At 58.0% G+C, this 109,878-nt stretch overlaps 5 protein-coding genes across 9 annotated transcripts; 2 read left to right on the top strand and 3 right to left on the bottom strand.

The window, feature by feature from the left end:
* Positions 1-268: 268 nt before the first annotated feature.
* Positions 269-52,785, bottom strand: CEP164 (centrosomal protein 164). 4 transcript variants are annotated; one of them, XM_059719822.1, is made up of 33 exons: positions 52,688-52,785; positions 51,434-51,535; positions 50,835-50,953; positions 47,097-47,208; positions 46,386-46,599; positions 43,437-45,035; positions 39,936-40,094; positions 38,236-38,364; positions 37,296-37,373; positions 30,504-30,932; positions 28,714-28,788; positions 26,561-26,644; positions 23,033-23,118; positions 21,664-21,723; positions 19,620-19,826; positions 18,628-18,759; positions 17,586-17,802; positions 16,945-17,022; positions 16,548-16,679; positions 16,142-16,264; positions 15,389-15,532; positions 15,096-15,179; positions 14,417-14,485; positions 11,789-11,967; positions 11,007-11,133; positions 10,335-10,402; positions 9,653-9,860; positions 8,340-8,447; positions 7,502-7,616; positions 5,711-6,076; positions 4,669-4,735; positions 3,369-3,491; positions 269-2,695 (listed from the first exon to the last, which is right to left on the bottom strand). In XM_059719822.1, the coding sequence occupies exons 2-33, from the start codon at positions 51,475-51,477 to the stop codon at positions 2,596-2,598; spliced, it is 5,835 nt and encodes a 1,944-aa protein (XP_059575805.1). In that variant the 5' UTR covers positions 51,478-51,535; positions 52,688-52,785; the 3' UTR covers positions 269-2,595. The 4 variants fall into 4 exon arrangements, with proteins under 4 accessions (XP_059575805.1, XP_059575806.1, XP_019351814.1 ...); XM_059719823.1 differs by having other exon boundaries at positions 30,504-30,929; XM_019496269.2 differs by lacking the exon at positions 43,437-45,035 and adding an exon at positions 33,223-33,333 and having other exon boundaries at positions 52,688-52,783.
* A 704-nt stretch (positions 52,786-53,489) lies between these two features.
* BACE1 (beta-secretase 1) lies at positions 53,490-69,219 on the top strand. Its single transcript, XM_006278071.4, has 9 exons — positions 53,490-54,192; positions 59,631-59,719; positions 61,223-61,439; positions 61,773-61,910; positions 62,428-62,562; positions 64,460-64,561; positions 64,809-64,958; positions 65,240-65,411; positions 65,631-69,219. The coding sequence occupies exons 1-9, from the start codon at positions 53,932-53,934 to the stop codon at positions 65,870-65,872; spliced, it is 1,506 nt and encodes a 501-aa protein (XP_006278133.1). The 5' UTR covers positions 53,490-53,931; the 3' UTR covers positions 65,873-69,219.
* A 664-nt stretch (positions 69,220-69,883) lies between these two features.
* Positions 69,884-81,020, bottom strand: RNF214 (ring finger protein 214). 2 transcript variants are annotated; one of them, XM_059719900.1, is made up of 16 exons: positions 80,952-81,020; positions 80,508-80,636; positions 79,668-80,232; positions 78,862-78,921; positions 78,403-78,543; positions 77,473-77,612; positions 76,358-76,426; positions 75,373-75,469; positions 74,968-75,056; positions 74,408-74,498; positions 73,672-73,770; positions 72,922-73,298; positions 72,224-72,359; positions 71,834-71,941; positions 71,204-71,299; positions 69,884-70,137 (listed from the first exon to the last, which is right to left on the bottom strand). In XM_059719900.1, exons 2-16 carry the CDS (start codon positions 80,624-80,626, stop codon positions 70,072-70,074), a joined length of 2,253 nt encoding a protein of 750 aa, XP_059575883.1. In that variant the 5' UTR covers positions 80,627-80,636; positions 80,952-81,020; the 3' UTR covers positions 69,884-70,071. The 2 variants fall into 2 exon arrangements, with proteins under 2 accessions (XP_059575883.1, XP_006278134.3); XM_006278072.4 differs by lacking the exon at positions 80,952-81,020 and adding an exon at positions 80,733-80,922.
* A 103-nt stretch (positions 81,021-81,123) lies between these two features.
* On the top strand, positions 81,124-104,635 carry PCSK7 (proprotein convertase subtilisin/kexin type 7). Its single transcript, XM_059720033.1, has 16 exons — positions 81,124-81,216; positions 82,370-82,879; positions 83,426-83,560; positions 84,071-84,236; positions 85,561-85,651; positions 86,348-86,402; positions 86,527-86,665; positions 89,084-89,184; positions 94,416-94,583; positions 95,646-95,753; positions 96,928-97,030; positions 100,152-100,308; positions 100,860-100,954; positions 101,337-101,430; positions 102,061-102,178; positions 102,865-104,635. The coding sequence occupies exons 2-16, from the start codon at positions 82,382-82,384 to the stop codon at positions 103,273-103,275; spliced, it is 2,439 nt and encodes an 812-aa protein (XP_059576016.1). The 5' UTR covers positions 81,124-81,216; positions 82,370-82,381; the 3' UTR covers positions 103,276-104,635.
* An 855-nt stretch (positions 104,636-105,490) lies between these two features.
* Positions 105,491-108,998, bottom strand: TAGLN (transgelin). The gene is made up of 5 exons (XM_006278069.4): positions 108,891-108,998; positions 107,175-107,374; positions 106,871-107,048; positions 106,326-106,428; positions 105,491-106,191 (listed from the first exon to the last, which is right to left on the bottom strand). Exons 2-5 carry the CDS (start codon positions 107,352-107,354, stop codon positions 106,047-106,049), a joined length of 606 nt encoding a protein of 201 aa, XP_006278131.1. The 5' UTR covers positions 107,355-107,374; positions 108,891-108,998; the 3' UTR covers positions 105,491-106,046.
* Positions 108,999-109,878: the final 880 nt, after the last annotated feature.

Raw genomic sequence — 109,878 nt, 5'->3', positions numbered from 1 at the left:
CTGAGGCTGGCAGCTGACACAAATAACGTGCCTGTGCACAAATCAGCAACACATTCACATGTATAAATATATACCTCAATACACACGTGCAGATAGGTCTTCGTTCTAAAATGTGCAGCCCTTGACATCTATTGCAAAGACAGGCTAAGCTCAAAGTCCCCTGAGGACAAGTGAAAGAGGTGTGCCGAAGGTACGAGCAGACCCCCGGAGAGGAACGTGGGACACAAAGCGTCACAACAGGGAGAAAATAAGGCTACAGACATCGCCATCCTCCAAAATAGGCCTATGCAGATTTATTTTATATATAAAAGATACAGCTGATATCACAAAATTCAAAGGGAAAAATAAACCTGATTCAGAAGCACAGCATTCTCATTAATAAAATAGGCTTTTATCCCTACTGAGGTGTCTGGTTTGCCGCAGCGCACAGCCTGGAGTCTCCAGCCACGTGCCGGGCAGAGGCTCATGCAGCTGCCAGCCCTTCAGGGCTTTGGCAGGCGGGATGAGAGAGGGGCTGTCAGGGGCTTCCCTGGGTTTTCTCTAGTGGCAGGAGGACAAAGTGCACCCCCCTGCCTTGGGCTCTGTGTAATCTGGTAGCACATTCGGGGGGTCCACGCTAGGGTCCACACCCTTGTCCGGAGACGAAGTCTGCAGGGAAGGTACCAGGCTCAGCGGGCATTCAACATCTCTGTCCACCAGCACTAATCAGTAGAGGTGGAGCATCTTTCCTTAAGCAATGACCTCAGCATGGTATGTCGTATACCGGCATCTCCCAGAGACATCGCCAAGCCCTCTGCCTTCTTAGCCAGGGAAGGACCCTACGTTCAGACCCATCTCTTCACCCATGTGCGCCCAAATCCCTGCGTAAAGGGAAGCAGGTCGTCTGAACAGCTCACAGCAGCGATATATGTGGAAAATGGCTACAAAACAGAGCTGCTGCAAGAACAGCATCCTGAGCAGAGACGCAGCTTTCTATTTGCACCTAGACATTCCCCGCAGCATGTGCCAGTGCGTACAGACCAGGGTCCCCCTCCCCGCTCCGCTTTCCTCTCCTCATGTCTCAATCCAAGAGGAGCCATGTCAACAGCCCTTCCTGGAGCCATCTCCTTGCATGCGAGTGGTTTGCAAAGACTCTCTCTCACCAGTGGGTATCCCCTTAATGCAGACCCTTCGTGCCAAAATGACGGCATGAGCAGCACTTGTGGGTATCAATGTTTTGCAAACGCTGGTGCAGAGGATGCGTGGATAAGACACCAATCAAACACCAGCCCATGCTGCCTCCCTGCATCCTTCTGCTGCCGAGATGTCTGGAAGGCAGGGGGGTTTTAATCACCAAACAACTCCAAGTGCCTTCGGGACGGGTCCAAAGCCCAGTGGAGTCACCTCACAGCAGGCTTTGGCTCAGAGCCGGGCATTACTTTGCCTCGTGCACCATCAACCTCAGCTCTGGCCTCAGCCTCGCTGCCCGGGGATGGACCCACGGTGCCAGGCCCCAGCCTGGACCCCAGCTGTAGGACTCCTCAGCGTGGGTGTTCTGGGCACTGCAGGGAAGGTATACAGAGTCATGGCCACTCACCTCATCCCAAACCAGCTCTGCTGATGCCAGCACTGACAGATGCACTAGTGCAAATGGCCACAGGCTCTGTGTCAGGCAGGCCTGCTCAGGTGAGTGAGGGGATGCACGTGGGCTCCCAAAACAGGCTCTGAGAACAGTCCTGGTCAGACCCAGGCAGTTCTGGCAGGGGTGGTCCCCTCCCCAGCATATGCCAGGTAAGGCGGCCCTGCTAAGCACCACCTGGCTTCTGCCTGACAAAGAGAAAGAGTCCCAGAGGCTTTGCCTCTGCTGCCCCCTGAGCGATGGCTGAGCCTCATGACTGAGGCACTGCAAAACCTCGTAAACATTTTCTACTAGAAATACACTCAACATTCAGCATGAAAGGAAACCCTGGTGTCCCTAGGCGGAGGTGGCAAGAGGACGGGTCCAGGAGACAAACGTGGCATCGGCTCGGCCCGGCGCGGGGCCCAGAGGCTCTCACCTCCATTGCTCTCGATTCTGTGCTTCAGTGTAAAAAACATAATTGCAGACATTTTGCTTTTCATGCTCCCGAGCTCAAGGATGTCTCACAGAGGGCTGGTGACTGAGTTCACCTGACACCAATGTTTGTTGTGCATCAACAGGGCATTCATTTCCTGCATATTTCCTCTGGCGACAGTTTTCTGTTGGAATTCACCTCCTCCCCTCAACACGTTATTCAAAGTCCTCGGTGATTCACAGCTTCATCATGTGATCGCTGGAATACTAATGAGGGAACTGTTGATTTATTGAAGCCCTGATATTTCACCACTGGATTAAACAGTCTATAAAGTATATTTGGACACATTACAGGATTAAAAGAATCCACTGGGGAAGTTTGCTTCCTCCCTCCTCCACTCTCCTGGAAGGAGAGACTTTATTTCAAGGGCAAAGCGAAAGAGCCCTGTGGATTTCTGCCGTACCGTGCATTGCAGGGCACTGCAGCCACGTCGCCACCTCACCAGGCACTTGTGGGGCGCAGGGCTGGGACTGCCACGTCTCTCCGGAGGGTCCACGGCCTCTTAGTAGTGATACACTTTAATCTGGTTGTGTTCGTCCAGCCCAAGCTGCACCAGGTCTGGGCTGCTCACAGACAGCTTCTGTGTGCTTGGGAAGAGAGGCCTGGCAGGCTAGTGAAGGAAAAGCCTGGCTGACATGGGGGAGACGCATGCACAGACATGGCAAATGGGCCCCGTACCTTGTGCTTATATGCCATATGTAGACCTCTGGCCTCCAAGCCAGCAGCATTAAAGCAGGATTAGCAAAAGGCTCATGGAGCCGGGACAGCTTGCTGGGGCCGTGCGTGTGCTGCGTGGGGGTGGTCTGCAGCCCCACAAAACACTGCAGGCAAAGGGCAAGCTAGGCAGCCTGGAGGCAACCCCCTCGCAGCACAGACTTTTCCCTAGCAGCTCTTGTCCCCTCGCACCACCTGCCTGATGCAGGCCCTGTGGTCTCTAGCCGTAGGGGGCTTTCTGGGCGCCTGCGAAAGAACCTGCTCTGGGAGGAGCCCTGTGATGCATCCTCCTGCAATGCTGCTGGCTCCCCTCCACCAGAGATGCTGCAGCCCCCATCGCTCAGACAGTGGGCTTCATCCAGGCATCTCGATTCTGACTTACCGCCACCCTGTGCCTCTTCACCAGCACCTCACGAGGGACCGCCAGCACCACAAGCCCACGTGGTGGCCCCAAAGACATGAAAGCTTCCCCGCTGGCTCCCCATCCCCATCTGCTCCCCGCTTCCATCCCCCACCCACCAGCAGAAGCACAAATGAAGACCGTATCGAGGCAAAGGATACACTTTTGAATCCTTCTTGAAATTTTCCAGCCATCTCTTGTTGGCATCAATCATTCCCTGGATGCTCGTCTTGTCTGCCTCAGGGCTCCACACCTGGGAGCGCTGGTACAAGCGGACTTGCTCGCTGTCATGAGAGGGGCAGAGGGAAGAAAAGATCTCAGAAAAGGGAAGGGAAGCAAGGGCTGGATTCTGACAGGATGCATCCTCCTCCTGGCTCCAGCTCATCTCCCCCCACCACCGGAGTGGGATGGAGCTTTGGCCACCGTGTCGCCCCGCTGTGCCCTGCTTGCCGTCACCTGGGCCCTGCTCTTGACAACTGCCCAGGCTTCCCAGATGGCTCCGGAGGAGTCCTGACTTGCCCCACTCCCTCCCGGCTGGCAGGCCCCACCTCGTGGGAAAAGCCCTGGCGGGCTCCGTATCTGCACCGTGACTCAAGCAGGTCGTGGATGCGCAGACAGGTGCGCACGCCACGCAGACACCGGGCCTCTTTAACAATACGAGGGCGTCCCAGTGGGCAGGGCTGTGGGAGTAGCTGGCCCAGGAAATGATGCTCTTGAGTGTTTCTCCGCTGCCAGGGACTGGCCAGCAGGTCTGTGGGCCAGGGGGAAACAGCTGCCTTCACCGCTGGGAGGCAGGCTGCTCTGCAACCGTCTCTGTGTTTGCAGCCCCCTGGGCCCACAACACGGCCCGCAGAGAGCTCCACTGCTGCTGCCGCCACCAAGGGTTTGCCTCACGGCCATCGCACCTGACAGCCTGGCAGCGTTCACAAGGCTGTGGCTGAATGCGAGCCAGGCGGGTGCTTGAACGCTTCGTCCCCTCGACCAGAGGAGAAGAGAACTGGCATTTCCCAGGCTGCAGAGGAGGTGACACAGCCGCAGGGGCAGGCTGCAGATGGCCACTGGGATGACTGCAGAGCTGTGCAGCTGCAGCCCTCAGGGACTAGCCCCAGAAGGACCCTCTGGAAGTGCAAGAGGGCATTTCTGGCTGCTAGGAGCTCCACGGCTTAGACAAAAGGACAGCAGCTCCCAGTCAGCCCTGCACTGAAGTGAGAAACCGCACACAGCCTGGTGCCAATGCCCTGGCTATTCTGGCCCTCGAATGTGAGCATCATCCCCACTAGCTGCAGTGCTGTAAGAGCCTGACACAGCTGGAAAGGGAAGCTGGCTCCTAACCTGCACTCAGAACCTAACCCATTTAAGTAACAAGTAGGTCAGAGCAAAATCACAGCTGACCTACAAACCACGGCAGAGAAGTGGCAGAGGCACAATGAAATAGCCACGCTCGAGAGAAAGGAGCCTCACCCAGCAGGCAGGTAACCTAGTTTGCTGTCCGGAGGGGCAGAGCTTCCATTGAACAGCGGGAACCCGCCTAGAAGAGACAGAAATTAAATACAGGCAGGGAAGAATTAAATACACCAAAGATCTCACTCTGGGTCCATCCTGTGCACCCCAGGGCTGTTGCTGTCCCTGGTCACCGTTTTGTACCTGCCGGTGAAAGCACATACTGAGGTGCTTCTGAATGATGCTGTAGCACATGCTCATGGGAAACTCTGCAGCAAGATCCCCTGGGGCCTCCCATTTGACTTCCAACAGAAGACAGGAAGTAAGAAAGCCTGTGACTGCCCCCTCCCTCCCTGTTATCACTTCCACCCTGAAAAGAAACAAATTAGCACACCAGGACAACCAAATTCTGCCTCTGGGGCAGGATCTACTCACACTGGGTAGAAGGGGATGGACTGGCAATGCTAGCACCAAACCAGAGAGGACTCCACACAGCATGGAGGGGGCTGGGAGGGGATGCTTAGCATATGCGCCTGGCAGAACTGCACACCCCAGAATGAACTCCCTCAGCTGCCAAGAGTGCCAGCAGCCCCTTGTCCAGGTTGTGCTTCGATTTAAATCCTTGACAGAAGCAAGCACCCCTGTCCCTCGCAGCCAGAGCTCAGCCCCATGGGACCCTCTGCATCCTCCCTTCACTGCTCCCCACCACCGCTTGCACGTGAGGGAATTGAGCAGAGGGTCTGTCAGCACACAGCTGCTAAACTCAGGGGCAGGGCAGGGCAGGGCAGGGATCCCTATTCCCAAGCCAAGGCAGCATGGCACTAATGCATGAGCTGAAACGCTCTGTTGGGGAGGCGATCAGCAACTGCAGTGCCAGGGAGTGAAACGCAGTGCTTCCAAATCTGTGCCAGCTTGCCTGACTCTGCCAGAACTTGTGGTCCTACCAGACAGCTGGTGACAGGTACATCCCTGCCCTCCAGCATGATGGTGGCCGCAGAACCACCAAAACCAAGAGATTTGAGTGGTGGATCGCAAAGGGGGATTGACCATGGCATGTCCTCACCTGGGAAATACTTGCGCCACTTCTCTGCCAGCATGCTGTCCACCGACTGGCTGGCTGTGGAAGACAGGCCGGAGTGGAGACCAGTGCTCCATGGCCACTGGTTTGCCAGAGGAAGACTGGCAGGAGGCACGAGGGGGCCAGCAGCTTGGACTCTTGCCAGCGACGTGTACGTGGAAAGCGGGATGCCATCCCTGGGCAGTGGGGACAGTGGCACCGTTGTGGAGGCAAAGAGAGGAGACTGCTGATGACTCAGGGAGCCCAGGATGCTGAGGACTCCGCTCAGCTCGCTGCTGATGCGCCGCAGGGAGTCTGTGAGGTGCTGGATCCTGTCGGGCTGGGGGAGCTGGAGAGGTGGGTTCAAGTCACCTACCAACAGAGGGAAGTAGAGATGACTGGGAGGCTAGGACGTGATGGAGACACCGAGCTGTACCCACGACCAACGCTGCTCTCGAATCTCCCAGCCACAGCCACTCGCTCTCCCCTGCGCTCCGCCCTAAGATGATCGGAGGCTGAGCTCTGTCAGGCCCAGCTAAGTGGTAAGGAACAGAGAGCAGTGTTTGGCTGAGGAGATACCAGGGGACCTTCACATCGATGCTGATGAGCAGAGGAGTGGAAGGCAGCAGGGGCATGCAGCAGATGATGGTGAGAGAGCTGAAAAAGCCCAGGAGCCTTGGTGTTCTGGGGACTGAGCTGGGTTGAGGAATGGGGACCTCATCCCAAACTAAAGCGTGCAGTGTCAACTCTGGTTTGGAGCCTGCGAATGAGCAGGAGTCCCCTTCCCTTCTCCATCCTCCTGTGTGAGCCAGGGCAGGGACCATGCTCACAGCCCCACCGTGCTCTGCCATGTTTATGGAAGACAGCATCTTATGAAGCAAGCCGCTGCTGCTGACAGCTTCTGCTGTGCATCTCTGATTTGGTTAGTCTCTGCGGTGTAACTCTACCCTACCTTCTGCCTGACTGCAGGCTCACATGGCTAACCACCTTTCTCGGCTCACGAGAGATTTGCTATTTAAGGAGAAATCCTCCGCAGAGACATCCACAGGACCTCCCATCTCTGAGCCTGCCGGCCCATCAGCCCTGTAACAAACTGAGCAAGGAGGAGGAACGACACTTCCCGGGCAGACAAACATCCCAAGACAGCTCCGTGTGAGGGAAAGGACCAGCCCGGATCTTACAGCCCCACATGGGGAGTCTGAAGCTTTGGCAACCAATGCAGGTGATTTCAAAACAAGGCTTGCTAATGAAGGAGCAGCCAGCAGCTGTGCCAGCCTCTTGGTCAGTGGCATGGGCCTCTTGCCCTTTGCACCTGGTCATCCAGAGCTATTCACTTCACAACCACAGGTCCCCTGAGCAACCACAAAGGGACTCAAGACCAAGGCAACAGCCTCTCTTGCTGGGGAGATGGGAGGTGAAAGAGGCCCAGCCAAGCCCGTCCTGGCAGGACACATGTTGAGAGGCAGGGCAACGCAGGCCCACTCGCGTCTATGGCACGGGGCACCAGAGTGCAAGCCACGTGCGCTCTATGCTCTGCACTGGAAGCACCGCCCCCATTTCCAAGGGAGCACTCTTGCTCTCTCTCCGTTTCAGACACAGTTCCACGGTAGGGGACAATCCCCTCCTGCAGCACGCCTGCCCGCGGGAACAAGACTGCAACAAGCACAAGCAAGAACAAGGCACATGGCCAAAACACACGCATGGAGAGGGACAGGCGAGACAGCTGGATCTGCACCAGGAGACACGGCAACGTGCACGTGGCTGACACACGACTCCCTGGCCACACCTGCAACTCACGTGTATGCCGAGGTACGTCAGAGCTGGCCACGCTGTTTGTGTCCTCTGAATCGCTGAGGTCAAAGGTCACCACCTTCTTGCATGCAGCTCCCTTCAGGGTGTCTTCGTCAGACACCTGGTCAAGAAAAGGGGTTAGGGGAAGGGCACATGCCTGCTCCGCAAAACCAGCCTTAGTGCCCCAGGGACTGCCTGGAGCCTTGACTCGCACATGCACCCCCTAGACTGGATCCCAACCAGGGTCACCTTCCCTGGTGACCTGCCACATAGGCCCTGATGGCTTCCCATCAGAGGGTGAAGAGGAACCTGCTGGCTCACACAGCCTCACCCACAGCAGAGACTGGGACTGACATTCTTGTTTAAACCAGCATGCAGCAGCATTTCCCCTCATGTCCCTGGGGTCACAACAGGCCCAAACAAGGTGCTGCTTCATCTTGCACTAAACAACCAGGCATTTTCCACCTAAGGTCTTCGCTCATGCCAACAGCATAACTGGCGAGGTGCTCACGAGAAGCCCTCCACCCTGGGCCCTGCCCTGGCTGTGGAGCTGGTAAATCCCAGACATTCACTCTAATCGGGTGTGTAGCTCTCTCCTGCTCTGCGACCTGCTTCCTCCGCCCACTACTCACAGATGCAGACACATTATATAGTTCTCAGAGCACACGCTACTTGCCACCCCACTCTGCTAGCTACTGCCACCCTGCTGCAAGGCTAAACCTCTCCTGCTGGACCTGAGGCCCCATGAAGCCCTCAGCTCAGGTGGAGCTTCTGAGTGTCACCGGACATGGCTCAGTGGGCACATGGCCGTGGGACACCGAGTGGTGGAGCAGCTGGAGGTTACCTCTTCCACAAGCGAAGACTCCAGCTGGGTCAGTTTCTCCTCCTTCTTCTTCAACAGCACCTGTCCTGTCCTCATGGCTGACTTCATCTTGTCCAACTGCTTTGCTTCCTGCAGGGGTGCCACATGGCAGCCACAGGGGAAAATAGAACGAGAAACAGGAGACAAATGGCTTTATGGACCTGGAGTTATCTTTAGAAATGATTTCAACGGGACGTGGGCAGTTGTGGTCCAGGGGTCAGAGCCTCCCCACCCCACCTCCAAAGTCCCTAGTAGCATGAAGCAGGGCAACGAGCCACTTAGAAGACTAATGCTTCAGACCTAGGGGTTCTCACACCTGCTAGGAGACCAATCCATGCTCCACAAGGCCAAGTGCTTTGGGGTCACACTGCTCAGATCTGACCTACAGACTGAGACTGCATTCACCTCTAGCTATAGGAAATCCCCTGGCAACATTCACTGAAGACTGCAGGGGCTAGTGGCCAGGCCGAAGGACACCTGGCTAGCACCCTCTCAATTCCAGTCCCGATTCCAACTTCTCTCCACTCCGTTTTCCAGCTGTGGAAGATTCGTGTGCTCTGCCACACACTGACACGCTTCATGGCAGTGTCACATCTCACTGGCGATGCAGTGGTCCCAGAGTATCATTTATGTATTAGCTGAGCTAGCAAAGACACAAGGAACTATCTGCAAAGATGTGCAGAATCCTTGCAAAGATACAACAACAAACCTGCTCATATCAGAATTATCCGTGTCACCGGGTCCTTGCTTTGCAATTGGCAGGTGCAGCAATAAATGCATGATCTAGCAGCACCCACAGGGTTTTGGACATTGAGTCAAACAATGTTAAACTCACATATTCCCCTCCATTTTGAAGCCTAGTAAGCTATATTTCCCAAGGGTATGCTAACACCACCAGCACCGTGCTGCATCTTCAAGGTGCCTTCTAGCAGAGGGCTCAGAGGGCTTACAAACCTTAATGAATTAATCTTTACAGCCACCCTGTGACGCAGGCAAGGATTTTAATCTCTGTTTTATGGATGGGGATGATGACACGGGCAGAGATTAGTGCTGACGTTGGGTGCCGAGCTGGAGACACCTGGGGGCTAACACCTAGGAGAGGCGAACGCCTCCCACTGCCATAAACTACACTTGCAGTCATGGTCCCTGGGTCTAAGACTGGGCACCCACTTCTAGCCACCTGAACCTCAGCAGCACAGAAGGCAACTTGCAGCAGGAGCAAAAAGAAATCGCCAGCCTCAGAGCTCCCAGTCTCACAATCCCCTCACGCTCTGAGCCAGAGCAGTGGTAGTCACCTCCTCCAGGTTCTGGCGCACGTCCTCCAGCAGCTGCGAGCTGTCAGGATCCTGCACTGCCTCCTGCGCTTGCTGCATGTCGTGACGCCACTGCTGCCTCGCGGCCTTCAGCGCCGTGCGCCTCTTGCTCATGGAGCGAGTCTGGCGCTCCAGGAACTCCTTGGCGTTCCTGATGGAGATGCCTTGTGCGGAGATGTAGTGCCGTACGCTGCAGAAGGGAGCAGAAGTGAGAGTGCTTACACACCAGTAGCCCAGAAGCCTGTCTACACTTCCCCCCAACCTGCAGCAGTTTGGAGCGGGTCTGGCTTTCCAGTTCACCCCAGAACAGGCCAGACAAGTGTGATAAAAGCCCTCCCAGGTGATGGGGTGGCTACAGCTGTAGAATGCAAGCCTCTGGGAGGCAGTTAACGAGCTTGCCAGAGCCTTTCTGTAGCTGTATCAGCTTTGCACACCAGTCAAGAACTACATGTCATTGACTCATCAGCCAACAGCTGCACTAATCAAAGGGCTGTGACCTGTCGTGACGGGATGCTTTGAGGAAGGGCACAGCACTGCAGCGGGCCTTTTCCTCTTGGCTCATGTGCTCTAGCCTGCAAGCCATGGATGGCTCCACTGTGCCAAGTGACTCGCTGTCAGCACATAAACCTCAGCAACAGCACTTCTCAAGGTGGCCGGTGCTTACTCATCAAGCCAGAGGTCGCCATCTTCGTGACTCTGCAAGGGTAGGGGAGCCGTCTGTCTTGAGGAGTGCTAGAGAGGTGAGACACTTCAAACATCAAATAATATGCAAATAAAAGCTGGACCCCAGGCCCCAAGAAGCCTAATAACACAGCGCAAACTCAATCACAGCATCAGTGAACCTGCCCCTGGAATGGGGCACTGCACAGGTGCTTCCTTGTGGGGAAGAGGGAAAAATAAGCAGAGGCTTCCCTCCAGGTCCTGGACTTGCCTTCCTCCCATGGTTCCCCAGCCCAAGGCTCGTACGAAGGTGATCCAAGCACAGACCCCCCAGCAAACCTGGGACGAGAGTTCAAAGCCGCAGTGACATGTTCTCTCACTCTCTTCTCAGAGACGAGAGAAGACTCTTGTGTTTAGCACCAACCAAAAGACATAACATGAACCAGCGATCTCTAGTAAGGCATGGTTATGTGTGGGAATTTGCTGTTTTTCAGTGACTGCAGATGATGCCTGATGTGCCTCTGCAGATCCAGCCCAGCCAGCTCTGGATGGAGGCTCACTGAGCAAAGAAGTGTGCTGCCCAGCAGCATACTTCCAATCTTGGGCAGAGCCCCAGCTCCAAGTGCCTTGGGGAGTCCAGCCCTAAGGCAGCGGGACTTGAAGTGCTTTTACTCACAGCGCGAATCGTCTCTTTCAGGTCCTCAATGTGGAGCTCGGCTTCTCTTCGCGGAGATGCTGTGCTGTCTTCTGCTTCTAGCTCCTTCAGCAAGTCCTGCTTGCTCCTGATGGCTGCCTCTAGCTCACTGCCGCCGAAGGCGCCAGGTATGCAGGAAGGAAGAGGCATCAGAGATGCTGAGTGATGCTGCTCGTGAGAACAAACAAGCATGCAGAAACTGGCTCTCTAGAAAACTATCCAGAGCTGCAGCAGCAAACTCACAAAGTCCTGCGTAGCTCTGGAGCTGCAGTCTGGCCATCGCTGGCTCCAGACTCATAAGCACAGCCTACTGGGCTTGTGTATGGAGTAGCAGGTCTCTGCCACCACCTGGCTAGGTCAGTTTGGGCCACTGTCAACCCTTAAAACAACAACGAAAAAGCAAGCCATGCTCTGGCTCATTCCCGGCCCGTACAGGCCTTTACTCCCCTTGAGTCTCTCCCCCTAATTCCTCAAAGCATTTTACGAATATTATTTTACAGCACAGCTATGAGGATGCCAAGTATTTGATACAGGTTTTGAAGGGGGACAGTGAGGCCTGCAGGAGCTAAGTGGCTTATCCTGAACTTAGAGTTATCAGCCAATGTGGGATCAGCACCCAGGAGCTCTGGCCCCTGGTCTCCTGCTTTCCCAACGAGCAACCCTGCTCCTCAGAAATTCTGTAGGGGTGCAGGGTGCCAACATTTAAGCAGCTCCAGGGCCTGGAGGGGGTCACACACAAGAGGAGCCACTCCTAGCATACGCACCTGATTCGCTTCTGCAGCCTCTGGCTTCGGGACTGCAACAAGTCCACCTGAGACTCTAGTTCAGCTTTTTGATCTTGGAGCTCCTGCAGAGTCCGGCGCAGCTTTCGGATGGCTTCCATGAGGTCTGTGTGCTCCTTCCGAGACTCCTCCAAGCGGAGCTGAGCAGCCAAGACCACCTCCTGAAAGGGACACGAACATTTACACCCTGTGATTTCCTGAAATGAAAGCATGCAATGTGCAAGACGCACATGTGCTGCACAAGAAGCTAAGCTAGGAGCCCCCAGCATGCGCAGCAAGCCTGTTGTCCTCCACCAGCTTTGTCACAGCTTTTCTTTACTCAGAAACTGGCCCTGACCCAGAACCCCCATATCAGAAGAACCATGAACTCTGCAAGAATTTGCATCAGGCCTGCATGATACCCATCACTGCCAGCATTCAGATCCTGCTGCCATCAAGATAGGGGGTGAAGACAAAGCACTGACTTCAGGGGGCATGGACTAGTATAGAAGACAGCAACCAGGAGTCCTCAGGACATCAAGGTCCATGCTGCCCCTTCTCTGTGCCTCTGCACAGGCTGTTTTCAAAGAGACATGGGAGGAGGTAGAGCTGAAAATGGATCTAATGGCCCAGGTGAGCCTAGCAGCACTGACCTACTTGGGGCAGGTAGAGACCGTCCCTTTCTGGGCCACAGGCTAGGTGCACTCAGTCACAAGGCGGCTGAGCCAGCACTGCCTCCTCCCAGGCTGCATTCCCAGGGGCAAAGTCAGACACTAGATCTGGCTCTGGTGTCTCATGTCAGGTAGATGGAATGATCCAAAACACCGTGGTCTGTGTCAAGCCCCTGGCCTCAACATCCTGTAAAGCTGTGTGGTTTTCCCCTTGAGGACAAGGCCTGAGGTCAGGGATGGAGCGGCTGTTCGGTGAAAACTGTTCTCCCAAAGGTGACTGGCAACTATCTTCAGGGAAACGTACACGATCCCTTCACAATGCCGGGCCCGGGCACAAGACTATGGCACTTTACAAGTTACCTGTCACCTTGGCTAACCTCTCTGTGCTGCCTCCCCAGTTTGAATGGGTTTACTCTTTTCTGTAATCCAGTTAATCTATTTCAGCTGTTTTCACCTGGTCTGCAGCTACTTCTGACAACTTCTCTTTGCGCCAAAGTTTACAGCCCACTCCCCTTTCTAAGTAATCACCTTCATCTAACAGGATTCCCCAGAAGTAACTCTTCTATCTGGCATTTAGCTGAGGCAGTACCTGCCTCTTTCTTTGCCCCAAGGAAGGGCACTGTGTTCCCCTAAAGCCTGTCTACCATCTGTCCCAGCTCTACGGTTGGTTCAATAAAGGACATTCCCTACAAAAGCTTGCTTCTCACATGCTCCAAGGCCCATGATGGCTACACTATCACTATGGGACACATGAAAACAGTCACCATTGTACAAAATGGTGCAGAAAAGAGAGAGGTTATACACTATTCCCCATGTCTGCTGGGATCGTAGAAGTCAGTAAACTGCAGCAAGGAAGATTGAGGTTAGACATCAGGAACATGTTTTTACCTGGGAGGCTAGTTAAGCACTGAAATCAATTTGAGTGCGGTTGTGAAATCTCTATCACAGAGGTTTCTAGGAGCAGGTTAGATAAGCGTCCAGCAGGAACAATTTAGAAGAGGTGACTTGCCCTGGGAAACAGGCCAGCTGCTTCTTGTCCTTTTCTCCAGTGTCCCACCTAGTCGTGCAGAGTCAGCGGCCTGCAGTACAGCACCTAAAGCAGTCTGCAGTCCCAGTTTCCTGGGAGATGACACACTGAGAGCTGAGATCTCCCCGTTAGGAAGTTTCCCTCGGTTCTCGGTACATTTCCTTTTGTTGAGTTCCATCCCATTAACCCTGCTTCCAACTCTCTAGCCTGCTCTCCAGCCTCTTCTCCCTCCCTGCTGCGTCTGCCCTTCTCATGACTACAGGCCGCTAGGTACCGCCCTGGGAGCCGTTCCACTGCTGCACAACCACTAGATTTCGCATCTCAGCTCTAGACCATGAAGCCTACAATGACTCCGATGTCAGCGCTGTTGCTGTGGCACTGCCACGGCAATGCCACAGAACAGGCAGGACATCCATCTTTGACAGGGAGAGCCATGGGGACAGCAGAGCCAGCTGGGCTCTTGTCTCACCCCTCTGCGGGGACTGCACAGGCTCAGGGAGTCAGCGTGCTTCACAGGAACATCCGAGGAGCTCCACACACTGCAGAGGAGAGGCAGGGACTCATCTTGGTGCTGGAAGCTACTAAGGTCTCCCAGTGCAGGGCCCAGCCAACAAACTACTAGGCACCATCCCACTGACACACTAGGCAGCTCTGCAATTAACACAAGAGTCAGAGCCAAGGACCTTACTACCCAGGAAGGCACAGTACTAAGGAGTACAGCAGGACACTTGCTCCTCACATCCAGCAAGGTGCAGGTGGAGGCAGAGAAGTGAATCCCGCTAACGATAAAACCAAGCTCTGTGCACTACCTTCTCTGTTTGGACTCTGGAGAAACAGGCCCCACCTAGTCGAGCTGCCGGCGGGACTGCTCTCCTCGTGGAGGCAGCAGGAATGACGGGACAGCCGTGTCCCACAGAGCTCGGGCATACGTACAGTTCTCTCCTGCTCCAGCAGTTTCTCCTCATCCAGTAGCTGCTGCCTTTTCTTCCTTATGGTATCCTCCTGCATACGCAAGTGAAGAGCAGATGAGCGAGTCATGAAGCAGAGCCACAACAGAACAGTCTCTACATCACTCTGGGCAAGGGAGACATTGAACCCAAGCACTTGACAGCTCCAAGCCCTGGGCCTTTGGGAACCACTGCCCTGATGCTGCCAGCCTGTCCCTGTTCTCTCCTCTCTCACTTTGTCCCTTTCCACCATTTCTTTCACTTGTGCTGTTAGCTCAGAACTCACCTGGCTTTTTGAGCAGCCGATTGTCTGCACAGCTGGGCCCTGCATCAGCACTGACACAGCGCACTGATAACACAAGCCCTTCTGAATGCCGCAATGCTGCACTGTCTTGGGGACCTGGCAGGCATGGAGCCTGCAACTTGCCATTGCTTGTGGGAAGAGGGTCAGCCACATGGAAATACATCCAGCCCCTGGCACCTTGCTATCAGGTAGTTACAGACTGCAGCACCACTCAGTCCCCTTGTTTCCTCTTCTGTGAGCATCCTCACTCACACATGGTTTAGTAAACTAAGAGCCAGCAGGAGCAGGGTATCACTAGCCCTTAGCAACAGAAAGGATGCACATAATCGGTGGATGTGAAGTGCCCATGGAGCTGACTCACCTGGCTGTGGAGCTGAGCTGACCTGGCCTTGGCCTCTCGTGCTCGCAGGTCGAGCTCCATTTCCAAGTCCTGGAGTTTTCTCTCCTGGGCAGAAAGAGAACATGTCTGAAGGAGCAGGCTGTCATAAGGGGCACGCTGAGCAAAACCAGCATGAGGGAGAGCAGCAAGCATCTCTGTGTGCCCAGGCTACATCCAGCAATGAGCTGGCCAAAGAGCTGTGCAGGCCCTTTGGGGCCCAGGGCACCTGGTCGAGCCAAGACAGGACCCAGGACCGGAGCAGGGCTCGCACTCACCTGCTCCTGGTGGCTGCGCCGCAGGTCACTGAGCTGCTCATCCAGTTCCTTCCGCAGAGCCCGCAGCTCCCCGTCGTGGAGCTGCCGGAGACGCTCCATTTCGCTCGTCAGCGCCCCAAGCCTCTCTGCTCTCTGCTTTCTCTCCTGCCACCACAACGGCAACCAGGGTAAGGAGCAGAACATGAAACTTCACAGCAAAACTGCACTCGGATGTGTGTACGTGCACACATGTGCAGCCTACCCCCACACAGTTGGGGAAAACCAATATTTTAACAGGCCAAGACCCAACTCGATTGGCTGGGCAGTGTTGTGATACAAACTGTCCAGGGAACCAACACTGCTGCTCTCAAGCCCTGCAGCCTCAGGAGCATGCAGTCTTCCAACGCCCTGATTTGTGACAGTGTCATCAGAACCTGCAGTTACGGACATTCAAGGTCAGGATCCTCACAGATGCATCAGCAACACCACAAGCCATGGTCTTGTGAAGAAACCTGCATGTGAATGTGGTGCCCACGCAAGGATGCACCCACACTCTGGGAAACTATCCAGGCACTCTCCTTAATAATGCTGCCCCTACACTCGTCGTATCAAAGCCCAGTGGGGAAGGTTGGCCCAGCCACTTCCTACACATCCTGTTTCCTACGCAGACCCAGGACCTACTGCAAGACTAGGGGCTCCACTTCACTGCTCCTGTGGCAACAAACAAATCGCTAAGGGCATCTTCTGGCTCGCCATGGTGCTCTCTGGTAGTACCTCCTCCTCGTACTGCTCCTGGATCTTTGCCAGGACCTCCCGGTGCTCCGCTTTCATCCTTTCCAGCTTCCTCTCGTGATCTCGCTCCACTTCCTGGCGCTTCTCTTTCATGAGCTCACTGAGCTGCAATGATCACAGAGGCAGCTTGCATTAAAGGCACAGCAAAGGACAACGCGTCCCCCCAAACAAGCACATCAACACCTAGACATGCCAAAGCATCCCTTATGTCCTGAGACTGGTGCAGCCCTGGCCTGTGCACTGCCTGGCATCAAAAGGGTAAAGTGCCCAGTGTCTAGACAATGGCTTGGAGATGGACAGTCGCAATCCTACAGCACCACTCTCCCCTCCTCCAGATGGGGAGGCTTTCCACCCCGCTTGCAGAACCACAGCCAGAAAGAAGAATCACCTCTCTCTCATACTCGGTTAGGTGATAAGCTTTTTGCTGGACTTTTTGCTCTGCTCTCTCCAGCGCCTCCCGTAGCTGGGTCTCGTCACTCCTCTGAGTCTCTTCTACTTGCTTCTGCAGGCTGGCAACGACCTGCCACAAGAAGGACCCACAGAGTCATCTCGGCATCTGGCCAGAAGCACCCCACTGCCCTCTCCCATAAACAGAAGCAGCATGGCAAAGCTCAATTTGCTCAGTCCCACCTCCCCTCACCTGGAGTAGGTCCAAGTGCTGAGCAAGATAAGAATCACCTTCAGGAGATGGAAAGAAGGGATGCAACCTTCACCAGCAGCACTCAGAGATGCTGCTAAGTGAAGAATTGCCACGGGTTGTGCTATGGCCCAGAGAGTAGCCTTACCTTTCGGTGCTCCTCCTCTGCTGCGGCTTTCAGCTGCTGGAGCTCAGCTGCAAACTGCTTCTCTAACACCTCGGCAGCCTGCAGGAACATCAACAACAGCCCTGGCTGAACCTCGCCAGTCAGAGGAACAGGGTGCGTAACCACCCATCTGGATCAATTCCTTATGGGGAACCTTTGGAAAAGGGCACGGTACAGGCCATCTGGGACAAAGGTGCTCACAAGGTGACTGGAGTTCTTGGAATTCCAGTCTCCAGAAGCATGGCCCAATACCCGACAAGGACATACCAAACACAGCAACATGTCCCTTGAAAGGAGGGAGACTGTGATCACAACGCAGTGTTGTGGGTGCCATTTGGTGGGACACCATTAGAAGCCCCTGCTTCCTTTCCCCGTGCATGGCAGTATCTGCATTTACAAGACACTTTGCCATAGACTTTGCTGCCCCTTCCCTCCCCCACACCTGCCGTCCTCAAAGGGGCAATACAAGCAGAGCGGGGTGTTTTGCAGAATCACTTACTACCCTTTGGTAGGGTGGGTGGCTCAATCCCCTGGGCTGGGTGCTACCAAACAGGCCACGCTGGCACAGCAGGGAGCACGTGTGACTGTGCTGGCACAGCAGGGAGCAGAACCATGAGTCTCACCTCTTTTCTTTCTCTTTCTAATCTCTCCTTTATCTCATTCAGGACTCGCTCCTTTTCTTGCTCCAGCCCCATCCTCTCTCTCTGCTGAGCCTCCTCCACTTCCAGCTTTATCTTCTCCAAAGCACATTTCTTCGTCTCCTCTGCTCTCTCTCTCTCTGACTTCTGCAGGGATTCATACTCCTCCCTCAGCTTCTGTAATGCCGCTTCTTGCTCTGCCCTGGTGGGTTGATGCAAGGGGTGCAAAGAAACACACACACGAGACATTCATACTAAAATGTAGTACTGTGTTTACCAACCCACCTTGCAGCAGCAACTGCTACAAGCAGTTCATAACCCTGAAGGAATGAAGAGCAAAAGCACAGCCAGGTTCACAAACAAGGATCCCTCAAGCTTTACCTAGAATTTATATTTTGGAAGTGGATGACCAAAGAGTCAGGCAAAGAACAAAGACGCTATTAGTGTATCTGGAGGCTGCCTGTCTTTCTTTTCAATTATATGTAGACATGAAAACAATGCCTTATGTTTTCTCCAGCTCTCCTCATAAGCCCTTGAAACCCTTCTAAGCTAGGAGAAGATGCCTACTCAGCATAACCCACTCAGTCATCCTATTCTGAGTAGACAATGGACAGTGGAGAATGCTCTTTCATTCACAGCCCTGGTTTAAGAGGAATGAGACAATCCCAAGACTTTTCTCTGTAGGATGCTGCTCTGTCTTGCCTCCAAAGGCATCAACCTCTTCTGCTTGAAAAGGGCCCAGCAGACCCCAGTGCAACTTGTCAGTTTTGCCTTCCATGAACAGATGTTTCCCTGAATCTACTGTGATCATTGGCACTGACACGAGGGGAACCCTGCAAACACGGGACAAAGTCACCTCGTTGGCTAAGGCGTCGCCTACAGCACCTGCACACGTTAGGTGTATCACTTGCCAGCGCTCTTCATGGACAGGGTCTCTTCCCCCACTTCCCCTCCTGTCTTCCCCAGCGGCTGTGGAGTCCTGAGGCACGGGGCATGCAGTTTCCATGACATGGAGTGAATTCCCCACCTGATTTTCTCCTTCTCTGCCTCTGTCTCTGCGCTGATCTGGGTTCGCAGCTTAGAGAGCTTCTTGCTCTCTTCCTCTCGCAGCCAAAGCTCCTCCTCCTCAGTGGCCTTTGCTAGCTCTTCTTTTAGAGACCTGAGAGATGAGCACCACATAAAAAGATCAGATGCTGTAATAACTTGCCCCCAGCTTCCCGAGGCCCACGGATCCAGGGCTGGTTCCCGGTGGCATCACCTGCCTGGCCAAAGCTCCCCTGGGGTCCCAGGCCCAGTTCTTTCCCAGGCCCCATTTCTTTCTTGCCCAGTGAGAAGCTCCTTGGCTTGCTCCCTGTGTGGCTGTCAAGACCATAGGCTGATGGGCTCTCACACTTGCCAGGGCGTATTCCCTACTCCTAAGAGCCTAAATCGGAGGCCCCTACGTGAAGCTTAAAAGTAGCAGAGCTCGGCAAACAGTGCTCCTGCGGCAACTCCACGTTCTCTACTGCTTCAATCTCCAATCCTATCATTGCCATTTAGCCAAGGACTTGAAAGGTTGCCAAATAGTAAGGCCCTGACCACAGAAGGGAATGCTGTCACCAGGTTTGCGACCCCAGGGACAGGTTCAGAGCCATGCTGAGACCCACACCTGTATCAGATCAGAGCTCTTCCTACACAGAAAGGCTCCCTGATCTGCCGTGGAAATGGTGCTTTGCCCAGGCACAGAGGTAGTGTGGCCCCAAGCACCTTTAGGAGAACCTCCTGGACTTCAAGAGGTGCAGGCTGCCATGCGCAGGACAGAGCCTGCACATGCAGCGGGAAAGACCATCCTTCCACCCTCTGCATCCCTGGCCCAAGACACTGGTGGGGTGGCACCCATCCCGTCTGCCCGCTGTGACATGCGTATGCTGGAAGCTACTCCAGGACTCGGGGATGGCAGAGCGTGGTACAACCCAAGTTCCTGGCCTCCAGCAATGAATCACAGCGGTGCGCGGGGGCTGGAGCACAAGAGGAAATCACCTGAGGGATTTCTCTTTCTGCCGACGAAGCTCCTGAGCTTCCTCCTCCTCCTTTTGCCTCAGCTCCTCCCGCAGCCGCTGAACTTCCTCCCTCTTTGCTTGCAGAAGATGAGTGTCCTCCTCCTCCAGCTCCTTGGCAGGTCCCTCCAGGGGCTTCTCTGCAGGCTGGTGTGAGGACTCTGCTTGCTGGGTCCCCTCCTCCAGTTGCCTAGCATAGAGAGCGAGCCCTTCAGAGCCAGTTACAACTAAATTGCACGATATGACAAGAGCCGCAACGCTCCAACCCTCAGCAAGACCTGCCCCCACAGGCCTGAAGGCCACTTGTGGACACTGGCCACACACACCTTACCACACCCCTGTGAGACAGAGAAAGGACAGGCAGAAAGTGCTGTTCCCACCACCTGGTCTGCAGGACAGCCCCCTGCTCTTTCACTAAGGGACAACTTACCACAGTTTAGCTGCCACTGGCTGTAGGGGAAGAGCGTGCACACAGACAGTTACCCCAGAGGCAGCTGGCACACAGTAAAGCTCTGCCCCTTTCTACCCTGCCATGAAGTACAGTTTTTAATGCTGCTGCTTCTGACAAAAGGCAGCACAGCCATGAAGCTCATGGAAAAACGTGCTTTGGTACAGGCACAAAATGATATCCCACTCTATCAGCGGCCATGTCAAAGACACAAGGACTTGGCAGGCTCACTCAGAAGAGGCAGATGGGCCTCAGCCTTACTGGGACCTGGGAGCTCAGAGGTGCCAGTCACACCGGCTGAGTGTCAAAAACCCAAAGCAGCCACTGGAAGTGCAAGTGCACTAGAGCAAAGCAGGCACTCGAGACCCCGGAGGACTCACGTGTTCTTAACACACCTGCAGGTCAAAGCCCACACTGATGCCCACAGCAGAAGTGTCATCTACCCGCCAAAGCCTAAAAGCTCCTTCTTTCCATTTAATTCATCCATTTTCCTCCTCTGGCCACCATTTGTTTAAAAAACCACGTGTACACATCCACAACACAACTTTTCCAAGGACAAGGTGGTGGTGGCCACCGCAGCGCGAACATCCCTGCCTTGCCCTTCCAGGCACCACAGATTCACTCGCTCGCCTTTGCCCTGTGAGCTACTCGGCCAGTTGTGCCCAACTGCATCCACTGGGCTCTTGCTCAGTATGGGCAGGGAAGCTGGCGAGACCATTTACAGCGGGATGCTTCATGTACTGCAGAGTAGATGACTGCAAAGACCCATTTATTCCCTGGATTTTCCTGGGCTGTGACCTCACCAGCTCAAATGAGCCATGAATTAGCCACTAAATGTATTTCTCCCTTATGGCTCCGGGCTTAGCCACATAGCCCATAACTAGAGGGGTGCAACTGGCCTTGTCAGCCACATGCAGTACCCAAAGGGCTCTTCTCCAAGCTGGAAGTGAGCAGATCTTGCCTGGAAATGAACCTGAGGGCCTCCTTCCTCTCAGTAACAAGACCAGGACGCCTCTTTCCGTACCAGAGAGGGGCTGAACGGAAAGAGAGGAAGAGAAACTACCCCCTGGCTCCCCATGCAGTCACAAATGTACTGGATTACTGGTCAGCTCACAGCTCGAGGGGAATTAAATCAAGCCCTTACGCCCTGTGAGAGACAACAGGGTCCTCTGGACTGATAAGACTATGGCGTCATGCCTCCACTTACTCCAGGGCATAAATCTCTTCCTGTTTGGGATCCTCTAAACCTATGGATTTTTCTTCTGCCTTTTCATGAGTGCTGAAGGGGCCCAAATCCCTCTCACTTGGCAGCAATGGAAAGGGAACAGAAGAGCGGGTTAGTGAAAAAGGCATTTAGAGGAGGGTGGGGGCCGGATGCAGTGCTAGCACTTGGGGCAGCGCTGTTGCACACTTGCCAACAACACCTGCTTGGCTGCAGGGTGAAACGATGGCTCCCTTCCATCTGCAGCAGCAAAGGATCTGTGGGCGGTTGGGGGCTAAGTTGGCACTTATCAATCTCCTCTCCTCCAAGTCCTTGGAGAAATTCCCTGGGATGAACCAGCCCATTAGGCATACTCACACTGCATCCGAGTCACAGCTGGAAATGTTGGCAGGCACGTCCACATCGCTACTCCCACATCTTAGAGGCAGAAAGGAGAGAGACTAAGCAAGTATAAAGCAGCTTCATTAGCTGAGAGAAAGAGGGAGGAATTTAGAGATGCAAACAGAGCTCAAAGAAGCAGGCCTGAAATGATCAGGACACACCTTCCATGCTGGGAATGCATGTCCAGGAAGCCTTCCCATGGGCAACACCTCCCAGCACAAGCTCCCAAGTGCCTGCAGCAGGTCACCAAGGACTGCCCCAGCTAGCTCGGTTTCTCTGCAAGGTCCCTTGGAACAGGGCCGTTGGCAGTACCAGGGCATGGTCCTTGGTGCCTGTCTGCCCAACACCCCAGAAGACCGTGTGGGTTCACAGGGCGAGCAAGGTCTCAACACGTTCTCTGCAAACAAAACACACTCTGGCTCCCCTCAGAACCTCAGGGGCAGACTGAGCTGCCTGCTTCACATGCCTGCAACACAAATCACCAAAAGAAACCTCCCACCACCACCACTTTCTAGCCCTTGCAGCAACCAAGTGCCTGGAAGCTGGGCGTGTCTGGGGATAACCAGCATCACTCCCTAGCGTGAAATCTCCAGGAGACAAAACAATCTAATCCAACGTGCGTTCACATTCTGACTTGCTTTGGGGTGGTACCTTCAGGGAGGGACATGGAGCTGAACCCACTTATGTCAGGACTGGGTTCCCTCAATACCAGCAGCAGAGAAGCCAGGCTTTCCCTGGACACCCTAAAGCCAGGGACAAGCTACCAGTGCAAGATCAATATCCCAACAGGCCCAGTGCCCAGGGAATGGGGTGGGGCCACGATGGATTGAGCATACAGTCATCTCCAGTGGTCGAGTCTCCCACAGTTAAATGCCAACGGGAGATCTGAAACAATCCGGAATGCACTGGTAGGACAGCCAAAACACTGGCTGATCTTAGCCTGGTCAGCAATACAGAGGAGAAAAATAACCTTCCTAGCCTTTGAGAAGAGTCAGATCGCCTGGAGGGAAACAAGGAGCCAACTGCGCGTCTGGTGGAGCTTACAGGGACATGAAAGGTAAGCAGTTTGCTCGCTTCCCCAGCCAGAGGCCTGAAGCAAGACTGAAACCTGCTGATACAGCAGGGGAAGGGGAGGGAGGCATGGGGGAAGAGAAGAGAGAAAAGTGAAAGATGGAAAAGCCTGCAAGGGGCTGCAGAAACTTCAAGGTGTTTTATCAGGGGGATTCCTGCAGGGGTTGCAAAGACCAGACCATAACAGCCTCAGGTGAGGGCTGGTCAGGAAAGCAGCCTGGACCCAGAGGGTCCTATGCACCCTTTGTGGCTCTGCACCATCTCTATGTCATACCTCACAGCGCTCTGGGCCCTTTTGCTTTGCTCTTCCTCTATGCTGGCTTGGCTCTGGTCCTTCTCCTCTTTTCCCAGTTCCCGGGCCTGCAAGTAAAAGCAGAGTGGAGTTGGTCAACTCTTGTGCAGTCAATGCTTGTCTCGAGAATGCACAACAGCTCTGAAGAAGACCTGCTGGAGACCTGTGCCAGGCTGTTCCCATCACTGAGCACTTTCCCATGTGCCAAACCAGCTAGCTCCAGAGAACCGTCCAGGCAGTCCTCCAGACCACAGTGCTCTGTGCTTCTCCGCTGCATGCCGAAGACCTAAGAGAACATGCAAGCCGTACTCACCAGGCCTGCGACACCAACAGACAGATTCCCCATTTCTGTTGGTGCTTTGAAAGTCAGGTCCTGTCAAAGCATCACCGGTCAGACCCCCCCCAGAAATCACTGGTTGCTTTGGAACATTTAGGCTTAAATTGCTCTTTCTGTTCCAGACAAAGGGAAGTAGAGGCAGAAGTGGAACGCTAGGCCCAAGCCACAGTGAGCCCATGTGGAGCTGGGAACAGCCCCACCTCATGCTTCAGCCCTGTCCAAATCCTGGCTCCTCTCCAGCATGGGGTCAGAACAGGACTGTCCTGATATAGGAATGAGGAGGGCTCATGCCTGACCGCGTGGAGACCAGCTTCCCCCCAGCACTGGGCAGAAAGAAAGGCTCCCTCCATCTGGCTGTGCACTCGGGACCACTTGTGCTGCCTTCTTAGTGAAGTGGCCATGCCCCTGCTCCTGCCCAGAGATGCTGCCCCCAACAATGCAGATGCTCTGGCAGGGGAAGGATGAAACTGGGAAACCTGTAAAATCTGCTGGGAATAAAGGAGTAGAGACATGGACAGTGGAGCCTTGGGTAACGGCATAGGACAAGACTGGGCCATCAGAAACACCCCCACTGCCTTGACCTAGCCAGGGGAGGGAAGCCCCAGACCTCCCTGGTGGCAGTGCCCCTTCAGGAGGGAAAGCGTTAACCGTGCCTCTTTCCAGCAAGGATCCAGGCACTGGTATAGGCGCCGCGGGGGCGGGGGTGGCGTGCTCACTGAGGGTGGAGTGCTGAGAGCTGAGGCATGACTTTGCCATATGGAAGTGCACCACAGGGCAGAGCCAAAATAAAAACGAAATTAAAAATAGCAGTGATTTATGCAAATTTCTAGCGGAGCAAACAGCAGAAGGATTCCCGGCTAGTGCTGTCACTTCCCATCACGTCAGCGTGCCGGCTCCCTTCCTCCTGCCCCGGCACAAAGAGCCGCAGCTCCCGAGTGCCGGAGAGCCCAGCAAACCTCTTCTCCCTCGCCCTGGGCTCCATCACTGCCACCTCAACAAGAGCCCATGGGGACGGAGCCTGCACTGGGCCCTGCCGGCCCTGGCCCCGTGCTGTGGGCTGCTTCCTGGCTGTCCCTCAGGACTCAGATCTGTTGTGAAACGGGGAGGTCAGCCCATCTTGCAGGGGATCAGGCCCCCTGCCAGGGGAGGGCTGGCTACTAGACAGAGCAGGGGACTGGGCTCTGAGGCCTGGCTTTCAGTGTGGCTCTGCCGAGCCATCTGCCCCTGCAGCTCTATGAGTGGGCAGCACCCACCCATACAGCTGCAGGTGAAGGTGCCAAGGACTGTTCTTGGCTTGGCTTCCTGTCCCCTGGTTGTAGGCGGTGCTCAGAGTCCACACTGAGACAGAAGCAGCCATCACGGGAAGGTTGGCGTGGGGGGAGGCTAGCACGGGTAAGGCTGTTTTGGCTCCAAACCTGGCTTTCTTTTAAGTTAAATAAAACAGTAATGCCCTGAAAGGGAGACTTCACCTCCTCTCCAACTTTACTGTCTGGCCCTCAGACCAGGCAAAATACGGCTTGCATCCTATGTGAAACCTGTATTGAAGGATCTCAAAGCCCTTGGTGAGGGGTGCAGCACTCTGCCCTTCCTCGTGGCCAACATTCGCCCCACTGCAAAAGGAGGATGTGAGGGGAGAAGGCAGCAACCCACCCATCCATACCCATCCCCAGCAGCGGAGCTGGGAGTGAAGCCCAGTCCCTCATTGTAGACAACGGACAAACCAGGGGCTAAGCTGCCACACGGCCCGACAAAACAGACAGGCTGCAGAACCCACATCCTGGCACAGGCCATTCGGCTGCCACACTGGCCATTTCAAATCCACACTTTGTCAAAGGATGCAGAGGCAGAGCAAGCCAAGTCTGCAGACAAACAGTCCAACAAACCCCGCCAGTGCCAGGCAAAAACCTCCTGTCTCTCTACACAAAGGAGCAGCTGCAGTTCTGCAGGGGGCACCGCTCAAATCCACCTCTCTGTGCTCGAGACCAGGCTGCCATAAACTCGAAGCCTGTCTGCTCCAGTGAGGAATCTGTCTGCACGAGCCTGTGTGGCAGCAAAGGGGAGAGGGGGTGGCGGGGAGGCAGACGGGGACGCAGCAGGCACGTGCTCTGTTTGCCTTTCGCATCTCATCATCCTCATTCTCAAACACAAGAGGACAGGTGTGTACTCCAAAGCCAGCAGAGCACCCTGGATGGCTCTTCTCTGCTGGACAGGTGGCAGGTTTGTCACTCGGGGTCTCTTCCAGAACAGCTGATTGATTCACTTACAATCAGATCAAGGCTGAGTGAGCCCCAGCTGGAGCCTGACCTGCTGCCTACCCACGCACTGCAGAGCTCGTGTGCTGCAAGAGAGGTGGCAGGGGAGGCGGAAGCGATACGTGGCGGGCGCACCGGGCTGCCAAGGCAAGTACAGAAACCCAAGACACATCCAAATGCCCTGCAGTCCAACCCAGCCCTACTGCAGTCACGCTCGTTGCTGAACGGGCATGGCTGCCACTCTTTATGCTCCATATGGACTCTGAGAACGGCTCTCAGGTCTCAGGGAAAATTTGGCAACCCACTAAAAACAAAGCCTGAGTCCCGTTACTGAAAACGGTCAGGGCAAAATACCCCCTCTTCTCTCTCTCCCCCACCATCCTATTTTTTTTTTTTTTTGTCTCTCAGCATGAGAGATTTGTTTTCCCTGCCACCATTTCCTGTCATCCAAATCCCACCCATCTGCTTCTGGGGAGGAAAGAGACATACACACGCACAGACGAGCAACATGGCAGAAAGTCCGCCTCACCACCACAGCCCCAGAGAAAGCCAGTTCTTTGTACATGCCAGGGAGCCAAGGGCCAGGGGCATGCACGTGCCCCGATATAAGCCTCGTAAGCCATCGGCCCCAGGCATCACGGCTAACCAGATGCCCAGGAGAAGCGCACACTGCAGCTTATTCTGCTCCTCAGTGGCCTGCACTTCTGGACAGGCTGCTGTAGTCGTGCCAACCGAAGGTCTCATCCCGGCTCTGCAACAGACTCATTGTGCGGACTTGGGCAAGTCACCGAACGCTCTGCAGAAGCTTCCTTTCAGAAATGCAGAGCACAAAGCCTTGTCTGTGGTTGAGCAGCTAACAATGCAGCCTTCTCCCCCAGCCGCTGCTCAGCACCCAAGGTCAAGCATACTGCTACCACTCACCTCCAGCTCAGAGCCATCCTGGACAGGAGACAGAGCGTCCACATCCAGCACCTGCTCGGAGAGCCGACTTTGGAAGCCAAAGTCCTAAAGAGAACAAAAAATGAGAGGGTCAGTTCCTGGGGGGTCCACAGGGGCCTGTGCTTCCTTCTAGCTCATCTGAGCACCCAGGGCTGAGTCCCTTGTACCAGCATAGAGAAGAACTGCCCAGAGAAAGATGGTTACATCAGGATTCAACAAAATATGCCTGAGAGGCGTGCCACTAAGACAAAAACAGTAGGCAGGCAGACCCTGCACTACACCTGCTTGCAACGCCAGTGCTGAGGCATGGCCTGGGATACCCACTTCCCAGGCTGGAGGAGTCCAGGACAGGGCAGAGCTCATGCAGCAGAAGAGGAGAGCAGGGAAAGATGGTGCAAAAGACATTCACCAGCTCACAGTTCTCCTGCCAACTGACCTGCTGGAAACAGTTTTTTGGAGGCTCCAAGCTGGACAAGCCACGGGCCAGGGATTGAGAACTGTAATCCCCAAATGAGTAAGCCCGCACGCCCGGGCTGCAGGGCTGAAACACCGCAGCCAGAGGACTTCACAGGACTGCTTCCAGCCCGCCCGCTGTTTCATGCTGGTACGTGCCTGCCCCCACCTTGCAGGCCCAGTGGGCAGACACACCATGCGACACATCCAAAGGGCCCCACGGAGGATCTTCCCCCTACTCCTTGCATTTCAAACTTTAATACTGCAAGAGCACTTCCTAAAATTCAGCCTGTGCAAGCTGCCCACAGGGCTGTGGATCTCCGAGATGTCCTCCTTGCCAGCCCAGGCGTGCGCAGAGCACGTGCAGACGGTAGCAGACCCATGGAAAGGTGCTGCTGGGAGCCGTAGCACTTGCCAACACATGGGCTGCTGCTAACGCTGACAAATAATGTCATTCCCAGCAATGCTCTGGCCACACCGCCTGCGCTCCTCCTGGCAGATGGCAATGGCAGCTTCCTGCGGAGATGAGAAGATGCTGATGGGCCTTTTCCTCCCTAGCTCACGGCTACCCTTCTGGATGTTCCCCCTCCCCCTCGTGGAGCAGCCAGGTTCCCCACTCCCCTTCAGCAGGTGGGAAGGGGCCGTTTCCCACTTGTCTCTGAGTTTTTACACTGCTTGTCACTGCCTTTTTCTTGCCATTCTCTAATTTGGGCCGCGAGCTTCAGCTGAGCAAGCTGACCTCATGCATTTGCTGCCCCCCCCACACCCACCCAATACACAGCCCACAGACAGGAACTGAGGATGAGCACAGGAGCACAGTGCTGGAAGGGGCCCCACGGGTCTTCGTGTCCACTGGCCACTGTTAACTGAAGGAATGCCCCAAACCGCCACTTCAAGCCCTCCCCGACATATACAAGGCACAAAACCCACAACCCTGACAGCACCCCAGCACATGCCAGAGGCAACAGCAAGAAAAAGGCCAGCATTGCCAGGGCAACCACAGGGGAGCAGTTAATTAAACCTGTGCCCTGAACATCCCAAGAGAAGGACTGTGCCCCACACTACAGAGGATAAGATACTTGCCCCTTTTATATCATCTCCAGCTCCCCTGCGGACGCCTCCCTTTACCACGACTGTACCCCATGCCTTCTGCACAAGACCCTGCAATACCCCAACTTTGCCTGTTCCCCTTGGCTGTATGCCTGCCTCGTATCATCCCACAGCCCAGCCTTCCTGACACACCAGTCTCACCCACATTCCAGGCCTCAGCAGGTAACCAGCACCAAAACACCTGCTCAGGCTACTCGACCCCAAGCTGTGTCTGGCTTATGCGTGGGGGAGGTCTGGCAGCTTGGGAATCAGAGCTGGGGTTACGCCTTGCTCTGCCACCTACTCACCACAGGACATCGGCCCAAATTTAATCACTCTGGAGGTCCAGCTTGCTCTGTCTTTAAAGCACCAGAGGCCGAGACCAGTCTGACCTGCTCAGGAATGCTTCAAGATGCTTAGGAGCCAGGCAAGCATGCTGCAGAATGCCACGTGGGGCTGAGCCACAACAACCAAGGGACCATGCAGTAGCTCAGATGGCAGGGCTGCAGGATGCAGGAGATGCCAGCTACGCAACTGGCCCAGTGCTCCCACAAGAACAAAGCCCACGCCCCAGGAACCGGTCCCTGACTCACCATAACCTGCAGCAGCTGGCGATCCACATGGTTAGCAAGGGGCGCATCCTTCCCACGCTCGCTGGCCTCAGAGTCCTTTAAAAACCCAGAAAGGAAGAAGTTACAGCGTGCGCCTGCTGCCCTCCCCGTTCCGCGGGCATGCCCAACACGCAGGAGGACAACGGCCGAAACTTGGGAAGTCAAGCTAATGCACCAGGGAGGAGGAAAGCAGCCACCCCCAAGTCTCTGGGGCATCCAGGGAAGACCTTTCCAAGGGTGCAAGCCATGGCCTTGCCGAAAGCACCATGTGATGCAGAGAAAGGACTTTTGGAGAAAGGAGGGCTAGGAAAGAGCAGGGAAGGCTCTTCAGATGAGCTGCCAAACCCATGGGCTTCCTGAGGCAAGGCCTTGTCGACCGCCCAAGCTCCTGCAAAGCCTCTGACAACCCCACATACACCTCACTCCAACCACTGTTCCCTGCCGGTCTCCAGCTTGCCACTCAGCTCCCAGACTCATGTTCCTCTATCCATTTTCCCATCCAGATAGTGCACTACCTCCTATGACTGGCAATCACCCTTAATTAGCAATGCCTGTGCAACCCCTACTCCTAGACACACATGTGGGCCTGATCAGGATGATGCTCAGAACAACACAGCACTACAGCACTGAGGGCTGCAGTGCTGCTCCAAAGACTATGGCCAATAACAAGTATGGATGCTAACAGGAGTGGCCCACCGGTCCCAATCCCCAGCACTAGTGCCTGCTTAACTCTGAGCCCCTGAGCAGTCTCACTGGCTTCAGCAGGTTTGCTCCCACGAGCGACGCTGAACATGCATGCAAGGCCTTGGAATCATAGAGCCATAGGGCTGGAAGGGACCTTATCATCTCAGGGCCTTATCCCGAGAAGCACCATCTAGGTTCTGCGTTGTAACTTCCAAAGCCCTTGTACAGAGAAGGTGCTCTACAAATACTCCATAACTGCAGGAAGAGAGAGCCTGGACTGCGGCGAATCACTTCACCACGGCTCTAACGCCTTTGGATGCCTGCACGTGCATGGCACGCCCAGCTCCTGTGCGTGTCCCCTGCTTCAGCTCAGGCGCTCAACCTGCCTTGCTGGGCCAGCACAGGCTTTGCTCTCACCAGGGACCACACTAGAAGGCACCTTCTGCTCTCCAGCCAGTCAGTTTTTGGGTCTCTCTTCAAAAAGGGTGGGGAAGGTAACTTGGCTACCAGGAGGCACTGTAGACAACCCACAGCTCTGGAAGCAACCTCTGCAGTTCGGTCCTCTCCCCTCTCCCTACAGCATCTCCCCCTTCAGAGTTGTGACACCACAACTGGCAGCACTTTTACACCTTTGCCCCCTCCCCCTGCACAAGCTGACAGAGAGAACACAGAAGGGGAGTGATGAAGAACCACTGACAGCTGGGCTTGGTGTGAACTTCGCTGTAAAACCTGCTTACTCAGTGTAGGCGGCAGCACTGAAAGATTCAAAAGCAGTGTCCCGGTGCCGTGTTTCTGCCTGTCAGGTGCTTTGGACAGCACTTTGCATGCATATCAAAGTAGGGTTCCCTAGCTCAAGGCTGGGATTTTGTAGAGAACTGCAATCCCCTCCAAGAAACGCATCAGCGCCTAGGAAAGTGCTTACACACACGCTTCGCTCCAAGCCACCTGCCTACATCCCACCAAAGGCAACAGGATGTAAGCACGTGCTGGAAGTGCCTTCCTATACCTGGGTCTCGGAAAGCCGGGGAGAGGGCAGGACAGGCCAGACCTCTCACGCACAGCCCTGCCCAAACAGGCCAGTTCCTTACTTCTCCAGCCTCCAGCTTGCTGTCTGTTTGCAAATCAGCTGCTTCTTCCCTCGTTTCACTTGCAACCTTCCCATCGATGGACACAGTGTCAACAGTGACCGCCAGGCTTGCTGGCTGATCTGCCTCAGCAGCTCCCGCATCTGGAGATGCAGCGCTGGACGGCCCACGACTGCTGGGCGCGTCCGTCCCCGCTGTCGTCTTCTCCCCCAGAGTGCCTGGCTGCTCCTGAGCTGCTGAGATTTCACCTTCTACCTTAGCATCCTCCTTTTCCATTAGCTCAGTCCCAGGGGGTTTCCCATCACACTCCTCTTTGTTTAGGCCAGACAGGCTGCTGTCAGCATCTCTGTAGAGTAGTTTATCTGGAGTCGGAGGGCACGCACCAGCAGAGGACTCCTCTCCTTCAGCATGTCTTGCTTGTAAAGACTCCTTCTAGGCAGCAAGTTAAAGACAATTACAGCTGCACTCCATGACCGCTCTCCCCCAGCTAGGGGAAGATTCTTATTGCCAAAGCGGGGCTACATATTCCTACAGGAAGGATGGCAAAGCTCAGGGTACTTCAGTGAGGCTGCTTTTAATTTATTCCCTTTTTGGGAAAAGGGGCCTCATTATGCTGAATGCACTTCACCTCCCGGGGCTGGAACTGGCTTTTACTGAGCGGCTCGCACATTCTACGGATGCTAGCAGGCATGCGCTAGGGACGGGGTTATGGCGACCGCAGGCTGTGCCTTGTGGCAGCACTCACAGAACCTCAGTCTGTTTAGTAGCAGAGACTTGTTTCTAAAGGACAGTGCTTTTGGGTTTGTAAATTTTGCTTGGAACCATCACCTAAGGGGAGGTAAGGCAAGGTGTGTCCAGCACAGTGCCCTCTTCGGCATAGGCCCAAGACCTGGCAGGAATTAAAGGCGCAAGTCTTCAGGTTCAGGAGGACAAAACCAAGCAGAGCACAAAGGCTGGTGCCCCGGGACTGTCTAGAGCTCTCTGCATGGTGCATGCTGCACTTGGGAAAGGGCCCAGGCCCCCAAAGATCCAGCAACGTGGCCTGGCAGCAGGAGTTTGGGACCCTCACGGTAGTGCAAGACCTGGGCAAGCAGGCAACGTCCCTCATCAGCATGCATGGAGCCACCTGCAGCACAGGTGTTTCGTTACTGCTGTTTCATTACCACTGCAGCGACAAGCCTCTGTACAGTGCACACCGTGCATGAGTGGCATGTTTTACCAGGGGATTTTTTTACTGTGGTGTTGCTTTAAAGCATCGGCTGCAAGGATTCCTACGGGCTGTCGCTCCACTGAGGGAGCTTCTCTGGCTCCAGTCGACCGACCTATTAGTCAAGTTAGGGAAGGGCAGACAGCAACCAAATCACTTTCCCCTAATGCTGCACTTCCAAGTGTCACCACCAATTGAATGGGGAGTGGAAGGAAAGCCTCAAGCCCATCTGCACAGCAGCTCCGTACCCAGCTAATGGTCCTATAAGCATGCTGTGCTCTAGCTGGCTGGCCTTCCGGGGCTTGCCAGGGTAAATGAGGGCTGGGAACTGATTTTACAATCTGGACAATTATCTTCCCTGGTCTCCATGGCACTTCCTCCTTAGGTGTGGATGTCAGTGTGCCCAAAGAGACGTGTGCCCACCGGCTGTGCCTCATGGGATGGTCTGCTCTGGAATTTACCCTTTTCACCACTGAACGTGCGAGAGAGTGCCTTTTAGGAAGGGCCACCCCACAGCAACGTTCACCCCTCTCCAAGTGGACTGCACAGGGTCCTGACTGCACAGCATGACACATGGACCAAACAGGAGCTACTACCATTCCCACCACACAAATGGGTACGCTCTTCCCTCTGATGGGCACAGGCACCCAGCAGCATTCACTGGAGCACTCGTGGGGCCTCTGCATACAAAGAGGCAGATGTCTCTTAGGACAAAGCTCGTATGAGCCAGTGGCCCAGCTCAGAAACTGGTTTTTGCACAGCCTCGAGGACAGACGTGGGAAGCCTAGCTGCAATGCTGCGTCTGACTGATCGCTACACACAGCTCTACACAAGACACAGCTATGTGTCTCTCACACAAGCAAAGCCTCCATTTTGCAAGGACAGAGCAAGTCCTTCTAGGCATTCGAGTGCTAGTCAGGTAGTAATTGGCTCCAGCTGGTCCTCCTGCAAGCTGGCACATAATCTACCTGCAGCTGAGTGACATGGTGTGCAACTCCTGCCCGTCAAGTAAATTACTCCTGAACAGAACGCCCCCAGCGATCAGCACAGATCTGAAGCAAACCCAGCTATATGGACGGGGCTGGATTTCAGGAAGCAAGTCTTGATCTGCAGCAGTATCCTGCTCAGCGCACGCAACAGTGCAGCCGTGTCACCCGCTGGAGCATACACGACTTTCATGGGCAGGATCACCGTGCAGGAAACTTATCTTTATTTTGCTTTCAACCAGCAAACCAAATGCGAGCCCTATGGCTTTTGCTGCTGGAAGCCAGAGTCACGAGTTAAGGCTGTGCTCAGACAGAGCAGCCCACAGAGCGGGGCAGGTTCTGCGGCTGTCAGGAAGGATGCCTTCCTGCTGCTTTGCAGGGTGGTAAGTCTTTCTCATGCACTGCCAGGGGACAGAGCCAAACAATGCAACCCCCTGATGCCACATCATAGCACTAGGAGCGAGCTATTTTCTACTCGAAGCCTCAGTGACATCATGCAAGCCAGTGATGTCAGAGAGCCACTGGTCACCTCTCTCAGACTTCCCGTTTCATCGGCAGAATTCCTCCGGTGCTGGAGCTCGGGTTCTGTGACGTCAGCTAACCGGCTGCCACGGCCGTCCTCCTCTGCTTTGCAGCTGCCCTGATGAACGGGGTAACATCTGCTAGCCAACACGCCCCTGCCGCCCTCTGAACACAGGGCGCTTGCTCATCATGGCTTCCTCCCCTCCCGCCAGTACAGCATGGACTAACGACCCAGAGAGGAATTTAGCATTTTGCATCTTTCTTCTTACTGATGCTGTCTTAATGGAAGACAAATTACATTTCCAGAAGAAAGGCAGAAACATCACCAGTAGGGAATCCCTCGATTCCCCCCGCTTGTCTCCAGAACATAACGGAGCTGGGTGGATTTTGATACTCTGAAAGGAGCAGAATCCAGAGCACTTCATTGCTGGACTCAGGCACCTACTTCCCACAAGTTGTTCATGAAAATCCCAGGGACAGCACTAGATGCGCCACACACCCCCAGCCCCAACCCACCCATCCTCGTCTCTGCAGAATGCTTTACTGCATCGCTCTCCAGGTTCACCTCCTTGCCATGTGAACACAGCCTGGTAGCAGATTATCCAGACCACTGGCACGAGAGAGCAACAATTCTCCCCAGAGACCCCTCCACCAGGAGAGCTTCAGCGCAAGGCTGCACAGATACCGAAAGGGGACAGGGAACCCACGTGTGAAGATAGTCACAGCAGCTGCCAGTGGGTGAGCCCGGGCTGGACGGTCCTCAGTCAAAGTGCTTCCTGTGCCCTGCCTGGCAGCATGCAACCCAAACACCCAGGTGCCAAGCTGGTCCCACTACATGAGTTTTGGGGCTGCTGCTTGGTGAACGGTCAAAGCACTGGCCATTTAAACATATCCATGGTTCTCCCAAGCACTCCCCAGAGCAGGGGCTCACCCCACCAGCCTGAAAGCACTAGGTTGGCTATAGCCATTTTTAACCGTGCTCTCTGCTGTAGTGAAGAGAACAGCGTTGTGAGCAGCCTGTCCCATTCCTGCCCCTCAGCCAGCCAGCGCGGTCTTGGTGTTTTAGGGACAGCTGGGGAGAGGTGCGATTTCCTTGGAATAGGCAGTGCTGCTCTCACACATGGCCCGTCATGAACACATGCAAGCATGCTGCACTGCGCAGAGTTTGGGTACAGATGGAGTTCTCCCTCCAAACATTACCGTCTGGTAAAAAATATCATTGCTGCATTTTATTTTTCTGTAGCACAGACAGACCATGTGACCCCTGGAGTTGATCTGGAGAGGGATCTCCTCACCATGCACAGCACCAGAGCCCCCGGACAGTCCAGCTGCCTGCTGTCTTGCACAGCATTCTCTGTCCACTAACCCCCAGGCAGGGGCTCTCAGGCCATTTCCATGTGCTCCAACATCCTCATGTGCACCTAGGCATGTTAATGCCACTCCAGCAATTACCACGTGAACTAGAGATACAGGCAAATCCCTCCAAATGGGCTCAGAAACTAGTTAACCAGCACTAGCCCATCATTTCTGGCCCCACTAAGCACCCCTGTCCTTAGAAAAGGTGCCGGTTTCATAGGTACAAATGACTCATGATGGAAGGAAACCCACTCTCCAGTTCTTCAGCCTCTGGCTTATTCTGATGTTTCACCCCAGTCCCTAATTGCGTTACTCCTTTCCCTCTGCCTCATTCCAAACACCACCCTTGGAGAGCGCTGGATTTGTTCCTGGCCATGCTCCTTGCTCTGGACTGGCTCGTTTAATTCGGGAGTCTCAATTCTCACCAAACACTCCTGCACTTTGGCACGGCACTAACACCATTGCTTAGTGTCTCTGGACATGGACTCTTTGCCTCTGATCCCTGCCTGGATTCTTACCAGCTTGGTAGGCAATCTGGCTTCTTTAATGCTTCACCCCAGCACTTCATATGCTCGTCCACGTAGGGCCTGTTTTACAAGCCCTCTCTCCTCCCTCTGATTTTGTTCATAATAAAACTGGAGAATGCCTTGGGATGCAGAGCGAGAGTTGGCCAACATCAATGTTTTTCTACTGCCATCTTATGGAATTACAAGTGAATAATAATTTCCAGTGCAGTGTTAACAACCTGAAGATACCATCCATCCTGGTAACTAGTTTTTAAGATGGAGGGAGCCTCACTGGTGGGTGAGAACTGCCATTTTATCACAGATTCTCAAAGCCCCTCCACATCAGTGAAATGCTAAGAGTGCTCTGCTCCTAGACATACGAAGGTAGGGTAGATTTGCACCTTGTAGACTAACTAAACATTTCAGCGATGAACTGGGGCCCGTCAGGCTTCTTGGTGCTCTGGAGATAATAGGAGCGTATAGCCTTCCTATTCCTGTCTAGGTTAATGCAATCCCTTGCACGCTTTGCCCAGCAAAGCTAACAAGCTCTCTGGCAAAGTGCTTTAAAGCTCAATTTCCATGCACCATGAAAAAGGATAATGAAAAGACTGTATAGCATCTTAAAAGAAATTAATTTGCCTTTCAGATGCTGGAGCCAAGTTTCCCCAGTAGCAAGACGGGATTAACATCAATGTGAACAGTTGGGTCTGATCACTACAGACTGTTTGCAATGCATGCCCCACTGTCTCCCTCTCATCTTCAACCTGATCACCATAAAGTATGCATGTGCAAGGAGCATGAGATCCTGGGGAAAGAAATGCACCTCCTCAAAGCTGGATATGCAGTGTCACTGGTGAGGCATCACATTTGAAGGAAGAAATGTAAATCAGCAACATACAGGGACAGTGACAAAGGTTCATTAAGGAATGGGCCATCTGCAATACTCATCTGTCACCACAAAAATCACAGAACCGGAGTGCTCTTGCCAAAAAGAGGGGCGATGTTGAAACAGCAGGTCCAGGAAGGAAAAAAAACCCTGGTGACATCATGAAAATACCGTTTTCCTTACTGAACTTGAGAATGCCATTTCTCTACACTTCCTAGAAAAGGAAATGAGGCAACCAAACCCTGTCCAGCACAGATGCTACCTGATGACAACCTCAACTCATAAGAGGGGGGCCAAAAGGACGGTTGTGGCCCCTTAATCTTCTTCACCACCCCACAGCATGACAGGAAGCGTGGTAAGCATGGCTCAGAGCAGTGAGGTGTACTGATTCATTTAAGACAACAAGAAGCCACATGGAATCATTCACAGGAATACAAAAATGTTTCATAACTGCAAATATTATGATTAACTGTCTTTTGCAAGCAGAAATATCCTTCCGAGCACACAAACCAAAACATGCCCCTGCGCCCACTTGAGCGAGCAAGCACAGTATTTTAAAGATTGCTAATGAGGCAGGCAGGCAGGAACCTTCTGCCCTGCAATGTCACAGAAGAGTCCGATACCATCATGCTTTTCAACAGCACTTAAACTGCTCAGTAGATATGTAGTCAGCGGCTCAGAGTAGCTGTTTCAGTGAGTTCTTTTTCGCTCAGCTAATCATCGAAGTAGAATCTGAACAAGGATATTTACCTGCCTAGTTTCATTCGTTAGCCATATTTAAGTGTACCTATACAACAAAAATGAGAGTGGTAATTTTTTTTGCTATTGTTTTTAAATGGGAATTTTTATTTTCCCACTCCCACTCACAAAGAACTCAAGGACTGGCTAGATTAGACTCAAACTTTCCAAGCAATTAACCTTTGGAAAGAGATCTATCAATAAGTACGTCATTCCTGAAGCTGATTTTTTTTTTTTAATTTTTACAACATCAAAACAAATTACTCACATAAACCTGTTATACGGCCTGAATGATGGTGACTTCTATACAGGCATTTACACCGCTACAAAGAGCTATTTTATGGCAATGCAAGAGAACGTAAAGGCACGAGCATTATTTTAAAAATGTAACCCTGGGACCTCATTTACAAGGCCTGTTTCAAGCAGATGGTCTGTATCATTTGCAGACTGGGCATTAATGAATACAAAAGCATCTCAACTTCCAAGCCCTTCTGCTGCATCAAGAATGTTCACTGATTCATTACCACCTTGGCCTGAATTGGCCAACGTCTCGCCCAAGAACCAGCCATGACTCCAAGGGCGCTCTCTTCTTACCTCGTAATCGAAACTGCTTCCCAGGGCACTGATGTCCATGTGCACATTTTGGAGCAATCCTGCTGTTCCTCGCAGACTCTGTGCATTTGAAGAAAAGAAACCATCACTGAGTTCTTATCTGGACCCAGTTTTAGACCACGTGGGAAGGAATCCTAAACGCTGTACCAAGCAGATGTGTGGTAGCAGAACCAGACAGCACAGTACTGAAACAGCACAATGTTAGAATCCAATTCATTTCAAAATTGCCCTCTGATGGCTAAAGACCCATGGCAGGAAGGTGTGCCATGCAGACAGCCACCCCAGGAGAAAGGAACCTCAGGTGGGCAGGAAGGATTTGACCCTGACATCATCTGCAACTGCCTGTACCCTACAGCACATGAACAAGGTGCTCAATAAGGCTGAAGACATTTACTTCACTATGGCCCTACAGACAAAATAGGGTTAGATGCCCTAGAAGGGGCAAGGCAAGCTTGACAAAAGCTTGAATTGGTGGGGGTCATTGCAGGGCTCCTGGCACGGCTATACAAGCGCTCATGGAGCTCCGGTCAGGCGCCAGATGACTGGAAAAAGGCCAATGTGGTCCACATTTACAAACAAGGGAGAAAGGAGGACCCAGGTAACTATAGGCCCATCAGTCTTACCACAGTCGTGGGGAAGATCTTTGAGAAAATTATCCAGGAGCACAACTGCAAGGGACCAGCAGGGGAGATCATGACCCCAGCATCCGTTCCTGCCCAAGGCAGGGGGTCGGACTTGATGATCTGTTTAGGTCCCTTCCGACCCTACCTACTATGATACACCTAGAGGTTTTGGAGCAACTGGCTATTCCATGTCGCTAGTCCCCCCTCAGTGATGGCCTATCATTGTATACTCCACAGGAATTCCCTGTACCATTCACAAAATAATGCACAGACCCAGTGCACTTCACACATCTCACTACCTGATTCTCACTCTCTTCGTCTTCATTTTCTCCTTCATCTAGTGTCATGAGATTTAAGAAGTCCTTCTTCTGGTGGATGAACCCCAGCAGGCTCTTGGCTTGGCCAGTGGCTTTAAGGGTCTGTGCAGGCTGCAAAGTCAAAAAACAAATGAAACTTAGAGAAGACAGGTGTACACACAGGCTTCTTGAAGCATGGCAACCCAGTCAACAGCACAGTGCTACCCCATGCCACAAGCTTCACCAGCCTAGCAGCACACCACCAAAAAGCTGCACGTTAACTGAACTGTCCGATGAGCATTTGTTTTGCAAAGGCACTGTGAACAGACCCTAACTGGCTACTGATGTGGCAGTTTCCTTTAGGCTGCACTTTTAATTAGGGCAAGGATTGCCTCCAAAGCCAGAATCTTCCTGCCCTCCACAGATATTAATTCAACAGAACAATTTGAAAGTGATTTTCCTCCCATTTTCTCGGAGATGGATTTGAAGCTCTTAGAAGGTGGGAGATTAATAGCTCAAGGGACCAGGGAGGGTTGATTTAAATTGCCAACTTTAATCAGCTTAGAAATCAGCAAGCAGGAAACCCTGATTTAAGGCTTTGATTTTTATCTCATTTTCATTTGAACCTTTGCTATGTTCTGCTTTTGTCTGGCAAAATTGGTACTTGTTCTTGTTAGCCGGGAGGACACAATACATGCCCACTTACTGAAACAATGACATGGCATCGTTTATTCAGAGGACTAATTTTTTACAGTTGTATTGACTGTTGTATACAGGATTTCTGTCAGGCTGCACATGGATGGAAAGCAGAGCCTCATCCACAGAATCCACAGCTGTCCAGGCTGGTTCAGTATTTCAACCCACCCTACTTCCAGGTGTTTAGCCAGTGATTTCTTCCAGTTCAGTGGCCTAACAGGCCAACATGTGCTGCTCAAATAATTGTCTCTATTCAGTTTACATGCCATGAATAGAATAGGGCAAGTTTTGGCCTTAACATGGGTCGGTTTCAAATTAAATAAGAAATTAAGTTCCTGAAAAATGCACTTAATAGAAATCGCTGGTGATGTATGACCCTTATGCAGCATCTGGGCCTGGAGCACCACCTACAGCAAAGGCTATTTTCCATCCCCTTAATGTGCCTTGCTGCTTCCTGCTGTTGAACATCTTTATTCAGCCTCCATGGTCCTCTCTGCACTGACCAGCAAGGGGCCGATGTGGACACTCCTGCTAGAACGTGGCTGGGCCCAACTGACTTTCTTCCCAGATGGGGATGAGATGCAATGAGAGCCCCTTTGTCCCACTGCCTAAACAAGCCAGCTGTTCTCCAGGACTGGATTTAAAAGAGAACATGTGGGTGCTCACAAACCAGGCTGACAGGCACTGATATACAAATGGAGATGGCTAGAAGGCAGGGAAACATTGCAAGCAATTCTTATGTGATACAACATCGCACTGACTGCAGTAGGAGCATGCATGGATCACTGCCATTTAGGGGGGTCCAGGGAAAGAGAGGAAGAGAGTGAGGGGGAAAAGACACATAGACAGAAACAATATTTCCAAAGATGACTGGACAGAAGCCTCTGAAACGGGAGGCTAGGTGCCACTTCCTAAACATCCTGCTACCTGTTGCAACCATTCTTCCAAATGTGGCTCGCTGCCATGAATGCAACCCAAAAGGATTTGCAGCTAAGAGGGACAGTTACCCCAATTCCACCTCTGATCCCTGGACTGGGTTCCACAAAGTTTCCCACAGCAGCACTGAGCGGGCCACGGAGCGCACCGGCAGGAACATCCACCAGACCACGTAGCGGAGCAAGATTCCCCAGGGGAGCCTGGGCAGGAGCAAGCAGGGAACCTGGAGACTAGGATGGGGACAAGATCAGTGCTGGTCCGCTGAGAGAACGAACATGCATGACATGTAAATTATGTGCATACCAGAATGAAAATAAATCTCCCTCCCACCTAAACCCTGTCTGCCGACATTTAAACCACCCCCACCGGAAAGCTGTTCCAAGCGAGTGCAAACACGTCAGATGTATAAGAAACAGCAGGTTGGCTGACTCATGCGTACAGCCCTCCCAAAGGCCACGATGAATGCATGGCTGCTTGTTTTACACTAGCGAGGAGTCTGATTTACAGAGCTAATAGGTAGTACTCCTGAGCTGGAGTTAAGGGACAGGACACAGTCAACATTCACACACAGGCAGAACTACATGTGCAGCCACAAAGAACACCGCACGAATGCCTCGGATGGGGTCAGGATCTCTGTCCTATCATCATCGAATGCAGCCGGATGGTACTCCCCCCATTCAGTCCCTCAGCTGCTCTGTATAGTACCGAGTAAGTGAAGCAGAGGCCAAGGCTGACAGATCAGATTGCTTCAGTAGAGAAAAAATGATTAACGTGTATTTATAACTGGACACTTATTCATTCATGGCAGTTAACACTTTCAGTGAGGATGAACAGAAGGGTTAACAATGCTTCTGCTCTGGGCACAATCTTTCCTCCCATTAGTTCTTCCCATGCCGGCAGTGTCCCACACCAACTTCCCACCCGCAGGGGAGAAGGACCATAGGGCTGCCCGCAGGAAGCAACAGCAGCCGGGCAGTGGAGCTAACCAACAAGACAGGGCACAGGATCTGCCTGGCATTAGACTGCTTAGTCCTCCAGTCACCCAAGTGGGGATCAGACCCCTACTCCCCAAGTGCCACCCTGCAGCACAGTAAGACACAGCAGTCTCACCCAGATGGCCAGAAGCCTCCTGCCCTCTGTCAACTGCAATATGCACCTCTTTCTGAGACAGAAGTGGGGCTGCAGTGACACCTTTAGCTGGAAGGTGAAGCTGTCCAGTGGCAGGCAATTCTGTTGCAGAACTTCACCCAGAGGTTCCTAATGATCTCTGTATTGTACGTAAGTACAGCCACACTCCCCTCCCCCAAGCAATTCCTCCTCTTCCATGAGAGCAAGTGTGAGTCCCATCAAAGCACTGACATCAAACAGGACAAGCGGGAGGAGAGGCCAAAGGCAAGTGGCCCGATGAGAAGAGGAAAAATTTGAATTACACTCTGAGGGGTGGTCGAAGAGCTACGGGCTGACTCCTGCCACAGAAAGCTCAACTCCGCTCCCCGCACAATGGAATTCCTCATCCAACGGTTCACACCTCGCGGTGCATTGCAGCACAAGGTAAGCTGGAGGGGAACGCACGCTGCAGCGATGCCCACAGTATGCCAGCACGGCTCTGTGTCACTGCTGTGACAGAGCATGTGCACTGGTAAATCGGAGCCTCCTGTGCTCTGTGTTTATATAAAATTACAGACTGAAAACACAGTTAATTCACTAGCACGCTGGGGGACAGGGAAAAGGAGAAAGCTGCGCGCTGATCTCTCCTCTGCCGAGCCGTCGCCAAATCAGCAGTTATAGGGTAAATTACACATTCTGGGCTTAACTAATTACTGTCTACAGATGGCCATTAACTATGTGTATGGAGCTGTGGATGTTAGTTGTCCTTCAGCAAAGATAAACTCACTTCCATCGGGCTAATTAAAACTTTCAGGATAATCTGCAGTTTATCTGATATTTATAGTCATAGTTATTATCAGCTAACTGAGTGCTACCACATGCTGGTAATTAGAAACTGGAGCTAGCAATTCGGTGGAGTCGCAGCTGGATACCAGCAATAGGGGAGCACAGCAATTCATTTACATTACACACACTGACCTTTTATTTTATTTTATTCCTTCAGAACAAACGATTTGGCAAGTTCTGATTAAACCGTAGCAATTACTTATGAACAAAGAACAAAACAGCCCAGAATGTTCCTCGCAGTGATGTGGCGGATCCTGCTGTATGCAGCAGAGGAAAGAGCCTTGCATTAGATGCTATGGCCTCAGCCCCAGCTCCTCCTGCCCCCACAGTGGCATACAACATCGTTGTCTGGCTTGCAACAGGGACAGCGCTCATTCCCACCACCCGTTGGGGAGAAGGAATGAGGACCAAGCACAGACAGCTGCAAGCAAGAGCAAATCAGCTGGGGCGTTTGACATCCAAGATCAAGCATCATCTAGATCCAGAAGCTTCTATGTTTAATTAACGAGGCAATCGTAGCCAAGGACAGATGTCCTAATAGTGGTAGGAAAGGAACAAGGACCCTTTGCATTTGCTGTTTTATCAAGGCAGGAAGAGTGAAGAATTTGCTCCGCAGTATTCAGAGCCAAAGGCAGCAGGAAAGCACTACCCTGCACCCAGAGCATGCTCCCACCTCCCCATGCCAACTGCCAGGCTAGCAGCGGCAGGGCTTTGAAGGGCCTCTTGGGTCCCTTTGGTTCCCCAGGGGAGGGGTGGAAGGAGGATGGGAGGAATGCTCTCAGGCTGGCACCATGCCCTTGCCTCTTTGCTGCTCTTCTTTTCACCAACCCAGCCAGTTTGTCCAACGGCCTGGGATGCAGGACACCACGAGCAGTGGTGGAGGTTAACAGTACAGTGTCTCGAGAAGCTACTCATAATGCCTGCCAGGGATCATGGGGCTAGTCCACTCACCCTTCTTCCCCCGCAATAGTATTTAACAGGATAGGTGGCCATGTGGCTACAGTGCAGGGCTGACTCAGGAGACCGAAGTCCATGCCTACATCTGCCATAAGCACCTTGTGCAGCCTTACCTGCATCACTTCTCCCTCTGAGCCTTGGCCCCTGTCCAGAAAAGGTAATGAGGAAGTGGTTCCATCTCCCCACATTTGGCTGTGTGGTCTGTTTGGACTACAAGTTCCCTAGGAGAGGGAATGTCCCTCACTCAGTTTTTGTGCATCACCTATTCCAGTGGGGTCCCAATCTTAACTGGAGTCTCCGAGCAAGCGAAACACAAACGATAAACACGCTGTAACTCTGTGTAGCCATGCCAAGGTAATTCCCCATTGCAAGTGACCCGAACTATAGTTTAGAAGGTAAGAGTATTAATTCTTCAGTGGTAGAATAATACAAGAGACAACTAACAGTACTTACCAGGCAAGGAAGATCAGCTGCAACCTGCGCCTTTGAAGCTTTAAGCAACCCAGTAAAATACCTGCCACATCAGCCCAGGGGACTATTACCTCTGTTTGGTTTTTCCTTCCTAACAATTAGCTAAGCGCAGAAAAATACCGCAGTCTCATGTCCTCAGAGACCTCATCATAGTCCCATTACGGAGGGGGTTGAAAAGCTAAGCTGCCTACCTCATCATTGCCTGCTCCGTCCCAAATCTCTGCTGTTCTGCTCTGGGTCATCTCCACTTCCACTTGCCAGTAGAGCCTGCTGCTTTCCTGGCATTCAGCTGTCTGACAAAGCCAAGCCGGAGGAACTCGCAACCCCCCGGCCAACGCCTCTCCCTTCAGCACATCAGGGGCTTGCTCTGGCCTGCCCTCTCTTTCCTCTGCTTCTTCTTGTCCTTCCTCCTCATCCCTCTCTTGTGCACCAGACAACCCACCAAGTTCCATCCTCAAACTGTCATGGGCACACTCCTGAGGCATGACGAGGGGGGGAATTAGCAGGGGCCCCTTAGCAGAAGCAAGCAAATCCAGGTGATCATCAGACTCACAGGAACTCTGGAGATCCCAAGAGAAGTTACTGCCCTCTCTCCAAATCAGTGGTGCAACATTATCAGCTACATTGCTCGAATGGCTGCTGCCGCATTCAGACCCCACACCACTTGCTGCCTTCTCTTCTTCTGGTGCAGCACAAGGGAAAACCGATTCAAGGAAGCAGGTTCCCATCAAAGCAGAAGCATCCACTCCGCTTCCTCCCCCGGCCTCTGAAGCACGCAGCATTGTCTCTAACGTCACGCAAGGGATGGCCAAGAGACCATCGTCCTTGGATGCTCGCAGGCATGTATCGGGTTCAGCCACCCTTGCCCATTCTGGCCCCTCTCTGCCCTGCCTGCTGCTGGTCACAAAGCACTTGCCCAGTGTGGTGGTTGGACTCAATACTGGCTCAAGAAGGTTTTTTTCCCTCCTGCTCTCCACCATGTCGCTGTGTGAACTCAGCTCTTCTGGGAGACTCTGAGCAACCTCTTCCAGCAAGTGCAGGTCTTCCATGGGGCTGGCATGTAGGGGAATCGCTTCACATGTCTTACCATGAAAAACAGGGTTAGAGGCACAAGCAGCCAAAACAGCTTCCCTGACTGTGGCTTGCAACAAACCTGGACCTCGCTCCTCGTCACCAGCCGGGCCCCTAGCTCTTTCTCTGACTGGCAAATCATTTGCAGGCTGGCAGACACATTCTTCTGTCATTTCTTTTTTCTTCTGGTTTTCAGACATCTGTTCTTCCACAAATAACAGGCTTTGGGCCTCAAAGACCTCTTGGGAACCAAGTATGGTTTTCCCATTTTCAAGGTCTGGTGAAGAGGATTCCTTTGACACATAGGAATCTACCTCCGTTGTCCGAACCACATCTAGATATTCAGGTTCAGAGTCAGAAAAATAAAGACAATGTTCCGCTGATTTGTCTGGGCCCTGCTGGGTGCCTGCATCTGATTTGCTAAAAGATGGACCTCTTCCTAAAATCTCCAGATCAGCTAACATTTGGCAAGTTCTGCTAGGCTTGGATGAAAGAAACGGCTGCAGATTATTTGGTTGAGTGCCTGAAAACAGTGCGTCTGAGTCACTCGCCTCTGATGATTGGCTCAGGGTCATCCTTTCACCTTTCTTAAGGAAGCCCTCGTTCTTAATCTGGCTATTCTGTTCTAGATCAGGACTCAAGCACCAGGAGGGCAGGATGGGAGAGGATATCTGATAAAAGGATGTTGAAGGAAGAATCCCTGGCTCTGGCTGCATTTCCTAAGTGGACAAACATTAGCAAATAACTTAAACATGAACCATACAACTACACATTCACTCTTATCTAATGCCCAGAAGGCCACAGGAGAGAGTCTGCTGCACATGAAGAAGAAACACTCTATTGAAGTCCCTCATATTGGAGACTGGAACCTTTTCAATCAGTCCCCACCTGGGGGATTTCCACCCACTGCAGTCCCTGGTCCTCTGGGTTTGATGCGAGGCAGACCTTCTCAGCCAGGCGTGCATCACACTGCTGGGTAACCTGGGAAGTTCTCCTTATTTGGTAGGGAAGGAATGGTTTGCCAAGGAGGGGAGGGTTGGTTATTCTTGTTGCCAACCAACAGTGACACATGCCAACATACTGCTTTCTGAGGCTGCACACGGTGCCTAGAAACCATAGTGGCACGTGCCTGGTCACTGCATAAACAACACCTGTCATTCTTTTCAATGAGACAAACAGCTCCAAATGTTTTACAACCCCCCCGCTCCATACACACACATACACACGTGCGCACGTGTGTGTGCATGTGCATCCCATCACAGCGCAGCCACTGCTCTAATCCCAAGAGAAGTGCCAGCAGCTCAGGGCTCGGAGCTCCTGCGCTGCAAGGGTGAGGGATCTGATGGGGACCCACAGCGCGAGGAGTCTGGAGGGTCCCAGCTTCCCCTTCCATGTGCACTGCAGCCCATTCCACCTGTCTGCCAACCACCAAAGCAGCTGGATGCCTCAGCCGAATCATCTGGGAGGAACAGCTTACTAGAAAGGCCTGTAAAACCAGAGCAGCTGCCTCTTGGGCCTGTAGCAGCCTCGTATTGATTTGAGAAGGGGTTTACAAGCTGCTCAGGCCATCACAGGGCCCTTGCAGCAGCTCTCTGTCATTCCCTGCTTCTGGGAGCAGGAATGGGAGGACAGAAGAGGCCACTGAACCCTGTTTTCCTTCTAGCTCGGAGCCCATTGCCCACAAGGCGAGAGGGGGCATCAAAGAAACCCAGATGCTGAGCTGTGGGGAAAACAACCATAAGAACAAGAATCATTGAGAGATGGAGAGCATGAAACCAGTCATCACTGCTGCCCAAGGAGTTGGCTGTTTTGGGTGGGGGTTACCTCAAAGGACATGGTCCTAAGACCAAAATAAGTGTAAAGCAGAAGCACACATGCCCTGCTTAGCTCTGCACAGCAGCCACGTTGCCCCACAACGTGTGGGCAGACTCATCGAGCCTACAGCCTAATACCCCAACAATACCCCGGCCCCACGGCTGCCATCTCTGCTGGACAGCCATTCCTGTCCCCGCTTCCCAGGCTGGCCCTCCCTGCATGCCCGAGGGGCCCAGACCGTGGGGCATACTCACAGCAGCCGGCTTCAGCAGCTCTCTCTCTTTCTTGTCTTTCTTTTCCTTCTTTTCTTTTTTCTTCTTCTTGTCCTTTTTCTTGGTGTCACCGTGGGCTGAGAGCTTCTCCCGCTCCTGGACCACGAGCTCCCGGTAGTGCTCATCGCATGGGTGGTCCCAAGTCGACTGGCCATTGGCGAAGTTGAAGTAATAGATCTCACCAGTAATGTCTTGACTAACATGGAGGAACAGGACAGGCAGAGAAGAGAAAAGGGCTTCAGTTCTGCTCACACATACAGCATGTCCCAAGGCAGCAGTGCAGGCACAGGCCCTATTGTCTGAAGGGCACATGGGCTGCAGAGACTTTAGCCCCCCACTGCAAGCATGGCAGAGGAGGAGCAGTGTTCTAGCTAAGCCCATGTGCACAGAAGGAGGAAGCAGCAGCAGCCCCTCCACCACCACTGCCCAAACCGCTGCCTCTCCCTCTCCCAGGTGAAGAGGGCCACAGCATCCCTCTAAAGGGTGCAGAGGTATCAGACCAGTAGTAAAGCAGGCACATGGTGAGTTGACTTCCCTTTGGTGACCAAGCGTGCCTGTTGCACAGCTGGAAAACCGAGGAGCCCTGGCATCTAATCACCAGCTCCAACCACAAGGCTCCTGTGTCCATTTCTTAGGCTACCACGTGAAGAAGTCACCAGTCTACTCTAGCAGCTGCTCCTCTAGAGCTCTCACCAGGGCTTCCACTGGGGAGGCAGAGGGGCCACGATACCTTCCTTGGCCAGCCACATCAACTCCGGCTCCTTCTCAGGATCGATCCCAATCCCCCGTGCATAGTCACAGATTTCTGTAACACAACAGAGTGGGGACAGCATGACAGACCACACACCACGCGGTACCACACAACCCGTCCCTGGCAAAGTGGAGGATGGCTGGGGTAACCCCGGTTCCAAGGACACACCGAGCTGGAAACAACATCCCACATGCTTGGGAGCATCTCGCACCCCGTGGGCAAGGCTGGATACTACGCAGGTGGGGAGAGGCAGCCAACACACAGGGGAATGGAGGCCACAGGCCTCGGCCTCCCTTCGGCCCAGCATACGCCAACATTAACTGCATGAAGTCAATGCAGCTATTTCAGGGAAAACTGGCGCATGCAAGAGAACAACCGCCTGAGGAGCCCGGTGTCCGGCTCATACCATTAAGTCTATCATCTCCTCTGGGCCAGGCCTCCCCAGCTTTCCTACTGTAGTCTGGCCACAGGCAGCTGCTTAACTCTTGCCTGCTACCAGACACAGGGTTCAAGTGCCTATATACTAATGCTAGGAGCATGGGGAACAAGCAGGATGAACTGGCACTCCTGCTTGCAGAAAACACCTACGACTTAGTAGGGCTAACAGAAACCTGGTGGGATTCGTCCCACGACTGGGCAGTACATATTGAGGGTTATAGGCTGTACAGAAAGGGCAGGGTGGGGAAAAAAGGGGGAGGGGTTGCGCTCTATGTCAGTGAGCAATATACATCAACCCTCATCAAGACAGAATCCAAGGTTGAGGAAGGAGAAGGATTGTGGGTTAGGCTACATGGGGGGCAAGGAGAAAGGGATTTGGTGGTAGGGGTCTGTTACAGACCCCCACATCAAGGGGAAGAAATAGATGCGGGGCTCCTGAGGCAACTCTCGGAGACCATAAAAGCTAAAGAGGCGGTAGTCATGGGGGACCTAAACTACCCGGACATCTGCTGGGAGACGCAGACAGCAAGGTCCCATCGTTCACGCAGGTTTCTAACCTGTGTACAGGACCTCCATCTGACACAGGAGGTGCATGGTCCCACTAGGGGGAATGCCATACTGGATCTGGTATTGGCAACGGGAGATGACATGATAGGGGACCTCCAGATCGGTAGCCATCTGGGAGACAGTGATCACCTAATAATACAATTCAACATAAGATGTTGAGTGGGTAAGGTAACTAGTAGGGTGAAAGTGCTAGACTTTAGGAAAGCTGATCTCAATGCACTCAGGCGATTAGTCAAGGACGCACTGCAGAGTAGGAGTTTTGAAGAGATGGGAGCCCAAGAAGGGTGGCTGTGCCTTAAGGAAATGATCCTTCGGGCACAGAGGGAGACGATCCCCGTGCGAGGAAAAAGAGGGAAAGGGGCCAGGAGGCTTCTTTGGCTGACCAGAGAAATGCAGAGCAGCCTATGGGCTAAAAGGGAGGCATATAAAAAGTGGAAACAGGGAGAGATTACTAAAGAGGAGTATACCTCCACTGCTCGCGCTTCTAGGGAGGCAGTTAGATGGGCCAAAGCTACCATGGAGCTGAGGATGGCATCCCAAGTAAAGGATAACAAAAATTTGTTTTTTAGAGATATAGGGAGTAAAAGGAAGGCCCAGGGAGGAATAGGACCCCTGCTAAATGGGCAGAAACAATTGGTGACGGACAGGGGGGACAAGGCTGAACTCCTCAACGAGTTCTTTGCCTCAGCGTTCCTAAGCGAGGGGCACGACAAGTCTCTCACTGGGGTTGTGGAGAGGCAGCAGTAAGGCGCCAGACTGCCATGCGTAGACCCTGAGATGGTGCAGAGGCACTTGGAAGAACTGGATGCCTTTAAGTCGGCAGGCCCGGATGGGCTCCATCCGAGGGTGCTGAAGGCACTGGCCGACGTCACTGCAGAGCCACTGGCGGGAATATTTGAATGCTCGTGGCGCACGGGCCAAGTCCCGGAGGACTGGAAAAGGGCCAATGTGGTCCCCATTTTCAAGAAGGGGAGGAAGGAGGACCCGGGCAACTATAGGCCGGTCAGTCTCACCTCTATCCTCGGCAAAGTCTTTGAAAAAATTATCAAGGCTCACGTTTGTGAGAGCCCGGCAGGACAAATTATGCTGAGGGGAAACCAGCACGGGTTTGTGGCGGGCAGATCGTGCCTGACCAATCTAGTCTCTTTTTATGACCAGGTTACGAAACGCCTGGACACAGGAGGAGGGGTGGATGTCGTATACTTAGACTTCAGGAAGGCCTTCGATACGGTATCCCACCCCATACTGGTGAACAAGTTAAGAGGCTGTGATGTGGATGACTACACAGTCCGGTGGGTGGCGAATTGGCTGGAGGGTCGCAGCCAGAGAGTCGTGGTAGATGGGTCGGTCTCGACCTGGAAGGGTGTGGGCAGTGGGGTCCCGCAGGGCTTGGTCCTGGGACCGATACTCTTTAATGTCTTCATCAGCGACTTGGACGAGGGAGTGAAGTGTACTCTGTCCAAGTTTGCAGATGACACAAAGCTATGGGGAGAAGTGGACACGCCGGAGGGCAGGGAACAGCTGCAGGCAGACCTGGACAGGTTGGACAAGTGGGCAGAAAACAACAGGATGCAGTTCAACAAGGAGAAATGCAAAGTGCTGCACCTAGGGAGGAAAAATGTCCAGCACACCTACAGCCTAGGGAATGACCTGCTGGGTGGCACAGAGGTGGAAAGGGATCTCGGAGTCCTAGTGGACTCCAAGATGAACATGAGCCGGCAGTGTGACGAAGCCATCAGAAAAGCCAACGGCACTTTATCGTGCATCAGCAGATGCATGACGAATAGGTCCAAGGAGGTGATACTTCCCCTCTATCGGGCGCTGGTCAGACCGCAGTTGGAGTACTGCGTGCAATTCTGGGCGCTGCACTTCAAGAAGGATGCGGATAACCTGGAGAGGGTCCAGAGAAGGGCCACTCGTATGGTTAAGGGCCTGCAGACCAAGCCCTACGGGGAGAGACTGGGGCACCTGGACCTCTTCAGCCTTCGAAAGAGAAGGTTGAGAGGCGACCTTGTGGCTGCCTTTAAGTTCATCACGGGGGCACAGAAGGGAATTGGTGAGGTTTTATTCACCAAGGCGCCCCCGGGGGTCACAAGAAACAATGGGCACAAGCTAGCAGAGAGCAGATTTAGATTGGACATTAGGAAGAACTTCTTCACGGTTAGAGCGGCCAAGGTCTGGAACGGGCTCCCAAGGGAGGTGGTGCTCTCCCCTACCCTGGGGGTCTTCAAGAGGAGGTTAGATGAGTATCTAGCTGGCGTCATCTAGACCCAGCACTCTTTCCTGCTTATGCAGGGGGTCGGACTCGATGATCTATTGAGCTCCGTTCCGACCCTTGCATCTATGAATCTATGAAATGCAAGCGCAGACCCACAGGCGAACTGGGCACCGTGTTTCAGGGAATGCCGACCAGTGTGCCCGAGCTGGCATCAGCCACTACGTTTTTTGCTATTGCACTCGGGTTTCCTAGCAGCTAAGGAGCTCCAGCAGAACAGCAGCTTTTTATGCACCGACGACAGCAGGAAGCATCTAACAGGCACGCTTCTCCAGTCCCTCGAACGGTGTTTGTGCTGCCCTCCCCAGACTCGTAGTCCATCCTCCAGAGATACAGAAGAGCAGCTCAGCTTCTCTGCTCCTTTTCTTTTTGCTTGGGAAGGGAGCCAGGTGTCACTTACCTTTCTCACTGGGTAGGTAGGTTTCATCATACTCTTCTTCCAGGATGAGCTGGTCCCCGATGCACACATCGGATTGTGCCATGGCCACGCGGAGGGGTACAGCCGTCCTGCACCTGGTGCTGAAAAACAGCACAGCAGATGGCTTCTCTGAGGACCAAGCTTCTCTAGCTCGCTCCTCTCCGGCCCGACTTTCCCAAAGGAAATTTTAGAAGCTGTCAGCGTCCCTTAAATGTACAGGCCGCACTTCTAAATGTACCAGCGCGTCCCTAGCACGAACCGCGACGACGAGGACGATGTCGCAGTTCTGCCACACGCGAAGGCAGGCAAATAACCCTTGGGGCCCTAAGATCTCCCCTCTGCCTTCCCCTGTGAGAGCCGATGGCTCGGACATTTCTGGGGGACCCTCGCACCTGCCAATCGCCAAGGGCAGGCAGAGCCCCTAGAGCTTCAGGCCGCTGCCCGCGCCGGTTTGGCTCGCGGCTGCTCAGGTGCCACCCTGTTTCTAGCACTCTCCGCGGTCTGGAAAGCGCCCGCGAGAGCCCCGCCTGGCTGCGTCGGACGTGCCGCTGCGCACCCGCGCACCTGCACCGTGCCCTCACCTGCGAGGTGTGTCGACGTGGCTGCGCCGGCGTGTCACACACATGAAGGCCCCGCTCCCGGCGCGGCGCTGCTAGCAACTGGCACGCGCTCGCTGACGAGGCCTGGGAGGAGCGGACAGCAGGGGAAGGGGGAGGCGAGAAACAACGTCAGGACCGCCTGCACCCCTTGCACACGCGTATCCTGCATGGACACGCGCTCTCCACGGGGCCCCGGCGATCCCCAACCGCTCCCCGTTCTGGCATGCGCGTGCCCCCCGCCAGTGCTCGAACACCTCCACACGCCTGGGGCTCCGACTCGCTCCTTGAGCCCCTTGCACGCCCGGCACCACCCGCCGGCCGTCCTGGACTCACCCCGTCCACTCCCCTGCTCCCGAGTGCGTCGTGGCACCCGCCCTGCTTGCACGCTCCCCGACACACCCCGCTTCCCAGACAGCTTGCACACTACAGATCTCCTGTACAGTCCTGCCCCTTTGCACACTCCTTGCACGGACCTCATCCTCTGTTGCCTCCGTCCTTCCTCCCCTCTCCTACACTCACCCCCAGCACACTTGCCCCTGTGCTCTCCATGCACACTCACTCCCTTACACACTTGCTCCCCTGAGCTGTCCATGCACACAGTGCCTTGTACACTCACTCAGTGAGCTCCCCATGCACTTAGCCCCTTGCACACTTGTCAGCATGCACACTCACTCCACAAACTCCCCATGCACATTTGCCCACCAGTTCCCCGTGCACCCTTTACCCACTTGCCTGCCAGAGCTCTCCACGCACACTCACCCCTTGCACGCACGCCCATGCACACTCCCCCAACTCTCTGTGCATACTCACCGCCATGCACACTCACTCCATGAACTCCCCACGCACCCTGACCCACTTGCACACTCGCCCCTGCACTCTCCATGTACACCCATCCCACTGCACACACCCCCAAGCTCTCCATGCACACTCACCCCTTGGGCTCCCTGTGCACAATCACTGCCTTGCACACTCCCTTCATGTGTGCCCCGTGCACCCGGACCCCCTTGCACACTCACCCCCAGACTCTCCTCGCACACTCGCCACCATGCACACTCACTCCATGAACTCCCCATGCACATTTGCTCACAAGTTCCCCGTGCACCCTTTGCACACTTGGCCCCGAGCCCTCCGTGCACCCTTGAGCTCTCTGTGCACAATCACTGCCTCGCGCGCTCCCTTCTTGCGTGCCCCACGCCCCCGGACCCCCTCGCGCGCTCGCCCTCCGTGCACACTCACCGCCTTGCACACTCACCCCCGCGCACGCCGGGCCGCCCGAGCCCGAGCCAGGCCCCGGGACCCCCCCGCCCCCCGCCGGACCCCGCGGGTGGCCCGGGCCCCCCAGCCGCCACTTCCGGGCTGGCCCGGTGCCTAGCAACGGCCGCGCCGGCCCCGCCGCTCCGGATTGGGCGCCGGGGGCACGTGACGGCGCCGCCGCCCCGCGGCCTTGTGGGAGTTGTAGTCCGCGCGCGGGCGCCCCCTGCTGGAGCCGCGCAGCGCCCGCGCCCCAGCACCCTGGACAGGCCCCTGCTCCATCCCCGGCTCCCGGAGTCGCGCTACCTCACGTGCGCGCAGCCAAGGGCCCAGCCGGCTCCTGGCCCCGCAAAGGGCCCAGCCGGCTCGGCCCTGGAAGAGCTGGAGCCTTGCGGCCTGCCCCCCTTCCCCGTCCAGGCCTCGCGGGCCGCGGCCTGAAGCACGCGGCGAGGTTCCCGCCAGCCTGGGGGCAACACGACGCTGCTCGGAGCGCGGGGGCCGGGCGGCGAGCGGGGCGCAGCGGTCGTGGTCCAGCACGGACACCCCCAGGAGCCAGCACCCCTGCTTGGACCACCGGCCACGGCTCTGCCTCGCCTCGCCTCGCCTCGCCTCGCAGGCCTGCACGCGCCTGGAGACGCGCCGCTTTCTGCTCTGCTCCCTGCCCAGCGCCGAGACCTCGTCTCTTCAGCAGAGGGCATCGAAGCCCGGCTGCCGAGCGGGAAGGGACAGCCCCGGGAAACTACAGCTCCCAGAGATCCTTGTCGAGGGAAAAAACCTTTGGCTTTGACAGCAGCCGCCACAAGTCTTTCCGCCTCCAAGTCTCGCTTGCAGAGCGGAGAGATTATGGTGGACTGACACCGCTGCCTGCAGACGGACCCCGCCGGAGGGTTTCCCATGCTCCAACTAACCAAAAGAAGAAGGAAAAAGCCATCCTCCCGGCATGACTGCTGCTCCCGGGGGCCTCCCGCCTCGCCTGCCTGCTTGATGTCTTCCCCCGTCCGTACAGCCATCGCTACACCCATGTATTTTTCATGCTGGAAGTCTCCATGCCCCCGAGCCGCTGCTGGTGACCGCGGGGCGGCTATGAAGTAGCCCTCGGGCAGCTGCGTACAACGCGCCGTCCTCCCGGCCCGCATGCATTTCTCTTTGCGAAGGGAAGGATTTTCTTGAAGGCAAAGCCAGCGACCGCCGCCTCCAGATCCCCCTGCGAGGGACGGACTCTCACCGACATGGCTCACGTGTTGCCCTGGCTGTTGCTGTGCCTGGGCTCCGGCGTGGTGCGAGCCGGCCGCGCGCAGCTGGGGATCCTCGTGCCGCTGCGCAACGGGCTGGGGCCCCCGGCCCAGGGCCACCGGGTGCAGCGAGCCGCCGAGGGGGAGCAGGAGGACTCCAAGCAAGGGAGCAATTTTGTGGACATGATAGATAACTTGCGGGGCAAGTCCGGGCAGGGCTACTATGTGGAGATGACTGTCGGGAGCCCCCCGCAGAAGGTAAGGCGCTGTCCCGAAACCCCTGGCTGCAGGCGTGGGCTGGGCTTGCTGCGCCAGGGCCGAGCCCCGACCTCACCGAGGTCGAGCTGAGAGGGGAGGGCTGGTCAGTGGAGCCTGGTGCGTGTCCAACAATTGCTGGTTGGGACACAGGAGCGTTAGTAAGTGATTCACCCGGGTGCTGGAGAACGAAAAAGCAAGCTTTCCCTCAAGGGAGCTGTACAGCCCAGATCCAGAGCCCGCTGCATGAACCTGCTCCAGGTGCTCCTCACCTGTGTGAGGGAGAAAGGCCCGTGCTGGGGGAAGCTCTGCATGGGTGCAGACACGCGGCACCGTCTCTTCTGGGACTTACACAGAGTGCCCTTGCCAATCGCCTCTGGATAGAGGCACCGTCTTGGCTCTGTTTCTCCTGCTTCGGGGGCAAAGGGGCACTGGTTTCTATGCTGCTGCTGTGTGTTTTGCTGCTGCTGAAATCACCAAAGCAAGTGCAGCACGGATGAGCAAACAGCCTTCCTGAAGGCCCAGCTCCTGCGAGGGCAGGGCCCAGGACTGCACGATCCCTCCTCGTCCCTGCAGCGCTGTAGGGGTGACCCGGCAAAACCCCGGTGCCGAGCTCCCGTCCTTGGCTGACACCGCTGTTCTCAGGTTAACCCACTGTGCAAGCAAGGAACCTGTGTTACCTGCACGCTCAGGGGGGCCCAGGGTTTGCAGCATTTCTTGTTGTTTCAGCACTTTATTTCAGGTTCCCACAGCATGCAAGTGTGCAGGAGAGAGACAGAGAGAGAGAGGGCCACAGGGAGACAGGCTCCCTGCTAGAGACGGAGATATGTGGCTTTCAAATGATGGGGTTCATTTTGGTATGTCCCCATTGCAGTGCAAATGCTCAGCAGGGAGGGTCGGAAATGGCAGGGCTCCTCTGACCACACAGCCCGGTGAGAATGGCCAGCTGGGAGCTTTCCGTGTCTTTCTCGGGTGCTGTAATCATTTCTACTGCATGGAAATGAGATGCAGGCGCCCAGGGAACACGAGCTTTGCCTGGCTGACATGACGGCAGTGAGAAAGCTGACTTGCTAATTAAAACTGGAGGAAGGCTGGTGGGGGTGGGGCAACGAGACCCGTGCATGCGTGTGGGGATGTGGGAGGCTGTATGCTCTGTGCGCGTGCACACAGTCGGAGCGGGATTCGGCGCCCATAGCAGGGATGCTTTTGCTGGGCAGTCTGCTGTAAGACGAGTGGTCCAGAGGGGAGCCAAGGACCCGTTCACCTGTGTGCCTGTTCTGCGAGCCCGCTGCCTGGCCCTGTGTGTGTGTAGCATGCGTGGTGCCCAGCATGGGTGTCATTGCTTGGTGTGTGTGTGTGTGTGTGCATGTACACGCTTGCACACACATGCAGTCTGTGTTTCCAGAGGATACCCCAGAGAAAGCCGGGGTATCCTCACCTGCAGGCAGCCCCTGGTTGACAGCAAGTGAGGCACTCTTGGTGCCTGCTTCCACTCCAAAAGCTTCTGCTGATGGCGCCAAACTTTCCTGAGCTCCTTGTGCTCCCAGCTCCTGCCAAGTAGCTCACGCTCACGTGCAACTTACCGCTTTGCCCGTCCCTGCCTTGCTGGGAGCATCTGAGCTAAACCAGAGGCTGGGAGCTGGCAGCAGGCCCCTCCTGGGTGGGATGCACTGATACGAAACAAGCCTGCCATTGGCCTTGCTTATCCCCAGTCACTTGGGGCAGTGACACCAGCATGGCAGCTGCCAGCCCCTGGCTGTGCCCTTCCTTCTGGGTGGCTGGAGGGGTGGCTGGGGACGCACTTGCCACTCACTGGGCTGGCAGTGCTCAGGTCTTTGGGCCTGGCCCTCTCAGCAGATGGTGACCCTGCCCCTGCCCCTCTGCAGGCACTTGATTCCCTCCAGCCCTGGCCCCTCTCATTCAGGGGACTCCGTACTGTCACCTTCCTGCACAGCCCGTTCCCAAGGCATCTTTGTGTGTGAACTGGTGCTGGTGAGAGGAGCCAGTCCACAAGTCCTGGAGCCTGGAGGGAAGGGGGTTCGCTGTGTGCCCCACAAGCCTAGCCACACTTGGCTGGGGAGAGAGAGGCACCCACATGGAAGGCCAGAGCCCTGCAGCCCTCCTGCTCAGCACTGGCAGCCCCAGCCCCACCAGGCCCAGGGGAAAGCTGCCGCTGGAGGGGCCACGGTGATGCAGGGTCCCCTGCCTCAGCCACCTGCTTCCATGCACACTGCACCCCCACCCCTCAGCTTCCCTGGCAGGCACTTCTTTCCAACCCCTGGAGAGGGCTGCCTCCCTGTCCTAGCCCCTCTCCAGAGCCTCCTGCACCCCATCACCATGTGCCACAAGGAACGCCTCGTCCCTTACCTGGGTGCCTACCTGGTGGACACACAAGAAGCAAGCACACTGCCAGCTCCCCCGGCGCTGGGGTGGCTAGAGCTGGCAGTCCCCCTGGGCACAGCATCTGCTTCCTGTAGAGGAAAAATTCATTGAATGAGAATGAGAGGGTGGAGATCGCGGCCTCGATCTCCCTGACAGATTGCTTTGCTGAGCAGGCCCGAGCATGGCACTGCATGCTGAGGCTGGTAGACTGTGTCCGGGAGAACCACCTGCTTTCACACGCTTGTGGGCAGACTTCTGGGGCATGGGTTTGGGCTGTGGCCCCTGTCCAGAGGCAAGTTGGGTTTTTTGCACTGGAGCAAAAGCCTGTCAGGCAGTTGTAGTAGAATTAACGCCTTTGGACAAACAGCATGTGCATGTCTGTGAATGCACACGTGTGTGATTGTCTGTGAAGTATGTGTGTATGTGCGTGTGTGCACAAGCACCAAGAAATCTGAGCCTGCAGAGGGGCAGGGTCTCTGGTCTGAGCCTGTCTCAGGGGCTGGCTCTGCTCAACACACCTGCGAGCGCCTGGCCCATCTCCCTTGCTGTTTAATTTCCCCAGGGGCTCGTTCCAGCCCTAGTGAGCTGCAGCTGTGGCTTGGGGCAGCACCTTACCACTGCCTCACTCTCAGGTGAGCGGTTGTCCCCTTGCAGCCATCCCTGCCAGGACATGCACAGGCAGCACCAGGCTGCTCAGGAGCACGGGCTGATCACCAGCGAGTGCCTCTGTGCCCATGGCTGCGATGCACAGAGCTCTGCAGGGAGATCCTCTCCCATCCTGGCCCAGACCAGTTGGCTTGGGGCTGACCTGGGTGTGACAAGCCCATTGCAAAGCAACCCAGAAAGGGCCAACACCAGCACTATGGTGCAGCAGGTGCCCCCACAGGTGTGTCCCAGCCACTCACCCTGAGCGGAAGCAACTTGTCTGCTGGGTGCCCCGAACGTCTGTGGGTTCAGGCTCCATCAGGCCAAGACTTCCCACATCCAGGGATTTCCCTGGAGAAGAGCCGGCCAGGCTGAGTCTCCAGGATGGGGAGCCCATCTGCAGGACAAGAAACACTGAGTCAGCAGGGTGACAGCTTGCAGGTCCAAGACTCCCTGGCCCTGCGGCTCCTGCTTTATTCCCACCTGCCCTATGCTGCCCTTCTGGCTTGTGGTGTTACTGTACCCCCTTGGCAGGGGGACAGGGACAGCCCGTGGTGCAGGGGTGCCAGGAACCAGGCTGGCACAGCAATCAGTCCTGCCCGTCCAGAGCGCTTACGCAGGGGGTGACAGGGTCCCATCCAGTCCCAGAGACACTGCAGTTTCCAGGAGGGTGTCCCTGACTTGGGTAAGCTCTCATGCAGGGCAAGGTCTGCAGAACCAAAGCGTGGACCATGCTAGACCCACTGTCTCTCCCGCTGTGTCAGCGCCGGGCTCCAGGGAGGCACCGGCCACCACAGGGAGCAGCAGCAATCTGCTCCCCAGTGCAGACGGCCTCTAAGTGAAGGCCAAGCAGCAATGTCTGCAGAGACTCTGCAGGGGCCCCCACCCCCTCAGCGTGCATCCACTTCCTGACCACGGCTCAGGTCAAGGGCACGGTGCTTTCAGCAAAAGCAGGAGCCCAGGACCACAGCCCGTGGAGGGGCAGCTGGGGCCCAGGGGCTGCAGGCTGGGTGCGAGGGAGGGAGGAGCAGGGCACACCGGGCCCTCCAGCAGCTGTCCCCACCTCTGCACTGAATTTCAGTCATTGTCTGTTCCTTTACAGGAACCAGGTGTGTGTGACAGGCGGTCTCTGCTCAGGTTTCACCCATTGCAGTGCAACACAGCAGGGCTGTGTGATATCCCTGGCACAGGGGCTGGGCAGGGCTCCTGGGGAAGGCAGATCCCACAGCCCTGTGCAGTTTGCCTGGTAGAGGCAGAGCTGCCAAGGACGCCAAGGCCACGCCAGCTGCCGTCACGCGGCATCCCACAGCCCTTCCGGGAGCAGAGCACAGGCTGGTGCCAGAGGCTGTCGAGGGATATTGATCCGCTTCTGCCAAGAGCATGGGTCAGCGCAGGAAGATGTACAAAGAACAAGCATCCCCACTGCCTGGTGACCCAGGCAGCAGGGCGCTGCAGAGCTAAACGAGAGGGGAGGCAGCGCTGCGTGGGGACAGCCTGGCACCGGCACGGTGGGGCAGGAACTGCTCCGAGGCAGCTGCACGCAGACCTCATGGCCTGGCACTGGGGTTGTGGCACACAGACCCAGTGGGCACAACATGCCTATGTCTGGGGATGTGCTGCAGCAAAGGCCATGGGCACCGGAGCTGTGCAGGGCAGGGAGTGGGCAAGTGGTGTGTGCGTATCCATGCGTGCACCCGTACATGCATGTGCCAGTGAGAAGCTGCTGCAGAATGACCCCCTGCTGTCCATGCCCTGGCACCCAGCCCCCCTCCAGGCTGATGTGCCATGTCAGGCCAGGGTCTGAAACCAGCTCTGCCCTTGGAAGCCGTGGGCCATGAGCTCTTGGATCTGCACCCATGCCAGGCAGACGTTACTGATGAGCAAGGGAATCTGCTGGGGACAGGACGGTGCAGCCCCTCTCCCACCCTCGCAGCCAGTGGGGGCCGCGTACAGGAGCTTTTCTACCAGGCACGGACAGTCCCTGCGCCAGTGCGGGGGCACGTTCAGGAGGGCTGTGAGCCTGCCTGCTCCATGCCAGAGCTCATGCCCGCAGCAGGCCACCCTCAGGGCCAGGATGCTGAGCTGGGGAGGGGCTTGGTTTGCTTGGGAGAGCCGGTTCCAGCTTCTGGAGGTGCCCAGGCCTCTGGCACTGATGCAGCGTGGAGCCCTGGTGCTGCTAGCTCTGCTGCCATGGGTCTGCCCACCCTGGCAAGCCCTGTGTATCCCTGCCCTGCTGCATGGCTCCCAGAGGGGCCCAGTGCCCTCCCGCAGTAGCTGCAAGGCCCCGTAAGGAGGATGCTCGTGCCATGACACCCCACGGCAAGGAAGGCTAAAGCCTTTGCACAAACCAGCTTGGCTCCAGGCTAACACTTCCTGGTCCCAAGTAATTCCCCACTCTCTCTCTCTGTCTCCAGCTGAACATCCTGGTGGACACAGGCAGCAGCAACTTTGCAGTTGGGGCAGCACCTCACCCGTTCCTGCAGAGGTACTACCAGCGGCAGCTGTGAGTACAGCGTGCGCCGTGGGGCAACCCGAAAGGGCTGCCAGCACCGGCACTGGCCCCCACCCTGCCAGGCCCTGCACACCCCAGCCAGTGTCCTGCCTCCACGGGTGACAGCCAGGGCAGGCAGGAGGCAAGAAGGGGTGGGGGGAGCCTCTGTCCCAGCTCTCCACCTTGGAGCTGAGAGCCCCTGCAGCAGTCAGCTGTGGGCAAGGAGATGCGTCCCAGCCCCTGGGGACAGCACTGGATGCCCGCGTGCATGTCTGGCAGTGACCCCGGTGCTCCCCAGCCTCTGCAGATCTCCCTTGCTGCGCTCACGGCTGCGTCCATCTAGCAGATGCACGGGCTGCGAGCGAAGGGAGCTGCCCCAGGACCTCAGACGTGTGGGTGCTCTGCTGCTCTGATGCCGGCCCCACAACCTGCCTGGCCCCCGACGTACTTTGTGTTGGGATGCCCCAGGCAGGCTTCCTCCGGCTTCCCAGAGGGGGCCGTGCCCCCTCCCTCTCCAATACCTGCGGCACTCGCTGCTGGCTGGGTCACAAGGCTGGCACTGCCAAGCTCCGCGACGGCCCTGCTCCAGGCTGGCGCTGTCAGGTGCTGTCCAGCCCCCGTGATGCAGTGTCTGTGCTGGGGGGGACTCAATGGCCCCTTTCTGTGCTCCGAGGGGGTTGGGGGGGGCCTGGCTGCTGCCCTGCCACCCTGAACACTGAGACAGTGTCTGGCCTGCTGCCTGCCGGGCACAATGAACAATGGCCGGGCTTGTGTGCTGCCCCCTGCACCCAGCAGGGCCCATGGTGCTCCCAGGGCCTGCCCCAAGCCCTGGGTCCCAGCGGGCCGGGTTCCAGTCTGATGGGCCCTTGGATCTCCGGCAGGGCCTGGCTCCGCACCCTGGGCGCTGCCAGTAGCAGCAAGGTCACCATGCTGGGAGTGCAGTTGGGAGCAGGGCACGGGGAGCTCATACTGGAGCCTGGGCGCTCTGCCGGAGTGTGGCAGGTCCTGATCCTGTGAGGTAGGGGGTCTGCAGCATGGTGCAGGGAGAGCTGGGATACCCACATAGGACATGTGACACGTGCACATGCATGCCCACAGCTACAGCAGGGAGCACACGTGTCCTGACACTGGGGACGCGACAGCAGGGAGCCCCTGGGTGCCCTCACTCAGGCACACGTGCAGGTCATCTGGCAGCCTGGGCAGTCAAGCCCTGATCTGCAGAGACCGAGAACTGCACACTCAAGACTCTCTGCTAGAAGTGGATACGCATGTGCACACACAGGTTCTCTAGCTTGTCTCACACATACACGTGCATGCATGCACAGGCATACATGGGTTTGCTAGCCAGTCTCTCACACACACACAGGGGTTTGCTAGCCTGTCCCAGGATGTCCCCTGGTCTCCCTGGCACGTGTGTAGTCAGTCCTGCCTTCCCAGGCCTCCTGCCGCTCCCATGCTTGCCTGGCCTCCTGCTGGACCTGTCTCAGGGATCTTGCTCTTTGGCCCCTGTTCCAGGTCCAGCACCTACCGGGACCTGCGGAAGGGCGTCTACGTGCCGTACACCCAGGGCAAGTGGGAGGGGGAGCTCGGGACCGACCTGGTCACCATCCCCCACGGCCCCAGTGTCACCGTCCGAGCCAACATTGCAGCCATCACCAAGTCGGACAAGTTCTTCATCAACGGCTCCAACTGGGAGGGGATCCTGGGGCTGGCCTACGCTGAGATCGCCCGGGTGAGCCCTGCTGCCTCCCCTCTTGCCTTGGCTCTGCCTGGCAGCCTGCCTTTGCATCTACCCTGGGGCTGCCAGGAGCAGCCTCTTGTCCTGCTATCAGTGCACTTGGCAGGGGTGCCCGGTGTGGAGCGGGGCTCTGGGGGTAAAGGGGTGGCTGGCAGGGGAGGATACCACCAGACTCCTGTCCCCACAGCACTGGGAGACACCTGAGCAGCTCCCTGCAGCTCAGCATGGGTGCCAGCCCTCACCACAGGGGCCATCCTGGCCTCCTCCCATCCCTACGGGCTCCAGAGCGTGGTCAGACAGTCACGGCTCTGGCTCTCTCCTCCCCAGCCTGATGACAGCTTGGAGCCCTTCTTCGACTCACTGGTGAAGCACACCCGCGTCCCCAACATCTTCTCCCTGCAGCTGTGTGGGGCAGGCTTCTCCCCCAACGAGTCCGAGGCCTTGGCATCAGTTGGCGGCAGCATGGTGAGTGTGCAGGCTCTGGGCTGCCCGCTGAGAGGACGGAGCAGGCCCCCAGGGCAGGCAGCAATAGAGGGGTGGGGGGTGCGTTGGGCCCTGGGCAGCCCTGAGGGGTTGTGGGCATGGACCCACTGCGGGAGGCCAGGACTGGAGCTTCCCATGGACCTGCGTCCATGTCTTTGAGGCTCTCACACCCAGCTAGCATCACTCCTCCGCGTGGTCTCTGGGAACTTCTAGCCTAGGCAGCGAGGGGTGGGGTGGGAACAGGACAAGCTGGGAGTGGGGCAGGAGGGGCAAGCGATGCCTCTGACATCTGGTCAGCAGGGCCCCACCTCCCTCCAGTCTGCCCCGCAATGAAGCAGTCGGTGGCAGAAATGAACTCCACGCACACCCAGATGCGCAGCGAGCTGGTGCAGCCTCCCCAGAGGGCACGTTTGTATGGTGCAAGGCAGCACCCCGATGCCCTGCGCTCCACCTGCCCAAGCTGGCCGGGGAGCACACCTCACGCCTCTCCTTGCTGCAGATCATCGGCGGCATCGACCGTTCCCTCTATGTCGGCAGCATCTGGTACACTCCCATCAGGAAGGAGTGGTACTACGAGGTCATCATTGTCAAGGTCGAGATCAACGGGCAGGACCTGAAGATGGACTGCAAAGAGGTGAGAAGGGCGGGGGCGCTCAGGCTGCTCTCTGAGCCACGGGACAGGCTGCTGTCCCACAGACGGGGCCTTGGTCTCAGCTCCCGGAGCACTGCACTTGGGCCGGATTCCAGTGCGGTTTGCTGCATCGTGACCATGTAACCCAGCGATTGAGGACAAACAGACAGTGATGCAACCTGCCTCTCCACTTTCACCAGTAAAACATTAACTAGTGCTGAGCCAAGGCTGGACCCCAAGCCCTGCTAGAAGCAACCCACTGACATCTTTGTGAGCCACTCCTCCCCCCCAACCCAGCTGGCCTGGCCTCCAGCTATTGTATCCCCTGGAAATGCCATGTAGTGCAGGTTTTCACGTCTGGGGATGCCGTGCTCCTTGCCCTGGAGAGCGCCCAGGTCACTGTATCAGCACAGCCAGGCTGTGATCTTGCTGAAAAAGACAAGCCCCACCTTCCATGACCTGCCACATTCGGCAAGCCCCACTTTCCATGACCCTGCATGGCCTGGCTTTAATTACACCGCAGACTCCTGTCCTTCTGCAAGCCCAGCTGAACGGGTCTGTTACCCTGCTCACAGACAACATCTCTAGCTCCCCAAGTCAGCTCTTTTGCCGCTCGTATCACCTCGTTTGGCCTTTACCCCCTGCAACTTTCCAGGTTTCCCAACTCTGTGAAATGTTAGTATTAGCAACGTGGAGCTCTGCAGTGACTCCACGGGGCAGTTTTCCAGCCTGCTGATCTGCAGGCATTTAAATGTAGCACGTGTGCCTCCCATCTGCCCTTGATACCGAGGCAGGCTTCCAATTCCAGCCGCCACAGCGCACGGGCTGCTTCGCCTTCCCGCTTCATTGCAAACACGAGCAGAGGTAGCTCCGTGCTGCTGCCTGTCCCTGTACCGTCTGCCTCTGGGGACGGATGGGAAAGGGGCTGTCCCTAATACACATTATAAGCCATATTGCCCACTGATATTCCAGGGATTCCTGCTGCTTCCTGGCTTAGTAGCCTTGGGTTTAACTCACAGCTTAGCATCACTTCTCCCCATACTTTCTGTAGCCATCTCACGTTTTCTTGCTGCTTCCACTTCCGCTTTGGCACGTGGGGTGTCTCACACAGCCTCATCTTGTCTTGCGTTGGTGACATTGGGGCTGCCCGAGCATCCAGAAGGACGTCTGTGAAGGACCCCCTCAACTTCCACGAACACTCCCTCTTGCAAACCATGTTCCCGTTAGCGGTTGCCAACAACCACTGGAAGGTTTGGAAAGTGGGGTCTTCTAATGCTGCACAAACACACACTGCTGGGTGGTGCCAAGTCCTGGGAGCACAGAGCAAGTGAAACCAGCTCATGGTCCCAAGCTTTAATTCAGAGGCTAGCAAGCAACCCCTCTTTGTCTGTCACAATGGGATCCACTGTTGAGCTGCCGTGTAAGAGGGGTAGGGCTTCCCCTGATCAGGACTGACTATATGCTATTACTAGAAACTCTAGGGCAGTTTTGATACCGGCCATAGAAGACACCCAGCAAATGCATCCTGGCTGAAATCACTCCTGAGTGCACAGGAGCACTTCCCACGTGCTCTAGCGAGATGTTGGCGGAGCTGTCGTGCTGGTCCCTGGGCAGATGAGACAGCCTGCAGCAGGCACTGCCCCCACCCCAGCTGTGGGTGCATCCATGAGAGCTTTGGCCCACAGGCAGTTGAGGCTTGGGCCCCTCCTGGGTGCAGCGGGTGTTTGCTGGAGGCGCGGGGATCACGCTGGAACCGGAGCCCAGCGCTGGCTGTGAGACAGCCGCCTACGGAGATGGCACCTCGCAGAGGGTGCAGCCTCCCAAACTTGGCTCTGAGCTCACCTAGGAGCAGCGGGGCTGGCGTCTCACGCACCACGTTACCTCCTGTCACCCCCTACAGTACAACTACGACAAGAGCATTGTGGACAGCGGGACCACCAACCTCCGGCTGCCGAAGAAGGTGTTCGAGGCTGCGGTCAAGTCCATCAAAACAGCATCTTCGGTCAGTACCCCCACCCCAACCCACCCCCTCGGACATGGGCCACATCCCAGCACAGCCACAGTCCCCAAGCTCGTACTGCTTTGGGCTGGCACCTCAGAGCACTGTGCAGAGCGGCTCATTGGGAGAGGGAGGAGGAAAGCCCTGCTGCATCCCTGCATGCATCTCCACCAGGCTCTGGCAGGCCCCTGCCCAAATGTCCTGCATCTTGGCACAGATGCTCACACTCTCTCCCTTCCCTGCTGGACAGACGGAGAAGTTCCCCGACGGCTTCTGGTTGGGGGAGCAACTGGTGTGCTGGCAGGTCGGCACCACCCCCTGGCACATCTTCCCCGTCATCTCACTCTATTTGATGGGCGAGGCCACCAACCAGTCCTTCCGGATCACCATCCTGCCCCAGGTGGGTCCCTGTGCCATGCTGGTCAGGGGGGGAGCGCAGCCAGGGCAGCGGTCAGAGGAGGAAAAGTGTGGGGAGCGCCACAGTGCAGTCTGGGGTCCCTGAGACAGCAGCCCTGGGCAGGAGAAGGGGAGGTGGGCCAGGCCTAGCCCCTGAGGTTTAATGTGGGGGTTGGAGTCTAGATTCAGCCCCCTCTCCATCATGGGTGGAACCAGAGGCTGGACCATTCAGGAGCCAGCACATCGCCCCAGCAGCACAGCTGACGGCTCCCTGTGTCTCTCCAGCAATACCTGCGCCCCGTGGAGGATGTGGCCACCTCCCAGGATGACTGCTACAAGTTCGCCATCTCACAGTCCTCCACCGGCACCGTCATGGGCGCCGTCATCATGGAGGGCTTCTACGTCGTCTTCGACCGGGCCCGCAAGCGCATCGGCTTTGCAGTCAGCACCTGCCACGGTGAGGGCGGGGGGGCAGGACCGGCTGGGCCACTTGTGAGCGCGCTCAGTGACACCACCCGGGCTGACAGCAGTGGCCTGGGAGCGAGCAGTGGAGCCGGCGGGGTGGGCAGCTGCGGGTGCTGGGGGAAGGGGTCTGCTCTGGCCAGGTGGTCCCATGCTCCCAGGCAGTGCCGGGTGCCCGTTCTGGTGTGTGACACACCCCCCTCCCCACGCGCAGTGCACGACGAGTTCCGGCGGGCGGCGGTGGAGGGGCCGTACCTGCACCCCGACATGGCGGACTGCGGCTACAACATCCCGCAGACGGACGAGTCCACACTGATGACCATCGCCTATGTCATGGCGGCCATCTGCGCCCTCTTCATGCTGCCGCTGTGCCTGATGGTCTTCCAGTGGCGCTGCTTCCGCTGCCTGCGGCGGGACCACGACGACTTTGCCGACGACATATCCTTGCTCAAGTGACGCCTGCCCCGCAGGCCGAGGGGGCTGCTGGAGCCTGCTCCTGGGGGCCCCGGAGCCAGGGCGGGAGCAGGCACAGCTCTGACTTGGGGCACGGGCTCTTCTGCCCCTGGAACACGAGGTGTGTGGCGGGGAGGGGGAAGGGAGCGATCCTGTCTGCCAGCAGCAGAGCCATTGCCCAGAGGCAGGCCCCTGGTGCCCCCCTTGCCCTCCCACCTCCGCTGTAGCAGCCGGGTCCTGGGCTGGAGCAGCGAGGGAGGGCGAGGTGCTGGTGGCAGGGCAGCCCCGGGCCGGGGAGCAGGGCGCCAGTGGTTGGTGGGGGTCACTGTCCCATGCTTTCAGGTTCAGTTGGTTGGTTCCTAGCTAATACCCTGGGTGTGCTGCTGCCCTGGGGGGCTGGGGACAGCCCCTCCATGGTCTGCCAGGCAGACATGGAGTCACTGCCCTCTACACCCCAGAAGCAGCTGCCCCAAACCTGCCCCAGCCAGGGACACATTGCCAGAGGCTGAAGGGGGCAGCAGCCTCAGAGGCACCTGGCCCTGGCCCAGGGGTGGCAGCTCTGGGGCTTTCGCTGGCCTCTCCTGTGTGGTGCCGCGGGTCGTGCTTTGACCCCATTGGGGTCCTCTGCCCCACAGAGACCTGCCCGCAGCACAAGGAAGCTCAGTCACGGGGCAGAGGACCGAGCTATACCGAGCCTCTTCCTTGGCACCTGCGCTGGCCTAGCCTTCCCCCATCCTCAGCAGCTCCTGGAGAGCCGGGCCTGTTGGCACAGAGAAACCTGCTCAGCCCAGCCTGGGGGTCCCTGGAGGCGCCCCGCCATGTCGTACTCTGTGCGTGTGCCCGTGCGTTGCTGCTTGCCGTAGCCCCCAGGCTGCCCCCTCTCTTCCCCATGGGATGCCCACGTGAGCTGGACTCTACGGGCTGCATCCCCACAGCCGGTGGGAGCAGAGAGCTGGGAACCACCCTGTGCTGGCTGCCCTCTGCTCTCTCTGGGGACCCTCCGTGACCCGCTGCCTCCTCGTGGGGTGGAGGTGGACCCTGGGCACACAGCCACGGGAACCTACCTGGTGTTGGTGTCCCGGGCGCAGGTCAGGGCAGGGTCTGGCTGGCTGGGTGGTCAGATCACCGTGCAGGAGCCTGACTGGGCTCCGTCGTGCAGTGGGGAGGAAGACCCCCGCTGAGAGTGGGGGCAGCGCTGTACAGGATCCCGTCTGCTGCAGGAGCTGCCACCTCCCCCCAGTGGCTTCCACCTCCTGTCCTTGGAGCTCGGGGAGGCAGATGCCCACAGCCCTGAGCCCCAGGCAGGGAACCCTCCCTGCCTCCTGCCTGCCTTCTCTTTAGCTCTGCCCCCACCTGATCCCCGTGGCCCAGGGCTGGCACTGGCCATGGCTGCGAGCGGTCACAGCACCTCATTCTCTGAAGGAGGCAGCAGCTGCTCCTGAAACAGGGGTATTGGGCTGGTTGCCTCCTGCCTGTGCCTGGGGCTGAGAGCTTGGGGAGGGGCTGGTCGTTTCCACCCTGACACCTCCCATCAAGCGCAGCCCGTGGCCACAGCCCAGAGCAGCAGGTTGAGAACGGGTAGCCCCTGCCGCAGCCCTGGCACCCTGCCTCCCCAAGCTGAGAGCACACCTGGCCCGGCCAAGCCTGCAGTAGGATCCCCAAAGCCAAACTGTTACCCAGCCTGCCCACCCCCGCAAAAGCCATAGGAGCCAGGCCCAGCCTGTGCCAGCACCCGCCTGCTGCCGCAGCCTTGTCTCACTGAGGGCCCTGCCCTGCATGGGATGGGATGGGATGGGCTCCCCCAGCACGTGGGCAGAAGGGAGAGAAATGTCTCTTCCCGCTCTGGGCTTGGCTGCTAAAGGAGCCCCCTGCTACAGCCAGTCTGCAGGGGACGGCTGCAGGCAGCAGTGCCATCCTTGCTGTCCAGACACACGGTTGCCCGTAGGCGAGGGCAGCAGAGCAGGACGTGGTGTGCGCAGAGGCCAGGAGCTTCTGGCCTGTGCATTGGATACATGTCCCAATCCTTGTAATTCCAGTGCTGCAACCCACCCGGCCTTGCCCAGCCTGGCAGTGGGGGGGGGGCACATGGTTTTTAGACCATTGCTCTTAAGCTCCGTTTTGGTTTCTGGGCTCTGCAGCCACAGGCCCGGCTGGGGGAGGGCAGGGTGGAAGGAGCTTCCCATGGAGCTGAGGGAAGCAGGCTCAGCAGGGAGCTGGAGGCTGGAGAGAGCCCCCATAAAGCTGCTGGGGGCAGGAGGGGGCCCAGGACAACACAGAGCACATAAGCTTGCACCGCGGGAGCAGCTTCATGACAGATGTGATGGTGCAGTGCACAAGGGGGGCGGAAGCAGCCATAGCTCCCCCCGGAGCCTGCGAGAGGTGTGGAAAGGCCAGGGGAAGGGGGTCCACACCCCGCAGTGGTGCACATCCCCTTCCCCCCCCCCCCCACAAGCTGCTGCTGCCCATAGTTGTCACAAGGGCAGACAAGCCCGTGTTCAACAGTGCCAGCCCTCCCCCCAGAGCGGTGGTGACAGAGGGAGCTCTTCCACCCTGCCCTCCCCTTGGGAGAAGCCCAGAAGGGATCCCCAGAGCAGGCGCTGGCTCAAGAGACGGCCCAGGGGAGCACAGAGCAGCAGGGGGGTCCAGGCTGCTCTTTCCCGCTGCTTCATGAGCCTGTCTCAGCGCCCATGCCCCCTCACCTGGTGACTTGCTCCGGCACACCTCGGGGCCCCAGGCCACCTCAGAAGGGCAGAGCGAGGCAGGTGGGATGTGCCCAGACCCCACACCCCAGTGCCTGCCTGCCTGCCCAGGACCTCCCCGGGACACCAGACTCGTTTGTGGGCCACTGCCTTAACGCACCCGTGTGTGTAGAGCCCCGCAGACCGGGGCCACATCCAGCTGCCCAGCACAAGGGGTGCATCCAGGAGCCTCGCCTAGAGCTGCCAGCGCTTACACCACTGCTGAATTTGTCCCAGACTTTGCAATCTCTGAAGCAGGAGTAAGACTGAGAGGTGCTGAGCACCTGTCCAGCCCACGGAGAGACCAAACCAACCTGCCCAGAGGAGGCTGCCGTGGAGCCAGAGCAGGAGGGGAGGGGAGGGGGGTAGGGCCTGGAAAGGTTTGTTACTCTGAGCTGCAGTGCAGCCAGCTTCATTCGTCCCCGAGAGCTTCTGCCCCGCGGGCCCAGCCTCGCAGCAGCCAAGACCGGCAGTGGCGGCGAGCCGGCTGGACTGCGAGCAGCACGGGGAAGCGGGGCAGCAGCAGACTCCAGTCCTCTGTAACCCTAATGTCTGTGTAAGAATCATGAATGTTACCGCAGTAAATTATGACATTAAAAGCAGAGAAGAGCCTCGGTGGCTACAGTAGGTCTTTACTGGGGGGGACCGGGTGAATGCCTAGGGGGCTGGGGCTGCTCTGGGACCACGTTGTACCTGTGGCATCGCCAGGCCTGGGTCCATGGGCACCCCTTGGCGTCTGCCCAGCCCTCAGAGTGCGTGGCAGGCTCACCCTGCTTGGGTCAGTGGGGAGTAAGAGTGACAAGAGCAGGAAGACCCATTTCAGGGGCCACCCCTGCCCACATCCGCTGGAGCTGGGGGTGCTGAGGCCTGCTGGGGCAGCAGTCACAACGGGGGCTCATGAAGCAGCGCACTTCTCCTAACAGTCCTTGCAGCCAAGGTCCCAGGCAGCAGCCTTGGCTTTGTGTCCATGGGCAAAGTCCACCCCTCCCTGCCCACAGGGGATTGCGATCCCCACAGCAGAGGCACCTGCCTACATCCCACAGCAAGGCAGTGGAGAATTCGTGTGTCCCGGGATCACGACCCCTTCCGCAGAGAAGCTGCGCCCTGCTCTGCTGATCCCGAGGGCAGCAGAGGGAAGCCTCTCGCTGCTGGGCTCTGCACTCTGCGCTCAACCCCTACAGCCTCCAGGCGTGACCCATCCTTGCTCCCCACGGCTGCAAGCCACACGTGGTCCTTGGCCAAGGCAGCGAGGCTGAAGCGAGGGCCACACATGACCTCTGCATAATATACACACTTTTATTTATGAACTTGTATGTATACAGACTTTCTATACACACATTGCCTATATAATAAAAATGTACATGTGTATACATGGTCATATAAATATAGAGCTGTAGAAACCTTCAAACCAGTCCTGCGCAGTCCCAGCGCCGCCTCTAGCAGGGATCTGTGCTTAGCTGGCCATCATTTGAGACTTGGACAGAAGGGGCAAGTGTCGTTTGTGTTGGTTTGTGCCCAGAATTTGATGCACTGAAAGAGAGAGTGGGTTTAGAGCAGGCCAAACACTCCCGAGACTCAAGGCACCCTGGTTAGTCAAGGAGCCCACAGAACGCGCCAGCTCTGAGATTCAAATCACTTGTTGACTAGAGTAATAACAGAGCAACCCGTCTGTTGAAAGAATGCCAAACGGCTGCAACAGCTTGGGAGGTTTTGTTTTACAGATCTCTGTTCAAACCCCCTGTTTATCTCGTGAACTATGTCTGCACATCTAACAGTGCAGCACCCTGGAAAGGTTCCCAAAGGCACCCAAGGGTACTGCTGCACCTGGTCGAGAACCACTGGTCTGGAGCCACTGGCCCAGGAATGCAAGGCTGGTGGATTATGTGGGCGCTCTCCCAACACTGGGCTGGCTCGGCACAGTTTGCACAGCACGGTCTGCAGCTCAGCTGACACTGCACTACTGCAGGCTGCAAATCCGGAGAGGTAGCAGAGATCTGCTCTGGCTCCTCATGAAATGAGGGTCTCAGCGCTACCTGCCTTCCTGGTTCCCTTGGCCACAGACGGCCCCATGGCCGAGACACCCCAGGGCTCAATGCTGAGGTCTGGTTAAGTATCACTTAGATTCCTTCCGAGGTCAGGGATCCCCCGCAGCAGAGCATGTGCGTGGTGGGTGTCATGTCAGTCATCCTGCTCTGGTCCCTGCCACTGTCCTGCTCCAGAGGGGACCCAAGCTTGGGTCTAGCCCTCCAGACATGGGAGGTGAGAGGGGCATCACCAACAAGGACAAGAAACCTCAACCCCTAGGCCAGCTGCCTCGTGGCAGGGAGGTGCAAGGTCAGCAAGTGGATTTCGGGCCCCCAGGGAGGACTGCTCTGCCTGCTGGCAAGACGGTGCTGCCATCAGGGCCCCCAGCTCTGGGGCTCTCATCACTTGCTAGGGCCCTGGGCCTGGGGGCTCTGCACAGCACCACGCAAGGAAGGTGGAGAAGCACATTCGAGCCCAGCAGCTAGAAGTGACAGCACAGGGGAGGAGTCCAACTCGCCATGCCCTGCCATGCCTTGCCCTGCCCTGGGCAGGCGTCATGCACTGCACTTACCTCCTTGTGCAGCACGTGGGAACAGGCCATCGGGTGGAGCTCGCTGGGCTGCACGAGCTTCTGGCACATCAGACACAGCTTGCAGACAGCGGGGGCCTGGGGCCAGCAGCAGGTGGAGACACAAGAGTCGTCTGAGCCTCAGTGTCACCCACACCCCCGCTCCCCAGGGCTCTGCCCACCCTGTCACCCCAGTCGCACGTAGGGGATGTGGAGGGGAGGTTCCAGGGAAGCAGGGGAGCCCAGAGGGACGGAGCTAGAGAGCCAGCGGCATGATGCAGGACAGATGCTTTGGCTCACCCTGGCCGGTGCAGTGAGCTGGTTCTGCCCCTCCCCTGGCTGACGCTGGCTGCTCGCACGCTGCAGCAACCTGGCACACTGGCTCTCTCCACCACACGCCCGAGACACTTCCAGGCTCACCCCAGACCAATCATGATGGCTGCTCCCCCATCCCCCCAGCACAGAGCTTGTGCCCAACGCGGCAGGAGGGGTCTAAATACGACCCCAACCCAAACCTCCAGAGCCAAGAAGCCACACTGTGGGCTGGGGCCAAGGCTCCCCTCATCCTCCCGGCCCCTTGGAGCACACCCCCGAGGGGCCCCAACCCCATGCAAGGGCTGTGGAGCATCTTACATGCGACGGTGTCCCCGGGTAGGTCACTTGGGCTGACGGCAGGAACATGGGGCTGCTGATCTGGGGCAGCGGAGCTGGAAACATGGGGGTCCTGATCCGGCCAAGTGGCTGTCAGCAGGGCAGACAAAGCACCTCAGCCACGTGTTAGCACTGGGGGTGGGGGGGACTTGCTGGGGGCAGGAGCAGGCCCCTGGCTGAAAGGCCAGTGAGTGGGGCCTGCTGGACAGAGCCAACACCACTCCTCAGCTGTGCCCTGGCTCCCCGGGGCAGGCAGAGGGTGCCTTCCAGTCCTGCCCCACCCTCCCCCCACAGCACCACTGGCTCGCTCAAGAGCTGAGCCCCGACAGCTCCTGGCCTCAACCCTGCCCCTCCTCTGGACAGCAGACCCACCTGAGCCCCCACTGCCGCCCTCTCCTGCTGCTCTGCCAGCTTTGCGGCCACCAGCCGGTTCAGCTCCTCCATGGTGAGCCCTGCCATGGTTGTCCGTGCGGTCTTGATCTGCTGCAGGATGTTGGTCAGCTGGGCCCTGGGCAGGCAGCAAGCGGGTGACATGTGTCATGGCACAGCTGCTCCCACCACTGAGCGGTTCCCTTTACTGTGGGAACCAGGTCTCTGGGGTGCTGTGAAGGCCTGGAGCACTGGGATCAGTCACCAGCAAGGCACCAGCCCCACACTCCTTTGAGGGGGAAGGTTTGGTCCCGCTGCCCTGGCTCCCATCACCCTGGTCCCAGGACAGGACAGCCATGCCTAACTGAAGTACAGGAGGTGAAGTGACCTGCCCCAGGGCATCAGCATCAGAGCAGGGGTCTGAGCCCAGAGTCCCCCGTGCCAGAGATATCTCGGCTCAGCCAGTCATGCTCTCCCTGGCTCACAAACATTGCTAAGCCCCCTGGCGCAGCAAGGGGGGCAGGTGCTGCAAGCGACCCCAGCACCCCCATGTACAGGCAGGGACCTCTGCTAACAGCACACAGGAACCCAAACCCCCACAGGCAGACGGTGCCTCCCCCAGGGCGCAGCCAACATCCCCAACCGTCCCCACCCGCTGTCCAACATATAGGGCCTCATCTCCTCGCCAAGGCCCCACTCACTTGTTACACTGCGGAAACCGAGCCAGGAGCTTCTCCAAGAGCTTCTCTAGCTTGTCGGCCGGCTGCGGCCTGTGAAACTCGGGAGCGACCTTGACGCCGCCCAGACCTGGCGGCGGCGGGATGGAAGCAGCGGGCGTCATGTGAGAGCCATGGGTACCAATAAGCGAAGCCACCACTGGGCTGTTCCTCCCCTGGGAGGTTGGCAGCGGTGGCGAGGGCTGATTGGACCTGGAGTTTGCAGGATTGAGTAGCGGGAAAGAGAGCGCGCGAGGATCTGCACTAGGCATGACCATGGGCACTGGGACTGGCCCGATGGGGAACGGGAGCCGGGGAGCGAGCGACGGGTTGTGCTGGAATGGCGGCATCAAGAAATCTGTCTGAGAGAGGGAGCAGCACAAGTCAGAGCAGGTCCGCGGGGGGCCACAAGCATCTCTAACCCACCAAATGATGGGACTCCCCCCTGACCCCTCTTGTCCCACCTGGCTCTGGTAGGCAACAGTGCAGATGCGATGCTGCTGCCAGGGGTGCAGTGGGCGTATTGGCACCACCAAGCAGGCAGCTGGCTAGCAGCACAGGCCTCCAGCCCCAGGTCACAGCTCTGGACAGCTTGTTTGCCTCCCCAGGTCCTCCCCCAGGGACACTGGCATGCAGGGAACCTGTAGACAGGCTCTCCCCCTCCCCAGCCTCAGAGGAGGCACAAGCCCCAGTGCCAGCAGGAGGGAGCTGCTCAGCCAGGGGGGCAACACTCACTTCCGAGGGGGGCGGCGGCAGCGTGGGGGTGGGGATCTGCGGCAGGCTGCTCAGCTTTGTGCCGTTCCTCACCAACTGGATGTGATCATTGAACTGGTCCTAGAGAGAGGAAGGAAACAGGGGGAAGCTCGAATGGTTACCAAATCTGGCCATCTGCCTGGGGCAGCATCCCTGGCTTCCAGGGCAGCAAAACCCAGAACACTGGGGACCAGGGCCTGCCTGAGCAGGCTGATACACCAACCAAGTGCCCCGCCTTGAAGCAGCCCAGAGTCTGGCTGGACAGGACTATACGGAGAAGTCAAAGGCCTGGTGGGAGGAACAACTGCCTTCAAGAAGTCTCTGTTGCCACCAGCCGCAGGTGCCATACACACGCCCTGGATCTCCAGGTGTGGGCACAGCACGTGCTGGGGGGCAGCTGCCCACAGTCATTCCTGAGGACACTGATAGTGCTGCCCTCCCTAGTCCTTTCCTCTGGACTCTTCTCATGGGATTCACACCTGTGTGGGGGCCAGCACTGGATACCATGCTCCAGCTGAGGCTTTAGCTGCCCTTCATCTCAGGGTTCCAGATCTGCTGAGACATGGCTCAGTCTGGGCATTAGGAGCAGCAGTTTTTGCACCCATTGTATTCGGAGCTCATGCAGAGATTAGCATGCCCTGTTGCAACGGAAGCAAGCCACAACTGTGGTGTGGGGGTGGGAGGGGAGAGCTGGATGCCTCAATTTATTTTGCCTCACCCGCACGTTTTCCTTGGTCATCCGTATCCTTTTCAGCCTCATCTCCCATTCCTGCTTAGGCCGGATGGTCTCCAGTGTTGGGGGTGCAGATCTGCTCAAAGACAAGGAGAATTCAGGAAGAGGGTTTGAGCCTGAAGCCCTTAAGGGAACAGCTGCAAGTGGCACCGGGACAGGTGTCTGAGCCACATGAGTCCATCAGCCCTCTCCCAGCTTCCTCCACTGCAGCTCTAACACCCGCTCCGACCAGAGATGGGAAAGGTGCAGCCTGACTGAAAAGGGCCTAGCTTTGAATGGTAAGCTTGGGAGTTAGGGCTGCAGGACGCTGACGAAGAACGTTCCCAACACAGGGACTCAACAGATGCAATGCAAGATGGGGCTTCGGCAGATACAGAGCAGCAGGTTAAAGACAAAGACTTGGCCCAGCTGAAACCTCACCGAATCCCTGTGCCGTGACCAGAAAGCCCGCCCTGGCACCAGTGCAGTGCCCCCCACACACACATTCCAATGGGGAAGGGGTGGGTGGGCAAGAACTGGGTCACCCTGCCCCACATAGGACTCACTTGAGGTATGTCAGATGTAGCTCTGCCTCCTTTTCCGCTTCTTCCAGCTTCAGCACAAGCAATTCCTTCCGGCTCTCCAGGGACAAGATCTAACAGAGAGAAACCACAGACATAAGCAATCCATATTGGGTTATCTCAGACCGGGACCTCCTGGCTCTGCACAGAGCGAGGCATACCAGCGCCCCACTCGACTAATGTTTAATAGTGAGCACTGGTGCAGCAGTGGCTGTCGCCCCTGTGAAGAGCCAGACTCAGCAGACTGGTGTGTCACTGTTCCTCCCATCTGTGTTTCAGGGGAGACCAGGGCACAGTGCTGCCCCTATCCCATCACCCCAGGAACTGCCACTGGCAACCTGCAGCTGCATCCTGAGCCACTTGCAGCAAGGAAGGCCTCGATCAACCAACCTCCGCTTTCCAAGCCCGCTCTGTCTCCTCCAGGATGTTCCTGTTAATGTCATTGTGCTGGTTCTTCAGCTTATCCAGCTCCTCCTCCCAGACCTGCCTGGAGACAAGAAGAGAACACGTCCGTGTAGGCATTCGCTCAGCAACACAGTTCCCAGTGCTGCAAGACCACAGAGCTGTCCAGACCACAGAGGAGCTGCCAGCCCAGCCCTTGGGCACCTGTTCCAGGGCCACGTCCCGGAACCAAGACCAATCTGCTCTCTCTCTTGTAGCATTTAACATAGTGTCCCCTGACAGGTACTGCTGCACCTCCTATGGCCAGCCTCAAACCACCTGGCCCCTCAAGAACCCACCTTCCAAGCCAGGGCGCAGAGACACTAGGAACAAACAAAACCCCTGCCCCTTCTCCCCCTGGCCTGGGCCACTGCATGTATTAAGGGTGCCCAGTAGTGCTTCAGCCTCCTGCTTACCAGGCATGTCTAAGTCTGGGAGAGCAAAGCCAGAAACAAAGCCCCAGACAAACCAGGAGTTGGGGGGTGAGGGGAGGTCTATGAGAGGGCTTTCTACTGCCACCACTCCTCGAACTGCCTGAGCAACTGAGTTCGGGTCAAAGTTTGGGAACTGACCCCCACTGCTACTCTGAGCGTAGAATGTTCCATATGTTAGAAATGGTCTGGGAAAGAGCAAGGACAGCACAGGGGGGTAAGAGACTGCAGCAGCTTCTGGGACACCAAGTTCAATTCCAGGGAGAGACTACCAGTGAAGACCAGCTGGGGAAGAAATGAAGCATGCGCACTACCCCACCTGCCTCTAGCCAGCAATATCACATCCTACTTGGATCAGCAAATTCATCCAAGAGAGGAAAAATATCTAATGCAAGAAGAGGAGGCTCTTCTGGGACAATGGCTATTTCTGGGTTCTTGAAAGTTAAGGGGAAGGGAAGAGACAGAGAAGAGCATTTAACAGAAGGGATCTCATAGAGTCCTACTTTTCATCAGACTGCTCGGCGATCAGAGAAGCAATCTTATTCTCCTTCTCCTCCTGCTCCTTCAGTAACCTGCACAACAGAGAAAAGACAAGCTGAAGCCACTTACTGCAGGGCACAGAACTTCATGGGACCAGCAAGGTCAGGAGCGCTATACACTGATGTACTCTGAGAACGCTGCTATACAATGAGTCTCCTCTCAGACTCCAGGACTGTCTCAAGAGAGCACAGTCTGTGCTGTGTCATGAAACCAAGTGAAAAAAACAGCACATTCCAGCACGTCTCGATGGGGAAGCACAGTGCTCTCCCACTGCTACTGCTGCTCTTGCGCACTGCACCTGTTTATTTCCAGGGAAATAAGGAGTCACTCAGCTAACTGGGACATCCTAAGGTATTTCTTAGGAGAGTTAAAAAATGTAAAATCAATGAGATCTCAAAAAAATAAGACCTATAATACTGGACAACTGGTGTGAACCTGTAAGGCCGAAGTCACCACCCAAAAGGACCCCAAAGCATCCCCCAGCTTATGAGGAAGAGTCTACTCATTTTCTTCTTGTAACAGTGCAGCTGAACCCAAGAGGCTGCTGCCACGAGCTGGGTGGATGCATGCCCCAACTCCCCCAGCACAGCAGAGGCAGGCGCCTGACGCCGGCTATACGCAGGGCCCACAAGGCAGACATGGAGCGCTTCAGCAAAGTGCCTGCAGAGAGCAGCTCCGGCAGTGGCAGGCTTAACACCATTTGTGTGCCCACCAGGCCAAGGTGGGACCCCAATCACTCCGAGTGACAGCACCACAGGATTCTGAACGACTCCAAAGTACACAGGGCTTTGGCTGCGCTTCTCCTGTGCCGAGATCAGTCGGAGTCTGCGGCCAACAACCACGACAGCATCCTTCAGCCCCCACACTTTGCTTTAGGTCCTCTACACATAGCACGTATCCCACATATCCAGCTGCTTAAACCTCCAGGCAACCATCCCAACATGTTATAGTGCCAACTGATAGTTGGCAGTCCAGAAAGGCCCCTTGATGAGGCTCTCTCACTAATGACCAGAGGTTCTAGCTTTCAGGATTACACTGAGATTGAGTTTAAACCAAACCCGGCTCCCCACATCAGTACCTTCTGCCCTTCTCAGAGAGCTTCTCGATCTCTGCTTTCAGGTCCTGCTCCTTCTGCAAGAATTCTTTCTTCTCCTTCTCCATCTTCTTCTTGGTCTCTTCTCGTTTAATTGTCACGTCCTGAATGGCCTTCAGGATCTCCTAGAGCGCAACGGGCATCACAACAAGCAGAGTAAGTCTGGTTGTTTCTGAATTCTGGATTTAGCTTAATTCATTGCACACCTATTTCATGGGCTGTGAGCTTTAAAAGAAAATTTCTAGGAAAGCCAGTCCTAGAACACGGCTCTACAGCATCTTGTGACAAGGAGTCCCACCAGTGACTTACACAACATGGGAAACAAAAGCTTTTTCCTTGTTTTAAACCTGCTACCTAACAATACCATGAATCATCTGACTCTGAGGTGCATGTGTGGCATCCTTTTAAATCTGGAGAAGACTGAGGTGCCAACACGCCTGTTTTAACCTGTGTCACAGTGTGGAAACAGCTGAGAACAACTGGTCTAGTCTTGCGGCTCCTACACTGTGGGCCAGGGACAGCTGACTGGTCACACGGTGTTAGCTCTCCTCAATTCCTTGCACTTATGACTGCCTTAAATAGTTTCTTGCCATTAGTTTTCTGTGTGAACAATTGTAGTTGTCAGGAATGTGCTGTGAGCCTGTCAATAGTGAGGGAGCTGTCTAAAGGCTCTACATTAAAGTGCAGTCCACACGATTAAGATTTTGAAATGTTAGGTGCTTCCTCCAGATTTGGGCAAAGGCCAAAATGTGATGCTTCGAATCCCCTGCGTGCATCGCCGCCTAAGAACCCCTTCTTGACGCGCACCCATCACCTTGGGCTCTGCAGCCCAAGACTCAATGATCCCACACTGCAGCATACTGGCCAGACACATCAGTCAGGTCAGACACGATCAGCAAGGGCCTTGCTGGATACCTGGTGATTCTTCATCTCTTCTTCTCTTCGTTGCTGGAGCTGCTTGAGCTGCACCTGGAGCTGGTTCTCCACTTGCCTCTGCTTGTCCAGCACTTCCTGGTAGCGCTCCTTCAGCAAAGCCCTCTCTGACATCATTTTGTCCTGCCACAGGTGAAGAAAGCATACATGAAGGTACAGTACCGTTCTCAGCCCTGCAGTCAAAGAAAAGGATTCAACTAGGCCGGTCACACCGCACTCTGAAAAGAGCAGGTCACCTCAAGTACCCACTCTGGCCCCATTTTCAGTGGTGTTGAGCAACTACAGCTTCCACTGACATCAGTGAATCGTAGGTGACATTCCCCAGGACCAGGGCCCTAAATAACCAGCCCGGTGGAAGATCTTGGTGTTCAGGAGCCGCAACAGGCAGGGCCCCACTCTAACCACAGGATTAGCCGGGGACTGTGTTCCTTGAATGCTTACCAAGTTCTTTTCAATATCCTGGTCTGTGTTCACCTCCAGGTCGGCCGTCTTGAAGTCGGTCTGCACAGGGAGGAAGGGTTCCTATCGTTAGATCTCTTTGGAGATGCAAACACCGGTTCAATAGACACGGGCATTTCCTGTCCCCCCAGGGTCCCTGAGGCAGGTCAGGACTCCACGCAGTTCCTCAGTCTCAGAGCGACATGACTGTGGGTTACAGATCAGCGAGTGCCTATTGATCCCCAGGTGGCCCCTTTTTCAGTTTGGTTTCTCTGACACCCCATGACAGATCTGAGAAGCTCCCAGGCAGGTGCTTCGTGCCGAGGTCACAGGGGGCCTGCAGACCATCCCGTGGACGGTCACCGATACAGGTCTCTCTCGCACCAAAACTGTCCATCTTCTGTAGCACCTGATTAGGGACCCTAGCACCTGCCCTCCGCACTGCAAGGGAAAAATCAGAGACCACCCAGAACAGCGAGGGAAGCTGTACTTCTCTCTGCCGCAGGACACGCGCAGTGGGTGGAGACGTGGACCAAAGGACAACATGGATTGCTCCAAAGTCAGGAAAGTGACAGGATTTTAAGATTCGATGCCCTGTTTCAGGAGGTCTCTAGCCAGATGCTTGCTGCCGTATGGGTTTGCCTGGACCTATTGCTCCTTTCCTGGGGGAAAGCGCCCGATGCTGAAAGCAAACTGTGAGCGAGGAATGTTTCTCTCTCCCAGTCCCTAGTGCTGCCCCCACCCCACCAAGAAGCAAGCTAGGGAAGGAGGGCAAGCAAACTCCTTCAGACGAGGAAGTGGCACCTGACCTGCACTGCAATGTTCTGGGAGGGCTTCTGGGATGAGGCCTCCTGGTCCGAGTCCTGCCCCACGCCGCCGTCTTCAACCCCGTTCTCACCGCCGGGAGGCACCTCCAAGGGTTTGCTACCCAGCTCCGAAGCCTCATCCCCTCGGGCTTTCGGCAAGAGCAGGGCTCCCAGTTCACCTGCCGGGCAGCTATCGGTGCCGAGCTCCTGTTCCTCATGGCCGCCAGCTGGGTGCAGAGGAGCGGCCTGAGGGCACTTTCCAGGGAGCGGGGCCGTCTCCTCCCCTGCCGCGCTGTCCGAGCCCTCCGAGTCGGACCGATACAGCTCTTCGCTTGAAGAGCCGGTGCGAGTCTCCGCGGGAGCATGGCCGGTGTATCCTGCGGCTCTGCTCACAGCTTCGTCTCGTAACGCCGCCGCGCTCTCCGCTACTGGCGGCGGCGTGTCGCTCGCCGCTATCCCAGGATCCCGTTCCGGCGCGTCCCCCGCGTCCGCCGCTGGCTGGCTCTCGCTGGCAGCTTCCGACAGCGCAGGGTCGTCCGCGTCGTCTCGCGCAGAGACGTCGCCGAGGCTGCTCAAAACAAGCAGAGACACGGACCCGCGCTTTGGTGGCGTCTCGTGCCGGGCTCCCCAGCGCCCGTGACGGCTCGGCTACGTCCCGCCACCACCCGCGGGGCGAGGCGGTCTGGGCACGTGACGGACGGGAGGCAGCAGCAGAGCCGGAGCCAGACGGCAGCCCCCTGGAACGAACGGGTGCCAGGGCCGCCCCGAGCGCGTCCAGCGAGGAGCCGGGGCCGTGCTGCTGCGAGGGGGCGGCCGCGACCCACCTGGAGCCCGGCTCCCTACCTGCCGGGCAGGCTGCCCGCTCCTCGGTGCGGGGCCGCGTCGCCGGGGGCCAGCGGCTCGGCGGCTGCTTTGTCCGAGACCCCGACGGGCACCTCGTCCTTGGCCTGCTCCAGGGCCATCGTCCTGTCCCTGCGGGGGGGAAGCGGGTCAGTGTCACGGCGGGGCCCGGGGCCAGCGCCGGGCGGAGGGGGTCCCCGGGGTGCAGGGCCGGCGCCCCTCACCCACCCTGCCCTGCCGTGGCGGGACGTGGCCGCCTGCACCCCGCCGGGGTCACACTCCCCCACTGCATCACAGCGTGCTGCACTGCACAACGCCGTACTACACCGCACGGAGCCATGCTGCGCTGCACGGGGCAGCGCTGCGCGCGGGGAGTGGGGCGCGCTGCACCCGCGCACTGCACGGGGCGGGGCCTGCCCCGCGGCCCAGCCGGTCGGTCGGACCCACCTGCGGGCGGGCGCGGCCTGGCCGCCTCCTTCCCTCCCTCCTCCCGCCCTGCGCTTCCGGCCGACGAGCGGCGCCGGAAGGCGAGAGCGGCCCCGCGCCGCGCCGCAGCGCCCCCTGGCCCGGCGGACCCGCCGCACCCCGCCCCTTCCCGCGCGGGGATTGGCCGCCGGCCGCGGCCGGACGTGACGCACCTGTCATCGGCTCCGCGGCACCTCGCGCCGCTGCGGGTCGGGGGGTCGCGCGGCCCGGCCCGGCCACGAGCGCGGTGAGGAGCGGGCGCGCCACGTGGGGGCCCCTGGCCACGTGGCGGGAGGGCGGGGGGGCAGGGCACGTGGGGCCAGGGGAGGGCGAGGGACCTGCACCTCGTGGCTTTCCCGGTGCTGAGCGCCGCCCCCGCGCCCCGCAGCGTTCCCCTGCTCTTGCCCCTCCTGCGCCGAGTCCAGGAGCCCGCCGGAGCCCGAGCGGGGCGAGCTGCCTTTGCCCTTGACGGCCTTTGCCCTGGGGAGCGCGGGGGCGCGTCTGCGCAGGAGTCGCCTGCAAACCTGCCGCCCCGCTGCTGCGGTTAAACCAGTTCCCCTCCCAGCCCTCGCGGATGTGGGCAGCGAGCAGCGGTGCCGAGGCGCAGCGCTCTTCCTGCCGCCGCTTCCCCGCGGGCCCTTTCTCTGCAGGTGTCGCGGGCGCGTCCCAAAGCCCAGGCCACGGGGCTGGCTTGGCTAATAGTTAACTGCGCGCAGCCGTGGGAGGACGCGGCGCCCAGGTGGCAGCAGGAACCAGGAAGGGCCGGTGAGGAAAGGAGATGAGCCCTGAGCTCGTGTGACCTTTCTCTGCCTCGCCTGCTTACGGCGGGAGCGGCTTTGCCCTGATCGCCAGCCTGAGGCTGTGTCTGCCGCTCTGAGCTCCCTTCCCCCGGCACCTTGGGCCACGAGGGAGGCCCGGGGACCGGGCACTGGCAGCGCGGCCGCAGGGGGGGAGCAGGGCCCTGTGACGCAGCGGCCGAGCAGAGTCGAGCAGTCAGACAGATTATCCCTTTCTTCTGCCCGTCAGCAGCGTCCACAAGGAACAGGACAAGGGGCCGTTTGCTGCGGCCAGCTTGGGGCTGAGGGTGTCCAGGCTGGCAGCCGTCTCCCGGGCCCCCAAGGGGACGCTGAACAGTGAGATGCCAGGTCCCACAGCCAGCGCTGCTGTACAGGGCACCGGCTAAACCACAGTGCAGGAGCTGCCTGGACAAAGAGCAGGGGCCTGCCTCTTCCAGGAGGGTAGAAGTCGCGGGGCTCGCAAGCTGTGTCCTGGCAGCGTGTTCAGGGAGAGCGTCGCAGTGGGCTGCGGGACATCGTGGTCGGGAGCTCGCTGGGGGCTTGCCTGGGCCCTGCTTCTCTCAGCCAGGGTGTAAAGGGCTCTCTGTCTCCCTCTCTCCGCAGCCCGTTTGTCTGATGCCTCATTGGAGGTGGCAGGTGCCACTATGGAGCGTGATGGAGGCCACACTGTGTATCCGCACGTGCCTTTGGCTGACTGCAGCCGCGATGCCCTTGCTGATGCCAAATGGACTTGCCCACAGTGCAGAACTCGAACCTGGAGCTGAGACCTGGGGGAAGGCCCGAGGCTCTGGCGAGCTCACCTGGGCAGTGAGCCTCAACGTGCCCGAGGGGGCCGCCTTGTCCGAGGAGGAGCTGGTGCGGCAGGCAGATGACCTGGCCAGGACCGCCGGCCTGGTGAATGTGGGCCGTGTTGGGGAACTGCGGGGCCATTACCTCTTTGCCTACCAGCCGGCCGGGCGCATGGATCAGAAGCCGGAGGCAGTGCGGAGAGCCGTGGAGGCTTTGTTTGCACAGCACGATAGCGTGCGGTGGCACTCGGAGCAGAAGCTGCTGAAGCGCTCCAAGCGCAGTCTGCACTTTAATGACCCCAAGTACCCCGAGCAGTGGCATCTGGTGAGTGCCCTGTGCCCCGGGCACCTCTGGGTCTCACTGCAGCTAACGGGTGGCCTGGCAGAGCTGGCAGGGGGGACCTGGCATGACCTGCAAATGGGGAAGGGAAAGCCGTCTCTTGGCAGTGCCATGCCTGATGCTAACAAGCTCATGGAGGTGAAGGGATTGCCTGTCTTGGTACCAGCCTTGTGCTGCTCATTGTGGAGGAAATGCTGCAGGCCTGCCCCCCGCTCTGCGTGGAGGGGGGTTAGTGCCAGCAGCTCCCAGTCTCTGCTGCAGATGGGAAGTGGGGATTTCTGAGGCCTGTGCTTGTCCTTGACCTTCCCCACCAGTGCTGGGGACTGCAGTGCTCAGGGCCCCTTTTTTCTGCATCCCTGCTGCCAGCTTCTCCCCTGCCCTGAGCCAGGCTGAAGCCGTGGGAGGCTGGCAGGACTCCTGGCACCTGTCTGGGGACTGGGAGCGCCATCCCCAGCCAGACCTGCCCTGCTGCTTGGGACCTCCAGCCCTGTCCGACTTTCCCTCATCTCTCGTTTTCTTTTTGGTGTGCAGAACAACAGGCGGAGCCCGGGGAAGGACATCAATGTGACGGGCGTGTGGGAGCGGAACGTGACGGGCCATGGCGTGACAGTCGTGGTAGTGGACGATGGCGTGGAGCACACTATCAAAGACATACAGCCAAATTACGTGAGTACCCAGCTGCCCAGTCTAGGGCACGATGCCCCGGCAAGGCCTGAAATGAGACTTGGCTTTTGGGCAGAGCTTGGCAGGAGCCAGCCTTGGCCCCTTCGCTTCTGTGCCCGAGGTGGAGGCTGCTTGACTCTCCAGCCCTCACGGTAAAAACCAAATGAGCGGAGGCCATGGGCCTAGTCGTCATTAGGTGACGAAAGGAAACTGGCAAGGACAGAAAGGACGGTGCCTGGAAAGCCCGGGTGGTGCTGGAAGCTCAGCAAGCTGGCTGGGACAAGAGGGAGGATGAGGAGGCATTGCTGGATGCCAAAACATCTTTGAATTGGACCCCCCGACATGAAGCGGGGCCCAGCGCTGGCTCTGGCTACACCTTTTCTGCAGGGATAAATACGGGTGTTCAGGCACGAGGCCGCGTGGACCTTGCCTCTGAGTTCCTGAGGCTCTTAGTATTAAGTCCTGCTTTCCCCGGAGGAAGCCTCTAACCAGGGGTGGTGGGTGTGTTCTCAGAGCCCTGAAGGCAGCTATGACTTGAACTCCAATGACCCCGACCCCATGCCCCACCCAGATGAGGAGAACGGAAACCACCACGGGACACGCTGTGCCGGTGAAATTGCGGCCGTCCCCAACAACAGCATCTGCGCCGTGGGCGTGGCCTACGGCAGCCGCATTGCAGGTGATGTTATCTGAGGCCAGTGGCTTTTCGGTCCTCTCTCCTGTGCTCACTGAGTATTTTTCCCTTATCTCGGGGTGAGGGGTGGGGCTTTTCTGGCCTCTGCTGGCGTCACTCCTGTGTCGCTGCCATCCTGGAGGGCCTGGAAAAAGTCCAGCTGCCATGGTCTGAAAGCCACTGTGTCCCTGGTTCCCCATGGCACGAGAAACACCTCCCTTGGTGCCATGTGACACTGCCCAGGCCACGTGAGCTCTTGCCTGCCTCAAACTCCAGCCATGCAGCCGAAAGCTTCCTCTTTGGTTGAAACATTCCTTAGATAACACGGCCCCTGGTGCAGAAACACGTGCAAAACAGTTTGTCCGCGGCATCAGTACTGCACCACGTGCTCCCGGGGAAGCCAGGTGCTTTCCCATCCCCGGACAGTCCTGGCACTGCCTCACGCTTGGTCTCGAAGGCTCCTTGGCTTGTACGTGGGCCTGGCTACATCAGGAAGCCAGTTCCAGTTGCCTCTGCCCTTCGGCTGCGGCGGCTGCAGAACCGTGGACTCCCTGCTCCACGCTGCACCCGCTTGAAGCCTGCCGCCTCGGCTCAGGGTGCAGGTGTCTCTGTGTCCAGCAGGTGGTGCTGTTCTCCATAGAATAACCCCACCCCATTTCGCAACCCCAGGGACCCCCTTCAGTCCCACAAGATCCCAAAATGCTTAGCGGGCTGTACACAAAGAGACCCCTTCGCTTGCTGCCTGCATGCAGCTGTGTCTGGGGAGGAATACCGCAGCTATTTGACAGTGCATGGTGCCACAGTACAGAAGTCGGGCCCAGAAGACAAGGTGGTTGTGCCTGGCTGAAGCAGAGGAGGGGGTGGGAACAGCACCGTGTGAGCTGGCTGGTGTCCGGGAGGCCTGAACACACAGCTGTGTTCTTGCACAAAGCACCGGGGCTTTTTGAGTCCTATGGAGGCCACACGTGACATCTTTCGTCTCACCTGAGTCCCCTGCCCCACTTCTCCATCCCACTACTGCCCCAGCCCACAAGCCAAGAGCAGGTCAGCAAAATAGTGCACGGTGACCTAGCAGCTACCAGGAGCACCCCGTTTCCAGACCTACTCCTCCCTGCTTCCTCGTGCTGTGCTGGGGGGATATGACTCGTTAGCCTGGTCCTCAGTTCGCCAGGCCAGGATGAGTCCATGTGGCTCATATGCTAGTGCTGATCTGCTAGTGCTGATCTGCGGAGAGCCAGTTCAGTCTGGCTGAGGGGGAGCGTGCCCCAGCTGCAAACCTGCGGAGGCTTGTTCCTGCTAATTGTGACACTAATGGTCCTTTGCTGCACAGGCATCCGGGTGCTGGACGGGCCTCTCACCGACAGCATGGAGGCCATCGCGTTCAACAAGCACTATCAGATCAACGACATCTATAGCTGCAGGTGAGCCCTGGCCTCAGGCTGTGGGGGAGGCAGGGGCTGCCACAGCGTAGCAAGCTGGATGGGAACAGCAGCGTGGCCTCTGCGCCCACGGGGCCAGCCAGAGCCTGCTGTGGGGAGCGCTGGCAACGCCTGGGCTGTGGTTTGTCTGCAATTGCCAGGCTGCTGTCGCCTTCCCTCCAGACCCGCTCCCACCCGCTTCCTCTGTTTCCAATTAGCAGCTCAGCCGCGAGGCACCAAGATCAACAGCACCGCCCTTCGTGCACTCGCTCCTAACACCGAGCAGGCAGCATGGGGCCAGCTCGCTCTGCCCCAGATAGCTTCTGCTGGGCTTGAGAACAGCAGTGGTAGGGGGGCCACAGACAGGGAGACCCCAAGGGTGACAGGGAGAGTTGGCAGGTCTCTGGTGCCCTTTGCAGAGGGGTCTTCAGACATTAATGAAAGTTCTGTACCTTCCCGTGGCAAGGATGGCTCGGGGTTGTTGCCCCCACCTCGAAGGGGTTGGAGTGCAGAGGAGGGCCATGAGCTCTCAGGATCATATAGCAGAGCTGGGGGAAGGATCCAGCAGCCCTGTCCCTGCTGTGCTACTTCAAGCAGCAGTGGCCATGGTATGCATCCCAAGGGCAGTCTGTGGGCCGCGGTTTCGGGGCCTGCTCAGGGTTTCACACAGTGTGACGGGTTCATGTTGTTTTTCCACAGCTGGGGCCCTGACGACGATGGCAAGACTGTGGATGGCCCTCATCAGCTAGGAAAGGTAGAGTGGAACGGGGTCAGCCCCTCCCCACCCCCTCCCCGGCAGGGACAGGCTGGAGTGGGGCACATCAGGCTCCTGGGAACGTGCTCGCGAGTGGTGACGCCTCCCCCACCCTCCTCCGCAGGCCGCGTTGCAGCATGGAGTCATTGCTGGTCGCCGAGGCTTTGGGAGCATTTTTGTTGTGGCCAGCGGCAATGGGGGACAGCACAGTGACAACTGCAACTATGACGGCTACGCCAACTCCATCTACACTGTCACCATTGGTAACCGGACCTACGGGCCTCTTGCGTACCTGGCTCCCTGGGCCTGGGGGCGGTGTCCTGAAGGGGCGGCTGTGCTCCCCAGCATGACACCCCAGGGAGCTAAGGTCAGGGTCCCCCATACAGCCTGGATGGCCGTGGCTATGGCTGCTCCACAGGCTCTGCAGAGGCGGGGGGCGGCACTCGAGCTGAGCAGCACTTGTTCTGAGCCAGATAACCAAGCAAGGCCCCTTCCAGTCCTGCTCCCTCCCCTGGCGGCACTGCTCACAGCAAGGGTGGCCGGAAGCTTTGTTGCTCATCACACCTGCCTGGGGTCTGTGCCTTGCCCAGCAAGCTAAGCGCACCTCCAGCAGGTGCCAGCACCTTAGAAGTCCTGTTCCACCGAGGGCCCCTGAGATGGCCTAGCTGGCAGTGCTGGGCTGTGATACAGGGTGGTGGGTGGGTGGCTCTTGGCCCACATCAGGGGAAGTTCTGCACCGTGTATCAGAGAAGCTGCGGGGGTCGACAGTCTGTTGGGGAAAGCAGAGTGACACAGCAGAACTGCCAGCCAGGAAAGCACTCACCCAGGTCTGCCTCCCTTCCCATCCTTCCCTGGGTCCATCCTCATTATGCCCCTGTCTCTGAAGCTGTTGGGCTGGAAAGTGCTTGCAGCCTCATGTAAAACCTGCTGAACAGCTGCTGCTCTCAGAAAAGTTTCTGGGCCAGAAGGCTGGGAGGGCTCATGCAGGGATTTTCCCCTGAGCTCAGGTCCTGGGTCATCACAAGAAGCCAGCCTGGGTAGCACTGAGCACTGGCTAAGTCAGCACCATGCTGACTGCTCCAAGCAGCTGTTTGAGAATCACCCTGGCCCCCAGCCTCTGCAGGCCCCGTCTAGGACAGGCCACGATCTTTGTGCATCTAAGTTGGCTCAGTCTGAGCTGGGTGAGAGCTTGACCTCCCACAGAACATGGTCTGCAAGAGGGAGTAGCTTGACTTACACCCTCATGAGACTCCACACGTGGTAGCTCAGGAAGACCCAGAGCCTGCATGGCACGCAGAGGACGCAGGCTGTGCCCACATGGTGCAGTGGTGGGAGGGTTGGGGAGCCCAAGGAAGAGAGGTCACATGGAAACCATAGATGACTCTGCTGCATACAGGATTGATAATCTGGTCCCCATGTCACCCTCCCTGGTTCTGCTGCATTGAAACTGCCCCTGTCAGGTCCTGATTTGGCTCTGCCCTGGGTGCAAAGAAATTGGGAGAGAATGAATTGACGAAGAGGCAGCCCAGGAGAATGGGCAGAGTGCGGGTCCAGGAGCAAAGGGCTCCTGCTAGCCTTAATGCTCAGACAGGCAGGACATGTGAGCCTGCACCTGCCCTGTCACATACCTCCGGGGCACCTGACCTACGTCCTGGTGGCAGGGGCAGATTAGCGAGTGTGAGGGGCTGGAGGCTGAGACAGCCACGTCATTAAGGAAATGTGGCCAGGAAGCCAGAAGTGCTGCCAGTGACAGCAGCTCTGCTCTGTGTCATCTGCTGGCATTTTGCCAATTAGGATGAGACTTAATACAATCAGTGTCCCAGAATCCTTGCCCCGTGGGTTGCAGGGCCCTGTTCTGACACGGGCACCATGCGGCTTGGTCAGGGGCTGCTCCTGGGACCCCTAGTAGGGACAGCACCCCACCCAGCTGGCAGCTGCAGTGCAGAGGGGGTGCACAGCAGCCTTTGCACGTGCCCTATCAAGATGGCACTAGGATGTCGTGTGGTGTGCACAGGCAGTGGATGAATGAGAGGGTGGATGGACAATGGCACTTAGGATGGCAGCAACATCCACAAATTTCTGCATTCATGGGGGTGTTCTTTTCCAGGAGTTTATAGCTAGAGAAACGGAGACCAAGGGGGAGTGTGACGGGCCTGAAATCATAGGCCCGTGCATGCAGAACCAGGAGCGTGGGTCGGGCCTCCCAAACCCTGGCCCTGGGCTCTGGTCAGGAGCCCGTTCTGCCTCTCACTAAGGCCCATCATAGCGACCCATGTGTTGAGCAAAGGCTGTGATAAAAAGGTTTCTGCAGCAGGTTCCTTCCTGCCAGGTGAAGAGGAGGAGAGTGATGGTGAGTGGCTCAGGAATGGCCCCTGGTCCTCTCTGGCCGATGTGTCCCTGAAAGTGAGGGTTGCACAGAAAAGGCCCTGCTCTGCTCACCTCCTCACCATCACTGTTTGGGGACACTGACTCCAGGCCATCTCATGCCCCTAGCATTCGTTTGGCCCTGTGGAGCTTCCCCATAGGGGCCGTTTTGCAGTGAGGCCTCTGCTGGATACGTGGGGTCTTGCTGCCCCTGCCCCTGCCCCTGCATGGGAAGCCCAGCCGTGGCTACGAGAAGGGCAAAACATGCCACTGGGAGGGAAGGGACCGCCTCTGACCCATGCCCTCTGCTCCACCAGGCGCAGTGGACGAGATGGGCTTCATGCCATTCTACGCCGAGGAGTGCGCCTCCATGCTGGCCGTCACCTTCAGCGGCGGTGACAAGTTGATGCGGAGCATTGTGAGTAACGCGCCGGGCAGCCTTTCCCACTCGCTCTCCCGGGCCTGGGACAGCACAGACCCTGTCAGAGGTTTGGTCTAAAGGAAGGTGCCCAAAGTGCTGCTGGGGTCCCTGCTCTTCCTCCATGCAACCAGGGGCTCCCTGCTGGGGACTTCCTGTGGAGCCTTCTCCCTCCTGGCAGGTTTTGCCCAGAACATCAGCATTGTCTGCACTCGTGCTGCTGCCTCCTGGAGACAAAGCCAGGGAATCCCAGGGCTGCCTCAATGCCAGCGTCCCCCATAAGTCACCCCAGCCGGTGGGCTGCTTCATCTCCTTGGGATGAGTCTCTCAGCATTGGAGTCTGAGGGCCCTCGCCCTGCCCCTGCCCCAGCAGATGCTCCTGGCCACGCTGGGTTTAGGGCCTAACCATTACCTGTTTCGGTCTCTGGGTGAGCAGAGAATTTCCTCCTGGAGCCAAGCTGGTGTTCTTGCTACTGCGCCCTCCCTGCTGGCTCCCTGCTGTCCCTGGCATCAGTCGTCTAACCTAGAACCCCCTGGACTAGTCTCGTGCCTTCCCAGGGGAGCAAATGACCCCAGCCCAGTTACTGCCTGGTGCAGCTGGAGCCAAGTCCTGCCCCCCCTGCCCAGACCCTGGGACTGTTCTGCACCATCACTGCCTGGGGGCAGGGCAGAGACAGCAGCCGGCTCGGAGCTGCCTAACCATGTCCTGCTCCCCGCAGTCCAGCTCAGCCTCTCAGCGGGGCTGAGAAATATTTTTATCCACTTCTCCTTTCTGCCAAAGAACATCTTGTCAACAAAATGTCCCAGAGCTGAACCCTGCCAGGGTCAGGGGACAGCAAGGCCCAGTCCCCAGCTGGGACTCGTTGGCTCGGGGCCACTTCCCCAGGTGGGATCAGACATGGTACATTCCTCAATTTGGGCTGGCACACCCATGGGACAGGTGCCCTCGCAGGCCCGTGCCCCATGGCACTGCCCCAGTGCTCAGAGGCGCAGAGCCAGGCTCTGGAGGGCCATGAGACTGACGCTGGTGCAACGAGACCCTCCTCTGCCCCCAGCTCCAAAGGGGCAGCTCAGAGGCAGGGTCCTTCCCCTTAGAGTGTCCCCAGGCTCTGCTCTAACATGCTGTGCTGGTCTCCTGTCTGTGGGACCTGTGCCCAGGGACGCTGGGAAAGTCTGCATTGGTGACGAGCTGAGCTGGACTACTTGCAACAGCAGCTGTCCTGCCCCCTTCCTCACCCCCGGCGCATTACTGATCTTTTCAGGGGGGCCCACTTGGTAGCAGAGGGCACAGATGAGGATGTGCCTGCCTCCTGGACTGGGTGGCTACAGGCTCTCCTTCTCCCTGGCGCACACAACGTTCTGTGCCTCCCGTAGCCCATCTTGGCAGCCAGCTCCCAGGAGGTCCCCAGCACTGTGCACAGCCTTGCTATCCTGGCTGACGACCTCAGTGTGCTGGAAAGCCAGCTCCTGCATCTGTGCTGCGTGAGCAGGCAGAAGCTCTGCTTCCAGGGACTGGGGTCCTCAGGGGTCAGGGGTCAGCGCTGTGCTGGGGAGGTGAGTCCAGCATGGGTGTCAGATCCTGCCACCCAGAAATCCCTGGGGCAGGGGGCAGGCACTCTTGTGCTGCCACCCTCTTCCCATGTGTCCAGGGGGACATGAATTGAGCACAGTGCCTGGTGTCACAGGCTTGGACCAGGCCGCTTCTCGTCCCAGCATGTCCTCCCCACCCCACTCCACCCCACCCCAACACAGCCAGTGGCACATGGAAGCTTATCTCTGACTCCTCCATGATACTATGGACCTAGGTTTGCATTGGGAAGGGAAACCCCTACTACATGGGAGTGAGGGAGAGCTAGGCAGAGCAGGTCATGCTCCTGCATAGTCTTCTGTCCGAAGCAGCTTCTTGGAGACAGAGCGAGAGAGAGATGCAGTGTCTCATTAGCAGAGAGCATGCACAATTTGGCCGTGGTTAAGCCGCTCTCCAGGGCAGGGCTGGGATCCTAGTCGTCTCACTGCAGAACAGGAGCAGACATCGCTCACAGGCACAGCATGGGGGCCGGCGGTCGGCAGTGCGGGCTTCCAAGGGAACGTGCTGCTGCGGACACTGCTGGCACCGCTCCTGGGCTGCGCTGGCTCCAGCTGTGCTGTGCTCAGCGGGCACAGCCGGTTGTTTTTGCAAGCTGCTGCTTTCCCACATGCAGGAAGACGGGAGGGGAGAGAGCACTCCGGGGCAGTTCAGAACTATAGTACGTGTAGGATGGACAGAGCCATGACCCCTTCCCCTTCCCCTGGGGCTCAGGCTTCCTTCTCTTCCTGCTGCACCCAGAGTGGACTGGGGGAGATGGGGCTAAGAGCACAAATTTGTGCCCCTCCCAGCTGGTGTGGTCACAAATCAAGACCCCAAGGTGCGTTTTTGTCCTGATGATTCTGAGGGCTGGCACAGGAAATCATCTAGTTTGGGTCATTCCTGGAGTTTATGAGAGCAGGCCAAAGTAGACATATGCTTATCTAGGGGGCTTCAGAAAGATCTGGTCCTGCCTGGAGCGGGCAGCTGGATGGGGTGACCCCAAGGGCCCTGCCAGCCCTTTGCTCTTGGGTTCTGCGGTTCTTCCCTGAGAAAGCCCAGATGCCCATCCAAGGAATAGGTTAGACTAAGACTCCTGCAAAGGAAATGCAACCAGTAACAGAGCTTAAGTTTTCCTTTGCAAATAACTTATACGAAGGCAGCTGGTTTGCACCCCATGGGTGCAAGGGAAGAGGAGACTCCCCCAGCTTGGGGCTTGGCTGGACTTGCCACCCTGGAACAGAGGGCAGCTCTTCTTTTGCCTGCTCAGGTTCCATCCAGCCTGAGGTCTGCACCCTCTCTGGGGAGGACTCGAATGCCCTTTCTCCCTCAGGAACTGGCACACAGGAGGCTACTACAAGTGTTGCACTTCTGCCCACAGGCCTGAGGTAGATGCCTCACGTGGCCCAGGCATGACAGACCCCTTCACCCTTTGCAATATCCCACTCAGCAGTGCAGGCAGCTGGCATCTCAGCCGGGCCAGACGCATCCCTGTACCGGGAGTGCATCCTCCTGCTTTGCAAATGCCTTTTAATTATCCCTCAGTCAAGACGGAGTTAATGCTTGCAGCAGCCATCTCTACTCTTGTTCAGGCTATAAATGTTCTCCGGTTTCCTTAACGGGAAGAATTTAATACGGTCCCTGGCGCGATGCGCATTTCCTACCAAAATGTGTGCTGCTGCCCAGGGTTTCTGGGATTATGCGCAGCCTCTGAGTGCAAGCTGCAGCTGTTAACAGCTGACAACACGGGCTTGAGCACAACATAAAAGCCAGCAAAGAGGCTCTGGTTCTTGGCAGGGGAGAGCCCGCTGTGAGCAGAGAGATGAATGTGCATGCCAGTTTGCAGTGGGCTTGAACTGGGTTTCAATTAAAGCTGTTTCCTGGTAGGAAGAAGGGCAGAATCATGCCCTTTCACGAGACTTTTCTGATGGCTTCCCTAAGGCTCCCCTGTTGCATTTCGTCTAAGCAGACACTAAGGCCAAACTTGACCTAGTTACACTGCTTTGAAGCCAGAGTAAATCTCTGGCCTGCCATGGCACTCATTCAGAATTACCTTGGGGGGTCTAAAAGCACAATGTGGCCTGATAGCTTGATTATCTCCCACGCTACGACTGGTTTATTGCTCTCCTGGCTGGCAGCTGCCGTGTACTTCCCCTCTTGACAGAAATGACTGACTGTGGCTGTCTTGGTCCCTGTTAGCAGAGCACTCACGAAAGGCATCTGAGAAAACTTGGCGCTTGAGTGCAGGCGTAGTCGTGTCAAGTGCACGGCAGCTCCTCCCCAGCCCCCGTGGAAGGGGCCGATTGCGACGGCGCTTAGGCCTGTCTGGCTACAAGCGTGAGCGGTCCTGCCAGCGTCAGCAAGAGCGCTTGCCCCCATTGAGCTCGGCCATGTGGAGTTCCCTGGTGACAGGGGCCGTCGCTTTCTGCACTTGGAGGGGGTGGGGGGCTGCTGGAGGAGCACACCATCCCCCTGCCAGGCCATCAGCTGCTGCTCTGTTCCTGCATGCAGCCCTTGCCCCAGAGTCCAGCTGCCCATGCTGGAGGGCCCCACGGTGCTCAGTGCGGGGCAAGAGGCAGCCAGGTGAGCAGGGAAGCCTCTGCGTCCTGGGCCTGGCGCACTGTACCATACGTTGGCTGTGAGGTGCTTGGCTTTGCTGCTGTAAGGGGCAGGGCAGGGCTGTGCTCTCCCTAAATGCAGTGCGCCGGGTGAGTGTCTGCCTGGCATCTGTCCTCTGCAGACATGTGCCACATGCTCTGAGCCCGTCTGACTTCTTCTGGGCCCTGAGGGCACAGCCATGGTTATGGTTTGGTGCAGAGGACGGTCCTGCTGGCCTGTGGCCAAAACCCCTGCTCCTGTGTGGAGGGTTCACTGCTCTACCTCACAAAGCCCTGGGAAGCCTGGCCCTGTGCTGGGGATGGGGAGTTAAGGCCCAAAGACTGGAGCTGGGATGCTGGGTGCTGTTCCCAGCTCTGCTGCTCTCCCCCCGCCTCTGGGGACAAGCTGACAGTGGCTGATAGGTGCTTTCTGGAGACAGATGTGCTCTTGGCCCTGCTGTTGGGAGGGGAGGCTGCTGTTGCCAGGCCCCAAAATGTCCCTGGATGCTTTTCCTGGGGTAGGGAAGGAAGGGAGAACCGTGCTGCAGTGCTGGGGGCCGTGGAAGGGCTCATTCCCCCAGGGGATCCCTGGAGTCCAGCTGGGGCTTCCTGCTATGAGTCCTACCCTGATGTCCCTGCATGGAGCTTCCAAACCCGTGGCCCTGCGCGTCTGCTGCCCCATCAGCTTCAGCCTTCTTGGGGTCCAGGGAAGGCACCAAACCTGAGCTGGGAGGCTGGGGGACGTGCTCCCAGCAATGCCGGCAGGCTTGGTGGCATGCAATGGGATGAGCTGCTCCTCAGCCATACCTCCCTGCCTAGGGTAGGCAGCATGTGCCAGCATGGGGAGGCCTGGGGCTGCTTTTAGTGCTTTGTTTTGTAACTGTGCAGCACCTAGTGTGACTGGTTCCAGTCTCCGCTCTGCCACAGACTTCCCACATGGCCTTGGCCAGGTTCCTTAGCTTCTCCATGCCTCAGTTCCCCTTCCATCAGAACAGCTATAGCAGCCCAGCCCTCCGGGGCACTGTGAAGACTGAGGCATCTGACAGGCAATGTCTCTTTTCTTTTCAAAGGTGACAACAGACTGGGACTTGAAGAAGGGCACGGGCTGCACAGAGGGCCACACAGGCACATCGGCTGCTGCCCCACTGGCAGCCGGCATGATCGCCTTGATGCTCCAGGTGCGACCCTGCCTCACCTGGCGGGATGTCCAGCACATCATTGTCTTCACAGCCACAAAGGTGAGCAGACAGCCCTGCAAGGAAGGCTTCTTCCCTGGCTCTGGCTGTGGGGAGCTCGGGGTGGCTGTTCTGCCCCCTCCACTTCTCCATGTTCCTGACCTGCCCTGGGTCCCGCCGGGAATGTGCAGGAGGCAGGCAGCAGTCTGCTCTGCCAGGATGACTGGCGGGATGTTTGTCCAAGGCAGCTTTGGGTCTGCCACAGCCAGAGCACCGCTAGGCTGCGAGCTGGGGCAGCACAGGCCAGGACAGCATGCAGGGTGACTTTGCCATGGGAAAGCAGGAAGGCCCAGGAAGCCCTTGGCTGCTTACTACTACCCGGGGCCTGAAGCAGAGGGGGCAGAGCTCCCACTGAACACAGTCCTTACATCCCCTGATCCGGGGCAGCCCCTGCTGCCTCCAGTGTGGCCTGGGCTGCAGGAGGAAGCAGCAGGTGCTGAACGAGGCACTGGGATGTGGCACACGGACAGGGTTTCTTTGTACATGGGAGTGCCTGTGTGCGCGCATGTGTGTGCATCCCCCGGTTTATGTTATGCGGCAAGATAAAACTTGCTTTGACAGGCAGCAATTTTTTCCACAGTTGGAAGCAGCCACTTCCCAAGTGCCAGGCCTGACCAGTAACGGGAACCAGACCTGTTCTGCCTGCGGGTTTCAGAGGCTTTAGTTCTTCCTTTCAAATAAGGCCTCTTGCCTCCCTGCGGGCTGCGGGAACTGAGGGCACTGGGCACCAGTTGGGGTGTTTCAGAACAGAGGCAGCACTGCCCTGGGTGCGGTTTGTTCTCCTTGGACACAGTTGTGGGGAATCTTGACTGGGCCACATTCATGTTACTCACCCTCCACCCATCTGCAGCTCAGCTGGGGGGTTTTGCTGGGCCAGGCTGGCTGGTATCTGTGCGAGCCCACTGCAGGGAGCTGGGAAGAGGTGGCGGGGAGGGTACATCCCAACACCCTGTCCCTGTGCGCAGTCAGGCAGCTACCTGACTTGGCCATGCATGGGAGAGACGTGTGCCTCCCCACACCAGGTCAGCCTCTCCAGGGTGACATGGCCCCTCGGTTGTCTTGCAGTACGAAGATCATCATGCCGTCTGGGACACCAACCAGGCTGGCTTCAGTCACAGCCACCAGCACGGCTTCGGCTTGCTCAACGCCTGGAGGCTGGTCAATGCTGCCAAGGTAATTCACAGCTCCGGCCCCCCCGCAGGGCTGCTCCATATGGCCTCCCAGAGAGACAGTGCTGGGGGGGGCCCTGGCTGCTCCTTCAGGGCAGACCCAGAAAGGCAGGGCTCCCGTGCCCGACTACCCCCCGCAGCATGGCCCAGAGCACGGGCTGGCTGCGCCCTGCTTCTGACTTCCACCAGCAGAGTCGCTTCCTCCATCCCGGCTTTAGAGCCTGAGAAGGGAAGCCCCAGCCTGACCTCAGGTCCCCGGGGGCCTGCAGCCTGGCAGTGCCAAGCACGCAGTGACAACAGTGCAGCCATGGCAGGGAGTTCAGCTAGCTCCATACACCCTGCCCTGCAGCCCCTGCTTTGCCAGACCTTGCCAGAGCTCCTCTCCCACGGGCTCCGGGGTCGGGGGTCACCTTCTAGGGTAGCCAAGGCCTTTGCACCCGGGTGGGCGGCCCCCGCAAGGAGGCTGCTTGGGGGATGAGGTAATGAGCCCTACAGCAGAGCTGGCTAACCTGCATCCTCAGAGCACTATATATAGCCATGGCCGGAGCCTTGTTTATGGGACCCGACAGGTTTGATTCATGGCCCTGGGAGGCGTGGCAGCAGCATGCGGAGGCGGCAGCGCCTGCCCCTCCTCCCATGGCAGGCAGCACCGAGTGCCTGAGCAGGGGGATGCAGTGGTCTCTGCAGGCAGCAGTGGGGCTGGGAGAGCCACGGTGGGGCTGTGGAGCTTGGAGCAGCAGTGGGGAGTCCTAACTTCTAGGTCCTGTGCCCAGCTCTGCCACTGATTCACTGTGAGGCCTGAGTCCAGTCCCTTCAGCTTCCTCCCCACCCCCCGCAGCATTCCCTCTGCTCTGGGACAAGCTCTGGCCGCCTCTGCCAGGCGGGTTGGTACCACTTCCCTTCACCTGGCCTCTGCTGCTCTAGCCTCACACTCGGGGCTTTTCTCAGCATCCCAGGGTGTGACACCTCACTCCCAGGCCCCACATATAAGTCCCCACATCAATAGGCTGCTGCTGCAAAATGCTTAACAGCAAGGACACGGAGGCCTGCAATGGGGGCATCAGTGATAAGGCTGGTCTGAGCAAGACCCAGGCTCAGAGGCTCATGCCTGAGGCTGAAGGGCCGGAGCGAGCACAACCCAGGGTGGAACCCACACATGCCCCCGCTTCCTTTCACAGATCTGGGAGTCCGTCCCGTACTTAGCGTCGTACGTCAGCCCCATGCTCAGGGAGGGCAAGGCCATCCCCATCCTCCCACAGAGGCTCGAGGTCTCCTGGAACGGTGAGTGTTGCCCGGCTCTCTGTGCAGCCCTTTCTGTGGGCATGGTGGCTCTGAGACGCAGGGCCTCCAGACTCATGGGGCACCTGCCCTGGAGCCTCCGAGTCCCTCCCCACCCTGCCTGCTGGGCACCAGTCTGCAAGGAGCTTGGGAGGGGCAGAGCCAGGAAGAGGGAAGTGGGGAGCACAGCTGACTGCAGCCACATCACTGGTGTCCCGAGCAGGGCCTTCAAAGAGGTCCTGTGTGGTCTGCAGGTGAGGGGCCTCTTCCTCCCGTCCCATAGGCCAAGAGAGCAGGGGGTGGCCGGGAGTCCCAGGGAAGAGGGGATCTCTGGCTACCGCAGAGCCTGCACGGTTAAAGCAGAGCAGACCAGACTTGTGCTGCCTTTGGAGGAGGCTGCTGCTTGGCTTTGAGACAGGGGCATTGGTTGCAGGCTCCACTGGAGGGGGATCATGTGCGGCAGCTCCAGACACACCAGGGACAGGAGCAGGGGCCATGCTGGAGACAGGCCAGGACAAGGAGGGATAGCAACGGCAGGTGAGCTAGGCAGGGGCGGCACTGCCGGAGCTACAGGCAGCACAGGGCAGCTAGCCAGGCTGGCTCAGGGCAGGCCCAGGAGTGTTTCAGTCTGGGAATGAGGGAGTTAAGTGTCCTGATCCTTCCCTCTTCCCCTGGGTTACTGCTGCCTCCAGAGGGACCGTTCCGCTTGTTGATCTGCTCCCTCTCCCGGCACACGATAAGGCTAATGAACGGATGTCTTTGGGAAACCAGAGAGGGGAGTGAGTGCTCCCAGCCGTAGGGCGCTGGGCCATAGCCAGTCCAGCTCGCTCGGCGGCTTTGACCATGTTAGGTAATGCTACAGCTCCTGACTTGGCCGTCCTGTCCGCACAAACAAGGCGTCTCTCCGAGCCGCTACTGGGGGGAGCCTGGCAAGGAAGAGGAGCTGGCATGGTGCAGGCCAGCCCGGGGCTGGTGGGGCTCCGTTGCCCTGTGCCCTTCAGAACAAGCTGCCTTTGTCCCAGGGGAGTTGCCCTCACTGCCTGCATCACTGCACCACGTGGGCACCAGCACTGCTGCTCCCTGCCCCTGCAAGATGACCCCCATTGCTAGCCCTGGTGGAAGTCCATGGAAAGCTGCCTCTGAGGCCTCAGGACCCCCGATTGACCCTGGGCCTCCTGCGTTTAGCCCACAGTACCTATGTGGGGCGGCACAAGCAGGCTGAGGGATTGCCCCCCGACCCAGGGCTGAGCCCAGGGCTCTGCCGTCTCCAGGCCCGTGGTGCCAACCTTGGGTTGCATAGCCTCATGCTGCCTGGACCAGCAAGGGGCAGGGCTGGAGAAGCTGGTCCGAGGGTCTCTCCTGGGTGGCAGCAGTTGAGTAAGGAGCTCAGCGTTACAGCCCCAGGGGCGGTGCCCCAAGGCCTGCACAGCACCGGGGCCGGGTTTGTCAGTGGAGTCGAGCTTGTTCATGTCTCGCTCAGAGCTCCAAGTTCACGGCGAGGGGAGGAACAGCCCGGCCAGCTCTGCACGCATTTGCCCTAAAAGGAATTGTGCGGCTGGGAGCAGCATCACAAACAGGCAGCTGGGAAAAGCCAGCGCTCTGGGAGCAGGGCCGAAGGAATGCAAGAGGCTGCCGGTGGCCCAGGTACTGCAGGGATCTCAGAGCCGACCCTTTGCTCTTAGGCACCAAGGGTGTCTGGAGCTGCAGCGGGGGGTTGTGAGACGCAAGTGGCCGCATGGCTTCATGACTAATGAGCACCATTAGTGAGAGCAGCCCGCAGGAGCTGTTGAGGCCCTGCTCATTCCCGTAGCTTGGAGACAAGCAGTAGCTGCCCCCTGCTCCCTGGTCGGGGTTGTGGGGGCAGCCAAAGGACTAGCTTCACCGAGCTGCTGCACCAGCTCCTGACATCGGACTCGCCAGCTGCGGAGGTGGCGGCTCCATCACTACATGGGCTGGCAGCTGGAGTGAGGGCTGGGAGTCAGGACTCAGCTTGGCAGCTAGCTCCCTAGGCCAGTTGCTCGCAGCCTGGAAGGGGAAACAAGGCCTAGCTCTTGGGGCGCAGTGAGGCTGGGAGGGCTGAGGTCAGCCCTGTGCGTGGGGCCCCCGGCCAGCATGGGGCCCAGGATTAGCTCCTGGTGGCCAAAGATCAAAGGTTGCTTGTGTCCCTGAATCTCCTGGCAGCCCCCTGCCCGCTCTGGCATTCGCAGGCTCTGAGTCAGGAATCTGCTGTCAACTGCCCATACCGCGTGCACGGCATCGAATCCGGATCTAATCCAGACAGGGAGGCGTGCAAGGAGGGGCCGCCACAGCCAGGGCTGCAGGGAGGGCACACAGGACAGTGCGGGAAAGCTTCTCATGGCCCCCGCATACGTGCTAACGTCTCAGAGGGCAGGTCCATTGCCCCGGCCTGCGGTGCTGCCAGGTGTCTGGGGGGCGTCTATCGTTCACTAACCCTCGTGCCACCTGCTGCCAGCCCCCTCTGGAGTGGTGGCCCCATGTTCCAAGCCCCTTCACCCCATCCCCATTGCCCTCCTGACTTCACTGCCCCTCACAGCCACCAGCAGGAAGCATCCGACTCATTCCTGTGATGCTGTTGTGCAACACTGGGGGCATAAGGGATTTTACTCTGGAGACAAACCTGGTCTGTGGGACCAGCTTCCTGCAGGGACAGGCGGCACGTCCTGCGCTCCACCTCCTGCACCTGGGGTGCCCAAGCTCCTCAGTGCATGTGGGAAAAGCAAGGCATGCGTGAGCTTCCTATGAAGTCACTGCGCATCAGAGCTGGGGGCACAGCACACTTGGAGCTGCTTGGATAAGCATCCAGTTTACTCTTGAACACCTTCCTGCCCTTCGAGCAGGGGGCTGGACTCGATCTTCCGAGGCCCCTTCCAGCCCTAATGTCTATGAAATCTATGCTTCCCCTGGGGCTGGCCAGAGCCTGAGAAGGCCGTCCAGGCCCCAGGGCTGACCGATGGGTGGCTGCGCTGGGTGGAAGCTCTGTTCGTGGCCCAGGGTGGAGGGAAGGAAGAGAAGGAGCAGGAAGGCCTCACCAGTGCCGGCAAGCTGCCCACCCTGCTGGGCATCTGGGAACGCCCCAGCCAGCCCCCTCTTCCCTCTTCCCCAGTCACCCTGGCTGACCTGGAGCTGTCGGGCATGAGGACACTGGAGCATGTGGCGGTGACGGTCACCATCACTCATCCTCGCCGTGGCAACCTGGAGATCAGGCTCTTCTGTCCCAGCGGCATCATGTCGCTGATTGGGACCACGCGGAGCATGGACTCGTAAGCGCGGCAGGCATTGGGTTGGCTGATGGGAGTGGCACACCCATGGAGGGGTGGGGGCATGTTTCCTTGGGCTGTGGGGACTCCCATGTATCTCCTGCTCTGCTGGCCCTGGGGAGCTCAGTTCAGAACCTGGCAAAGCCCGCAGATCTGCCAGAGATGGGTCCAGGTGCGGAGCAGGCTCCTGCACCGCACTGGGGCAATGAGGGTGAGGTTCGCAGTCATGCATCTCTCCCTGTTCCCAGCCAGTGTCCAGTGTAACCCTTGCCACAGGCCACCTCTGAGCTCCTTGTAACCCAGCCCCCAGGGAGCAGGGCTGGCCTCCGCGAGCTGCTTTGTGTGCGTGAGCAGCGCTGGCTTGGTGGCAGCTCGCCCTGTTGCTGCCCTGCAGACACAGCCTGGGGGTCTCCCTCTGGCCCCACAGTCTCCCCTGGCTCACACCAGGCCCTGTGTAATTGTCCAGGGGTGTCCAGTCCCTGCACCAGGGCAGCTGGGCCTGTCACACCCCAGTCACCAGTAGTGGTTTCATATTTGTGTCTTTCCTCTTGCAGGGACCCCAGTGGCTTCGCTGACTGGACCTTCTCCACAGTGCGCTGCTGGGGAGAGGAGGCGCAGGGCACCTACAGGCTTGTCATCAGGGACACTGGTGAGTCCTTTCCTTCAAGACCAGAAGGGTCCAAGCAGGGTTTCTCCAGCCTTGTGCTCTGATATTGGATGTGGACACCTCCCGGCATTGCCCTGGGCTCATGGGGGGGGTGGGGGGAGGCTGAGGGGGTGCATGACCCCTGCTCTCCGCTGCCCGCAGTATTGCAGGGAAAGCAAGGAGCCCATCCCCAAGCCAGTCGCAGGCTTTCCAAGCAGAGGAGTGCCCACATGCATGTCCTCCCATGGCCTGCTCTGGGTGCAGGCTCCCTGCTACCTCTTGGGCCATCAGGAGCCCTCTGCTTTGGCTGGGAAACAGCAGCACCAGGCAGTGCCTGGGCCCAGCTGGCAGCATTCAGCCTGACCACGGGACCTTGCTTCCCCAGGGGACAAGACCCTGCCGGCAGGGATGCTGAAGCAGTGGCAGCTGACGCTATATGGCTCTTCCTGGACCCCAGATGAAATGAAGCAGCGGCAGAGGTAGGCTGCTGGCCTCACGGGAGCCCTGTCCCCATCACCCACCTGTGTCCTGGATGCCTTGCTTCCTCAGTGGCTGCTGGTGGAGGGGGTGGTTCATGCGGGTGTTGGGGCTGTGGGCAAAGGCGCCGCATGGAGCTCACCCCAGGCCAGTGGAGCTGTGGCCACCCCTGAGCCAAACTGCTCTCACTAGCCCCAGGACTGCACGGGCCATTAACCAAGTTGCTCAGGAGTGCTCAGTGCCCCTGTGGGGTATCTGCACAGCCTGCAGCTTGGCACGGCTGGCAGGTTGTCCCAGCATCCCAGGGATGTAGCACCAGCCCTTGGTGAGGGGAGACCGGGGTTCATCCCATCTGAAGGGCGAGCAGAGGCTGAACCCTGGGAACGGTAGATCCTGGCCTGGGAAACTGCCTGGGGGAACTGGCTTGGCAGGCAGGGTCAGGATGGGGCATGGAGCCCTGCAGGGGCCTGCCATAGACTTTGCAGGGGGCTGGTAGCAGCCAGGTGTGTCTGGCCCTGGGAGGGAGGGTGACCCGGCCCCTGCCCCAGAGGCGAGCATGCACGGGGCCTTTCCCACAGGGAGGGGAGGCAGTGGTGCCCCTGTCCCTGACTGCAGGTGTCTCCTGCCTTCAGGCTGCTGGAGGAAGCCATGAGCGGGCAGTACTTGAACAACGGCTTCTCCCTGCCGTGCCCCCCGGGACTGGACATCCCGGAGCAGGAGCCGTACACCATCACCACCAACACCCTCAAGGTAGTGCAGGGCGGGTGAGGTGGGACGGGTGGGCGCCATGTCCCCAGCCTGGCTGGAAGCAGTGATTGGGGCTGCATGGCCGGGGCTGAGCACAGGGGAGTGCAGCTTCCCCTGGGGTCACCAGCTCCATCCCCACACATCAGTGATCAGAGGGATCAGTGCCTGACCCGGCTGCTGCCCCAGGGGAGAGGAGATTGGGGCAAGAGGCTCCCAGACCTTCCCCGGTGCTCCTCAGTGTTCTCCTGGGAATTCTCCCCCCTCCCCGGTTCATGTCCCCGCTGCCCCACTCTCCTGGGCAGGGGCTGAAGGCGATGCTCTGTGGGGATCAGCAGGGAACATGAGGCTTCTCCTCAACCTCCCGCCTCCAGGCCAGCCATGGTTTGGACAAGCCAGGGTCCCTGGGAAGCAAGACCGGTTCTCCTAAGGCCCAGCACAGGCCCAGTTCCTCCTGGTGGTGCCACCCCATCGCACCCTGTGTAGCAGACACAAGTCATTGGAAAAGGGGGTGCCAAGAAGGGCTGAGGACCCCCTCTTCGGGCTGTGTCTCCCTTTGGGGAAGCCACCACTGCAGCAGGCTCGGCTGTGACCTGCTGGCATGACAGGGGTCGGGGTGGCAGGACACAGGGGTCTGGGATCTGGCTGTTCTGCTTGGGGGTCTCACGAGGCTTTCTCCGCCCCCATTGCAGACGCTCATGCTGCTGGGCTGCTTCGCTGTGTTCTGGACCGTCTACTACATGCTGGAGGTGTACCTGACCCGGCACCAAGTGACCTTTGACCTGACGTGCCATAGCTCCTCCGCCTGCAGGTGGTACCACCGGGGCGGGAAGCACCGGAGCCTGGAAGACGGGCTGGAGATGGAGTCTGTCCTGCTGTACACAGAGAAGGACATGGAGGAGGTCGAGGTGGAGGCTGACCCCCCCATGCCCAGCCTGGGGACACAGGGGGATGAGGCTGGCTGGAGCCCGCTGGCCCCCAAGTTCTCCACCAGTGAAAGAACCACAGGCTTTCATGAGGGGGCTCGTGCGGGTCCAGGATACTCTGGCCGGGACATGGCCTCTGAGCTCCTCTTGGCTAACAGGGAGCAGCAGACTTGCTAGTTGGGGCTGAGGACCTGAGGCGCTGGCTGCACCCTCGCCTGGGCACCAGGCACAGGGCTGTTACCGACCCAGCTCAGCCGCAGCCCACTGCCGCTTACCGCAGGGAGGCGGGCGCTGGTGCGGCTCAGGGGCTAGCGCAGCATGGAGATGCGAAGCAAAGGAGAGGCCGTGAGGGCCCCACGTTCCCCAGCGCAGGAGCCTTGCTCTCTCCTTGCACAAGCTAAACAAGCCTTAAACCATTTACTGAGGAGTCTGCCAGGCAGCGACACTCAGGGCTCCCTGTCCGTGCTCAGCGCAGCCCTGGCCCACCCCCCGGGCGGCCGGCAGGAGCCTGGCTACAGGTAGGATGCTCTCCTAGAGAGGAATGCTGGGCCCTGGAGCTGAGCTCCCCACTGCGGTGCAGTCTGGCTGTGCGTGGCACAGGTGTTGCTGTCTGTCCACCTGTTTGTCTGTCTCTGCACACTGTTAAGCCGTTTGCTTTGTTCTGCTCCGTTTGTTTTTTGCTGCACGGGTGGCTTGGCCCTGGCCTGCCAGCCCCACTGTGAGGGCAGGGAAGGCCCTTGCCCAGCCCCTGCTTGGCCCCCAGCTGCCGCTGAAGGGCTCCCAGTGACTGTGAGCGAAGTCCCGGGGGTGCTTTCTCCCAGCCCTGTGACTGTGAGACTGATGCTTCTGTTGGAAGAAGTGCTGGGTGGGCAGACCTGGGAACGGCAGCAATTCTCCTGGGGGGACGTGGGGGCCCTGGCTGGCTCTCGGGTGCACCTGGTATCAGGAGGGAGCCCCTGGCAGAGTTGTAGTGGCTTGCCTGGCTCTGGTAGCCAAAGCGAAGCCAAGTGCCCGGGACCGGCAGGCTGGCGCCCTGCTCCCCCTCCCTCTGCAGCCACCCCAGCTCCTGCCAGGGTGCCTGGGATCTGCCCGCTGGCAGCAGCATTCTCGGGGCTCTGTGGGTTCCCCCCAGATGGGTTCCCAGTTGGCTCGCGTGCCCCCGTTGGACCAAAGTCAGAGGCAAGAAATAGCGCTTGCCCCTTTTGCAACCGCAGCAGCTGCCCGTGTTCCCTTGTCTCTCCCCCCTCCTCTCGCACACACCGGCCACCCCTGTCTGAGCAGACGGGCCGACAGGCTTGGCTCAGCCGGGGAGGGCGTTGTGGCCGTGTGGCTCCAGCCATGACCCACCCTGCTGCCCTTGTGCCGCGCTGTCCCCTTCTCCCAGGAGCAGTGGTGGCTGGTGGGCAGCGGGCACAGGCAGGGTCTCAGCGACCGTCACGGCACAGACTGGGTTTCTTTTCTAAGAGTTGGGGTTTGATTTTTTTAACAGCGAAGCTCTTTCTGTGCCGCTTTCCAAAATAAACTCTTCTAAAAACTGGCCTGGTGCTGAAGCCTCTGCACTGCAGGTAGGTCCGTCTGCCCTGCTCGTCCACCCCCAGTGCCACACGGCACAAGCCCTTTCAGGGGAGAAAGCACCGCGGCTCGCTTTTCCCCAGGCCCGTGTATCTGAGGTGCTGTGCGCTGGCAGAGCCAGGCAAGGCTGGAGACAGTGGGCTCAGCACCTCTAGAAATCAACCCCAAATGGTGCCTGTTGCCCACTTGCAGATGGGCACAGGTCGCTGGGAGAGCTGATCCAAGAAGGTGTCAGCCCCTGTGCAGCAAAGGGACGCCTGCCTCTGGCCTGGCCACTGGCTGCTTACTTAGCACTAGCTCTGATCCCGCAAAATGTTCAGGACCAAGGTCTGATCGAAGTCCTGGCATGCTGGGGGCTGCTCTAACCCGCGAGGTGAGGCGCTGCGAGACCTCAGCACTGCGTCCCCCCGGCAGGCTGGTGGGATGGGAGCAGGCTGCCCCCAGGCTCTCGCCGACAGGACCCAAGCCACTGGGGAACAGCGTGACGGGATCGAGCGTGCCAAGGTGCTTAACCACCCCAGAGCCAAAACGGGCCGGGGCATCGGCTGCCCTGCGCTGCAGGCAGTGGGAGACTGCAGCCAAAAGTCCTGCTCTTCCAGCCCCTGGAGCTTGAGCAACGAGGAGGAAACGCTTTGAGCGACTGCAGGGTCTTTTAGAGACGCCCGTGCGTCTCGCCCTGCTTTACTGGACCCCAGTCGGCCTGTCCTGCCCGCCCAGCCCAGGGGTGAGCGCTGGGACTCTGGGGCAGCGGTGCATGCTCAAGGCTGAAGTGACAGGATGAAGTAGTGAAAACAGCAGAAAAGGACGCGGGAAGCCACCAAAGAGTCACAACCTTTCTTTTTAATTCTGACAAAGGAAAAAAAAATACAAAACCGAGGCTTATGTCACCCCCTCCCTTGGCAAGGATGGACAGCGTTCGCTTTCGCTTGTGCAAGGTTTATTGACAGGCTGGGCAGCTGCACAGGCGCTACAGGGATGTGCCAGTCGGGCGGCCTGCTTGGGGCGCGGGCCGCGGTGGCCGGCGGGTGCGACAGCCAGCTCTGCAACGCAGCAGACAAATGTAGCTGGAGGCACGGAAGCGGCGGGGAGCGAAGCTGGGAGCATGCACAGGTCTGGGGGGCCCTGGGGACGCAGCACGTGGCCAGGGCTGGCAGCTGATCGGGGGCCCCCGCCTCCCTCCACGCGTCGTCGGTGGGCTGGGGGGTTGTTTTTCGAGAAGCTTTTTCAATAAACATCCAATCGACGTCGATTCAGTGCGGTCGGGGGCATCGGGGCCCCGGTGGCTTGGTGCGTTGGCCGCGGCTGGGCTCGGGGGGGAGGGGGCGGAGGCCAGTTCCTAGTTGGGGTGGGGTTGGTCGGCCTGGCTCCGGCGCCGTTTAGCTGATGATCTGCCGGGGCCGCCCGTAGCCCGTCATGCCCGACTGCGTGGCCCCCTTGTTGGTCCCCATCTGCAGGCCGATGATGTTCTTCCCCTCCTTCATCTGGCTGTCACTGAAGTCCCGCTTGTGCTCCTGGGCTTTCCTGCGGGGCGAGAGGCAGCCTCTGACTCCCCTTCCTCCCCGGCTCTGCGTCCCCACTGCCCTGCGCGGCCCCCAGCTGGGGCCGGCTCCCCCCACCTCGGCCCGACCAGCCCGGCTGCAGGAGGGGACACTCACTTCATGAACCAGGATGGGTCCCCGTGGTAGTGGCCATCGTTCTTGGTCACCGCCAAGCTCCCCAAGGCCATCAGCGTTCTCTGCACGGCCGCCATGTCCTTGGCTGGGGAGGGAACCGCAGGTCATGAGCAGCGGCCAGGATGCATAGTGCTTGGGGCGCGTGTCGCTGTCCCCCTCCCTGCAAGACGGCTCCCACCCATGCGTGCCCTGAGACCCGGCACTCCCCAGCCCGCTGTACTTGCAGGGAGCGCTCGGCCTAGGCAGCACATCCAGGCCCGTGGCCGCGGGGGCTGCACTCCTTATAATCCCGGCGCCTCTGGGATAGAGCTGCGCCTCGGGCAGGCACGGGGAGCCCCGCTCTCTCTGGGACTCCCCCTGGCCTGCCTGCCTGCCTGCCAGTCCCAGCCCATTGCTGCTGCTAGAGGGCTTCTGCCTTGTGTCTGTGCACCCGGGGCCCTGATCAGGCCCCAGTGCTGATGGTGCCTCTGCGGATCTACCCGTCCCTGGGGCATTGCCCACGGTGCCCGCGGTTTCCGACCCCCCACCTTCAAAGAGGTCGACGGTCTGGAACATGTCCGTTTTCACCACGCCGTAGTCCTCGGCCGCCTTCAGGAACTGCGCCACCTGCTCCATCTGCTTGAAGACCATGGTGGGAGGGGTGTCGGGGACCTTGATGGGCTTTGAGCCCTCTGGGTAGAGGCTGTTCACCAGCTTGCTGAGGACCTGCAAGCAGAGGGGGCAGGATCAGCTCTGAGGGCCTGGTCTTTGCTGCCCTGCAGGAGAGCTGTACCCATTCCCCAGCCCCTGGGGCCGAGGTGCAGCCCGGCGCCAAGGTCCGGCCGCACTTACCACGCCGTTCTTCAGCCAGACCTGGAAGCCCAGCCTGCCGCGCTCGGGACGCCCCACGCCCGCCCCGCACTGCGCCACGATCCACTCCACCAGGCGCTCCTCCAGATCGTCATCGTACTTCTTCTCGATCTTGGACTGCACGTCTCTGCTCATCCCATAGCTGGGGCCCTTGTTTGCCATGTTCACTCGGGGAACGAGACCTGGGGCAGGGGGGAAAGGCCGGGGTGAGCTCAGCCCGTCTGCATGTCTGCAGCGGCTCTGACCCAGACAGCACCTCCCGCCAACCCCGCGTGCGGGCGGCCAGGCACGAGCGAGGAAAGGCAGCGCACAGACACGTCCTGCCCAAACTTGCCCCTGGGGCCTGAGGTGCTGTCTCCGGGAGCCACTGTCCAGCTTACGCCGCCTTCTGCCCCCGCAGTCTCTCCGGGCACTGCCGGAGCTGTGCTCCAGCCTAGGAGGCACCAGCAGGACATGGGAACAGGCCACAGGCTAACCCGGGGAGCATCTGTCCAGTGGCACCGTCCCCCCATTGCACCAGCAGCCCCTGGATTTTGGCGACCACCTGCATCCTCGTGGGCACTCACAGCTGGAATGGGAGCCCCTGTCCCCGTGCCCACCAGGCACCCCCAGGCACCGTGGACAGTGGCTTCTCATGCCCCACGAGAGCAAGGGTCCGAGCCGGCCCCAGCTCAGGCTGCACTCCCCAGGGGTGTGGTGCCCAGCCCTCCCCCCAGATGGGCACGGAGGCAGCACATGGGCTAGGTCAGTCCCTCTGGGGACCCCATGCCACAGGCATGGCTGGGCCCCGAGGGCAGGTAGCGGCCACAAGAGGCCCGTGAGCTGCACCAGGCAAGTGGGGCCCGAGCGAGGCCCCAGTCTAGACAGGGCGTGGGCAGAGATGGGCATGTGCCAGCACAGCCGTAGCTCTGCTGGCTTGCTGCCCGGTGCAGGGGCAGCCCCAGGAGCGCAGCTTCCCGGAGCCGGGCCCTGAAGTCTCTGCCTTGAGCAAACGGAGCCATCTCAGCATTGTGTCCGATGCAGCTGCTGCTCCCCGAGCTCCGGCATGTCTCTGGGCTCGAAGCCATCCTACCCTAGGGCCCTCCGGCCTGCCCCGCTACCACTGCTCATTGCACATTGCCCAGCAGCCACCGCCTCTCCAGCAACATGCGCACGCTGGCACCGTGCCACCCTGGCAGGCAGGCATGTGGCCGCAGGAGGGGCAGCATCCCTGCACCACGGAGGGTGGAGCTGCCTCCTTCCTCCCACGAGAGACCTGCGCTCCCCGGGGCACTGCTCCCCAGGGCACTGCTTGGCACTGCAGCCACCGACCTGCCCACCCGCAGGACCCTGGCAAGGAGGGAGGCTGTGCGGAGCCAGGAAGCCCCTGAGCATCGCCAGCTTGCAACCCCGTTGCCTTCCCGTCTAGCGCCAGAACACAGCTCCGCATGGCGGGACCGGACCCTGAAAGCAGCCCTACCCCTGCCTGCCCACTAACCCAGGGCTCAGGCTGAGACCTAGCAGTGAACCAGGAGGGACTGCAAAGCCCCTTGTGCCGCCCCACGCCAATCCTGCCACGCAGCATCGCTGGCAGGCTGGTCCCCGAGGACGGAGCTTAGACCAGACGGCTGTACGCGGGGAGACAAGCGTCTGGCTGGCCTGCATCCCCCTGCAGCCTGGCCTGGCCTGGCCTCCGGCCGCCCTCCCTGGCACACTTACGAGGAGCTGCTGGGCTGCGCGGACGGACGGACGGACGATGCTCTGCCTGGAGCCTGGAACTGCGAGCGTGGGAGGCTGGGGCTGTGCTAAAAGGCCAGCTCCTCGGACAGTGATGTCACCGCCGCCCCATCCCCTCCCCTCCAGGAGCAAGCCAGTGGCTCGAGCCCAGGCACCATATTTGGGGAAAGACTCCAAAAGACAGTGACTAAGGAGCATTCCCCGCATGCCTGAGACCCGGCCGGGGTGTGTGGGGCAGGGGCGAAGCCAGGCCCTGGCTCTGAGGAAGTGACTCCTTTTATAGACAGGAGCTCGGAGGAAAACCTGACTTCATGGCTGGTTTTCCCCTGCGCTCACGCTCCCCGGGCCGGCGGGGTGGGGGTGGCCAGCAGGGCTGGGCCGGGGGCAGGCTCAGCAAGTCCCCTGGTCCCATCTGTGGGCGAAGCCTCCCAGGGAGGACGGCCGGCCCCAGCAGGTCTCTGCTGCCCGTGCAGCCAGGCTCCCCCAAGCAGCGTCTGCTCTGGGGGGCAGGTTTTCCTCTGCGAGCCCTGCCCAGGCCCCGTGCGGTGATAGGAAATCAGCTCCTCCCAAAACGAGGAGTCGGGATGGGGAAGCTAGAGGGACCAGAGCTGCCTTCAGGGGTGGCTGCCCTGCCCGGGGCATCCCAGCACTGCCCAGCAGCTCTGATCCCTGTGGAGTCATGCCGGGAGCGATGGAGCCACGTGCATGCCAGGCTGGAAAGGGTCGGATGGCCGACAGCACTGCGGGAGGGGCAGGGCAAGGGGCATGCAGCCCCGGCCGGAGATGCCCAGAGCACAGACCCCAGGGCTGTGGGTGTCGGGTCAGCACCTCGTCCCCCTCTGGCCAGGGAGGAAGGGGAGGGATCTGGCCCAGCCTTGTGCCCATTGCTGGCACCAGGGCAAAGCTCTGGTAAGCACTGGCTTCAGTGGGCCCTGCGTGCGCACAGGCGTGCAGGGGCTGCCCATAGTGG

Source organism: Alligator mississippiensis, chromosome 16, assembly GCF_030867095.1.
Source record: "Alligator mississippiensis isolate rAllMis1 chromosome 16, rAllMis1, whole genome shotgun sequence".
Lineage (NCBI taxonomy): Eukaryota > Metazoa > Chordata > Crocodylia > Alligatoridae > Alligator > Alligator mississippiensis.
Note: the sequence above shows the minus strand (reverse complement) of the source record. Positions and strands in the feature narration are given on the sequence as shown.

Bases quoted from the DNA above. Each gene is read 5' to 3' on its own strand.
- PCSK7 (XM_059720033.1), top strand. From the start codon at position 82,382: ATGCCTCATTGGAGGTGGCAGGTGCCACTATGGAGCGTGATGGAGGCC. The intron at 86,403-86,526 runs GTAGAGTGGAAC...CCTCCTCCGCAG, and splicing joins GCCCTCATCAGCTAGGAAAG to GCCGCGTTGCAGCATGGAGT. The intron at 100,309-100,859 runs GTAAGCGCGGCA...TTCCTCTTGCAG, and splicing joins ACCACGCGGAGCATGGACTC to GGACCCCAGTGGCTTCGCTG.
- CEP164 (XM_059719822.1), bottom strand. From the start codon at position 51,477: ATGTGTGTGACACGCCGGCGCAGCCACGTCGACACACCTCGCAG. The intron at 19,827-21,663 runs GTGAGTATGCCT...TCTCTATGCTAG, and splicing joins AGCTGTGACTCGGATGCAGT to GCAACTGGAGGAGGGGACCC. The intron at 8,448-9,652 runs GTGACTACCACT...GCACCCCTGCAG, and splicing joins TGCGCCAGAACCTGGAGGAG to GAAGCAAAGCAGTTGGACAA.
- BACE1 (XM_006278071.4), top strand. From the start codon at position 53,932: ATGGCTCACGTGTTGCCCTGGCTGTTGCTGTGCCTGGGCTCCGGCGTG. The intron at 64,959-65,239 runs GTGGGTCCCTGT...GTGTCTCTCCAG, and splicing joins GGATCACCATCCTGCCCCAG to CAATACCTGCGCCCCGTGGA. The intron at 65,412-65,630 runs GTGAGGGCGGGG...CCCCACGCGCAG, and splicing joins TGCAGTCAGCACCTGCCACG to TGCACGACGAGTTCCGGCGG.
- TAGLN (XM_006278069.4), bottom strand. From the start codon at position 107,354: ATGGCAAACAAGGGCCCCAGCTATGGGATGAGCAGAGACGTGCAGTCC. The intron at 107,049-107,174 runs GTAAGTGCGGCC...CTCTGCTTGCAG, and splicing joins TCTGGCTGAAGAACGGCGTG to GTCCTCAGCAAGCTGGTGAA. The intron at 106,429-106,870 runs GTGGGGGGTCGG...TTCCCTCCCCAG, and splicing joins GACCGTCGACCTCTTTGAAG to CCAAGGACATGGCGGCCGTG.
- RNF214 (XM_059719900.1), bottom strand. From the start codon at position 80,626: ATGGCCCTGGAGCAGGCCAAGGACGAGGTGCCCGTCGGGGTCTCGGAC. The intron at 77,613-78,402 runs GTATCCAGCAAG...GTTGCGCTCTAG, and splicing joins AAGAGATGAAGAATCACCAG to GAGATCCTGAAGGCCATTCA. The intron at 71,942-72,223 runs GTGGGTCTGCTG...CCCTGCTGACAG, and splicing joins GGGCGGCAGTGGGGGCTCAG to CCACTTGGCCGGATCAGGAC.